At 48.0% G+C, this 139,754-nt stretch overlaps 5 protein-coding genes, 1 long non-coding RNA gene and 1 pseudogene across 21 annotated transcripts; 5 read left to right on the forward strand and 2 right to left on the reverse strand.

Annotated features, from left to right (window-relative positions):
- Positions 1 to 887: 887 nt before the first annotated feature.
- On the forward strand, positions 888 to 16,232 carry KIFC1 (kinesin family member C1). Of its 4 annotated transcripts, none has more exons than XM_042986122.1 (12): positions 888 to 1,103; positions 1,786 to 1,960; positions 7,656 to 7,793; positions 7,922 to 8,021; positions 8,529 to 8,582; positions 8,693 to 8,743; positions 8,947 to 9,341; positions 11,060 to 11,839; positions 12,474 to 12,764; positions 12,865 to 12,938; positions 13,207 to 13,282; positions 16,140 to 16,232. In XM_042986122.1, the coding sequence occupies exons 3-12, from the start codon at positions 7,767 to 7,769 to the stop codon at positions 16,182 to 16,184; spliced, it is 1,893 nt and encodes a 630-aa protein (XP_042842056.1). In that variant the 5' UTR covers positions 888 to 1,103; positions 1,786 to 1,960; positions 7,656 to 7,766; the 3' UTR covers positions 16,185 to 16,232. The 4 variants fall into 4 exon arrangements, with proteins under 4 accessions (XP_042842056.1, XP_042842054.1, XP_042842055.1 ...); XM_042986121.1 differs by lacking the exons at positions 888 to 1,103; positions 1,786 to 1,960 and adding exons at positions 1,118 to 1,298; positions 1,533 to 1,568; XM_042986120.1 differs by lacking the exon at positions 1,786 to 1,960.
- A 1,135-nt stretch (positions 16,233 to 17,367) lies between these two features.
- On the forward strand, positions 17,368 to 22,444 carry PHF1 (PHD finger protein 1). Of its 5 annotated transcripts, none has more exons than XM_042986124.1 (15): positions 17,370 to 17,613; positions 18,333 to 18,508; positions 18,601 to 18,682; positions 18,792 to 18,887; positions 19,307 to 19,407; positions 19,494 to 19,642; positions 19,831 to 19,926; positions 20,137 to 20,205; positions 20,342 to 20,465; positions 20,575 to 20,642; positions 20,810 to 20,914; positions 21,039 to 21,228; positions 21,317 to 21,411; positions 21,684 to 21,761; positions 21,923 to 22,444. In XM_042986124.1, exons 2-15 carry the CDS (start codon positions 18,350 to 18,352, stop codon positions 22,209 to 22,211), a joined length of 1,701 nt encoding a protein of 566 aa, XP_042842058.1. In that variant the 5' UTR covers positions 17,370 to 17,613; positions 18,333 to 18,349; the 3' UTR covers positions 22,212 to 22,444. The 5 variants fall into 5 exon arrangements, with proteins under 5 accessions (XP_042842062.1, XP_042842059.1, XP_042842058.1 ...); XM_042986123.1 differs by having other exon boundaries at positions 17,371 to 17,613; positions 21,681 to 21,761; XM_042986128.1 differs by lacking the exon at positions 21,039 to 21,228 and having other exon boundaries at positions 17,368 to 17,613; positions 21,923 to 22,072.
- Positions 22,445 to 22,673: 229 nt separating this feature from the next.
- On the reverse strand, positions 22,674 to 24,301 carry CUTA (cutA divalent cation tolerance homolog). 3 transcript variants are annotated; one of them, XM_007093215.3, is made up of 6 exons: positions 24,195 to 24,301; positions 23,588 to 23,796; positions 23,347 to 23,406; positions 23,188 to 23,233; positions 23,020 to 23,069; positions 22,674 to 22,892 (listed from the first exon to the last, which is right to left on the reverse strand). In XM_007093215.3, the coding sequence occupies exons 1-6, from the start codon at positions 24,258 to 24,260 to the stop codon at positions 22,766 to 22,768; spliced, it is 558 nt and encodes a 185-aa protein (XP_007093277.1). In that variant the 5' UTR covers positions 24,261 to 24,301; the 3' UTR covers positions 22,674 to 22,765. The 3 variants fall into 3 exon arrangements, with proteins under 3 accessions (XP_007093277.1, XP_007093278.1, XP_007093279.2); XM_007093216.3 differs by lacking the exon at positions 24,195 to 24,301 and adding an exon at positions 24,059 to 24,186; XM_007093217.3 differs by lacking the exon at positions 24,195 to 24,301 and adding an exon at positions 23,990 to 24,186.
- Positions 24,302 to 26,455: 2,154 nt separating this feature from the next.
- SYNGAP1 (synaptic Ras GTPase activating protein 1) lies at positions 26,456 to 58,052 on the forward strand. Of its 7 annotated transcripts, none has more exons than XR_006217586.1 (21): positions 26,456 to 26,522; positions 29,949 to 30,070; positions 32,214 to 32,319; positions 38,600 to 38,691; positions 39,149 to 39,270; positions 41,057 to 41,210; positions 41,427 to 41,525; positions 43,069 to 43,695; positions 43,838 to 43,982; positions 44,210 to 44,354; positions 45,869 to 46,105; positions 46,246 to 46,447; positions 46,673 to 46,851; positions 47,543 to 47,584; positions 47,978 to 49,052; positions 49,375 to 49,548; positions 51,192 to 51,403; positions 52,524 to 52,614; positions 53,420 to 53,499; positions 55,391 to 55,458; positions 56,512 to 56,598. XR_006217586.1 is itself a non-coding variant. In XM_042986129.1 (19 exons), the coding sequence occupies exons 1-19, from the start codon at positions 26,456 to 26,458 to the stop codon at positions 56,656 to 56,658; spliced, it is 4,038 nt and encodes a 1,345-aa protein (XP_042842063.1). In that variant the 3' UTR covers positions 56,659 to 58,052. The 7 variants fall into 7 exon arrangements, 4 of the variants coding, with proteins under 4 accessions (XP_042842063.1, XP_042842066.1, XP_042842064.1 ...); XR_006217585.1 differs by having other exon boundaries at positions 55,394 to 55,458; XR_006217584.1 differs by lacking the exon at positions 55,391 to 55,458 and having other exon boundaries at positions 56,512 to 56,596.
- Positions 58,053 to 59,335: 1,283 nt separating this feature from the next.
- ZBTB9 (zinc finger and BTB domain containing 9) lies at positions 59,336 to 62,217 on the forward strand. The gene is made up of 2 exons (XM_007093208.2): positions 59,336 to 59,545; positions 59,731 to 62,217. The coding sequence occupies exon 2, from the start codon at positions 59,811 to 59,813 to the stop codon at positions 61,230 to 61,232; it is 1,422 nt and encodes a 473-aa protein (XP_007093270.1). The 5' UTR covers positions 59,336 to 59,545; positions 59,731 to 59,810; the 3' UTR covers positions 61,233 to 62,217.
- Positions 62,218 to 118,630: 56,413 nt separating this feature from the next.
- Positions 118,631 to 125,283, reverse strand: LOC102971251. Its single transcript, XR_006217587.1, has 3 exons — positions 125,200 to 125,283; positions 124,857 to 124,983; positions 118,631 to 119,130 (listed from the first exon to the last, which is right to left on the reverse strand). It is a non-coding gene; the product is annotated as an uncharacterized LOC102971251 (long non-coding RNA).
- A 2,099-nt stretch (positions 125,284 to 127,382) lies between these two features.
- On the forward strand, positions 127,383 to 130,407 carry LOC107180634 (annotated as a pseudogene).
- The last annotated feature ends 9,347 nt before the right edge of the window (positions 130,408 to 139,754 follow it).

Here is a 139,754-nt window from a genome sequence, read left to right on the forward strand (position 1 = left end):
CTTGATTCCCCAAAATGCACCAAGACAGATTTCCCTGTGCCTTTCAGTCTCATCAAATTTCCTGTCCTGCCTATCTCCAGGTTCGTTGGGAACTCAGATGAATACACGCTGTAGAATCACTCTGCAAATTACTCACAGGTAAGGTTTGGTTGTTCTCGACACAAAGGTTGTTAGAGGTAGTGTGAGGTAACGGATAGCTTGGACTTTGAAGCTAAAGGAATCCAGATCCACTCCTAATCAGCAGTATGATCTTGAACTTGTTACTTAACCTTCCTAAGCCTCGTCTCCTTCGTCCAGCTTGCAGATAAGAGATGCAAAAACGGTTGACACGTAGTAAGAGCTCAATGAATTTAGCGATTAAGAGACAATGCACGTGCAGACAGCCTGAAAAGCATAAAATACTCCATAATGTAAGCAGTATGCCCTCTGTGGGTTCGAGGCTCCTAAGCCAGCTCCAGTATTAGCGCCCAGGTACCGAGGAGGTAGGGTGAAGAGGGGGACTGCAGAGAAAACTACTCTGAACCTCGAATCCCCACCGTCGGGCTCCCATGGAGCGCCAAGTTGCACCCACGGTCCCTAAGCTTGGTGAAAAATGACAAAAATGACTGGGGAAGGGGCAGATGCAGCCACCCTCACATTCGCGGGAGGGATCCAGCTCCCACTCGAAAACGCCGCGCAACCAACCGCAATCACAACTATCCAGTAGGGGTTAACTAGTGCGCTCCCTGCTGCAGTCGCTAGGGGGAGCTCGTCTCGTCCCTCGCCCTAAACGGGTCCTCGTTTGCGCACGCGTGATTCCTTCCCTCCAGCGGTTTGCCCCCACACCAGCTACGTTCGAGCGGCGCGTTCCAGGCATTTTCCGACTTAAAGCCCTGCGGCTACGGGCCGACCGGAAGCCCAGAGGAACTACTGCTAGAGGAGGGGTGGGTAAGAGAGGTGGAAGTGGAGCCGGAAGCGTGACTAACCAGGCGGCCTCCCCAGGCCTGCGAAGCAGGAAGGACAAGGTGCCGGCTTGGCGGGGTGTGGCCTCGGGAGGCGGAGGGCGCTGCGATTGGCCCTCGGCTGTGGCGACGGCGACGATTGGCCCCTGAGTGCGGAGGGAGGTGAGAAGGGTAGCGGCGGTTGGAATTCAAAAGTGGCGGGTGTGGCGCTAGGCTGGTAATCGCTGGATTCCGGAGCGCGCGTCCCTTGTGTCGCGAGCTGGCGAGAGAACGTGGGTCCCAGGAGTCCCGGCGCCCTGTCCTCTTCTATTGTGGTCCCCTGGCACGTGCGGCACGGTGCTGGACATGGAGCCGCAGGTGAGTAAGAGCCGCCTTGGATCTCCTGCCCCCGATGCTGACGAGCCCTTGGCTCCCGGCCGGCCTTGGTCCTGCCGGCTTGGAAGGCGAAGGTCCGCGCGTCCCCACGCATTGGAAAGGGGTGAGGGAGGGAGAAGGCAGGGAGCAGCCCCAGAAAGTCTGAGTGTACGTCTGCCTGCCCTCCTCCAATTTCAGGGAGTCTCAAAACACCTTTCCTCGCTTTCGTGTCTCCAGGATTTCCCGTTTCGAATTCTCAGGATTGTCTGACTGGTACCCACTTCTCCATTCGTACCGACGATTGCAGTCCGTGATTGAGAAGGCAGAGTCCTGAGATTCCGTTTACCTCTGGGGGAATGGTGCCTGAGGCCAAATCCCTGCTGGTGTTCTTTCCTGTCCTCTCCTGGTTGCCTTCGCTTCGGAGTGTAGAAAGGGGATAGAGGGAATAGGGTAATCTGAACTGAAGGACTCATTCTCTTTCCTTCCCCAGATTTTACAGCGATCTCTGCCCCCTGAGGCTGGTTGACTTAGTTTCTTCTCTTATCAGTGCCACTGCACCCCACAACCATCTTCAGCCTCCCCTGTCCAGTGGAGAAAGATGTGTGACAGCCAGAGTGTACTGACTTTTGGTGCCAGAAAAAGGCTCCTCCCTGGATGCTCTGTTTGTTAGTATTTCACATTCAGATTTTTCCAGAGTCAAGTTTCAACCTGAAGAGATACTCTTTGTGTCCTGACAACTAAAGAGCAGAGCAGTATGATGTGACAGCGAAAAATAGTAGAAGCCTTCTCATATGTATGCGTAGAATATTTACTGAGCACCTATTATGTACCATGCCCAGTTGTAGATACTTGGGATGCAGCAATAAACAAGACAAATCCCTGTCATCTCTATAGATGTTGTTCTATGGAAAGCTGTTATTTTATGGGGAGACAGGAAATATGTCATAAGTTATATAACTCTCTTAGAAAGTGATAAGTGCTGGGGGCACCTGGATGACTCAGTCAGTTAAGCATCCAGACTCTTGATTTTGGCTCAGGTCATGATCTCATGGTTTGTGGGATCAAGCCCCATGTGGGGCTTGGGGTTTTCTCTCTCTCTCTTTCTGCCCCTCTCCCTGACTTTTGCACGTGCACGCTCTCTCTCAAAGATAAACTTTTAAAAAAGTGTTAAATTCAATGGAGAAAAGGAAAAATCTGAGCAGATTAAGAGGGAGGAGGGGAGGCCAACTGTCAGGATGGAGTATTAAATAGAATGGTCTTGGTAAGCTCCATTATTAAGAAGGTGAGCCTTGAATAAAGGCTTTAAAGGAAGTGAGGGACAAAGGCTAGTGGATATTGAAGGAAGAGCAATCCAGGCCGAGGAAATCTACTAGAGCCAAGTCCTAAAGAATTGTAAAACAAAGCTAAAATGGAGTGAGCGAGGGGGCAAGTTGTTGGAAGGGAAGTCAGATAATGGAGAGTGGGATTGTTGACCCCACTGCTTCTTGTAGGAACCATTGTGAGGGCTTTGACTTTTACTCTGAGAGAGATGGGAAATCATTGGATGATTTTAAGCAGAGATAAGATCTGTGTTACATTTTAAGCGGGTCACTGGCTGCCACATTGAGCGTAGAGGTAGGGGGTCAGGATAGAAACAAGGAGAACTGTGAGGAATACAGCAGCTTTTCTCAACTTCTGTACTACTGACATTTTTACTGTGGGGGGCTGTCCTGTACATCGTCTGATGTTCTCAGTGTTCCTGGCCTCTACCTACTAGATGTTGGTAGCAGCTCCCACCTAATCAATGACAAATTGTCTCCAGACGTTGCCAAATGTCCTGTCGGGAGTAAAATCACCCCCAGTTGATAACCAGTGGCAAGTGATAACCTGAGAGATAATGGTGACATGGATCAGGGTAGTAGCAGTGGAAAGAGTAACACATGGTCAGATTCTGTCATCCTTTGCTGGCATTAGATATGGAATGTAATAAAATGGGAGGCCTTGGGGTTTTTTGGCTTGAACAACTGGAAGATGTAATTATATTGACTAAGATGGACAAAGCTGTAAGAGGAGTGAGTTTGAAGGGGGTTTGGATGTTAGGAGGTGAGTTTGGATGTAAGTTTGGCATATTTATTAGACTTCAAGTGGACACATTGAGGAGACAGTTGCATAGAAGTTCAGGAGCAAGGTCTGGGCTGGAGATATAAATCTAGGAGTGGTCAGTATATGGATGGTATTTAAAGCCGTGAGAGTGGACTGGAATGTGGATAGAGAATAGAAAGACCACCATTAAAGTTTGTAGAGATGAGGAGAACCTTCCATGAGAGATGGGGAACCCAAGAGGAGGATGGTCTCCTGGAAGCTAAATGAAGGAAGTGTATTAAGGAAGAGGGAGTGAGTAGTTGTATCAAATGCTGCTGATGGGTCAAGGAAAGGGAAGATGCAGAGTTGACTTAGCAACATGAGGAGAGTGACCTTGTGACCTTGAGGAGAGTGGTTCTGGTGAAATGGGGAGAGTGAAGGCCTGATTGGGATGGGTTTAGGAGAGAATCTGGACATAGTGAATGCTACGTAGATAGCACTTTTGAGTTTTGCTGCAAAGGGCAACAAAGAAAATACTAGCAGGGAAAGTAGAGTCAAGAAACTCTTTACAACAATAGCATGTGTTGTAGCAGGTAGGAATGATCCAGTGGAGTGAAAAGCCGATGGTGTAGAGGAGAAAAGGAAGGATTGGTAGGGCTCTTACTTAGTAGATGAGGAGAGTAGGATCTGATGTGCACGTTGAGGGGAAACATTTCTCTTATGCTTCTCATTGTGGAAAGTTGGGAGTCATTGTGCCTGGCTTTATATTATAGACGGAAGAAAAATAAACACTAAACTCTTTAGAGTTTTCCTTAATAAATAAACCTTTGAATACATTTTTCAGAGCCCACACAAATTCCGGGGAGTTAAGTCTTTAGTAGATCCATTGTGGCAGTGTAGAGAGAACAAAGGGCATTGGTTATAACAAAATTCAGTGTGTAGCCTTGGAATACTTAAAGAAAACTTTGGTTTTAACACTACATTTGGGGGCATCTGGGTGGCTCCGTTGGTTGGGCATCCGACTCTTGATTTTGGCTCAGGTCATGATCTCACAATGGGTGGGATTGAGCCCTGCATCAGGCTCTGCGCTGACTGTGCAGAGCCTGCTTGGAATTCTCTCTCTCTCTGCCCCTCCCTGTTCTTGTGCACACTCTCTGAGAAAAATAAACTTAAAAAAAAAGATAAAAAAAATACATTTGATTAATCTAAATTGATTAAAAAACATTCTTTGTATACGTACATTTCTGTAGGCAACAGAACAAAAAATGACACCTCCTTTTTTTGGGGTGGGGGCTTTTTATTTGTATAGAAGCCAATGGTTTGGATATATCAGTTTATTTAAGTATTCCCCTGCTGGTAGACATCAAATTTCATTCCTTTAAAAATGTATTGAGGTGCACCTGGCTGGCTCTGTGAACATCCTTGAATATATCACATTCTCCGTGATGTTTCTTACAACTTTATGTGAATCTGCAGTGATTTTTTTTTTAATGTTTATTTGTTTTGAGAGAGGGACAGAGTGCAAGTGGGGAGGGCAGAGAGAGAGGGAGAGAGAGAATCCCAAGCAGGCTTCGTGCTGTCAGCGCAGAGCCCTATGTGGGGCTCAGTCTCATGAACGCCGAGATCAGGACCTGAGTAGAAATCAAGAGTTGGATGTTCAACCACCTGAGCCACCCATGCACCCCTGAATCTGCAATGATTTTTAAATGAAAAGCTTAATTAAAAGACAAAAGAAAACCAGCCCTTCCTCTTGTTCTCTTGGTTGTTGGAACCATGACAGGCATCTTGGTGTCCCGGTTTCCCCCATCTCCCTCACTGCCAAGCCAGCTCCTAGTTAGGTCAATACTTGGTTTCCAGTAAGCCAGCCCCTCCTTTTCATTCCCACTGAGAACAGAAAGACCACCATTCAAGTTTGGAGAAATGAGGAGAACCTTCCATGAGAGAGGGGGAACCCAAGAGAGGGTGGCCTCTCTCAGATGCATTTCTTTTTAGCCCTTAATCTCCTAAAACAGCGCTTCTCGACTGACTTCTATGAAAATTAAGCTCTTGCCCCAGTGCATTCTTTACATCTAATGATTAACTTCTCTCTGTTGCATCCGGAATACTGAGAGATGTGTATTTCCTTGGGAGAGTTAAGAAAGTGGATTGTTTTTTTAGAGCTTAATTATCTTGTACTCCAGTTTGGAAAGGCTGCCCTAGAAAGTAAGCTCTGGGAGGGCAGGGATTTTGTCCATTACTCTTACCCCAGCTTCTAAAACAACGTCTGGTACAGAGCAGTCTTGCAAAAAATCTGAGTGCCACAAATCCTTGTTGAATGAAGGACGAAAGGAGTGATGCATTCTCTCTGCCTGTCATAGCCCTCATCTTCTGCTTCCATTCATTCTTCACATTGCTTCACTTGCTTTTCTGGTACAAATCTAGTCATATTAGTTTCCCGATTAAAAATCATCAGGGTCCCTCTTGCCTTCAGTAAACACTTGTCGTCCTTATCATGGCATGCCAACTGCCATAATCCTTGCCTTCACCTCCCCACTTTCTGTGCACACTCCATGTGTCAGCTGAACACAATAACCTGACATTCCTTGTGTGCACCCCCTTCCTTGCTTTCTGCCTAGGATGCTCGTCCTTGGCCCAAGCCATCAGGCCAACTCATCCTCAAGGTTTTTGCCTAAAAAGAGTTTTTAGAAGTGTTCTCTGACACTCTCCCCATCTGAACTATATGCCCATCCCCTCCCCTGGGCACTTTTTATGATAGCACTCAGTAAAGTTTTAATGCTCTCTTTAAATGTTTCTCTTCACCATTTTCTATGAGCATTTTGAGGGCAGGGACCACATCTGGTGGTTTGGTTACTCCCAAACCCAGATCATTTCCTGGCACATAACAGGCACTAGGTAAATATCGAGTGAATGAAGTAAGCTGAAAGACAGAGAAGACGCCTTGGAAGTAAAAGTTAACTCTTCTGGGGTGGCTGGGTGGCTCTGTCGGTTAGGTGTCCGACTTTGGCTCAGGTCATGATCTCACGGTTTGTGGGTTCAAGCCCCGCGTGGACCCTGTGCTGACAGCTCAGAGCCTGGAGCCTGATTCAGATTCTGTATCTCCCTCTCTCTCTGCTCCTTCCCCCACTCACGCTCAGTCTCTTGCTCTCAAAAATGAAATGAAATGAGATGAGATGAAATGAAATGAAATAATAAAATAAAATAATAGTAAATAAAAGTTAACTCTCATGAAGATCAGAAGTTGTTCTGTATACGTGGCGTTCTCCTGATCGTGGGGTAGGAGTAGGGTTTGCATAGGAAGGACCTGTGTTTAGCACAGAAACGTTCTGTGTCCTCAGAAACCCTTTAGTCCTGGGCAAACCAGAATGGTTGGTCACCCTAGACAGGAGTAGCCATGGAGTGGACATAATCCCCAGACACTGAATTGAGATGCTTTGGAGAGGCACTCTCTTTCTTTCCCACCGTCCCCACCTTTTACCTGACTCTGGTGGTCTCCAAACTGGGTCATGCGACTTCTGAGTCTTCTCCATGCAAGTCAACCTCATTATTTTTTATAAATAGACTCTTTTGTATATTTTTCACATGCCCAATCAGAAGCTGTATCTGGTTCTCCACATATGCAAGGCTAAAGACGAAACTCTTCCCTAGGCCTGGCATCACAGCCCTAGCAGTTAAAAACATGGCCTCCGGAACCAGACTGTGTAGATTCTAACCCTGGCTCTGCCCTTCACTGGCTGATGACCTTAGACAAGCTATTTTCCCTCTCAGTGCCTTCCTTCTCTCATCTGCAAAATGAGGCTAATAATAGCACTTCTCAGTGGGCTGCTGTAAGGATTAAGAAGCTGATACAGATGAAGTATTTAAAACAATTTCTAAAATGTTACCTGCTCCTCCCATCTAGTCTTCAGCCTTATCTTTCTTCCACTCTCTCCCTTATGATTCTCCATTCTAGCTCAAAGAGCCCGGTGGTCTCCCAGCCATATCATGTGCGTGTTTGAGGTTTTGCCTTCTGAAAACAATGTCCATTTCTTTCTGCTTATTTAAGTAACTACCCTTAAAGTTAGCTGAAGTTTAGCGTCGTCTGTCCAGCTTTTCCCTTAGAGATTTCTCCCACTTTTGCATTATGTCCCACTTCTCTCTTTGCCTTTTGGCTGGCACATAATCTGTGGGCCCCAGTTTGTGCCCAAGAGGTACTCAGTGCTTGTTGGTGGTTAAGAGTTTGGGTGGGGGGGCCAAGAAGGGGAGTTCTTGGGACATTTGGGCTCCAGGGAGTTGTCTAAAGCTTCTCTCTTTTCCCAACAGAGGTCCCCCTTGTTGGAAGTGAGGGGGAACATACAGCTAAAAAGACCCCCGGTCAAGGCTCCTTCTCGGCTGCCTCTTCCGGGAACCAGGTTTAAGAGGGGGCCTGACCAGATGGAGGATGCCTTGGAGCCTGAGAAGGTAAGCTGGGTTTGGAAAGCTTTACATGTACATGTACGTGTATGTGTGTGTGAGAGAGAGGGACAGAGAGTGTGCGTGTCTAACTCAATCAGGGAGAGTAAATGGACCCCATTCTTGTCTTTCTCCAGAAAAGGACACGAGGCCTGGACACAGTGACCAAAATTGCCACATCCCGCCCCAGAGCACCAGCCCTCACCACAGTGGCACAGACACAAGGCCAGACCACAGGTGGGCTCTAGGGGTGAACAGAAACCAAGGGAATGGAAGTCCAGTGCTCTTCAGATTTCTTTCAATTTTAGCATATTTTGAATAGGTAATATGTTTCACTTGTTTCAAAATTCCAAAGGCACAGAAGTCATTATACAGTGAAAAGTCTCCCTCCTACCTCTGTCCCCCAGCCACCAGGTCCCTTCCCCAGGAGCAACTGTATGTCCTTCCAGGGGTGTTCTATCATGGACATGTCTCCAATATTTTTTACATAAATGGTAGCATACTTGACATGTGGTTCTGCCCCGTGTTCTTTTTTTGCTTATCTTGGTCCAACTTTTTCTTGGGGTATTGTGTAATTCCTGGTCCTGGGAAGGATACCTTTAGAAGCTGGCCACACTTCAGGGAAGAGGGAAGCTGTCTTATTTCTAATCCTCAGAAAACGCAACTCCTCTGCCCCTGGCCCAGCCAGAGTTCACACCATCCTGAGACTGGTTGTTCTTTTTCCTCTCCCCCATCTCCTGACAGCTCCAAAAGTTCCCAAGAAGACGGGACCCCGATGTTCCACAGCTGTTGCCACAGGTAGTAGTGCTTCAGAGCTGGGGCTGAGAAGAGATTTGGGGTGTGTGTAAAGGGAGGGTGTGTAAAGGACCCCCGTGCTGATTCCGTATGTTAACTCCCCAATTCTCTAGTGCTGAAGAATCAGAAACCAGGCCCTGCTGCTCCCGCCCAGAAGCCTGGAGGTAGGTGACAAACATAACCACTAGGTGAGGGGCTGGGACAGGGAAGAGAGGAGATGATGAGTACCCCAAAACATCCATCTGGTCTCCTCCCTGTCTGGAGGGAAAAGAGATATAGCAGGATGTGTGGAGGCCTTAAAGCCTAGGAGGGAGGAGAGGCAGAAAGCCAAGGCCTCCCTGACCCTGCCCTTTCTGTGCCATGTTAGCGGCTGCTCCCGTGCTGGGAGGGAGGAAACCCACCAAACGTCCGGCCTGGGACTTAAAGGGTCAGTTATGTGACCTAAATGCAGAGCTGAAATGCTGTCGTGAGAGGACTCAGACATTGGACCAGGAGAACCAACAGCTACAGGACCAGCTCCGGGAGGCCCAACAACAGGCCAAGTCCCTGGGGGCAGAATGCAGGACACTGGAAGGGGAGTTGGCCAGGGTGCAGGCCCAGGCCGAGCAGGGCCAACAGGAATTGGGGAACCTAAGGGCCCGTGTCCTGGAGCTAGAAGAGCAGCTGGGCACACAGCAGGGCTTGGTGCAAGAGCTCCAGAAAGAACAGTTGGGGTTGCAGGAGGAGCGAAGGGGACTGGCCGCCCGGCTGGAGGAGCAGGAGGTAAGGACCACCTTCTCACCAAATGCTAACCCTTCTTTCTGGGTTACCCTGAAGTCTCTTTGGGCTTAGGGTCCCTGCCTGCCTTTCTTTGGCAGTACACGTCTGTCCTCTAACCTCCACCCCAGCCCACCCCTGACTGTGTCTTATTTCTGCCCTGCTTCTCCCTGTCCTTCTTGCTTTCATAGCTCCCACCTGGATCTGTGTCTCCCTTCATCCTCTGTCTCCCCCTCTGTCTTTCTCTCTTTCTTTCCTGATCAAAAGTCTCCATGTCAGGGGTGCCTGGGTGGCTCAGTCGGTTAGGCATCTGACTCTTGATCTCGGCTCAGGTCTTGATCTCTGGGTCGTGAGTTCAAGCCCTGCGTTGGGCTGTGCTGGGCATGAAGCCTACTTAAAATAATAATAATAATCGTGGGGTGCCTGGGTGGCTGAGTCGGTTAAGTGTCCGACTTTTGGTTTCAGCTCAGGTCATGATCTCACAGTTTTGGGAGTTCAAGCCCCGACAGCACTAAGCCTGCTTGGGATTCTCCCTCTCTCCCTCTCTCTCTGCCCCTCCCCCAACTCTGCTGTCCCTGTCTCTCTCAAAAATAAATAAACTTAAAAAAAATTTTTTTTAAAAAAGTCAGGGTGCTTGGGTAGCCCAGTCAGTTGAGTGCCCAACTTCAGCTCAGGACATGATCTCACAGTTCGTGAGTTCGAGCCCTGCATCAGGCTTTCTGCTGTCAGCGCAGAGCCTGCTTCAGATCCTTTGTCCCTCTCTCTCTGCTTCTCTCTCTTCCTCTCTCTCAAAAATAAACATTTAAAAAAGTTTCTTTTTATGTTTATTTTTGAGACACACACACACACACACACACACACACACACACACACACACACAGTGTGAGCTGGGGAGGGGCAGAAAGAGAGGGAGACACAGAACCCAAAGCAGGCTTCAGGCTCTGAGAGGTCAGCACAGAGCCTGACACGGGGCTCAACCCCACGGACCGCGAGATCACGACTTGAGACAAAGTTGGACGCTTAACTGACTGAGCCAGCCAGGTGTCCCCAAAATAAATAAACATTTAAAACCAAATCTCCAGGGCACCTGGGTGGCTCAGTCAGTTAAGCGTCCGACTTTGGCTCAGGTCATAATCTCACGGTTTGTGAGTTCAAGCCCCGCATTGGGTTCTGTGCTGACAGCTCAGAGCCTGGAGCCTGCTTCAAGTTCTGTTTCTCCCTCTCTCTGCCCCTCCCTCTCTCACACTCTGCCTGTCTCTCTCTCTCAAACATAAATAAACATTAAAAAAAATTTTTTTTAATAAAAAAATAAAACCAAATCTCCATGGCATTCTCTCTTCCTCTTCTCATGTCCATTTGACTCCTTGGTGAGCACCAACTAGATTGAATTCCTTGCGGTTTCTCCGATGCCTCAATCTTCTCTTCAGGCCATTTTGCATATATACTTCCCTCGCTGCAGAATGTTCTTTCTGTTCTCCATCTTTTCCTGGGTTTACTCCTGTATTTTTGGGTGTCAGCTTAGATGTCATTGTCCTTATGCCCCTTCTGGCTCTTCCCACAGCACTCCCTATTCTATTACCATGATTCCTATTTTCTTCCCTCTTTCTTTACCAGACTGAAGTCCTTGGGAACAGGGACCACCCTACCTCCATCCCCCACCTCATCATGACTTGTCCTTATTCCTCGTTGTGTCTCACCCTCTGTGTCCGTTCCGTTCTGGACAGAGGAGGCTACAGGCGTCAGAAGCAGCTCTGTCAGGCAGCCAAGCAGAGGTGGCGTCTCTGCGCCAGGAGGCTACAACCCAGGCGGCCTTACTAGTGGAGCAAGGAGAACGTCTCCATGGGCTAGAGATGGAGCGCCGGCGATTACACAACCAGCTACAGGAACTCAAAGGCAATATCCGTGTGTTCTGCCGGGTCCGCCCTGTCCTTCCAGGGGAGCCCACCCCACCCCCTGGTTTCCTCCTGTTTCCCTCTGGCCCTGGTGGGCCCTCTGATCCTCCAACCCGCCTCAGCCTCTCCCGATCTGACGAGCGTCGTGGGACCCTGAGTGGGGCGCCAGCCCCCCCCACCCGCCATGACTTCTCCTTTGACCGGGTCTTCCCACCAGGGAGTGGACAGGACGAAGTGTTTGAGGAGATTGCCATGCTTGTCCAGTCAGCCCTGGATGGCTACCCAGTATGCATCTTTGCCTACGGCCAGACAGGCAGTGGCAAGACCTTCACGATGGAGGGTGGGCCTGGGGGAGACCCCCAGGTGGAGGGGCTGATCCCTCGGGCCCTGCGGCATCTCTTCTCCGTGGCCCAGGAGCTGGGCAGCCAGGGCTGGACCTACAGCTTTGTGGCAAGCTATGTAGAGATCTATAATGAGACTGTCCGAGACCTGCTGGCCACCGGGACCCGGAAGGGCCAGGGCGGCGAGTGTGAGATTCGCCGGGCAGGGCCAGGAAGCGAGGAGCTTACCGTCACCAATGCCCGATATGTTCCTGTCTCCTGTGAGAAAGAGGTAAGGACTGATGGGTCCTGGGACTGGAAAACGGGGTGGCATCAGATGCAGGTCGATGCAGAAGGGAGCAGGAGAAAGTCGAAGGCTGAGGGGAGGGTACGTTGTGCGGGTGGGTCGCCACATCAGCATTGGCTGGCGGGCTGGAAGGTAGATCTGTCCGCCGTACAGAACTAGGGAGTGGAGTGACGTGTGTGCCAGGGTGTTCTCCGGCCCCGGCCCACTGCATCTCAGGCCTCAGCTCCTACTACTCCTCTTGCCCAGTTCACTCTGGCCATGCTGGCCTCCTGGCTGTTCTTTAGCCTGCTAGTCACGTTCTTGTAGCAGGGCCTTTGCCTGAATGTTCCTCTCCCAGAGTGGTTTGCTCCCTCGCTGCCTTAGGAGTTTAAAGTACTGAAGCTGTTCCTGGCCGTTGTGTCTAAAATTGCAACTCTCACCCTACTTTCACATACTCCTTATTCTGTTTTATTTTGCTCCTTAGTATCTCAGCTATTCTGTGCGTTTTATTTATTTTGTCTCTTCACTGGCTGGAAAGGAAGCTTCAAGAGGGCAGGTGCTGACTCTTGTTCATTGCTACTGATATAGCTATGCGTTGACTCCCTGCCTGCTTTTGCCCCTTGCTGTTCCCCATCCCCAGGTGGAGGCCCTGCTCCATCTGGCCCACCAGAACCGGGCTGTGGCCCGCACAGCCCAGAATGAGCGATCATCACGCAGTCACAGTGTGTTCCAGCTGCAGATCTCTGGGGAGCACGCTGGGCGAGGCCTGCAATGTGGGGCCCCCCTCAGCCTTGTGGACCTGGCTGGGAGTGAGCGGCTAGACCCTGGCTTAACCCTTGGCCCTGGGGAGCGGGAACGCCTTCGGGAAACCCAAGCCATTAACAGCAGCTTGTCTACCCTGGGGCTGGTCATCATGGCCTTGAGCAACAAGGTGGGCATGGGGATGTTGGCAGATGGGACCTGGGATGGTTTGGGGCTGGTCATGCTGAACCCTGTCCTATCCTAATCACCTATCCCCCTCAACCCTCAAGGAGTCCCATGTGCCTTACCGGAACAGCAAGCTCACCTACCTGTTGCAGAACTCTCTGGGTGGCAGCGCTAAGATGTGAGTGAAAGGGACAGACGGATAGAAGAGGTTGGGTGGAGGGGTGCCTGGCTGGATCAGTCAGAGGAGCATGTGACTCTTGATCTTGGGGTCGTGAGTTTGAGCCCCATGTTGGGTGTAGAGATTACCTAAATAAATAAGATTTAGAAAGGAGGGGGCATTGGGTAGAGACTGTGATGCTGGGGTCAGGGGTAGGAAAATGGAAACCTGGTCCAGGCTCTACTCAGCCACTGATGCTGGGGTTTGGCCCCCTCTCTTCTCTCCACAGGCTCATGTTTGTGAACATTTCCCCCCTGGAAGAGAACGTGTCCGAGTCCCTCAACTCCCTACGCTTTGCCTCCAAGGTGCAGTTACCACCAAGCCCAGGCCCTGTCAGGACCCCTGGGTGGTTGCAGGCTTCTCCATTCTGACCCTTCAGTCCTTTAGGCCAAGGGCACATTCATCTGGAAAGGATTTGCATTTGTCAGGCATCCAGGGCACTACCTCTCTAGATTCATTTTTAACTATTGGCTTTTGGGTTCTTTAATTTTTAAAAATAGGTAGTTAAAAGGTCAAAACTATATAAAAGCTATATACAACAAATGAAGTTTTACCACCACCCCTTTCTCCCTACCTGCCCTATCATTTTTCTCATTTATCATTTTACTTATCCTTTCAGTGTTTCTTTTTGCAAATATAGGCAATATGAATGTGCTTATTCTTTTTTATATAAAAGATCTCTCTCATATACATATGTGTGTGTATATATATATGTATCTATATGTGTGTGTGTGTGTATATATATATGTATATAGTTCTGTACTTTGTTTTGCTTATCAAGACAGCCCCAAGATTAGTCCCCACTAGTACACAGAGATCATTCCATTATTTTTATGTCTGCCTAGGACTCCGTTGTGTGGCTGCACCAAAGTTTATCCACCAGTTCCCTCTACTGGACACTTGGATTGTTTCCACTTTATTTCTATTACAAACAAGGCCATGTTGACTAACCTTGTACATATGTCATCTTGTATTTATTTAGTTATACCTGACCATCTTTTTTTTTTTTTTTTTTAATGTTTATTTTTGAGAGAGAGAGAGAGAGAGAGAGAACATGAGCAGGGGAGGGGCAGAGAGAGGGAGACATAGAATCTGAAGCAGGCTCCAGGCTCTGCGCTGTCAGCACAGAGCCTGATGCGGGGTTCAAACCCACAAACAGTGAGATCATGACTAGAGCCGAAGTCAAACGCTTAACTGACTGAGCCACCAGGTGCTCCTGACTATCTTTTTTTTTTTTTTATGTTTATTTATTTATTTTGAGAGAGAAAGCATGAACAGGGGAGAGGCAAAGAGAGAGGGAGAGAAAGAATCCCAAGCAAGCTCCTCACTATTACGCAGAGCCCGACCCCAGGCTTGAACCAATGAACTGTGAGATCATGACCTGAGCTGAAATCAAGAGTCAGACACCTAACTGACTGAGCCACCTAGGCACCCCAGTTATATCTATCTAGGGAGAGATTCCTGGAAATGGGATTTTCTGGACCAAAATAGACATTTTTTTCAGACCATTCCAAATAGTGTGAATTCAGGCCCCAAAACACACTTAAACATTAGGTGGAAGGAGGGCCGTGCCATGAATTCTCTAGGAGATTTATGCTCCCTGCACTAGAGTTAAGTCAGAAGGTCTCCATACTGTTGGTCTCTGGAGGGTAGTTTTTTCTCTGGCTATTCCCTTCCTGAGGGTTCTGGCTTTATTCAGGATCTCTGGTCAGGCGTGCCCTTCTGCTCTACTCGGGCTTACCCCAGTGGACATTGGTTGCTCCCATGGGAGTAGTCAGGTCCTTTGGCACCTTGCCCTGGTCTTCTGCTTTGATCAGGATTTCCTTTGCTGTCTTGCAAGTTTGATTAAAGTTCTGTCAACATCATTAACAGCCAAAGCATAAACTCTTTACTATCCTCTAATACCCAATTTACATTGTTAAATTTCACCTGATTGTCTCAAATGTCTTTTATATATTAGGTTTATTCTAATTGGGATCAAAGCAAGGACCACTCATTTCTTTTTGTTGGATTGTCTCTTAAATTTATTTTAATCTGTAAGAATCTCACGACCTTTTGTGATACTTATTTGTTGAAGAAATAGGGTCATTTGTCTGGTAGAATATACCAAATCTGGATTTTGGCTGGTTGCTTCCTTCTTCCATAATTTTTGTTATCTAGTAGATTTAGGGGCTTTGATTAAATTTGAATCAGTCTCACATTTCCTGACAAGAAAACTTAAATGGTGCAATACACTTTTTGTTGAGGCAGGAGGCACCTAAATATCTAATTGTTCTACTTTTAACGAATTAAAAACCAATCATTGGATTTGGGTGTTATCAACTTGATCTATCCATTTGAAAATACCCTGTTGACCTAGTGATTTCACCTAGTGATTTTATCAATGTTCATACCTAGATCTTCTATTTCATTAGGGAGTTTAATTTTCCCATTCTACACGTAGTAGTCACATTTCTTCTAGAAAGTTCTTTCCTTTACCATGTATTATTTGGTTACTCTGAAATTCTGCACATATAGGAAATGAAGGATACATGCTAGATTCTTTATCAATTTCTAGTATTAGAAGTTGATATCTTGGCAACTTCCAAAGGTAACCAAGTGAGTTTTTATGGGGGGTGGGGGAGTATCATTTTACAGATGCTTTTGTATTGATATCTATCCTTTGTAGTCATTATTCTTTCTGATGCTCAAATTGCTCCATCTTTGCCCAGTGGGAGCTCCTTTAAGTTGGCTCCTGTGCCCTTTAGACAGGACCCAAGTAGTCTTTATTCTAGATTCACTTTGTACAAATCCTGCCCTAGACTTGGGATCATTTTTCTGAGGGGCCTTGATTCCTAAATGAGTGTTGTTCATGTTTTATCTAGCTTATTAGGGCTTGGGGTCTCTGGGCCACGAAATTGCTGGAAATGGACACTCCATCTCTCTCTGCTCCTGTGTGTGGCTTCCATCCTTCTCAAGCCTTTTCACCTACTCTTTGACTTTGTGTGGTCAATGGGCATAGAACTAACCATAACTGAGGCCTGTACCTGCCTTCAGAGCCCTTGGTTTCAGTGTTTTCTGAGGGCAGCCCTAATATTGGGAGTGGGAGGTGATCTTGGAGAAAAATTGTACTTTTGGCTACTCTGAAAACGTTTTAATCTTGTCTAAACCCCCTGTCCGCAGGTGAACCAGTGTGTTATTGGTACGGCCCAGGCTAACAGGAAATGAAGACTGATCGAGATCCTGTGTGTGTGTTTAGGGATGGGGATGGGGCAGCTGAGGGATGCTTTATTGGGGGGTGGGGGGAAGGGGTGCCGTATGACCTGGGTCTATCAAATAAAGAACAGTTTTTTTTGTTTTGTTTTTTTTGTCTTTTAATAAAGGTTTTATTAGCGATTGCCCAAATCTGTAGAAATGGGAACTGTCCACTCTGCCAAGTATTTGTGCTCTGCAGGGCAAGGGCTTCAGCTTTTCTCCCCGTTAGGCTATCCCCTGCAGTCTAGGTGGCCTGAGGCTCCCATACCCTCCCGGGTTGTCCGCATCTAGGAGATGTGCCCACTAGCCAACCACCTTCATTAGTTTGCCGCCGACCACCCCAGCCCCACGCGGGAAGTCTCTGGTGGATAAGGGAAGGTGGGAACCCGAGCCCAGAGGCGGGGCTGGCGCGCCCTCCCACAAACTGCTGGCTCTCCCCTCCCGCCCTTTCCCTGCCTTAGCGTTCGAACCGCCAGGGCCGGCCCGCCCGCTGCCCATTGGCTGGCTCTTGGCGGCGTCACTGCCTCGCTACTAGCTCTCCTGGTCTGAGCACCCGCTCTAGAAGCGCTGGGCGGGACGCACGCCCGCTGACTAGCTCGCGCCAACCGGTAACGGCCGCCGCCCCATAGAGGAGGGGTCCAATCCTCCCAGGTGCCGCGCGCGGGAGGGGTCACGCGTGCGCAGAAGCGCGGCGGCGTTGGGGGGGGGGGGAATTTGCCACGGGGAGGGCGGGGCCGGGGGCAAAGGCGGGAGGAGGGCGGGGCACTCGAGGGAGGAGGGCGTGGCGGGGGCGACGGGAAGGGTGAATGGAGGGCGGGGTCGTGAACTGGGGCCGGGAGGCGGGACTTGGAGTGACCATGGAGGTTGGGGGGGCAGTTAACGGATGTGGCTGGGGCGGGGGCCAGTCTGGAGGCCGGCTGCCGGGAGGGGGGGATTCCCTCCTGCCCCGAAGGCGGGTCTCCCTCCGAGGAAGGGGCTGTGGGGATTCCCTCTCCCTCCTGGTCTTGACTTTCCACCCGCCCCAGCTGTGGAGAGGGCACAGCTCGCTTGGCGGCCTCCAGGCCCGTTGGAGGTGAGGGAGGTGGGGTGAGGTGGTGCCCGCCCCCCCCACCGGCTCCTCCTTCCCCCCAGTCCTCCCCTCCCACCACCCTCCCCCCGAGCCGGTTTGTCCCTCCCCTCCCCTCCCCTCCTTTCCCCCGCCGCCTCCTCCTGCCGCTGCCGCTGCTTTGGCTGCTGCGTCATACGCCCCAGAGCTGCCGGGACGGAGGGGCTGGGCCTGGGGACCCCCCGGCCCTTGCCTGCCCGCCCTCCGACGCCCAGACGTGTCCTCCCCGCGCGGGGGGTTCGCCTCGGTCTCCCACGTCTGCCTCTGCCCGGCTCCCGGCGGCCCCAGCTGTCACTGGTAAGGAGGCGGCGGGAGGCGCCCGTGGGGGGGCAGGGAGCCGGGGGTCGGCGCGCAGGGCGCGGGCGGGAGAGCCTCGCCGCCTAGGCATCGGTTCGGGCTGGGCCGACTCAAGTCCCCTCTCGGACTCGCCGTCATGGGGAGTAGAGACCGGGACTGGGACACGCCCCCCTCCCGGGGCACTCAGGGAAGTTATCTAACCCGGGGGCAAGGAGCCCCGTATTTGAGGGTGACCTGACATAACCTGGCATCAGGTTGATTGTTCTGAATGAGACACGCGGGCCCAGGGAGGCAGCCGTTCCTATTCTGGAAAACATCTCCAGAAAAGGTCCCAAAACACATCTCTGGGTAGCAGAGCACCCCAATTATGATACCTCTAACAGGAGAAGGTGATAGTAGAAACTGAATGGTAACCTTTGCTTCTTCAATCATCGTGTCTCCTAAAATCTCAAGGCCAGGATATAGTATCCCAGGGGAGCTCTGGAAGCTGGGAAGCTAGAGAACTAGGTTGGGAGGTGGGGGTAGTTAGGGAGAGGAGAGCCAGGCACCAGAGTTGGAGGAGCTGGAGTCAAGAAGCTTGGGAGGGGGGCTGTGTGGTTTCCTATCCAGGTGTTTCAGATTTGGAGTCTGGGGGCACAGCAGCTTGAGTCCTTGAGGCAAAGAAAACTGGGGACAGTTTCTCAACATTCATAACCTTCTCCTATCCCACTTCTGGCTAGGCCCCCCCCAGGATGCAATGGCACAGCCCCCCCGGCTGAGCCGCTCTGGTGCCCCCCCACTTTGGGACCCAGCCTCCCCTGCGCCCACTTCAGGCCCCAGGCCTCGACTTTGGGAGGGTCAAGATGTTCTGGCCAGATGGACAGATGGGCTGCTATACTTGGGGACCATCAAGAAGGTAAGACCTTTGATTTCTGACCTAGCGCCTTTCCCCCATTCCCCTTATGTAGTTCTGATTCCTGTTTCATCTCCTGTGCTCATCCATTCCAGGTGGACAGTGCTCGGGAGGTGTGTCTGGTCCAGTTTGAGGACGATTCCCAGTTTCTGGTTCTATGGAAAGACATTAGCCCCGGTGAGACCCTGGGGACCTAAGTGTGTGCATGCCATGGAAAATAGAAACTTGGCTTGGGGGATGGAAAGGGGCTTGAGGACAGGCCCTGCAACACTGTGTTTCCTCACAGCTGCCCTCCCTGGGGAGGAACTCCTCTGCTGTGTCTGTCGCTCTGAGACTGTGGTCCCTGGGAACCGGCTGGTCAGCTGTGAGAAGTGTCGCCACGGTGAGAGGGCGGGACACCTGAATGGTCTAGCTTGCCTCTGAACCTTCCCTCCACCATGGTCCTTATGCCATTGTCCTGGCTGAGTCCCCAAGCCACTGCTCTGGGCAGTGTCCTCAACCCTGTAACCTCATTCCCTTCCAGCACAGGGAGAAACAGCCATGGAGGGGGGAGGCGTGAGCTTTGTAGACAGTGGGTGCTTCAAATACACCCTTGTCTAATCATAAGATTTGGGGCAAATCCCCAAACCTCTAGGAGCCTGGTTCCCTCATCTGTAAAATAAGAGTAATTCACTCACCGCAGCAGGATCGTGGCAAAAAATGAAATGAGGTGGCTGAGACTCTTTGTATCCCAGTATCTAGCCCACCCAGGTATGCAATGCCATAAGTGGTTGGTCTACCCTCAATATTATCATTATTCAGCTTATCACCAGGACTGCCACGTTCCCAGAGCTCCAGCTCCTGGAGAGGGAGAGGGCCCATCCTGGGTCTGCCGCCAGTGTGTCTTCGCCATTGCCACCAAGGTAAAGGCGCTTTCCTGTGGGAACCCCCTACCCACAGCTTCTCCCCACCACCCCTCTGAGGTGGCCTGTCCACTCCCTCTCTGCAGAGGGGGGGTGCACTGAAGAAGGGCCCTTATGCCCGGGCCATGCTGGGCATGAAGCTGTCACTGCCATATGGACTGAAGGGGCTCGACTGGGACGCTGGACACCTGAGCAACCGGCAGCAGAGCTACTGTTACTGTGGTGGTCCTGGGGAGTGAGTAATGAGGGGGGGGAGGTAAGGAATGAGTGATAGAGTAGTGGGGAGGCGGACTTCAGGGAATGAAGGAGAAAGAACAGAGTGACGCGAGTGCCGAAGAGGGCAGGGGGAGGTGGTGAGTAGGGTCCGGGGCAGTGGAGGTGGGGGTAGTGTCTGGAGGTCACTAGGCCTGTGCTCCCCCGCAGGTGGAACCTGAAAATGCTGCAGTGCCGGAGCTGCCTGCAGTGGTTCCATGAAGCCTGCACCCAGTGTCTGAGCAAGCCCCTCCTCTATGGGGACAGGTGAGACTGGGGCATCCGGGAGCCACGGGGAGCCCTCTCACTCTGCTCCACCCTCTTGGCGCCCTGCCATGCTGTCTCAGATCTGTCCTCTTCCCAAGCTCTGAAGCTTCCCTTCCCTGCGTGCCCCATCCTTGCTCGTGAGTCCTCTATAGCGTGGTAGGTATTGTTTTCTCGTATAAGGTGTGTTCTCTCCTTCTCGCCCGCTTCCAGGTTCTATGAGTTTGAATGCTGTGTGTGTCGGGGAGGCCCTGAGAAGGTCAGGAGGCTACAGCTTCGCTGGTGAGCTGGTTTGGGGACCAGTGTAACTTCTCTCAGCACCCCCAGGATTTCATCCTGCACACCCCAACCTCCCAGCTCGGGATTCTCTAGGCTCTTTTAATGCTTCCACAACCTTGACAACCCAATATTTCTTCAGGGTGGATGTGGCCCATCTTGTCCTCTATCACCTCAGCGTTTGCTGTAAGAAAAAATACTTTGATTTTGACCGTGAGATCCTCCCGTTCACCTCTGAGAATTGGGACAGTTTGCTCCTCGGGGAGGTAAGGGGTAGTGAGGCTTCGGCGGTGAGGGTGGAACAAGGAAGTATAAAGAAAGGGGGAAGGGAAGCACCACTGCTCCCCTGACCCCATTTTCCCTCCCCTCCCCCAGCTCTCAGATACCCCCAAGGGAGAACGTTCTTCCAAACTCCTCTCTGCTCTCAACAGCCACAAGGACCGGTGAGTTGGATGGAGACAGGCTCAGAATGAGATGCAGATATGGATATGGTAATCCTGGGAGGGAAGGGGTTGCCACCCCCCTGGAAGATCATCTCTGAAAAGTGACAGCATAAGAAGGGCTCTTTTTTTACTGCACTGACCCTATATCATTTGTCTCCTCACCCCAGTTTCATTTCAGGGAGGGAGATTAAGAAGAGGAAATGTTTGTTTGGTCTTCATGCTCGGATCCCTCCCCCTGTAGAGCCCCTTACTGGAGATGGAGCCCCCACCAGGTCACTGGTCCAGGGAGGATGGGGAAATTCTCAGGGTATCTGTAGGGGGTGGTATATGTATGGAGATGGGGAGGTCTTTGGGGTGTCCGGGAGGGGGCTGGGGGGATAAGGAGGCCTCTTACAGCTTCCCTTCAGGGCAGGGCCCTGGGGGAGGGGTCTCACGTCCCCTGGGGAAGCGCCGGAGGCCGGAGCCAGAGCCCCTGAGGAGGAGGCAGAAGGGGAAAATGGAGGAGCTGGGGCCACCCTCAGCAGTGCGCAATCAGCCCGAGCCCCAGGAGCAAAGGGAGCGGGCTCGTCTGCAGAGGGCACTGCAGGTACAGGGGCAGGGGGAACCCCACGGAGCAAACGGTGGTGTGGGAAGGAATCAAGGATTATCTCTCAGTCCTTTGCTCCTTCTTCTAGGCCTCAGTGTCTCCACCAACCCCCAGCCCTAACCAGAGTTACCAGGGCAGCAGCGGCTACAACTTCCGGCCCACAGACGCCCGCTGCCTGCCCAGGTCAGTGCTCCTTCACCCTCCAACCAGATATGCACTCTTGGAGTCTCTTCTCCAGTTATCTACATCCTCTGAACTTTCTTACCCAGAATTATTTCTCCCCCTTGGCTCCCCCCTTCTTGTCTTAGAGAGACTCCTAGAACCAATGTCTGATCCCTAGTATTCTGGGGATGGGGATTCCTTGGGGCTAATGTTTGCGCTCTGCCCTTCTCAGTGGGAGAGGGTCCTATTCCCCTGCTTCAGGTCCTGACTTTCCCCCTCCCCAACCCCAGCAGTCCCATCCGGATGTTCGCTTCCTTCCACCCCTCTGCCAGCACCGCAGGGACCTCTGGGGATGGTGAACCCCCAGACAGGTGAGATTCTACCCCTTTGCCTGTGCCACCCCTCTTCACCTCTATGTTCCTAAGTTCCTCAGTCTCTAACTTGATTGCTTCGTTCCTCTGATCGACATGTGAGCTCCATTTTCAGTCAGTCCTTATCTGCATCTGGACTCACAATTGCCTTCTCTCCCTAGGTCACCCCTGGAACTTCACATTGGTTTCCCCACAGACATCCCTAAAAGTGCCCCCCACTCGATGACTGCCTCATCTTCCTCAGTCCCAGCCCCCTCCCCAGGTCTTCCTAGACGCTCAGCACCCGCTTCTCCCCTGTGCCGTAGTTTGTCTCCTGGGACTGGGGGAGGAGTCCGAGGTGGGGTTGGCTACCTGTCCCGAGGGGACCCTGTCCGGGTCCTTGCTCGGAGAGTACGGCCTGATGGTTCTGTGCAGTACCTGGTTGAGTGGGGAGGTGGGGGCATCTTCTGAACAGCCTGCCTCTGCCCACCTCCCCATTCACACACACCGGCACTTTCATACCCTGACCTCTGACCTCACCTACAGCTGGGATGTACCTGGGGAGGTAGGGGGTAGTTCTCTCTACTGCCCAGGCTGGAATCCAGGTGGGGGGATTGGGGGAGAGGCTGTCTCTTCTCTGCTCCCTTCGTGATTCCTGACCCTTCCCCCATCCCTCTTCCCATTTCCTTTGATGTTATTTTGTTACAGCTTTTTAAATATTTTTTAAAATTATTTAACCCCTGGGGACTGAGACTGAGGGCAGGGGGGTGGGGGGTGATAAAGGATCCCAGACTCTGTATGATTGAAATAAAGGTAAATAAACAAATCTAGCAGCCCTGGGTCATTCTGGAAGATGAGAACACAGGAAACAGAAGCACTTCTAATCTTCCCAAATTCACATATGTGACAAGAAAAGAGGCAAAAGGCAGAAAGAACCACAGACAGGATTTATTAGGGGCCCAGTTATCACTGCAAGTCAAAGGGCATTGAAATATACAAGGGGAACATGGCAGGAACCGGGCTCATCATGGTAGGACTGTGCTGGAGTCCGCAACTGACTCTGTAACCTGGCGCACCCAATGCAAATACGGGGAGTTCCCCTGCTCTACAGGCAATGCGATCACCTCGGCCACTTCGTAAGGGTGCACAGAACTGAAAAAATGGTGGGGGCGGGGGGGGGAGGAATCACTCAAAGATTTACCTAAAGGAGCCCACTCCCTCGGACTGCCCAGCAAGTCCCACCCCACGCCCTCACCCCTACCCACGTCAGAGTTCTCACCGAACATAATCTGTCAAAGCTGGAACCAAGGAACTTCGGGTTTTAATCATCTAAGAAGCAAAGACAAGCATGATTGAATCAGGGGTGGGGTTGATTTCAGGATCTCATGACGGATAGGAGTCAAAAGCGTTTCAAAAGGGTTTCGCTGGATGGGGAAACGTTTCTCACCATCAGCACTTCATTGTCCTCTTCAAGCTCTCCTTTCCATTCATAGCTGAAAAGGTCAGGGAGAGAGTGTTAAGGGAGCAAAGACTGCCCTCAAGGAAAGGCCCAGTCAGCCCCTAGAGTCAGGTTAGCCCCCCCCCCCCACTAAAGCCTATGACTCACATGGATGTAATCTGAGGGATGAGGTTAACGCAGGCTGCCAAGCGCTTCTCCACCACAGCCCTGAAGGTGAAGAGAAAGCCCCATTCAGAATGCCCCATGACCCGGATTTTTGCACTGGCAGCCAAAGGACAGGGTTCCAAAGCGGGAGATCAGGCAGGAAGCTGCAGGAGTGCACTTCTCTGCCACCACCAACTCTCTCTCCTCAAGATCCTCCTTCCTGGCTCCACGCTAAGGTTCCCACCTGGCGATCTCCTTGGCGACCCTCTCGTTGGGGCAGGTGACAAAGGCTGCAGAGACTGTGCCGGGAACATAGCCTGAGCTCGAGGCCGGCGAGGGCTGGGACGGGGGGCTTCCGGAAGCCATGGTCAGCAGAGCTCGGGGTAGCAAGAGAAGGCGAGAGGCCACAGGCAGCAGCGCCGGCATCCAAAGAAGCGACAGGAGCAGAGTGGCCTGAGAGCACGAAATGAATTCGGTGTCACTCCACAACTACCCGAGGAAACTGCATCTCGGGAACCCTTCGCTTGGATAGACAAGCTCTGCCCTTCCCCTCTTCTGCACCCCGAAGGAAAAGGTCCCTGAAGCTGGGAGAGAAACTTGAGCAATTAAGGCACACTCGGTTTCCACTCCCTCCTCAGAAGCCAACCTCTAGGATTTGGGGAGCGGGTGGTGGTCGAGGCTGCGAGGACCGGAAGGGGCGGGGCCGGTCACTCACCCCTGCGCCGAACAGGATTGCGGAAGCCCGCCCCCAACTCATGCAGCCTATTGCTGGTAGAGGAGGGTTGAATGTCAAAAATCACACGTAACTCCCAGAAACGACCCCAAACCCAGGAAGAGCGGCCTCTTCTTACCTGGGCAGCAGTCACGTGATAAGAAAAAGCACACCACGCGACCACAGCGGAAGCCGGACCGAACATCCAGAGCCAGCCAATCCTGGCCCTCACGTGGCCCAGTTTGCCCCTCCTCCTGAAGGAGGAGGAGCGAAAGGGAATTGGGCCAATCGACAGCCGGATCTGCAGACGTGCGCGGAAATGGCACTCTCGTTTCCGTGTAAACCGGAAAACAGCCAATTGCAGGCTGAGGGGAGCCGCAGCGTTGTTCCACTGTCACGTGAGGGGGCCTGTCTCCCTCAGGCGGCTGTATCTCAATGAGCGACGCGAAGAGGCCAATCGCTGGCCAGCCCCGCACGCCACGTGACGAGAGTGCTGGCGCTAGGAAAGGGGGGCTGGAGACCCCGCCAATTCGATGCGTCAGGTTGTGGAGTGTGGAGTCATCTTTAAACGCCAGAATGTGCCCAGTTACAGCCGTTAGACTGTTCCCGAGGCCTTAAGGAGTGGGAGGGTCTGAGAAGCTCGAATCTCAGGGGGTAAAGAGAGCGCCCCCTGCCTCTTTGGTTAGGACTGACATATGCCTAGGTTGGGTAATGAACAGGGATAATCTGAGAAGCCAGCTATCCCTGGGCAGGGGAAAGTGATTAGGCAGGGATGTGCATGGCAAGACGATGGCTAGGTGGGGCAAGATGCTTTTTTAAAAGGACAGAGTGAAACCCTGTGAATGGGATACAGGGTGATGAAAATGGGGCTGAGGGCAATTCAGCCTTCTTAACTGAAACCCTACAGCTGGAGACAGACTAGTGAATGGGGTGGGGGTGGGGAAGAGAGGAGGGCAGCAGGTTGGGGATATGGAGGACACCAAGACGTAGTGATGGTCCTTTTGTCCCTCACCCCTCTTCTATTTAACTCTTCAGGACTTATAACACCTCTGAGTCTTGGGTCTCCTTCCCTTAACCCATCCCCCAGGAGCCTGGACCTGTCCTACATAACTTCCCTGGGGCCCAAGCACATCCAGTGACCCAAAAATGGAGAGAGGGGCCAATGAGAGGAGAGAGAGGTGGGAGGAGGCAGCAGAGAAAAGGCTCTTGCCACTCCCCCTACCCAGTATTTCTCCTCCTTTCAAGATCTGGGGTCTCTGGGTCTGCTGGGTGGGTGTCACTGGGCGTTTATCAGAGTTCTGTCCTACCTGCGTCTCTGGGGATGACGTCTCCCTGAGATCTGTCTTTGGATTTGGAGTTTGTTTCTGAGCTGGATCTCTGTAGGGCCTTTCAGTATTTGCAGTGGGATCTTTCTTGGGACCGAGATTCCTTTTTGTTTTGGGAATTTCTGTGTCTCTGGGACTGAGATCACTCTCTCTCCAAGGTCTTTCAAACTCTTTATGAGTTTGGGGTCTCTGCATTCTACATCTCTGAGCTACCTGAGTGTCTCTTTCTCCTCTTCTTCTCTCTTTTCCCTTCTGCCCATCCTCAACCCTCAGGTCTGGAGTTTCTTGGTCTCCTGAATTATCAGTCTCTGAGTCTACAGTTTCTTTTCTCTGAGATTTAAGTCTGGGGTCTGGTATCTTTGGATCTGAGTTCTCTAAGACCTAATTCGAGGTCTGGATTTTTTCTGAATCTGGATCTCATCTTTTTCTTTGACTCTAGGTCTCTGATCTTGGTTCCTGAAATCACCATATGATTCTGGAGTCTTAAGATTTCTGTGGCTGTGCAGAACCTTTTTGAAGCTGGACATTGATATTTTGATCTCTGACCCTTCTCTCAATGGGGAGGGGGGTCCAGGATCTGTTTTGTGCCCTGAGATTGGGGTATCTTTTCCTCTAGATTTTGGGTTTAAAATTAACCCCCCCCCCCCGGAGGGTGGCAAGGTATACTTCTCTGTGGGTCTGGGGTCTGTCAGTCTCAGGATCTGAGGTATGCATCTTTAGAACTGCACTCCGTCTACTATGTTTTTGAGGCAGGGGTCTCTCTCTCTGGTTCTCACTGGGTAGGGGTGGGGGCTGCAGAGTCTCTCTCTCCTCCTCCTCCTGCTCTCTCCTCTCTCGCTCACTCCCCCGCCCCCCTCTCTCTCTCTCTCTCTCTCCCTCCCGGCTGCCGCTGCTGCCGTTGGCTCCTATTCTCCTCCTCCTCCTCCTCTCTCCTCCTCTCCGCTCCTCTCTGCTCCTCTCTCCTCCTCTCTCCTCCTCCTCCTCCTCCACCTCCTCCTCCTTCTCCCCCTCTCTCTCCCCCTCTTTCTCTCTTCTCTTTCTCCCCCGTCCCCCCGCCCCCTCCCCCCCAGGCCTGATGAGCAGGTCTCGCGCCTCCATCCATCGGGGGAGCATCCCCGCGATGTCCTATGCCCCCTTCAGAGGTACGGTGGTGAGGGGAGGGGGAGGGCCAGTTGGGGGGGGCAAGAGGGGGAGGGGCAGGGGCGGGGGGGGGGTGCAGAGCCGGGGCCAGGGAGGGGAGCAGCTGAAATGGAGGGAGAGAGAGGAGGACCGGGAAGGCAGGGATGGGAGCAATGGGGAAGGAGGATTGGGAGGCCAGAAGATAGGGGTAGATAGGGGCCGGAGGGGCCAGGAAACAGGCTTTGAATGGGGCTGAAGGGAAAATGATGAAGGGGAAAAGAGATTGCCAGAAAGGGTGGGAATATAGAAGGCTAGGGTTGGGGGGAGACCTGCAGAAATAATTTGGAGGTGGGAGCTGAGAGATGAGGAAGATATTAAGGAAATAGAAGGACAGAGTCTTAGGAAAGGGGCCGGAAGGGGGAAATGAAAACACAGGGATGGAAAGAGAGGCCAAGAAGATGGGGGGGTAGTGTATGGTGGAGGGGCCAGAGAATGGTAGGGGGTTGAAAAAGAGAGGAGGATGGAGGGAGAGAAGAAGGGGCCAGATGGAGAGAGAGGGAGGCAGTGGGGGGTGGGGGAATGAAGGGTCCAGATGGAGGGAAGAGAGGAGAGAGGGAATGGGCTGGGGGAGGAGAGACCAGGGCAGGGGGAGGGCCAAATTATGTGTGTGTTTATTGGGGGGGGGGAGGGGGCAATAGAAGTAAGATTGAGCGATGGGAGTAGAGGGCAGGTTAGGACCCTGCCCCAGACTCTGACCATCACTAAGGCCTTTGACCAGAGAAATGTACCCCCTGGGGTCCTTTCCGCCCCCTTCACTTCACCACTTTTACCCCCCTCCCCCACCTCCAGTCCTTATTTCCATTCCCCCTCCCTCCTCTAGTGTCCATCACCTATATCTTTCCCCCCATACGGTGTCCGTTCCTTATATGAGTCCCCATTCTGTTCTTCCCCTATCTCAGTCCCTTCTCTGGCCCATTCCCTCTCCCCTCCCTTCTATCTGGTAGCTCCCTTATATCTCTGCCACCTCTCTACCTCTCCTTCATGACCCCATTGTCTTAGTACCCCTGTTAGGTGCACCTCATTTCCTCTGCCCCATGTCTGACTGGGCTCTTCTGGTATATTCCCTTGTCTCTAGGGGTTGACTCTCATTTCTGCCTCCTTTTCACTTAGCTCCATCCCTGTGATTTGTCCCCCAGTCCATCCTCTATCCCTACCCCATTCCCCATCTTGTCACTGCAAGTCTGTGCCTACCTACTTTCCCCTAATACCTTACTTCGCTCTTACCACTCGTTCCTCTTTTCTTGTCTCTTCTACTTCCTGGGGCGTTGGAGATTTGGGGTGCAAAGATGTAGGTTTTGATGGTTGGAACAGGGCCTACGAGACATCCCCATCTAAGCCCTGTGGGATTTCTTATCCTAGTAAAATTTTTTCCCTTTTCTCAGCTGTGTTGGTCTGTCTCTTGCATCTGCCTCCCAGAATCATCCTTACTTAAGTCCAGACAATATGTGTGTGTGGGGTGTGTGTTTCCAGAGTCGCTCCTAAGCTACGTTCCCTGCAACCTTCCCTGCTCCCAAGGGGAAAGTGTCCCCTAAACTCTAGCCTGCCTTCCTGTGGCTACAGCCAGAACCAGCCCCTCCCAGAATGTTTATATGTATCAACAGACTTCTCTTCTGGGAGCCCTCAGAGTCTGAGTGCGGTGGGCATGTTGCCTGCAGTGTGTGCAGTCTCAGAGCCTAGGGACTGGTGATATCTGTATCTAAGAGGGTATTGGAGAGAATCTCTGAGGTGGCTTGGAGATAGTGAAAGTCTGGAAGTACTGGGGTTTCTAAATATATGTATTCTAGGGGTTCATCTCTGACTCTGATGTGAAGGTTACGTCCATTTGAAGAACATGCATATCGACAGAAAGGGGCTAGATTTTTCAAAACTTTCCTGCTCAGGGGTATTCAGTTAGATTTTATTTTATTTTAAAGTAGGCTCCACTCCCAACATGGGGATGGAACTCATGACCCTGAGATCAAGAGTCACATTCTCTACTGACTGAGCCAGCCAGGCGCCCCGGGGTACTCATTTAGGAGGGAGCTTAAAGAACAGTTCTTTTCTTGCAATATATCCATGATTAGTTATCGTGTAAAGGTGACAGGATTTGATTTTTTTTTCTTCCTCTAAATTGTTTCACGCTGTGATACCTTAAACCTATTTTCTATCACTTTGATGTCACCAATTTGATTCTTACTTCCATAGGGCCTGTTCCCTGTGTCCCTGTGATGGTGTGTAGCATTGGGATTTAAAGGAGAGACAGTTTGCAGGGATGGGGGAATGGAAAGAACAGCTAAACTGGGTAAGATGCCCCCTGGGGGCATCTCCGAGCATGGGCAATGCTTGGTCTAGTGTTCTTTTTCAGAAGTTTGTCCCCATCCTCAGCTTGCACTTTGGAGGCCCCCTCTCTGTCACAGGCCCAGACCTTCCATCCTTCCTTCCCCTCTTTCTTCCTCAAGCTCCTCACTGTGCCTTGGAGAGGTTCCTAACCTGTGGAGTTGGCTTCCGTCCTGTCCGTGGAGACTAGGTGAAGAGAAGGGGCAGTACTGAATCTTTAATCTCTGGGCATGGAGTGGGAGAAGAGATCAATTCAGTCTCTGTTCATTCAAACAAAGGCATGTCTCCTACCTCCTCACTCTCCAGCCCCTCCATAGCCAGATGTTGACAAGACCTATCCTCCCCCTACCACCAGAAGAACCAGAACTTTCCCCAGAGGTTGAGCGGGGTTGGGCTAGAGGAGGAGGGAGCTGAGAATAGAGGAGAGACAGGAGGAGAGGCCCTCTCCTGTCTCTGATTCTGTGAACAGGTAAGCTCCCTCACTTCCTCTCTTTTCCAGATGCTTAGCTATCAGAATTTCATGACCCAAATGTTCCTACCCACCCCACCCCCATCCTTCTTTCCCACAGCCGTGCAGCCCTCCTCTCACTGTCTTACAGATGGGTGAGCCACCTTCCCTCCAAGTCCTCATCTTCTGGATGCCCTCCCTCTTCCCAGTCACCCACCACCACCATCTCTGTGTGCCTTCCTTCTGCCAGTTTTGCTGTTCCTTCCATCTTTTTATATATATATTTTGATGTGGATGGAAAGCACGGTCACTTTCTCTACTTCTAAACTTGTACCCTCTCTGTCATGATATGCTTCCCCTCCCTGAAACCCCCCCCCCCGAATTTCTTAACTCAAGTCTATGGAGCCCCCTGTGATGTGATTTCCCCTCCCCTCTTTCCCCCCAGATATACAGGCTTATCTTCTGTTCCTTTAAAGTTACTATGTGCTTACCCTCTATCTGTGATCTCAAGGCGGGTGGGGTGTCATTCTCCCACTTTGTGGACTCTCTCTCTTGCCATTTTGGGCCTCTGTCTCCTAAACGCATAGAGCGTCCCTTACTGTTTCTGTGTGTCTCTGTCCCCCAGATGTACGGGGACCCCCTATGCACCGAACCCAATACGTTCATTCCCCATATGATCGTCCTGGTTGGAACCCACGGTTCTGCATCATCTCGGGGAACCAGCTTCTCATGCTGGATGAGGACGAGGTGAGCGGAGTGGGAAGGTTGGGAAAAGACCTCTGGGTAGCATGGGAGAATGTGGAGAGAATAAGAAGGAGAATCCTCATTAGCGAAGGGATGACAGGCACAGAGAAAGCAAAAAAGAGAGAAACATTTGCAAGTGGCCTGGGGAGGGTGGCCACTGAGATTTGGATTGGGATGTGCAAAAGTACAGGCCTTCTCTCCCCTTGGCCAGGGGATCTTTCAGGGCCATATGCAGGGTTGGGAAGGAGATGTGGTTCTAAAGATTTGGGGGTGGCTCCTGTTGTCACCCTGACCATATTGTGGGATAGGTCAGGATGGGAAAGGGAAACTGAAGGGTTTGGAGAAGGGGTGGCAAAATGGGTATTGCTTTGGAGGGATCACCTCCAAAGTGATCCTTGAGAACCCTCTCCTCTTCTCCCCACTCCTACCTCAGCAAGACCCATCATTCACCACTCCCAGTCCTGCCCTAATCATGTTGGGAGAGGGAATTGAGGGAAACTGGGCGGTGGGGGGTGGGGGTGCTGGGAGGTACTGGGAGAGATGACAGAAGTCATTGGATGTTGGTGTGGATGGCGGTGAAGATTGGGAAGGTGCCTGCAGTCAGGGTTTAGAAAGACTGGGAGGGCTTTCACCAGAGACATCAATCAGGAAAAGAATATAAGGGAGGGGAAGCCAGGGGGAGGAGGGGAACTAGAAGTAGAGGACATTTTCTAAAGGAGTAGGAATAGGAGAGGGGCAGGGACTAGTCAAAGTGTGGGAGGCGGGGGCCACGCAGGGCCATTAGAGGCAGGGGAGTATGGGTTCCCACCAGTCACTGAAGCAGCAGTGGGGGACCCATCAGAGAAAACGGGATGCAGATATGGATGCCCAGAGGTGTGATCCAGGGAGTGGCGGTGATCTGGGAGAGCAGCTTTAGACAGTGATAGGTAGCCTCCGAAACCAGATTAGTGGTGAGAGATGTGCTCCCAGTGCTGTTGGGGAGGGTGTGGTGAGGCAGGGCTAGAATTGGAGTTGGGGTTAATCAGGGTTCTGAGGGACCTGAGGGGCAAGTGAGAGTGTGGAAAGATGGCCAGCTAGAACTTCCAGGTCACAGGGGACATGATGACTTTAAAGGACAAGGTGGTTAGGGAGTCCAAGTTTTAGGCATTGGGGGGCATTTGAGTGATTCACTAGTGGTCGCGGGTCTTGACCAAAGGTTGTGGTCTGCAGGATGAATTGGGGAAACAGGAACCAATGAGAGTGGGGACTGTTGGGAGGATGAAGAGGGAGAGCAATGGATGGGGTAATGGTAGAATGGTAGAGATGAGCCCAGGTGGTGGGGGGAACTGGTGGCCAGCAAGCTGAGGGGCACTACAAGTGGCCAGAGTCTGGAGTAGGGAGGGTGGGGGATGGGATGGGTAGGTAAGCAGCGTTTAGGGCCACAGGGGCTGAAGTGGATGGGTTGTGGACCTGGGGCTAGGGACTAGCGAGGCGGGGTGGTTCTTGTAGGGTAGAGGAGATTGGAGGATTGGAGCTGGGGATGAGGCTCAGGGAGTGGGAATGGCTCAAGAGAAGAGGGAAGTGAGAGAGGTTGAGTGGGGGGGCGAGGGAAGGAGATGAAGGGTGTGGGGAGGTGACCAGGCCCTTTGGGGGGTGTGGGGAGGTTGGGTCCCAGTCTGGCCGAAAGCCCGGCCGTGGGAGGGAGACAAGCTGTAGATCCTGATTATAAATGCAGCTTCTGCTACCCCCGTGACAGGCACGGAGGGAGGGAAGGTGGTGAGGGAGGTGGGAGGTTGGGAGGAAAGCGGGGAGAATGGAGGAATTGAAGGTCAAGGGGAAAGGGGATTAGGAGAGTAGCAGACTCCTGCGGAGTTGCGGGAAGAACTGAGTCGGGTTTGGGAGAATTTCCTGGAGGGTGTTTCAAAAGAAATGGAGGGAGGGAAGAGGAGGATGGGACGGGAGGGAACGAGAGAGAGAGACACTTGGAGAGAGAGGGGAAAGAGCAATCGACTCATCCCGAGACACTTCAAGAGTGTGCGGGAGCAGGGGCTGAAGGTGGGCAGGCCCGATGGAGAGGGAGGTTCATTCTTCCTCGGCGGTGGGGGCGGGGGGCAAGAAGAGGGACGGCTTGGGCCAGTGAGGTCTGACACACCCCCGCATCCCCTAGATACACCCCCTTCTGATCCGGGACCGGAGGAGCGAGTCCAGTCGCAACAAACTGCTGAGACGCACGGTCTCCGTGCCGGTGGAGGGGCGGCCCCACGGCGAGCATGGTACGGCGGCCGAGCAGGCTCTCGTGCCCCGGACAGTCGCGGGGAGAGGGCTGAAGGTGGACCGGGCTGCCGGGGAGGTGGGAGTCCGGGAAATGAGGGAGCTGTCAGGGGGTGGGAGGAGGAGGAGGAGGAGGAGGAGGAGGAGGAGGAGGAGGAGGAGGAGACGACAAAGTCTCTCATCCTGCGAGTGGGAGCCTGGAAGGCGAAGGCGCCCTCCTCTGGGATCTGGAGCGGGACTGGGGCTGTGGGTGAGAGGCCCCAGTGGTCTTTGCTCTGTTTCGCTCCCTTTTTCCTCTCCAGCAGCGAAGTTTGCCTGTTTTCCTGATGCTTGTAAAAATAGTCTCCTTAGATCTTTAGCTTCCTGTCCGAGCGTTCCGGCCCCTGCCCCTCCCAGCCCTTGGTCTGAGATCGTGGAGAGAATGACCTAGTTCCTGCCCTTCCCCCAGACCTCTGCCCCACCCCCACGGTCCTGATTCCTCTCCCAGACCTTCGGGCCTGTGGGCCCTTCCTCTTTTCTCCCCCCCCCCCCCCTTTTCTCTTCTCTTCAACTGCTGCTATTTTCTGCAGTTCTGTCGCCCCCTTTCTCTTTCCTCCCTGATTTCTCATTATTTTCTGCACCCCTCTTGATTCCTCTGTCGCTCCCCTCTGCTCCCAGTGGAACTTCATCAGACCCCCATCATCTTTCTGTCTGTCTGTAGAGCTATCTGCTCAGTCTGTCTCTCCAACTCTCTCCCTCTCTCCATCTGTCTCTTCCCCTCCCTCCCTCTTTCTGCCCCCCCTCCACCCCCCTCTTTAGTCATTTAAAAAAAGATTTTTGTCTTCCTGAGAAGTTCGCTTAAAAGGTTTCCATGGGAACAGTGAGGGTAGATGAAGGCAGAGAACAGAGATCTGCAGCCAAGGTGCAGAGAGACGTCCTCAGCCCCCAGAAACCCCCATTTCACTGCCCCCTATCACTGCATTCCCCTTCCAGGACCTAGGGATCCAGTTCCTCCATCCCCTCCAAACCCCCTGGTGACCCCTTTCTTCCACCAGCAACTCCTCCCCTCAGGGATCCAGACTCCCAGTTTCTCTTGCTCAAAGAGATTGAGTGGCCTGTCTCCATCCTTTGGCATCCTTTTAGCCCTCTTCTGATAGGCCCAGGTCTCACTGCCCTTGGGGGCCAGCTTTGGGGCCCTGGGTGGGTGGGTGGGCAGGGATGTGTGTCATTGTCATGGAAACCTATGACCATGGGGGTGTGTGGATAGCACATTTTTGTGAGGCAAAGCCAGGTGGTGGTGGTGGTGGTGGTGGTGGTGGTGGTGGTGGTGGTGGTGGTGGTGTGTACAGAGAATATGTGTGATGTCTGTCACATCTGTGTGTGTGTGTGTGTGTGTGTGTGTGTGTGAGTCATGTCCATGTCTGGGAAAGATTTGTGTGTGCACATGTGCATACCTGTGTGTCTAGGCCAGAATGGTCACATGCTCATGGAGCATGTTTATCATATGTCTCGTGTTTGATAATCTCTGCCCACATAATCCCCATCTTTCTCCTTATCCTGAGTCCTCAGGGTCTGGGGTCTCTGGTGTGGGTCTCCTGTGTGTTTTGGGTGGGGGCACCGTGTGTGTTTGGAGTTGGGGATGGTATGTGGAAGTTGTTGTGTTGGGGGTTCAGTAGGGGTTGGAAGAGGGTCCTGGAGTATATATAGTTGGGGGGAGGGTTTAGTGAAAGAGTTGCTAGCTGGTGAATGAACGTTTGGGGTTTTCAGGGGGACATGGAATGTGTAAAGGACATGGAGGATATGCAGGGGACATAAGGATCTTTAGGGGGGCTTGGGGGCCTGGGTCCGCGAAGGGGTGTGCTGAGGCTGTGGACGCTGGAGCCCAGGAGAGGTCGCCGGACCTTTGAGGGGCATTGGAATCCAGGGCTCCTCCTCTGCTGGGTGGAGCCGCCGCCCCTCGTTCCCTCCGCGATTTTGGTGGGGGGTCCTGCTCGGAAGGGGATGGTGGGAGGCCCGGTTGGTTTTGGGGGTCCCCTCGCCCCCCTCCCCCGTCTCTCTCGCGCTGTCTCCGGGCGACGGGGCTCGTGACAGAGGCGGCCACGGCAGCAGCGGTCGCCTAGCAACGGCGGCGGGGCCCGGGCAACGGCGGCAGCGGCGGGAGCGGCGGCGGAGGGAGCCGTTCCCGCGGCCGTCACCGCGCGGCCGTCCCGGCCGTCCCGGGCCCCGCCGCCGCCGCCCCCAACGCGCCGGGCGGCGCGAGCCGGGCCGCGCCGCCCCCTCTCCCGCCGCACCCCGCCCCTCCCCCGCGCAGGGGCGGGGCCCCTCCCCCACCGGGGACACCCCCGACCCCCCCCAGGGGGCGGTGCGAGGTAAGGGCGGGGCCGGGCGGACGAGGAGCGCGCGTGGGGGCGGGGGCGCGCGTGTGCGTGGGCGCGGGAGGGGGTGGGGAAGCCGCGGCGGCGGCGGCGGCGGCGGCAGCTGCTCCCTCCGCATGTTCTCGCTGCATCTTCCGAGTGGGGGGAGTTATGGTAACTGGAGGGGGGCAGCGGAGGTGGGGGGTCGGGGACCGGCCTCGGGGGGCCAGGGTCGCGAGCACGCGGGGGAGGCCGGTGCGGGGTGATCTCGGAGCCCCTTGGTGGACACGGCAGCCCGCGTGTCCGTGTATGTGTTCGTGTCCATGCTCGTGTCCCCTGTGTGTCGATGCCATGTGTACCCGGGGCCCAGTTCCTCATGCACACATGTGCAGCCAGCCGTGTGCAAGCTTGTCCTGTCTCATCGTGCCTCTGTCTGGTTCCTGCCTAGGAGACTGCTGGGCCGGCCACTGGTCATACTGGTACATGTCACCTCCGACCCTGAACATGCATGTCTCTCTCTGGCTGGGGCTCACCTCCAGTCAGTCTCCTGTGTGTAGGGATGTGTGGCTGCATGAGCAGGATTTTCCCTGTCCCTGGTGGCAGGTGTGTGTCTTTGCATGTGTTCCATCATTGGCCTGGGTATCTGTGTCAATCCCAGCACGGGTGTCCAGGGTGTGTCTGGATGTGGGTGGTGTGCAAGTGGGGGAAGGGAGTGAGGGTGTGTGAGTGGGCTTCTTGGCATCCTACTATGTACGAAACACCTTTGAGCTAGGCAGGTGTGAGCCCCTGGTGTGTCTGGGAGTGGGGATTGAAAAGCTGAAAAAGAAAGGAGTGGGGAGAAAGTGGAAAAGTGGGGAGAAGGGAGGTGAAGAGGAATGAGAGAGGCTTGGCTAAGAGGGAAAGAATGGCTGGAGAAAGGGAATGTGGGAGATATTTGAGCCAGATTGAGGAGAAAAGAGGATAAGAAAGCTTAAGATGGGGAACTGGATGGAGGGAGAAGGGGTCTGGGAGCTGGGGAGGAGGGGCAGGAGGAGGAAAGAGGCCTTTTGGTAAAGCTATCTCTTGAGAGAAGAAAGGGGCAAGATGAGAGAGAGGACACCGGTTCATGTAGGTTGTATAGGATCAGGCTTGGTTGGATGAGAGATGGCCACTCAGGCATAGAGGCTGGCTCACAGTGAGGCCTGTCACTGCAGGTGCTGTCATTAGAGCTTCCTGTCCCCTGCACAGTTTTGCCCCCCATTTCGCTGCTCTGTCCAGCTCTGTTCCTCATCCTGCTCTGGCAACCTTTCTCCTTGGCTCCCCTCAAGAGTTGCCAGCTGGGTAGGACAAGGAAGAAAGGCCAAAGGGAAGGTTAGGGATGTGGGACATTGGAGGGCAGGGAGAGATTCTGTGGGTGATGGCAAGATTAGAGAGATTGGAGAGGCGGGAGTCCAAGCCCTCGCTGTGTATGTGTGAGAGTGCAATTGTGTGTGTACACAGGGTGTGTACATGTGTGGGTGTGTGCACAATGCCTGTGTTACGGGTGTGTGTAGGTGGCTGTTATGTGTGTGCATGCGTGTATACATCGTGCAGGGATAGGACCTGGAGACCCAGGATCGCAGTGTACACTTACCAGGTTTGCTCTGTGTGTGTACACGGGTATGTGCTGTGTTTCCTGTACATGTCATTGCATGCAGCATTAATAACAGAATGTCCTGTGTTTCTGTCACTTTGTTTCATTTTCCTTTGTGGTTTTCTTTCTTGCGGTAGTGAAAGTCTTTGTAAGCGTATGCGTACGTGGTTTACCCGTACCTGTGACTTATGTGTGAGTTCATAGATCTCAGCTCCTGATAATATGCGTGAGGTGATATTACTTCCAAGAACCAAGAGAACCAATTAGCAAATTTGTTCTCTGCCTGTCAATTCTTTAGTTCCAAAGCAAAATTTTAGTGGATTTCAAGTTAGTCTTTGCGCTTTATTAAAGGAGCCTGCATATGAAAGTAGTGGCTGAGTTTGGTTCCTTGGAATGGAAGTGAGGCAGCCATACCTGAGAAATGCAGAGACTAGGAAAAAGATACCCTTAGATGCATTGTTGAGTGTGCCCTCAGAAGGATAAATAATGCGTTTGCTCCTTGTTTTTGTTTATTGTGAGAGCAATCACTGATGCCTGTGTTGGAGTCAGGGAAGGGCTGGGGGAGAAGAAGGGGTTGTCCTGAGACAGAGTGGATGTGGTCATACTTCCCATGTGAATGAAGGATGTTTTTGCTTTTGGGGTACCAGGATACCTTGCTGTGGTTGGGATCATGGTATACTCAAGCATGTATCTTAGAGGTTAAACTGACTTCCGTGTGTGTGTGTGTGTGTGTGTGTGTGTGTGTGTGTTAGGGTTAAATGTCTAATTCTGTAATGTGCTGCCCACATGATTCCCAAGGGACTGGGGCCACAGGTCCACACCAGCAGCTCTCATGTGGGTGTCTGGGTCCAAATGTGTACTCCCCTGTTGCAGTGTTCACATATGTCTAAGCATGTATCCCGTGGGGTATGTGGGTCCCAAGGTCTCAGAACGTGGATCTGTGGCACCCCTGTGCTCACAGTTGTGTGTATGTCTCATAAGCACCTAGATCCCTATTTTTTGTATTGTGGTTATATACACGTACCCACACAGCTCAGTGTATGTTTCTGTGCTCTACACACATGTTCCCAAGGGTCTGACAAGGGTTCCTGTGTCATGGTGTCCGCATTTTTGTGGGCAGACCTTCTAACACCTGGGCTTTGGAGGCAAAGGGAAACTGAAGACTGATTCTAGGGTAGATTGCTGGTGATTTGCAATTCTGGAAGCAGACAGTGAAATGTAGCTGTGGCCCTCCCTTGTTCTGGAACCTAGAGGGTTAACAGGCAGCTCTTCCGGTCCCCTCCCTCCAGCCTGTAGCTTCTTGTTGCCGTGGAGATGGTAGCCCCGCCCCTGATGCAGCACCTGCCCCCCCATTGGCTGCAGTGGTGACTGTGGGGCTGAGGGGGGAGCCCAGGCCTGGGCAGCCATTCTGGAGCTGGAGCCGGAGCTTGGCATCCCCCCACTTTCATTCTCCTCTAGCCCCTTGGCCCCTCTAAATTCCCTGGCAGCAGAGCCCCAGCTTCCCTCCTCTGAGCTGCCACCCCTCTAGACTCGTGGCAGTCTGAGCTTCATCCGCATTCTCTTCCCCTCCTCCTCTTCTCCCTACCCTCACTTGGGAGTCCCCTGAACCTCCACTGCTCATCCTCCCCACTCCCTGCCCACTCCCCTGCATTCTTCTCTTTTCCTCTTCCCCACCCCCCTTCCCTCCTGAGTCCCTGCCACTGCAGTGCACGTGGAACCTGCCCTTCTCCCCTCCCCCTCCCATCTGCCCCTTCCTTGAATTTTCTGTTCCCAGGCTTCTTCCCCTGCCACTCCTCACAGGTCGCTTCTAAGACTTCCCCCTCCAGACCAGGGAGGGGGTCATGGGAGGCAGCCCTGGCTGTCCAGACAGACAGGGGTTCCAGGAGAGGGGGGCAGGTGGAAGATGTGCCCAGCTGAGGGGAGAGGAAAGCCTGCCTATGGGCAATGACCTTTAACCCAACTGCCCCCCCCAGCTAGCCCCTTCCTGGGGGGGTGGGCACCAAGGACCTAGCTTCTGTGGATCTTTGGTGTCCTTTTATCACTGGGGTTTTACTGACCCTCTCAGCCATGCCCTTCTGCTGACTGCCAGTCCCAGTCATGGGCCTAAGGCCTCCCACCCCATCCCCCTCGGGGGGCTCCGGCTCGGGTTCTTTACCCCCTCCTTCCCGCCGTCAGCCTCTCAGCCGCCGCTGCTCTTCCTGCTGCTTTCCGGGGGGTAGGTGAGGCTGGAGCTGAGGGGCAGAGGGAGGTGGGCGAATGGGCTGGGGCCAGAGTTGGAAACCTGGGCTAACAGCAACCCCTCCCCAACTTCCCTTCTGGCTCTTTATCCCCCTCCAGAATACCACTTGGGTCGCTCGAGGAGGAAGAGCGTCCCAGGGGGGAAGCAGTACAGCATGGAGGCCGCCCCCGCTGCGCCCTTCCGGCCCTCGGTGAGTGAAGGCACCAGCCAGATGTGGCTCAGCTGGGTCCCCTCCTCTCTAGCCCCAGCTGGAGCCCCAGGATTCTGAGAAAGGGGGCAGGAGGGAGAGAGAGAGAAAGCGCGCGCACACTCACTCATGCGCGCGCCTCTCCCCACCTCTTTGGTTTCCCCCTCCTTGGCTCTGTCCCCCTGCTTCTCAGACCAGCCCTCCCACCTTCTCCAAGCTGGTGTGTGTGTGTGTGTGTGTGTGTGTGTGTGTGTGTGTGTGTGTGTATGCTTGCACCCGTTGGGAGCAAGGGAAGAAAAATTGGTAGCAGGGCTCCCATCTCCATTTCCTCATCTCTAGAGACTTCCCTTCCCCCCCCCCCCATCCCACTTTCATCCAGGGACTCTACCAGCTGAGGGGTGAGTAGGTAGAACTGACCCTGCCCCAATCCACCCCTCTCCCCATTTCCCTCCCACCCCAGCAAGGCTTCCTGAGCCGGAGGCTAAAAAGCTCCATCAAACGCACGAAGTCACAACCCAAACTTGACCGGACCAGCAGCTTTCGCCAGATCCTGCCTCGCTTCCGAAGTGCTGACCATGACCGGTACAGGGGCTGGAGTGGGCGGGATGAGCTGGATGCAGCATAGGGGACTCTTGGGTGAGATTGGAGGGAAGGAGGCTATCTAGGTGCAGAGAATGAAGGCCGTGGATTGGTGGATTGGTTGAGGGATGTTATGGGACAAGGGACAGAATGGAGAAGAGGAAGCAGGAGAGAGGCACGGTGCAGGGAGAGGACAAGCTGAGAGGCAGGAAGAGAATGAAGGTGAGGCCAAGGAGGGACTCTCCTGGTCACCAGAAGGATGGGCTCCATCCCCGGATTGAAGGAGCTGTACAGGACAGAGGAGTAATGGAGCCTGGGAGCCTGGGAAACACTGAAGGAATCCAGGGAAGGGGTGGTGGGTTGGTAGGAGAGGGAGCAGTGTGATCTAGGAGAAGGGTGTGAGGGAATGGCAGCAGTTGGAGTGGGGCTGGGGCTGGCAGATACTGATGGATGAGGGAAGGGCAGCAGAAAGCCTGACAGAAAGGGGAGGCTGACACAGGTATGCAGGCTGACAGAACTGGGAGGGGAAGCTGTAGGGTTAATCGTGGAATGAAGTATGAGGCAGAAATCCCTCTGAGAAGTCCAGGGGGCACTGTCTCTGAGACTGGGGTTGCAGGAGATCTGATATTTGCTTCTGTTGTCTGCCTCTTGGGGTCCCTCTTTGGGTTTCCCCCTCACCCAGTCTCTCCCCAGGGAGAACCCTGTCCTCCCTTTCCCCCCATGTCTGGCCGCCCCCAGGATTGGGCAGGTAGGGAGGTTGGGATAGGTGAGTCACACCTTCCCCTACCCCCCTCCTATGTCACCAGAGCTGGATTTGGGCCTGGCGGGGGGGTGAGGGCATGGTATTCCTGGCCGCGGGGGCGGGGGGCCGGGGGAGCGTCGCGCTGACGGCAAAGGAGCCCAAGATGACGGGGCTGCTATAAATAGCCTCATGGAGGCTCCCACACCCGAGCTCTCCCTCCCGCTTTCCCGCTGCTCTCCACTCTTCCTCCCCTAGCCATCTCCCAGCCATTCACTATCCCATCCCTCTGTGTTGTGTGCTACGTCCTCCATTCCCTCAGTCCCCTTTACCTTCTGCTCCCTGGTGTGGTCCCTGCTTGTCCCCCACCTCTGTTCCCACGCCCGTCTTCCCAGCTGCTCCTCATCTTCTTCCATCCTCGGTCTTTCCGCACGTGGCTTGGCCTCCCCCTTCTCCCTCCTGCCCTACCTCCTCCTCTTCCCCAGGCCCCATTTTCAATCTCTTCCTTCTCACTTCTCTGCCCACAGCTTTCTCCTATTGCTTGTGATTTCCCCTCCCTCCTTCCTCTGATTCTGCTAAAACTTGTCCTCTGCTTTCATTCATTCATTCTTTGAATCATTACATGTTTTTTAGGTACTAGCTGTGTGCCAGGCCCAAATAAGCATTTTCTTTGTATTTCTGGTTCTTTACTCCTACTTTTTCCCCTGATATTGAGGCTCTGATTTGGGGGGTGGGGGTGGTCACCTAAAAGTGCCCCACACCCACCTGTTCTCTTTGTTTTTGTTTTTGTTTTCCTTTCTGCCATGGTCCATTTCTGGGTTGAGGTATTTCCAGGTGTCCCCAGTCCTCACAACCCCTTAGGTGTGAATTGGGGGGTAGGAGTTTCTTAAAGGGTCCTGGCTTCTCTCATTTTCCTCATGTCTTTCTGTCTGTGTCTGTGTGGGAAGGGGGCTCGGGGGACTCTTTCCCCAGGTCCCTACCCTAGAGCTAGCCCCTGGGTGTGTAAGAAGAGTGGGGCCCTGACCCTGTCATCGGACCCTTCCCTGCCAGGGCCCGGCTGATGCAGAGCTTCAAGGAGTCACACTCGCACGAGTCTTTGCTGAGCCCTAGCAGTGCGGCCGAGGCCTTGGAGCTCAACTTGGATGAAGATTCCATTATCAAGCCAGTGCATAGCTCCATCCTGGGCCAGGAGTTCTGTTTTGAGGTACTGGTTCTCGCGGACTGAGGAGGGCAGGAGTGATGGAGGGTGAGGGCACGGAGGCCTGACGAAGGTAGCACAGGTGGGGATGGTAAGGAAACAGAAACCTCCGGGGTTGAAAGAAAGGAGGGCAGGCCAGGGAGGAAGACACAGTGATGGAGTCTCCAGTCTTAGGAGTCACCTCCCCTCTGGAGCCCCATCTCAACCCCCACCCCTCTCTAGGTAACAACGTCTTCAGGGACAAAATGTTTTGCCTGTCGTTCTGCCGCCGAGAGGGACAAATGGATCGAGAACCTACAACGGGCAGTAAAACCAAACAAGGTATCGGGAGTAAAGGAGACCCAGACAGCATGGGCAAGGCAAAGGTCAAGCCACGGGGGAAGCCGGGGGCCTAGGGGGCAAGATGAGCTCTAAAGGAAAGGGAGGCTTGGAGAGGAGGACATCTGGGTGAGCAGGAGGTGACCCCCACTTGTTTCTGAGTCCCCCCATGTCTTTTTACCATTCCTCCTACCTTGTGATGTTTCTTTGCCGTAGAAGTCACAGACTTACAAAGCCGATTCGTCTTCCCTGGGGGCAGCAATGCCCCACCAACACCCTGGCAGTGGTCGCCTAGCCCCTGCCTGCAGCGTTCCTGCACAGCTACAGTTGTCAGCTAGCCAAGTCTCTAGACCTCAGTTCCCTCTCCGTAGAGCTGGTGGGAATGGGGTTTAGATGGGGATTCGATGACCTCTAAAGTCCCCTCTGGCTCAGAAATTCTACAGTCTGTGTTCTTCCCACGGCTTCTCTTTCCCAGGAGACATGCTCCCAGTTCCCTCAGCTATTCTCGAATCCCAGTTTCCAGTGAGCCCACAGTCCTGGTGACCCTCCTCCAGGGGGCCCTTGTTTTTCATTGTCCTTAATTAGACCCTACTTGCTGGATACAGTCTAACGCGTGCAGAGTCCGAACGCCATGCTTTCTTCTTACTGTGACTGTGACATCCCCTGGGCTTCACTATGACCTTGTGGTCCATTGTATCCTCAAGGCCCTTTCATGCTACATGTAGCCTCCCCCATCCTGTATTTATGCAGCTCACTTTTTTTGTTTTTGCAATCAACTTCTGATTGTCTTTGGAGGACTCCCCAGTTCTTCCCTTCAAATTCCACCTTATTTTTGGTTTATTATTCTAGCTTTTGAAAATTTTCCCAATGCTGATTCTGTTGTCTGGTGTATGGCTACCATCTGCATTCGTTTTCTAGGGCTGCCGTAACTAATTACCACCAATTAGGTCACTTAAAACAAAAGAAGTTCATTCCTTAACAGTTTGGGAGACTAAAAGTCTAAAATCAAGGTGTTGGCAGAACTTTGTTTCCTCTGAAGCTCTAAGGGAGAATCTTTCCCTGCCTCTTTTGTTTTTGCTTTTGTTTTCTTTTTTTCTTTCTTGCCTTTTAGCTCCTGGGGTTGCCAACAATCTTTGGCATTCCTTGACTTACAGCCGCACCTGTCCGATTTCTGCCTCCGTGTGTCTCTGGTCTCTAAATCTCTCTCCATACAGATATGAGGCATTGGATTTAGAGCCCGCTCTAATCTAGCATGAACACATCTTAATATGAGTGTACCTCATATTAAGGTGGACCCTTTTAAGGGACCCATATTAAGGTGAACCCATATTAAGTGGACCCTTTTCCCAGTTAAGGTCACGTTCATAGGTTTCAAGTGGACATGAATTTTGGAAGGAGGATACTAGTCAACCCAGTACACGTACTCTCAGCCTTCCGATTGCTATCTCAGAGACTGTCTCTCACTTTCTCACTGTCTCTCCCCTTTTGGTGTCTCTGTCTCTCTCTCCCTTCCCCTTTATCCGCCATGCCCACCCCACCCCACCAGGACAACAGCCGACGGGTGGACAATGTGTTGAAGCTGTGGATCATAGAGGCTCGGGAGCTCCCCCCCAAGAAGCGGTACTACTGCGAGCTCTGCCTGGATGATATGCTGTATGCCCGCACCACCTCCAAGCCCCGGTCGGCCTCGGGGGACACCGTCTTCTGGGGCGAGCACTTTGAGTTTAACAATCTACCGGCTGTCCGCGCCCTGCGGCTACATCTGTACCGTGACTCAGACAAAAAGCGCAAGAAGGACAAGGCGGGCTACGTTGGCCTGGTGACTGTGCCCGTGGCCACCCTAGCTGGGCGCCACTTCACAGAGCAGTGGTACCCCGTGACCCTGCCGACAGGCAGTGGGGGCTCTGGGGGCATGGGGGGTTCAGGAGGGGGCGGGGGCTCAGGGAGCGGCTCAGGGGGCAAGGGCAAAGGAGGCTGCCCAGCTGTGCGGCTGAAAGCACGCTACCAGACGATGAGTATCCTGCCCATGGAGCTGTATAAGGAGTTTGCAGAGTACGTCACCAACCACTACCGGATGCTGTGTGCTGTATTGGAGCCCGCCCTGAATGTCAAGGGCAAGGAGGAGGTTGCCAGTGCACTGGTTCACATTCTGCAGAGTACGGGCAAGGCCAAGGTGAGTGCTGTGCCCCCAGGAATAGGTAACCTGGGAGTGGGCACTTGCTTGGGAGAGGGGGATAGTAAGGATAGGGCACTAATGTCTTCAGAATGAGCTTGGGTTGTATGGAGGCTGACCCTTGGATTTTCCCGGGCCTCAGGACTTCCTTTCAGACATGGCCATGTCTGAGGTAGACCGGTTCATGGAACGGGAGCACCTCATATTCCGCGAGAACACGCTCGCCACTAAAGCCATAGAAGAGTACATGAGACTGATTGGTCAGAAATACCTCAAGGATGCCATCGGTACGACCTAGTCTCAGGTCTTCTTCCCAAACCTGCCACACGTGCCTCGCAACCCTAAACCTGGCTACCCCAGACCCCAAGTCACCCTTCCTCAGCTTGAATGCTTCCAAGCCTCGAGTCCCCGGACTCCAGCCTCCAACCATGGGATTCCGAGATTCCCCAACCCAGGCAGCCCCCATCCCTGCCCTTGGCAAGTATGACCACCCTCTGTTGTGCCCCCACCCCAGGGGAATTCATCCGTGCTCTGTATGAGTCGGAGGAGAACTGCGAAGTGGACCCTATCAAGTGCACGGCGTCCAGCCTGGCAGAGCACCAGGCCAACCTGCGGATGTGCTGTGAGTTGGCCCTGTGCAAGGTGGTCAACTCCCACTGGTGAGACTGGGAACGCTGGGTGGGGGCCGGGGCTGGGGTCGTGTGTTCATCTGTTCATCCATCTGTCCATCCGCAAAGAGGACTGAATACTGGTTATGGGCGAAGCGGCGTGCTTGGGGCTGTAAGGCAGGCAGACAGAAGATTGAGGCCTGGCCCCTGCCCTTAGAGGGACAGGTTAGATACAGAGAAAACTACGGAACAGTTGTACTGTGTGTTAAGTGCCAAGGAAGGTTCCCTCCCCCCAGGCAACATAAGGCCAGAGAAAGTGGAGGTTTGATTGAGATAAGCTGGGAAGGCTTCGTGAAGGAGGTACCCCCGCCCCTCTACCCCCCCCCCCCTCGCCCGGGGCTGGGCTTTGAAGACCGGGTTAGGTTCTGATGTGTGGATTTGATGGGCAAAGAAGACATTCTGGGAGAATGCCATGGGAGGGGCACATGCATGAAGGTGAGGGCCCGGGAGCTTTCGGAGGCCAGCAGTTAGGCCAGGTTTAATGGAGCGCATGGCTCCTAATGGAGAGTGGAAGGAGAAGAGGTCTGGACATGGGAGTTGGAGTTAGAATCTGGAAGTCCTCAGCTGCCAGGCTAAGAGTTTGAGTTCATTGGTAGGTCACGGATGCCATTAGTGGTGCTAGTGCCAAGAAGTATCATGATTGAGAAGATTAATCCTTAAGTGGCGTGGGGTGCAGGGAGTGAGTGGGGTAGGGAGAGCGGAGTCCAGGCTAGTTGGAGGTGATTGTCAGTGGATCGGGACGGTGGCAGGAAAGGGAAAGAGGGGCCGCTGTGAAGGACTCACTGAGGAAAGGATCAGCCGGAGCCTTCAGCTGATTGCAAAGAAGGGAGCTTGTCTGTGGGGAGTCAAGGATGACTCAAGAGGCCACGGGGCTGGTGTTTGAGACCTGTGGTCTCATTGACAGAACTGGGGAAGTCAGGAGGAGGAGCCAGTTGGAGGTGTGGGGGCGATGGTGAGCTCTGCTTTACACTACACAAGTTGGGGGGGGGGGTTAAGGTGTCAGTGGGACACTGAAGTGGGACGGGGAGGTGGGGAGTGAGCTGAGCCATTGCGGGCAATGGGGGTCACGCAGGGGCACCTCCATCCCCATTTCCCTGGAATCCAGAAGAGTTGGGGGGTCCGAGCTCCCTGTACCTCAAGTGACCCTCCATCTCTCTCCCATCTCTGTCTCTCCCTGGTGTCTGTTTTTCTTCTACTCCTCTCCTTGTCTCTCTCATACACCCTCCGTCTCTCTCCCGCATGTCTCTCTCCCCTCACCTTCTCTCCCCCTCCATTTCTCTTTCCCTGATCTGTCTGTTCCCTCTGCCATAGCCCTCTTCTTCCAGCAGCCTCCCGTCTTCCTCCTGCAGCCCCTCCCTCCCTGTCTCTCCCCCACTCTGTTTCCACACCCTCACCTCCTACCACCCCCCTCAGCATGTTCCCTGGAAGCTGAGGGTCTCTGGGGCTCAGTCCCGGTCTCTCTCTTTCTTTCTCTTTCTCTCTGTCTCCCCACCCCTTCCCCTCAGCGTGTTCCCGAGGGAGCTGAAGGAGGTGTTTGCATCTTGGCGGCTGCGCTGCGCAGAGCGGGGCCGGGAGGACATCGCTGACAGGCTGATCAGCGCCTCGCTCTTCTTGCGCTTCCTCTGCCCAGCCATTATGTCGCCCAGTCTCTTTGGGCTCATGCAGGAGTACCCAGATGAGCAGACCTCACGAACCCTAACCCTCATTGCCAAGGTCATCCAGAACCTGGCCAACTTTTCCAAGTGAGAGAAGCCTCAGGCAGGGGTAGGGTGGGGCTGGGGGTGGGCACGAAGGGCCTCCCGAGTCCCCAGAGACCCTGAGACGGGTGGGTGTGAGGCCTTCTGTGTGTGTGTGACCCCTGCCTTCTGGATGCCTTGGCCAGGTTTACCTCAAAGGAGGACTTTCTGGGATTCATGAATGAGTTTCTGGAGCTGGAGTGGGGTTCCATGCAGCAGTTCCTGTATGAGATCTCCAACCTGGACACGCTGACCAACAGCAGTAGCTTTGAGGGTTACATCGACTTGGGCCGAGAGCTCTCCACACTGCATGCCCTGCTCTGGGAGGTGCTGCCCCAGCTCAGTAAGGTCAGCAGATGCCCCTCTGCCACATCCCCAGATGTCTCCAGAGGCTCCTGTGGCCTGAGAGACCACCCCCTGCACAGATTTTTCTCTCCTTACTGTCCCCAGATGTGTCTCTAGCACCCCCCGCCTGCCCCCCCCCCCCCCAGCTCAGACACCTTCCATCTGCACCCTCTGAGGTCCTCTTAGAGCTGGGCACTTAGCCCCCAGGTAACAGCCTCACCCTTCCAGGAAGCCCTTCTGAAGCTGGGCCCACTGCCCCGGCTCCTCAATGACATCAGCACAGCTCTGAGGAACCCCAACATCCAAAGGCAGCCAAGCCGTCAGAGTGAGCGGCCCCGGCCTCAGCCTGTGGTGCTGCGAGGCCCATCGGCCGAGATGCAGGGCTACATGATGCGGGACCTCAACAGGTGAGCACCTGGGACCCCCACACCGGTGCCCTAGGAGCCCCTACTTTTCTGTTCCGGACACACTCCACTGGGCCCCTGTGCATCTCTCTAGGGCTTAAAAGGAAAAAGAGGCAGGCTCTCACAGAAAATGGTAAGGAGACAGGTATAGTCCGTGGTTAGGCTGAGAGCCCCTTTAAGGCCAGAGGGAGCAGGAATCTCAGAGCCCCAGGAAGAGTGTGGAGGCTCCTCCAGCTCCAGCTTGCTGGAAGCCTGGGGTGGGGGGGGTCCTGCCACAAGCTCTGATTTGCCTTGTCCCTCTGCCTGCCCATGCCTGTCCCAGAGCTGAGGTTCAGCCACACAAGTTAGATCAGCCATGTCGTGTCAAAACGTTCAGTTGTCTCTGCGCTGGTTGGTAAATAAGCACTTCCCCAGCCCCCTGCCAGAAGCCTGCAGACCTCAGCCACGATCCAGCCCCAGAGAAGTAACATGTGGACCCTAGCAGGGCCCCCCGAGCCCTGGCATCCACTCCGATGTGGCGGCCTCGGCTGCTATTCATTCTGATGACTGCCCTGCTTATTCCTCCGCCCCGGTCTCCCTCCATGATGCCATACCCATTCCACCATTCCCGCCTCTCCTTCCATGCATCCACGCCTTCTGCCCACTTCTCTCCTTCTCTCTGTCTGTGCTCGCCCCTCTTCCCATCTCTCTCCAGCTCCATCGACCTTCAGTCCTTCATGGCTCGAGGCCTCAACAGGTGAGGGGCTCTCCCCTCCCCCACCCTCCTCTCCTCTCCTGTCTGCTCCCCGCTCCCACTCCAGTGGCCTTCACCTTCCTCCTCCCCTCTTCTCCTCCATGCACCCTCATCTCCTCCATATCTGCTGGGACCTGCCCCTCATCCCCCATCTTGGTGCCCCCATCTCCCCTCCTCTAGGCCTCACTTCCTCCCTGGAAAGGAAAGGCCTTTTCCTTTCCTTTTTCCCATGTATCCCCTCCCTACCTGCCCTCTGCAGAGCTGCCACCTCCAGCTCTCCTCCCTTCCCTGTGGGTCCCACTTCTCACCCCCAGGCCTGTGCCAGACCACAGCAGGCTCAGTTGCCAGTGGTGTTGGCCTTACCTCCTGCTTGTACGCCCCTTTCCCTTCCTGCAGCTCTATGGACATGGCTCGCCTCCCTTCCCCAACCAAGGAGAAGCCACCCCCACCGCCCCCTGGTGGGGGGAAAGACCTGTTCTATGTAAGCCGTCCACCACTGGCCCGTTCCTCGCCGGCATACTGCACGAGCAGCTCGGACATCACAGAGCCAGAGCAGAAGATGCTGAGTGTCAACAAGAGTGTCTCCATGCTGGATTTGCAGGGCGACGGGCCCGGCGGCCGTCTCAACAGCAGCAGTGTGTCCAACCTGGCGGCCGTTGGGGACCTGCTGCACTCGAGCCAGGCTTCCCTGACAGCGGCCTTAGGGCTGCGGCCTGCGCCCGCTGGACGCCTCTCCCAGGGGAGTGGCTCGTCCATTACAGCGGCTGGCATGCGCCTCAGCCAGATGGGTGTCACCACGGACGGTGTCCCTGCCCAGCAACTGCGTATCCCCCTCTCCTTTCAGAACCCTCTCTTCCACATGGCTGCTGATGGGCCAGGCCCCCCAGGGGGCCACGGAGGGGGTGGTGGCCATGCCCCTCCCTCCTCCCATCACCACCATCACCACCATCACCACCACCGAGGTGGAGAGCCCCCCGGGGACACCTTTGCCCCATTCCATGGCTATAGCAAGAGCGAGGACCTCTCCTCAGGGGTCCCCAAACCCCCCGCCGCTTCCATCCTTCACAGCCACAGCTACAGTGATGAGTTTGGACCCTCTGGCACCGACTTCACCCGTCGGCAGCTCTCACTCCAGGACAACCTGCAGCACATGCTGTCCCCTCCCCAGATCACTATTGGTCCCCAGAGGCCCGCCCCCTCAGGGCCCGGAGGTGGGAGCGGTGGTGGGGGCAGTGGTGGGGGTGGCGGGGGCCAGCCGCCTCCATTGCAGAGGGGCAAGTCTCAGCAGTTGACGGTCAGCGCTGCCCAGAAACCCCGGCCATCCAGTGGGAATCTGTTGCAGTCACCGGAGCCGAGTTACGGCCCTGCCCGTCCGCGGCAACAAAGCCTCAGCAAAGAGGGCAGCATTGGGGGCAGCGGGGGCAGCGGTGGCGGAGGGGGTGGGGGGCTCAAGCCCTCCATCACCAAGCAGGTACGTGAGGGTGGGAGGAAGGCCAAGTGGGTGAGGGCCAGGGAGGGAAGAAGGAAATGGGATGGGGAAGTGGGGGCAGAATAGAGTCTGTGGTCTGAAGGTACAATTTTCTCACCCCTTTTCATTCATTAAACAAGTGTATGTAGAGTCCCTGCTATGCGCTACATCCTGTTCTAGGCACTGTGGATTCAAGGAGATCAACACTAGAGCAGGGGAACAAGGTTGGGACGGTCATCTCCTTTGGCAGCGCTGTCTCCTTCTAAATGCACCCTGCCTTCTCCCACCTTTCCTTTCTATTCACCCCCACCTTGCCCCATCCCAGCATTCTCAGGCGCCATCCACGCTGAATCCCACAATGCCAGCCTCCGAGCGAACGGTAGCCTGGGTCTCCAACATGCCTCACCTGTCAGCTGACATCGAGAGTGCCCACATCGAGCGAGAAGAGTACAAGCTCAAGGAGTACTCTAAGTCGATGGATGAGAGCCGGCTGGACAGGGTACGCCGGGCCCCTCACCTTCCCATTACCCACAGGGGAAGCCTCTAGATGCCTCCCAGGGACGCACCCAGGGTCAAGTAATTACGGTAGAAAGAAGAGACAAAGACCTGATCCCCTTCCTTGAGAAGCCTTCAGTGTATCAGGGGAGGCTGTCGACAGTCAGTCTATCGGAAGGCCAACTTCCAGCTTTATTTTGTGGCGTGTCATAGACTGTCTGGGGAGAAAGATTCTATATTAAGGTTTATTTCTGTGTTCTTCCCCAGGGGGAACATAAGCCCTGGCTCTTGTGACTACTCGGGAAAGGGGAAGTGGCTTTGCCAGCAGTGTGAGCTGATAAATTGGGCAGGGGGCACAGCAGTTACAGTTATACTACAAATGATGTCCAGCTTACCCAGTCATTGTCCTGTAGGCGTAGGGTGACAGAGGGTCGGTGTTGGAAAGTGGTATGACTTGGCCTGTGTGTGGAAAAACCATCTGGGCTCTCAGCTTGGTGATGCCCAGAGCAAAAGACAGCAAGAGCTCAGGGGCACACACAGATGATTTAGCAGAAAGTTCCTTGGGGAAGCTGTTGCTCCAAGGGCTCTGAAGAAGAGGGTAGCTGTAAGATTAGGTTATTGTGAAGAATGTCTGACTCCAACCTGGGTGGAGCAGAGAGAGGTTTCTTGGGGCATGTGGTCTTTGAGCATAAGAAAATGTCGGGACTGATCTAGGTGGACTCGGTGTAGCAAGTTCCATGAGAGAGTTAAGCTCTGATGCATCAAGGTAGCCAACTTAGGTAATATATAACATCTCTGCTTTGCATCTAGAATGGGGTTGGTTATGTATGTATTCTCTCTGGAGAATGAGAAAATACTCTCCCAAATCATTTTTTCTGTTCTATGGCTTGGGTGAGATATTTTTGTTGATGAAGGCTCTAGACTAGTACCGTCCAGTAGAACTTTCTGCAGTAATGGGAAGTGTCCTGTGATTTGCACCGTCCAGCGTGGTAGCCACTGGCCACACGTGGCTGATGCAACCAAGGAACTGAATTTTTAATTTTTTTAAAATTTTAAATAGCCACATGTGGCGAGTGGCTACTGTATCAGATAGCACAGCTCTAGGCTCTAGAGTCTACAGGGCAGATAAAAATGACTCTTCTGTGCCCTTCCAGCCCCAGAATTCCAGGATCATTATCAACAGAGAGGCATTCCTAGATTCTCATCCTCGACTTGTTTGAAGCCCAGACCCCTGACCCCACATCGCCTCTTCTTATCTGATGTCTTTTCTTCCTGGGTCTCCCTAATGTGCCCTGGTTGGGTTGAAGAGTCACCTTAATGTTTAATTTCTGTGCACAGTCCTTCAAGGTGTGTCCGTGAGTCTGTGTGGGTCCTCACGTGTCCAGATTTACATGTGATGGTGGGTCTGTGCTTCTCGGTGTGGGAGCATATGACCTTGGTCCATTTTAAAGGAGCCTTGGCTCCATGGAAGGGCCTTCTCAGAAGCTACTATGTCTGGTATGATGAGCAGGCAGGGAAGGGTCTGGAGAAGCCAGCTGGGATGTCCCTCACCATGCAGTGGCTGCTTGGTAGGCAAGGACGGAGACTGGGTGGTGGGGTCAGGGTGAGGCACCCCTCACAGTGCGGGGTCGTGTGCCCGGCGGGCAGGTGAAGGAGTATGAGGAGGAGATCCACTCACTGAAGGAGCGGCTGCACATGTCCAACCGGAAGCTAGAAGAGTATGAGCGGAGGCTGCTGTCCCAGGAAGAGCAGACCAGCAAAATCTTGATGCAGTATCAGGCCAGACTGGAGCAGAGCGAGAAGAGGCTAAGGCAGCAGCAGGTGGAGAAGGATTCGCAGATCAAGAGCATCATTGGCAGGTGAGGGGCGGCCTGGGGAGGGGTAGCAAGGGAGAACCTGAGGCTGAAGAGAGCCAGTGAGCTCCCCCTTTTAGCCTCAAGCCCCAAACTCAGGGTCCCATGAGGAAAGCCCACCACCCCACTCCCAGAGATTGCCACCCATTCACCGGTCACCCGATGGGGAGAAACCTCTTGCTTAGTGCACAAGTGTTCCTCTCCCAAACCCTGATCTCTCTCCTGAGAGACTGACCTTTGAAGCCCTTGGAAAATGTGCTTGTTACCGTCCATTACTATGTGTCTGGCCCCAGCCTAGGCTGCAGCCTCCCACTGGTTATTCTCAACCTAGCCTGTGATGTTCTCCCCAAAGTGAGGCAGAGAGCCCCAGCCAGAGCGGCCCCTGGCTATCCCCATCCTCGGTAAACCCTTTCTCTCCAGCCTTGAAAAGGTGCTCTGTTGGAAAGCGAATGACCCTCCTTTGAGTGGAGTGTGTGCACACTTGCACTGCTCTGCCAAGCCCTGGCCTCCAAAGAAGGTATCCTGGCAAGGTGGTTAGCTGTCCTGGGACCCCACGCCCCACTCAAATCAGGGCCAATCCCACTTTGGTTCACTCTGAATGTATTTTTGAGTAAGATTGATTAGAAGGAGAAAGGCCTGACTTGAAACTTGTTTTCAAACCCTTCTCTAATTGATATCCTTGGCGAGAAATCACCTTGAGAGCCTTCATCAAAGGCAGGGAGATGCGGGGAATGATGATTGTCGACACCGCTCTTGGGCTAGGGGTGTCCCAGGGGCTGTACTGGAGATGGCCTGGGTTCGGGGACATGGAATGGGAAATGCAGAAGCTCAGCTACAGAGGGGCAGTGGGAGGGCACCATCCTGAGTGGGAGGACGGAGTGCCGGGGGTGTCCACGTGGCGGAGGTCTTCGAGGCCCAGAAAGCTGTCCTTAGCACGGGAGAGTCCTTGAGAGGAAGGTTACTGCAGGGTGTCTTTTGGGTCATAACGACGGAAGGATTCGAGGGCAGAGGAGAAGGACTCCCAGGCTTTTCCAGAGAGCTGCAGGGGTTCCCCAGGATCAGGAGTTCCACCGGCAGGCTCCAAGCCCGTGCCCGCCACTAACCCCACTGAAGCCCGTCCCTTCAGGCTGATGCTGGTGGAGGAGGAGCTGCGCCGGGACCACCCCGCCATGCCTGAGCCGCTGCCCGAACCCAAGAAGAGGCTGCTCGACGCTCAGGTGGAAATTACAATGTCATTTATCTTCTCCGTGTCCCATCCCCATCCATCCCACTGTCCTTCGTGCACTCACTGCACCAGCCACCCGGCCCCATCACCATCTGTCTCCCACTGTCCTCTGTTTGTGCTCCCCGGTGACCCCATCTTCATCCCATCGTCTGTGCCTTTGTCACTCCTGGCAGTGTCAGCCCCACCCCTGTGCCTTCCTACCCCGTCTCTCCCGCTCCTCTCTGGGTCTCGGAATCTCCACCAGAACCTCAGTCTCTCTGCCCCCAGACCCCACCCCACCCAGTTCCTGGCACCCCTGCCCTGTCTGTGCCTGCACCTGTTCACGTCGGGAGTTCAGCTTCCTCTGAGCTCATCTTGGGCCAGAAGCGCTAGAGGCTGCAGTTGACTAGACTAGAGCACAGGGCAGGGTGAGTTCCAGTTCCCAGGCTCTGAATGGTCCCCATCACCTCTGTTCTCTTGGCTCCCCAATTTTCCTGTCTCCTGGGCAACTCCCTAATAGCTTCCTCTTCTGACTCTTCAGCTCTTGAAGGCCCCTCTCACCTTGAAAGCTCTCCTTCCCTCAGTATGAAAATCCCTCCCTCTGGTCCTCACACCTGTCTAGCCCTCCAGCTCCCTGCCGCCCTCCCTCTCTCCTCAGCCAGCTTGTAGGACCTCTCTCCTGCACCCTTACCCCTTGCTCACCCCAGTTCTGCTCACTTTCCCACCCATGCTCCTCCTTCCTCTGCTCTGACCGCCAGGCTTCCCCACCACCACCGCCAAGGCTCCTGACCCCGTGACCCCACTCTCTCCCCCTGCAGCTCCTCATCAGGTAATTCTCCTGGTTCCGCTTTGACCACGGGCGGAGGACACAGGGGGAGGTGACTCCGGACCACTGCAGGTTGGTCGTGAAGCCCGCTCCCCTCCAACTCTCTGGAGCCTCTCCCCACCCTCACTGCTGCCCTCCACACCCGAGAACCTCCACAGACCCTACCCTCCTGACACCTCCTGCACAGACCCGGCTCCCAAGGCACTGCCCAAAGAGAGCACTCCCTGCTGCTCCCAGAAATGCTCAGTGACACCCCGCCAACACCAAGCATTTTGCCCTGGACAGGCCTGGCACATCCCCAGATCTCTCCTACAAAACCCACCGCCCAACCTCCTCTCGGTCCTCTCCCTCTGCCTCTCCGGTGTATGTCTGTCACCCCCCATTTCACCAGAGCGTCCTTGGGAGTTGGGACTTTGGGGGTGGGCTTTGTTAAGGGGTGGTGGTGATGATGGGTTGGGGGACCCTGGCTAGAGGGGCTGTGCTGACTGCAGCAGGTAGGTGGGGGTTTACCCTTCCTTCCCTAACCTCCGTTCTCCATCCCTCCTTCTACCCCTCACCCGTTTCTCTTCCTCCTCCCTTATATCTGAGTAGAAGAGATCTGTAGCTCCTGTTGGGCCCCAATGGGTGAGAGTTAGGAATGGGCAACTGACTCAGGAAGACTTTTGGGGGGGCTGAAAAGAATGCTGTTCAGGATGTCAGGGTACTAGGCAGGGTGAGTGGAACAAGGAGAAACAAAAAAGGAGCCCTGACAGATGTTAGGATGCAGACGGGCCCATGTGGCGTGGGAGTTGGAAGTGGGGTGAGCCGTCTTCCTAGATAAGATCATGGGCTCAGTAGCCATGTGGATTTCCCGGCAGAGATGCCGGGAACAGCATGTTAAACAACCTATCCGTCCTTATCGGAGCTCACCCCCCATCTCCCGCCACCCAGTGGCCTTGCCGGACACATGGTCCTACCTAAAACTCAGTAAATGGGAACCTGTCAGCCACTGATACCATTTCTGGGGTGCTTTCTTTTCTGCGGGATTGACCTGCAGTGGGCAGTGGCTCCTCACACTGTAATTTTAACTCTCTGCCTGCCCAACCTCTCCGTCAAAGTAGTTAGTGATCTGCAAACAGATGCTACGAGTCACCAGGGGACCTCACCACTTACAGGACTCCTGCCGCGAATTCTTTTGTAAAATGAATAATGGCGCCCTAATTTATCTACTTTCTAAATTTGGGTCCATGGGGGTGTAGGGGGCATGCCTGTGTTCTGTTGCCAGCAGACAGGCAGAGGGAAGGGAATCTGAGGTTCCCTTCCCTGCTCTCCTGCCACACTCAGGATCCCCTACCATACGTAATTTCCTCTCTTGCTGACTTGGGGAAAGTGTGCAAGATGCTCAGCAAGCTAAGAGGGGAGCTTTGCTTAAGGCTGAGGGTTTGGTGACCTTCTGAGAGGTGAGGTCTTTGATTTGAAAAGGAGAGCCAATCTGGGAGCCTCTACTGGGAATGTTTTGTATCCTATAGAGATACAGTTACGCAGAACCAGGCTGCTAGGCCTAAATGCCCTGTGGCCCAGGAAATAATTTGGATGCGTTTTTTTTTTTTTTAAACATTTTTTTTAAGTGTATTTATTTATTTTGAGAGAGAGAGAGAGAGAGCGCACATGCATAATGAGCAGGATGGAGGGGCAGAGAGAGAGGAAAAGAGAATCCCAAGCAGGCTCTGCACTGTCAGCGCAGAGTCTGACATGGGTCTCAGTCTCACAGACTGAGATCATGATCTGAGCCGAGATCAAGAGGCAAATGCTTAACCAGCTGAGAGCCACCCAGGCACCCCTGGACACTTTCTAAATCACTCTTAGTTAGGTATTGGTCCCTCTGCAATTTAGCCATTGACTTAAAAACTAATTCTGTGCCTGTATTTTAAAAAGCCAAATGAGCAACCAGAAGTATAGAACAGGTGGCTTTCTTCTCTCCTAGCAGAGGAACAGCAGCCAGAGCTGAGGGCAGGAGCCAGAAGCCAGGAGCTGGTCCAGGAGCAGGAGGAGGTGATAGAATAGGACCAGGGGTGGGAGGAGGGTCTGATACCCCTCACCCTCTAACTGGGATCCCAGGCAGAGGGATTGAAAGGATCCTGGGGGCGGAAAGGAATGAAGCAGTTCTGCTTCCTGGGGATGCGGAGATTGTGGCATGCTGTGCCTCTGCAGAAGCTCCCAGTCATTTCTGCCCTTAGCACGAGAGAGAGGCAGCCCTCCCACGATGTTTTTACCATCCCACATGACTTCCCTGAATCCCCCCTCCCCCCCCCCCCCCCCGCCCCAGCCCAGTACAGTTAAACCTCTCTAATTTGGAGTGTTATATTGGGAAGATGGCCACTCTGAATAAGTGACAAAACTGAGTAACAGTGTCTAACATTTAATGAAATGCATGTCTTCAAAATACGTACAGTAAGTAGAACTCGGTGAACAAGGCTTTTCCACTCCAGGCCCTCAGGGAGCATGCGTTAATGAATAGATAGGATTCAGAAGTCTGTTTGCTCGTACCCTCCTACAGACACGTTTCCACTATTAATGTGCTTAGCACGCCCTTTCTTCATAGATAAAGGAAAACTCAAGCCCAGTTTTTGTTCATATTATGAAAAAATTCCAAATCCATGGGGGTCTGGATTAATGAGGTTTTGCTGTACTGCCTCCCCTTGTTCCCTCAATACAAAGTTCCTACCTTGGATTGGGGGTGGGCTGGGAGGGGGTTCCAAGAGGAGGAGGGAGGCTGGGTAGGGGGAAGATGCAAGGGTTTAGGTTGGGGGTGAGGTAGGAACTTGTTTCTTTTGACTGGTTTCCCGGTATGACTCCCTGGGTTGGAAGGCCCATTAGGAGTCTGGGGTGAGATTCCCTTCTCCCTGATCCCAGAAGATGTAACTTCTACTGCAGGTGAGAAACACAATAGGAGGACGGGGGTGGGGGGTTGTCTTGGGGGAAGGTGGGAGGACATGATTTATGGAATGGGCTGGCTATGGGGGAGGCTACGGTTAAGGGGGCTGACACCCAGGCCCCCGCGAAGCGTCTCAATAAGTCCGCGCTCTCCTCTTTGGTGTCTTGCAGGAGAGGCAGCTTCCCCCCTTGGGTCCAACAAACCCGCGTGTGACGCTGGCCCCACCTTGGAACGGCCTGGCCCCCCCAGCACCGCCCCCCCCACCCCGGCTGCAGATCACCGAGAACGGCGAGTTCCGAAACACCGCAGACCACTAGCCCACCCAGCATCACAGACCTTCTTCTCCTTCCCCATGCACCCCACCCTGGAACAGCACCCACCACCAGGACTGGATATCGCCGAGGGACAGCGGGATTGCCTCCCCGAATGCCTCCTTGGGGGGCATCAATCCCCCACCCCCACCGCACCATTTCCAGGGGGGAGAGTGGGGACCCTTAGCTGTCCCCTTTTCCTTCCTGTTGGGGTGCTGCCCCCTGTGACCCCCAGGGACCCTTGCCCCAGGACACCACCTACCCCACACAGACCCCTTCACTCCGGGGTGCTATCCCCATCCTCTGCCTCATCGTTCCCCTGAGCACTGGGGGACAGACCCTCGCCCCCACCCTGGGGGTGTGGCACCTCCAAACTTTCAACTTCAGGGTGATTTTTTAGCAGTAACCAGAGCTGACAATCTAACTCCCCTCCACCGCCCCATTTTGGCCTCCCCTGTCCCCCTTGTTATGGGGAGGGGACCCCAGGTGAGGGGGCCCTATTACCCCTTGATTTCTCAGGAGCGTCTGGGGGGGCTCAGCACGCACAAACTCCTTCTCCTCCTACTACTCTTAAATTTACTCCCTCCCCACCCAGAACCCAGATGGGGTGGAGGGGCCACCGGGGCAGGGAGGGGGCGGCAAGGGGGGAATGGGAGTCATCTCCCCTTCCTCCCACACCTGATCTGCTCTTGGCTGGTCCCAGAGCGGGGTGAGGGGGCTTATGCCCCCCCCTCCCCCAGTGTGTTGGGTGGGGTGGAATTGAGGTTAGGGTGAGGGGTTAGGGTCTAGGAGGGTGTGTATGTTAGGGAGGACAGACTAGTTGATCTGCCCTACCCTGACACACACAGCCCCCCTTTTCCCTCCCCCTCTCTCTTCTTGGTCTCTACTCCCAGGGGGAGGGGGGAACTTACTCTAGGAAAAGCCATGTCTCTCTCCCCCAGGGTGGGGGGACCTGTGTTGGAGGAGGGGTGTTGGGGGCCCCCTTCCATGACTCTGTCCCCCCCCCGGGGGAGGTAGGACAGGGCTGGGCTTCCCTCTCATCCTCCCCCCTCCCCAATCTCCCTCCACCTCCCTCCCTCCCGCCAGCTCCACAATTTTTCGGTGTTTCTCTGTACATAGCTCTCTGGCGGGATAGGGGAGGTAGGATGGATGGGGTTTAGGGTGGGTAGGTCATGGGAGGGGAGAAGCCCCTCCTTGGCACCCCCTCTTCCCTGACTGCTGTCCCCTACCCAGCCTTGCCCCCTCATCCCTTCTTGCGTTTGGTATTGAGACTCTTTCCAGACTTCACCCTTCTTTCTTTTGTATGGACAGTTCCCCTTCAGTCCCATCCCCCTACACACATACACCCAGCCGGGGCCAAATTTATACTTATATAAAGGTTGTAAATATGTGAAATTTTATCCCTGTGCCCTCTCCTTGCTTTCCCAACCTCAGACCCTACCCCTGGATCCTCTTTCCTCTTCTCTTTGGCTGTTGTAATTATCTGGGGTTTGTACTGTACATATCGGGGGTGTGTGTGTGTGGGCTGGGGGCAACCCCTCTGTACAGAGCTTCCTGGCCCCCTCCCCCCCCACGCGTCCCTCCCCCTCCACCACCCTAAGGGTAGGGAGATGCTCTTCCTACTTGTTTTATTTTGTTTTCTCGTTCTCCCTCCCCACCCTGTCCCACCCCACTCCCAGCCTCTCTGTCCTTCACCACTATCCCTTTTTCTCCACTCCCAGCCCCATTTCCTTTTTTTCTGGAGTGTGTGGTGAAACAGAAAAATCATGTTTAATAAACGGAGATTGTTCTTTTATCGCTGTACTGATTTTCCTAAGCTGGGACTTCCAGACAGACCAGCAAGTGACGGGATCTGCTTTTTCATAGGAAGGTGACCTGCTGGAAGAAACTATATCTCTGCGTGATGCCACCGTATTCCCCAGAATCTCTCTCCCACCCAGCGATGAGACTACTGTGTTTTTGAGCAGGGGGTTTGCACTGGCCAAGCTTACCCAATCTAGGTCTCTCCTCCGCACTGCTCCACTTAACCCGAAGGAGTAAAGAGGCCAAGGAACAGGAACAGTATCTGATAAATTCCAAGTTATGTTACACACACACACGTTTAGTGATCACCTAGAAATAAGGTTTATTTAATTGCTGGTTAAAATGCTACCGTATGGAATGGAGGAAAGAACTTGGTGCCTCAGCAAATGTGAGTTCCAATCCCAGACCCGTCACTTGGCAGCCTCGGTTAACCCCAAGAAAACTGAGGATCGCGACATCTATCTTCCAGGGCTGGGGGAGGATACAAGGAGATGTGTGGACAGTACGTGGCCCGCACAGTAGGTACCGAATTAAACTCGCCTTCTCAGCACCTACCGGGGGACGGGCGCTACATTTAATCACCCTACGACTTTTGAGTCTCCCCCCCTCCTTCCGAGCTCTGCTCTCCGGAGGTCTGGCTTGCGGTCCTCCCCCCGTAGAGGCCACCCCATCCGCAGCCGCGTAGGGGGCCAGCGACCTCCTGCTAGCCCCGCCTTCTCGCCCGCGCAACCAATCAACACGAGGCTTTTAGGCCATTGCCCTCCGATTGGCTGCGGCCCTGACACCGCCCACCACCCGGCGTTGGCGTCCGGCGGGAAGGCGGTGGCTTCCGGCCTGGGACGGCGAGGTGGCCGCAAAGGCGCTCTGGTCCATAGCCGCGTGTGTACCGGCGGGGGCGTGGCGGCGGGAAGGGCCTCTCGGCCGTCACTCAAGGTCTCCCGGTGGCCGCGGCTTCCCGGGAGCCGGGCTCTCAGGGCACCGTGAGAAGGAGCGGAGCGGAGGGCAGGAGCCGTCGGGGGCCGGCGAGGTCAGGCGCGTGGCTGGAAGGACCTCCTCATCCTCCTTCACAGGCCCTGGAAGTTAAACCCCGGTTGGTCTTTTGCTGTGGTTGTTTAGTTCTTATTTCCTTGGTGGGGGAGTGCGCGGGATTGATCTGCGGAAATCGCCACTGACTGCAAAGTTTCCACATGTTGGGTTGGGGAGGCGAGTGCTGTGTGAGGAGACGTGGTTCCCCTTACCCAGAGCTTCTGTGACCCCCGTCTCTTTCCTCCACAGCCTTCGTCCCGCGTGGGCTCCGCCCCCAGCCCCTCATCTCCCGTATTCGATCCCCTGGGATCTCTTTCTGAGGAGGCCATATGGATACCTCGACGCCTTTGCCTCCCGTCCCCCCCTCCCCGATCTGCAACCCAGCCCCGCGGACGATCCAGATCGAGTTCCCGCAGCATAGCTCCCTGCTGCTGGAAGCCCTGAACCGCCACAGGCTAGAGGGCAAGTTCTGTGATGTGTCCCTCTTGGTGCAGGGCCGGGAACTTAGGGCTCACAAAGCAGTGTTGGCTGCTGCCTCTCCTTACTTCCATGACAAACTTCTTCTGGGGGATGCGCCACGTCTCACTCTGCCCAGCGTCATTGAAGCCGATGCCTTCGAGGGGCTGCTCCAGCTCATTTATTCCGGGCGCCTCCGTCTGCCACTGGATGCTCTCCCTGCCCACCTCCTCGTGGCCAGTGGCCTCCAGATGTGGCAAGTAGTAGATCAGTGCTCAGAGATTCTTAGAGAACTAGAAAACTCAGGTGGTGGAATTTCAGCCCGGGGGGCGACCTCTTACCACACACTTCCTTCCACCACATCCTCTCCAGGAGGCTGGTGCATTCGCTCTTCCCCTTTCCAGACCCCAGTGCAGTCTTCCACTTCTACCGAGAGCCCCGTTTTAGGGGAGGGGAGCGAACTGGGTGATGTGTTACAGATTCAAGTTGAGGAAGAGGAGGAGGAGGAGGAGGAAGAAGAGGAAGAGGAGGAGGAGGACCAGGCGTCAACAGCACCCTCCCAGACTCCTCAGCCCCCGAGAGTATCAGGGAGCTTTCCCTGCCCTCATGGATCTCACTCACTGCCCGTATCCACTACGCCCCGCAGGGTTCCAGAGGGCGAGAGTGCACCCCTCGAGCCTCCTGCCCCTCATACTGCACTGCCCCCCAAAGTCTTCTACATTAAGCAGGAGCCCTCTGAGCCTAAAGAAGAGATATCAACAGGTGGAACTCAATCTGGAGGAGCAAAGGAGGAGACCAAAGTGTTTCCTGGAGGGGACGCTGAAGGGAATGGAGAGCTAGGATTCTTGCTGCCCTCGGGAGCAGGGGCGACATATGGAGGAGGAGGAGGAGGTCCATCCTGGAAACCAGTGGATCTTCATGGGAATGAAATCCTCTCAGGGGGTGGGGGACCTGGGGGGGCAGGACAGGCTGTGCATGGGCCTGTGAAGTTAGGAGGTACACCCCCCGCAGATGGAAAACGCTTCGGTTGCTTGTGTGGGAAGCGGTTTGCAGTGAAGCCAAAGCGTGACCGTCACATCATGCTGACCTTCAGCCTTCGGCCCTTTGGCTGTGGCGTCTGCAATAAGCGCTTCAAGCTGAAGCACCATCTGACGGAGCACATGAAGACCCACGCTGGAGCCCTGCATGCCTGCCCCCATTGCGGCCGTCGGTTCCGAGTCCATGCCTGTTTCCTTCGCCATCGGGACCTGTGCAAGGGCCAGGGCTGGGCCACTGCTCACTGGACTTACAACTGACTGCTGAGGCCGTGCGCTAATTTCTAGTGCAGGAGAGCCACTGCTGCTGATGGACACTTTCCCCTCACCACCATTGCGCCCCACTCTCGGATCTTGAAATCATGCCAAGAGAATAGATATATCCTGGACATCTTGTTCTTAAGTGTGGGCGTCGACCTGTCAGATTTGGGAATTCAGTTTTCTCATCTCGAGGTTTGCTAACCACCCCATCAGAAGGTGGTGTATAGGGCATACATAATTTGATCACTTGCCCATAATAGACCTTTCATACAGTAAACCAGATTTCAGATTAAGAGTTTGCTGAGAAAAGAGAGCAAAAAGACGTGACGATTAAATGTTGCATTTGGTCTCCACGAGGAGTTAAAGGAGCTGGTCTCCACGTAGGGATGTTTGATTCTAAGGTCTAGTGATTCCAAAACTAATAAGCTCTGTGTTTTCGCCCTTGTCATTGCTGAAATGATTTAGGTAGAGTTCTTTTTATGTGCTTTCTTTTGTTAGATCTTTCCAGAAGCTCCTCAGATCATAACTTGCTTTCTCACCTTCCCAACACTTCTATTTTTAATGTGGTAGTTGAGCACTTTAACAAACTTGAGCATTCCAGGTGTCATTCCTAGAACCCTCTTTTTAACAGAGGGTATTCCCTCAACAGTCTGTGCCTCTTGTTTACCTGTGTCCACCACTGATCACCCATATATTGATCACAGTGATTGGAATGTGACCAGTGAACTCAGGAGGTGGCCACCGACCTAAAATGCTCTCAGGGTAGCACCACTGTTTTGAACAAGTGTCTGTTGTCAGAGGCTGAGACAGCGCATACAGAAGGCTGGAGAGTAACTGCACAGTAGGACCACACACTCTTCCTTTCCATCCCACTCACACAATAGCCCCTTGAGAGAGAGAAGAGAGAAGAGTAGATATTGGAATGGGGAGATTTTCACAGTTACTTAATTTCTTCAAATAAACTTTGCCCTGAAATGTAAGCTGACAATGGACTGGATTGAGTAATTTATTGGGAGAGACAGCATGAAAACAGAGTTGCAAAAACTTGAATGTGTTCCTTATGCAGCAGGGCTATGTTGATGGGGGAAGAATGGGATGGTTTCACACTGGTGCAGAGATCATTGTCCCGGACCTCAGTGGGCCAGGTTCTAGGCCTTGACCTGCCACTGAATGATCTCTAGTAAGTTCCCTTATCTTTCAGAGTATGAACTGGTCATTTTTGGTTTTTGTAAGGTGATATATATCTCCTAACTGGTTCCCTGTCTTCTTACTTTTGAAGGTGTTGGTTCACATGATCTTTACCTGTACTCTCCCCTGACTTTTTGTATCATTGATAACATTTGGTTGTTTGGTTTATTCTACATTTAGTGCATAACACTGTGCTAGACCCTGATACCCTGACCTCCAAAAGTTCACAGCTACCACCAAAGCTAGACAAATAATGACAATGTAGTATGACACGTCCATCAAAGGGGGCAGTGCAGGCTACTGTAGTGGCATAAAGGAAGCTGAGAGAAGACCTCTTGTAGATGAGCAGAGGTTTCACAAAGATCACTCTGTACCAGAGTATAGTGACGGTGTGGGTGGCTGCAATGATGTTGAAATGGTGAAAGTGAATTGAAGTTAGAACAGTAGGGCCAGGATTGATAGCTTTCCCCAAGGCATGTTCCTTAAAATCTTACTGGGTATGGCACCCAGAAGAGGCTGAAAAATGTGACTTTATGGCTGAGAAGGTGAATTCGAGCTGTGATCTGTCAGCCCCTCCAAAGAGCCACGCCATGGTACCATCCCCATGGTAAGGACTGTGAATACATTGGGAAGGGGGTCAGGGAGAGGGCTACCAATCTTGGATCAATTACAATCCCACCCACCTGCCATTCTTTTGGCACACATTCTGTAGGTGACTACAGACATACCTCAGCGATATCACACGTTCGGTTCCAGACCACTGCAACGGAGCAAGTCAGATGAAATTTTTGGCTTCTCAGTGCATATAACAGTTATGTTTTTATGGTAACCTGTTAAGTGTGCAGTAGCATTAGGTCTAAAAAAATGTACATACCTTTAAAAAAATACTTTATTGCTAAAAAATGCTAATGATCATCTGAGCTTTCAATAAGTGGTAATTGCTGATCACAGACCACCATAACGAATATATTAATAATGAAAAAGTTTAAATATTGCAAGATTTACCAAAATGTGATGCAGAGACCCAAAGCGAGCAAATACTGTTGGAAAAATGGTGCCGATAGACTTGCTCCAGACCTTTAATTGCAGGCTTTCAACAGAATTGCTACAGACCTCAAGTTTGTAAAAAAAACCTTTAGTTTGTGCAGTATCCACAAAGTGCAATAAAGTGGAGCGCAATAAAATGAGGCACACCTGTGTATCTATTGAGCAGGATCCTTTGGTTGCAAGCAAGGGAAGCTGGCTCTGACTAACCTTATTAAAACAGGAATCTGGAAGTATGTGGGGTGGCTCCTGGAATGGAAGGAAGGGCTCAAGGACCAGCCTTTGGAAGGATAAGACCTGGATAAGGATAAGCCCTGGGCGTTCAGGGAGCAGGAATTCCTGGGGGATCTTTGTAGGTCGTATGTTTTGGGATGATCCAAGAATTCTTTTATCTTTTATTTTTTAATATCTTCGAAGGAGAGAAAGAGAGCGGGGGAGGGGCAGAGAGAGGGAGACACAGAATCCAAAGCAGGCTCCATGCTCTGAGATGTCAGCACAGAGCCCGACCTGGGGCTCGAACCCACCAGCCGTGAGATCATGACCTGAAGTCAGATGCTCAACTAACTGAGTCACCAGGGCACCCCAATCTAGTCCTTATTTCTTGTGTTACTTATCTCAAGATAAAAATTCCCGGAAGAGAACTCTGAGCCTCAGGTCCACCCTCTGGCCAGAGCACCCTAAACATATGTTCCATCAAGGCAACAAAGTGGGCATGTGCAATCCTCAAGGGGAAATTGAGGTACTGGAATAAGAGTGGGGAATGGTGCTAGCCAGCCCAGGGGAACAGAGGCCCACCCCAGGTAATCTTCACCTGTTGCCCATCTTGGGATTCTTAATGTGTCAGATACCCCTGGCGGTTAATAGGTATTCAAGAAATGGTGAATCTGCCCAACTTCCACCTCTGCCCTCTGAACTTAAGGCAGAATTGCTTCCTCCCTCTCCTCAATCCCCATAGAACTTTGTTATTACTACTGCAAGCAAATTAAAATGCCATCTTAGAGTTTTATTGTTTTTAAGTTATTAGGAATTACACAAAAAACAAGTTCCATAACGAAAGATCTGGATGTAGACCCCTCGCCGTGCACGTGGAGCAGCCTTCCTCGGGCTCCTATGTAAATGGACTCCCTGGCCTAGGGTCTCAGTCCCTGGCACCCAGGATCGCAGGCCCAAGCCTACAAGGGGTTGCACAGAAGCTTCCACCAGGCCACAAGTGACAGCATGGCAACCATCCCTCCAGCAGCTCGCTCACTCGTGGCCACCCACGACTATTACCAGCGCCACCTGGGTTCCACTTCCAGTAACAGCTTCTGTGGAATTGCCCAATGTACTGGGGAAGCCATCCCTCACCACCCCTGTCTCCCCAGGGCCGACCTGGTGGGCATGCTTCTTTGGGAAGTCCCCTCTCCCAAAGTAGTTCATGGCTAACAGTGTTGGAGTCCCCAGCATGCTTGGAATCTCCCCCAGGCCTCCAATGGCACGATCACCTGTGACTTGACTCTGGAAGCCATGAAGAAGCAGCCTGGTGGCCAGCCTGGCAGAGCCAACACCAGGCCCCAATCCTGAGTGGCCACCACCAGGAGGTGCTGGGCTCATCAGAACCCCTTCCCTCCCCTTAGACTAGACAGGCTGCCTCAAGCAGAAGTGATTGGTTTCTTTTACAACAAAACAGCAAACCACCAAAAAGGAAGTTGACAGAACCCCAGTCTTTACTATCCAAGCCACAGGCAAGCCTTCCTTACACCCTGTAACCATGTGCCTTGCACCAAGTGGAAAATAAACTCCAAGCAGCCTTGGAATTTAGATCTAAGCATTTAGATTTAAGTGTTTAAAGATTTAAAACTTAAAAGCCTACTTCTCTGCCTCTGTCCATTCCTCCATGTAGTGGAAGAGGTGTCCCTACTACTGTCCAAGGCTAGCCCCTTCCCAGAGCCCTTGCTCTTTTAATTGTCCCCTCTGTCCAGTTTTCTTCACTCTCTGTCTGGAGTTCCTCATTAGCATTTAATTGTGCTTGCAGGTTTGTAAGGATTAATTAATACATGTAAAGTGCTTACAACAATGCCTTGCACTCGGTAAATTCAATAGATGTTAGCTGCTATTATGAGTGAGAACATTAGTTCCCCACACCTTTACCAGGATCAGTGCTCTCAGGGAAGGGTCACGTATATAAAGGGAAAGTATTTTCAACTGAGGGGGAAATGAAACATTACGGTACTCAGTAAGGATTAGATGTGAACATTATTTTTTACCTTTCTCATAAAGGTGAGAGTTCTTCAGGGTTCTCTTCGCCCTCTTCCACCTTTATATATTCCTGGGTGATTTTTATCCACTTTTCTGAGTTAAACCACTTAAATACTGATGACGCTTAATTTTATATCTCCAGTTTTCCTGACCCCCAGACCCACTTAGATTTCCTTCTTTCCTTCCTTCAGCAACAAGGCCTGCTGCGTACCTGGCACTGATGAGAAGGGCAGGATTATCACCTTGAGAGGCAGATGTTTAAACCAGCTATGTAGGTACTTCATAGACCTCTCAAGCTCAGCATGCCTAAAATACTCTACCCCAGCTCAAGTCAGCTGCTCCATTGTTTCCGGGTTTAGTAAAAGCTCCCCCATCCGCTTAAATGCGTAAGACTGAGACCTCGAAGTGTTCCTGGGCACCTGTCTCACCTCCCATATCTGTCCTACCAATGCCATCCCCTGAATATTTCAAATCGATGCATTCTTTTACTGTTACTGCAACCTCCTAACTGGTTGTCTTGTCTTGCTTCTCTCTACATCTCACTCCACACACACTATGGCCACAGTGTTCTCGCTAAAGCATAAAGTACTGTTTCGCCAGCTCTCCAGCTTAAACCTCCTGCTCTTTGATGGAGTCCAAATGATCTCCCAATTACTGCACTCTTGCCGTTCATGTCTCCCCCGGGCCTCTGCTTTTTCTGCTCCTCGTGCTCATCTCTCTGCCTAGAATAGTTACTTACCTGAAAACAGTCTTCTGTGGGCTAATTCCCTCTCTCTTCAGATACCAGCTGACACATCACTTTCTTTAGAAATCTGACCATGAGGCCCAGGTGGGACCTGCTGCTACGTGTTCTACTAGCTCTTATTTCACCTTGTCATGAAACTTTCCTGGCATTTCCTTTTCAGTAAGTATATGCCAACTATCCACTATTACCCATTATATGTGGGTACTATTTTAGGCATGATGGACAGTGCTTGCCCTCATAAGATTACATTCCAGTGCCGTAAAGGAAAATGAACCGGTAATAAGGGGGAGTGTGCCACAAAAGGAAGGCCTACTGTACACATTGATCTCGTATTCCAAAGGAGAGGAAAGACCCAGACAAGCAAAGCAGGGCAGGGGAAATGGTTCTAGTACAGTGTTCAGCAGATGCAAAGGCCAAGAAAGAGAACGAGGTTGGTATGTGTGACAAGGAAACCAGTGGACTTGGGGAGGAATGAGATGTCTTAGTCTGTTGGGTCTGCTATAATAATACCACAGACTAAGTGACTTATAGGCAACAGAAATGTATTTCTCACTGTTCTGTAGGCTGGTAAGTCCAAGATCAAGTGCCAGCAGACTCAGTGTCTGAGGACCTGCTTCCTGGTTCATAGATGGTCATCTTCCCATGTCCTCATGTGGTGGAAAGAGAAAGGAAGTTCTCCAGAAGGGCACTACCTTCATGACCTAATCGCATCCCAAAAGCCATACCTTCTAATGCGATCACGGTGGGGGTTAGGATTTCAGTGCATGAATTTTTGGGGAACACAAACGTTCAGTCCATTGCAGATGTGGTTGAAGAGGTGGGCTGGGACTGGGTTATATGGAGCCTTTCAGATCACGTTAAGGAATTTGGATTGTATTTGAAATGCAATGGGAAGGCAATAAAGAGTTGAAAGTAGAGGAGCAATGGTCTTTTAACATTTTAAAGAGATTCCTCCAGCTACGGAGGGCATATTGGATCATTAGGGGCAAGAGTGGAAGCAGGGAGACCAATTAGACTATTTCAGCAGCACAGACAAGAGGTGGATAAAAACAGCAGGTATGGAGAGAAGTAGATGGATTAAAAGCTATTATTACATTTGGAAGTAGGACCGACGCAAGAACATTCTAACAGATTAATATAGAGATTGTGGGAAAGTAAAAAATCAAGGAAGACCCCTAGAGTTTTGTCTTGATTAATTGAATTAGAGAGGCCATTTAATGAGTGGAAGACAGGAGTAGAAGGACTTGGGAGTGGATCAAGGGTTTTATCTGAATGGCTAGAAGCAGCTGGCTGTACTTGTCCAATGTTCTTCTAGACCAGGGGTTGGCAAACTTATGCTATAAAGGATCAGATAGTAAATACTAGGTTTTGCATGCCAAGAAGCAAAATGAAGGATATTATATAAGTACATGGAAATTAAAGAAAACAAATTCCCACAGGTTTTTTTTCCTGACAAAACTCAAAGTATAATAATTGAGTACAATTTTTTTTTTTTTTTTTTTTTGGTAATACAGGTCTACTGCTTTAACTGGGGTACAAAGTTAGTGTTCCCTGTCATCAGAATCAGTTGCAAATGTTCATTTGCTAATGCTGATCTGTAATGAGATTTTACATATTTCATCTCTGAAAATGTCTTCACACAGATAGTACCGCCAACTACTGATATTAATCCAAGAGCATGTAATTTTAATTGAGCATATTCATCACCTGAAAGGCATTTATAGAATTCTATTATATTCTTCTCCTGATACTTGCCTTTTATCATGTCATTACATCTTGGATTAGTCACATCCAAATGAAGATTAGGTGGAAACTCCTCAATTGCACAATTAAATGAAATATAGAAATTTTCTTTGCACTTGCATTGAGGTTTGAGAAACACTGCTGGAACTGTGGTTCAAGCTCAGAAATAATATATGCTGCAAATCTGTGTGGGAATGGAGATCTTGCTGTTTGTTGTAACTTCTAAGAGTGCAGGAAGTGTATATAGCAGCTTGACATTACCCGAGATTCAACAACTTTGATGACTTTGCTGCAGTATATGTTACTGTTTCATGGATACTGAGTTTCAGTTTGGGGAGATGGAAAAAAGTTCTGCAGATAGAAGGTGGTGATTGTACAGCACTGTAAACATACTTATTGCTCCTGACTGTACACTTGGAAACGATTTGGGGGCACCTGGGTGGCTCAGTCCGTTAAGTGTCTTACTCTTGATCTCAGCTCAGACCTTGGTCTCAGGGTCATGAGTTCAAGCCCCACATTTGGCTCCATGCTGGGTGTGAAGCCTACTTAAAAAAAGAAAAAGAAAATGGTTTAAATGGTCCATTTTATGTTACATGAATTTTACCACAATTAAAAAAAAAATGAATGAACCACGAATGAACTAATGGATCTAGGCATTGGGCATCAGTGACTGCAAACACCACAAAAAAGAAACAGCCAGACCATATGTGCCTCTTATGGAAAACCACCACCACCACCTATGAATTAGTCTGGCCCCAAATATTGAACGTGGATGTGATCAAGCCTCAAAATATTAACTACAAATTCGCAGAAAATGCAGAGGGCAGGGGAACATGTTAAACCACACCACGATGATGTAGTCAGCAAAACTGAGACTGCAAGAAATTCTAAGAAACAAACACCCCATTTTTTTCACAAGAAAAACTGCAAAGGGACAAGGGGGAAGGAGGGAAACCTGTAGTTTAAAAGATGTTATGTCTTGGGGGCACCTAGGTGGTCAGTCAGTTGAGCATCTGCCTCTTGATTTTGACTCAGGTCAAGATCTCATGATTTGTGAATTCAAGCCCTGCAACAGGCTCTGTGCTGACAGCACGGAACCTGCTTGGGATTCTCTCTCTCTCTCTCTCTCTCTCTCTCTCTCTCTCTCCCTCTTTCTCTGTCCCTCTCCTGATTTCTCTCTCTCTCTCTCAAAATAAATAAACTTAAAAAAATTTAATGCAACAAGTTCATGTTTAAACAAAATGTTTATGCTTTTTACATTTTTTTTTTTTTTAGTAATCTCTACACTGAATGAAGGGCTCAAACTCATGACCCCAAGATTAAGAGTCACACACTTCACCAAATGAGCCAGCCAGGTGCCCCCTAAAAGATTTTAAAAGACATATTATTAAGCAATCATAATGTGAGAACCTTATTTGGATCATAGTTTTTGTATTTGTTTCCTTTTTCTTTTTAAAAAAATTTTTTTATTTAAATTCTAGTTACTTAACATACAGTGCAATTTTGGTTTCAAGAGTAGAATTCAGTTGTCCATCACTTATATACAACACCCAGTGTTCATCACAACAGTGCCTTCTTTATTTTAACTATCACCCATCTAGCCCATCCCCCACTCACCTCCCTCCATCAACCCTCAGTTTCTTCTCTAAGAGACTTTTATGTTTTTTTTTAAATGTTTATTTATTTTTGAGAGAGAGAGACACACACACAGAGTACGAGCAAGGGAGGGGAAGAGACAGAGGGAGACACAGAATCCAAAGCAGGCTCCAGGCTCTGAGCTGTCAGCACAGAGACCTACGTGGGGCTTGAACCCAAAAACCATGAATCATGACCTGAGCCAAAGTCAGACGTTCAACCAACTCAACCACCCAGGCACCCCTATAGCCAGTTTTATTTTTTTAAAGATTGAGAAATAAATTGGGGAATTGCTAAACACTTTAAGGATGTCTAATCAGAAATTTTATATTACAAACACAATTCTGGTTTGTGTGCTGGTCCAAGTTAATAAAACTTTGTGCTTGACTCTTAAAACCATCAATTGCTCAATGTATTGATGTAGAAAGATCTCCAGTATATTTTGTTGGATGAAAGAAAGCAAAGTGTAATATCCTATGTTTTCTATGAGACAGTGAGGGTGGGGAGGAAATAAGAAAGGTGTATTTGCTTATATTTGCAAAGAGAAGCACTACTAGAATAAATAAGAAAACAGTAAATATGGGAAAGAAGTTGAGGTAAAGATAGAAACATGGCTACGTGGGGGCGCCGGGGTGGCTCACTTGGTTGACTGTCTGACTTCCGCTCAGGTCATGGTCTTGCGATCTGTGAGTTCGAGCCTCGCATCGTGGCTCTGTGCTGACAGCTCAGAGCCTGGAGCCTGCTTCAGATTCTGTCTCCCTCTCTCTGCCCCTCCCCCGTTCATGCTCTGTCTCTCTCTCTCTGTCAAAAATAAATAAACATTAAAAAAAATTAAAAAAAAAAGAAACAAGGCTACATGTACTTGACTCTTCTACGTGTACTTTGAATCATGTAATTCCACTACGTAATCAAAAAATAAAAGAGATTTTAGAAATTCTTTTAATTTGAGAATAAATGAATTAAACCATATTAACTTGGCAACATAATCACAGAGAGAATGAGTTCTAAAGACTACAACCTTAAGGGGATGTACTCTAAAGACAAAAAAACCTCCAGCTATAATTTTAAACTTTATTTATTTTAAAATATTTTAATGTACTTTTAAAAATTATTTTAAGTAGGCTCCGCGCCCAACGTGGGGCTTGAACTCACAGCCCTGAGATTAAGAGAGGCATGCTCTATTGACTGAACCAGCCAGGCACTCCTATTTTTAAACTTTAAACGCTTAAATATTAAATTCTCTTTAAAAATATTTTTTTTTTGAGAGAGAGAGTGAGAGAGTACGAGCAGGGGAGAGGGGCAAAGGGAGAGGGAGAGAATCTTAAGCAGGCTCCATGCCCAGGGTGGAGATGGATGTCAGTGCAGAACCCCATGCGGGGCTCGATCTCACAACCATGAGATCATGACCTGATGCGAAAGCAAAAGTCGGCTGCTGAGCCACCCAGGTGCCCCTAAACTGTCTTAAAATTTAAACTTTTCTCAGATGTTCTATTGTAGTATTACCAGTAATAGAATTTTGAAAATATAGTATTTTCTTATAAATAGGTTAAAGGACACAAGTAATTATATTAATGTAAGAAATCAGAATTCTTAGGACAAGAGAAAAGATATGTAACCGAAGAAATGAAGTGAAAACATACCAATGTGAAAAATGAAAACTCAGTATGAATTCATGAGTTTTGAAATATGTATTTTTCTGTTTCTGTCCATGGAAATGGGTTAGAAGCAATGAGCAGCCCTAGTGCCCATGTTATGATCTCTAATACCATCCCCCATTCAAACAAAGCGTGGCCTTGTACAGCATGGGGAATATAGTAAATACTAGTGTAGCAGCTTTGTATGGGGACAGGTGGGAATAGACGTATTGTGGTGACCATTTCATACTGTATATACATATTGAATCACTATGTTGTACACTTGAATAACAATATTATATGTCAACTATTCTTCAATTAAAAATTTTTTTAAAGACTAACAGTGAAAAATAAGACAAACAAAACAAAAGTATGGTTTCTTTAGGAAACTGCCGATTCCAGGTCTAAAACGGGCATTTTTCAAGGTGTGCCTGGGACATGTTTTTGTGTTAAGAACAAGAAAGCTGGACACAGGAGCCCATGTGAAGGTGTCCCCACTGAACAAAGTTATGACATTCTGAACAACTAAAAGAATAACGGCTGTGGCACCTGGGTGGCTCAGTTGGTTGGGTGTCTGACTTCAGCTCAGGTCATGATCTCACGGTTTGTGAGTTGGAGCCCTGCCTCTGGTTCACTGCTGTTAGTGCAGAGCCGGCTTTGGGTCATCTGTCCCCCTCTCTCTCTGCCCCTACCTCACTGGCTGTCTCTCTCTTTCAAAAATAAACATAGAAAAATACTAATTGTATTGAACACACTGAATCAATGAAAATTCATTATTTTATAACAATACCCAAAATGAGAGTAGTCAAGGAGGCTCATTTGTTATCATTTAAGGCAGCTATTTTTTTTTTTAATGTTTATTTATTTTTGAGAGAGAGAGCCAGAGCATGAGCAGGGAAACGGCAGAGAGAGAGGGAGATACAGAATTCAAAGCAGGCTCCAGGCTCTGAGCTGTCAGCACAGAGCCCGATGTGGGGCTTGAATGCACAAACCGTGAGATCATGACCTGAGTCAAAGTTGGACACTTAACCGACTGAGCCACCCAGGTGCCCCTAAGGCAGCTATTAGAACAACTTGGGGCACCTGGGTGGCTCAGTCGGTTAAGCGTCCACTTTGGCTCAGGTCATGATCTCACGGTTTGTGCGTTCAAGCCCCACATGGGGCTCTGTGCTGACAGCTCAGAGCCTGGAGCCTGCCTTGGATTCTGTGTCTCCTTCTCTCTCTGAACCCCCTCTTGCGCTCTGTCTCTCTCTCAAAAACAAACAAACAAACAAACAAACAAAAAAGAACAACAACTTACTTTGAAAGTTGGTAATTAAAGGGAAAATATTAAGCATTTGTTTTGCTCTTCCAGTAAAAATTTATTTTAGGATAACCGGATAGTTCTAGATAATGAAGAGAACATTCACGGAATGTTAAACAAGTAAGCGAAATTAAAGAATTACAAAAACATAATTTCATAAACTCCAACAAAACTATTGACTCAGGCAAGGATTATCAATTGGTATTAAAACCAATAGATGATTAGTTATTGTAAAAATTCATATAGAGCCAAAGTAACACCATGCAGATTACTTCCTAGTTTCAAGAGGGAAATCATTAACTATAAATCGGGTGATCATATGTTGCAATCCTAATCTAGGCATTCAATCGCAGCATCACTAAGGGTTAATCATAGGTGTCTTCTTTTTTTTTTTAATGTTTATTTATTTTGAGAGAAAGAGAGAGAGAGTACAAGTGGGGGAGGGGAAGAGGGAGAGGGAGAGCATCTTAAGCAGGTTCCGAGCTCAGCGTGGAGCCCGATGCAGGGCTCAGTCCCACAAACTGTGAGATCATGACCTGAGCCAAAACCAATAGTTGGACACTTAACCAACTGAGCCACCCAGGCGCCCCAATCATGGGTGTCTTCTAGTGAAATGCAGCATTAACTATACAGCAGTATGATAACTATATGACTTTATTCATCCTAGTAACTTTTATTCTAGTTCAGGCATCCCTCAGAGAATTTTTAGGAATCCATTCTTAAAAACATGTTGGATAGTGAATTTTTAGGTAGTGGGAGCCTGTATGTCATTATTTTATTTTATTTATTTATTTTTTTCATGAAATTTATTGTCGAATTGGTTTCCATACAACACCCAGTGCTCATCCCAAAAGGTGCCCTCCTCAATATGTATGTCATTATTTTAAATTAGAAAAGAAAAAAAGAAAGTATTTCCAGGACATTTAAAACCTCAACCAATTTCCCTCAGTGCTTGAAACACTCTAAAAATATATATATAACAGTCAACCAGGTTTTTCTGCTTAATGTAAACACTAGCTACTTGTTTAACACTTAATTAACTCATTAATGAGTTTATTTGTGCAGTAACATAGGATACCAACATTTTCCTTTTAACTTCAACAAATACATACTATAATGTAAATGAACAGTGAAATGATATGTTAAAGGCACATAATGGAGGCAAACAACACTCAGCCAAGAGTGAAATAAGCAAGGCAAGTTTTAAAACATGGTTACTGGGGCGCCTGGGTGGCTCAGTCGGTTAAACCTCCGACTTTGGCTCAGGTCCTGATCTCGCGCTATGTGGGTTCGAGCCCTGCCCCTGTGTCAGGCTCTGTGCTGGCAGCTCAGGGCCTGGAGCCTGCCTCAGATTCTGTGTCTCCCTCTGTCTCTCTCTACCCCTCCCCCTCTCATACTCTGTCTCTCTCTCTCAAAAATAAATAAATATTTAAAAAATTAAAAAATAAAATAAAACATGCTTACTGAAATCGCAGGGTCTCCTGAGTGAGGTTGGAGATGAGAAGGAAATAAGGAGGTTGTAGTCACTGTTGCTGTTTAGTGGTGGATGAAGCTGAAAAAGAATGGACTTCAGAAGGAGTGAAACAGTAAATGTCTGAGCTTCATCCATGTCTGGATCCAAGAAGCTGGTGGAAGCTGCTCATTTCCTTGGCAATGAGTCTTCAAAAGTGGATGGTTGTGGATGGTTGTGGATCGTCCTCTGAAAGTATTGACAAAGCACGACAAGAAACTTGCCCATTTTTAATGGGCAAGTGTTACATTCCCTTTGCCTGTGTTATGCAGCTTCTGATTACCCTACACTGTGCTGGAAATTGCGTTTTGAATGTGATTTTTCTGCTCTTGTCATGATCATGATCTCTTATAAGCAACAGTGATCATTCTGTCTACATGATCTAAGATTTCCTTTAGGGGCAACTGGCTGACTCAGCGGGAAGAGCATGCGACTCTTGCTCTCGGGATCGTGAGTTCAAGCCCCATGTGGGGTGTAGAGATTACTTAAATAAAAACTTTTAAAATAAATAAATAAATAAAGTTTCCTTCAAAGACTTCTCGTCAAGTATTAGTGGCTCCTTGTATTAACGTGCTAGGGCTGTCATTACAAAATACCACAGGGCGTGTGTCTTAAATGACAGGTGTTTATTTTCTCACAGTTCTGAAGACAGGAAGGTCAAGATCAAGATGGCAGCAGGTTTGGTTTTTCCTGAGGCCTTTCTCCTTGGCTTGCAGTCTCTGCTACCATTCTCATTGGTTTCCTCATGTGGTCTTTCTTTGTGTACAGGCACTCCTGGTGTCTCTATTTTTATAAGGACACCAGTCATATTGGGTTAGAGCTTCACTCTTATGACCTAATTTAACCTTAATTACCTCTTTGAAGACCTTATCTTCAAATACAGTCACACTGAGCATTAGGGCTTCAACTTACAAATGGGGGCGAATGGAATTCAGTCCATAACACTGCTCTTCCTCCAACTTAGTTCCTTCCAGCATTATTCCTTCCAGCTGAATGTGTTTCTTGGAAGACACACGGTAAAGCTCTCCAGAATGAACAACGCTTTAATAATTTGTCGTTTTCTCTCACACAGGAAATAAGGTATTCACAGTAAGTGGAAACATGTGCATGGGGGCGCTCGGCTGGCTCGGTTGGTGAAACGTGGGACTCTTGATCTTGGAATTGTGAGTTAGAGCCCCACGTTGGGTGTGGAGATTAAAAATAAAATCTTAGGAGCGCCTGGATGGCTCAGTCAAACATCTGACTGATTTCAGCTCAGGGCATGATCTCATGGTTTATGACTTCAAGCCCACGTTGGGCTCAATAAATAAACTTTTAAAAAAAATCTTAAAAAAAAAAGGAAACAAGTGCATGCCATGCATATATCTTTTTATGCTTTCACCTCTTAATACACTTTATCACTTCCAATATACATGTTTCCCTAGTCTCTTAGGTTCACCTGCTTTCTTGACAGTTTTTCCACTGTGGTCATTTTCTTTTTCTTAATCTTTTTTTTCTTTTTAATTTTTTGTAATGTTTATTTATTTTTGAGAGACAGAGCATGAGCAGGGGAGGGTCAGAGAGAGAAGGAGACACAGAATCTGAGGCAGGCTCCAGGCTCCGAGCTGTCAGCACAGAGCCTGATGCGGGGCTCAAACTCACAAACCCTGAGATCATGACCTGAGCCAAAGTCAGACGCTTAACCGACTGAGCCACCCAGGTGCCCCACTGTGGTCATTTTCATTTTCTAATGTGGGGAATTGATACAGAAAACAGGTAACTGTCCCTGCACCAATGTCACACTGTCTTAAAGATGATAATATCCTTATGGTAAGTCTTGATGTCTATTAGTATAGGGTCTCTAACTTTGCTCTTTTACTCCAAGATTGTATGTGCTAGCCTTTGCCCTTTGTAATTCCATACATTTGAGATTCAATTTGACACTTTTCACAAAACACCTGCTGGGGTTTTGCTTGTGACTACCTTGAATCTGTTGGTCAATTTAGGAAGAACTGATATGTTTATAATATTGAATCTTCCAATCTATGAATATTATATAGTTCTACATTTTTTCATCTTTACTGATTTTTTTTTAGTTTATTTATTTATTTTGAGAGAGGGGGAGTGCGTGTATGAGCAGGGGAGGGGAAGAGAGAGAGGGAGAGAGAACCCCACGTAGGCTCCACACTGCCAGCACAGAGCCTGACGTGGGGACCAAACCCACGAACCCCGAGATCATGACCTGAGCTGAAGTCAAGAGTCTGACACTCAAGACTGAGCCACCCAGGCCTCTGGTAGTCTTTACTAATTTCTATGAAATTTTTATTGTTGTAAAATGCACATACTAAAGATGATGGCTGGGGTGCCTGGGTGGCTCAGTCGGTTGGGCGGCCGGCTTCGGCTCAGGTCATGATCTCACGGTCCGTGAGTTCGAGCCCCGCGTCGGGCTCTGTGCTGACAGCTCAGAGCCTGGAGCCTGTTTCAGATTCTGTGTCTCCCTCTCTCTGACCCTCCCTGTTCATGCTCTGTCTCTGCCTGTCTCAAAAATAAATAAAAACATTAAAAAAAATTTAAAAATTAAAAAAAAAAAGATGATGGCTTCAGTAGTTGAGGGGTGCTGTGGAGCCGCAGTGAGTACTAGCCCGCTGTGGCTTTTGCAGAAAAATTCCCTAGACAGCAGCCTCGAGAGAGCTGAGAGAACACTGCACATTCTGGCCACGTATGAAAGTGTACTGTACCCTTTGACAAAGAGACTGGATTTCACAGAGGCATGGATTGGATTCAGTTTTCTTCGGAAGAACTTACCAAAGCACTACAACAAGAAAATTGTATTTTTTTTTAAATTTTTTTTAATGTTTATTTTTGAGACAGAGAGAGACAGAGCATGAGCAGGGAAGGGGCAGAGAGAGAGGGAGACACAGAATGTGAAGCAGGCTCCAAGCTCTGAGCGGTCAGCCCAGAGCCCGACGCGGGGCTCGAACTCACGAACTGTGAGAGCGTGACCTGAGCCGAAGTCCGACGCTAAGAAAATTGTATTTTTGATGCAGTAAAGTTCCATATTCAAGCTCAAAGACCAAAAACTTTTCAAGAGGATAAGACATTTGATGAAGAGAAAGGTTTTTGAGACTATTATTACCCAGAAAATAAGCAAAATTGAAAAAAATACACATAACACTTACCATTTTAACTGTTTTAAAGTAATGTAGTGGTAGGAAGTACATCTAAGATGCTGGGGGAAAAAAAACAGGGAAACGTGTATATTGGAAGTGATAAAGTGTGTTGAGAGGTGAAAGCATCAGCACTATCTAGCTCCAGGAATTTTTCTCATCACCCCAAACAGAAACTCTCTACCCATTAAGTAGCTACTCTCCATTTTCTCATCTATGCAGCTCCTTCAATCTGCTTTCTGTCTCTATGGATTTGCCCAGTCTAAATACTTCATATTTTGGAATCATACAACATATAGCTTTTTGTGTCTGGCTTATTTCACTTAGCATGTTGTTGAATGTATTGGTATTCATACATTTTTATGTCTGAATAATATTTCATTGTATGTATATGCTATATTTTGTATATCCAATCATGCATTGATAAACATTTGGGTTGTTTCCACCTTTTGGCTATTGTGAATAATGCTATGAGGAACATTGGTGTACAAAGATCTGTTTGAGCTCTTGTTTTCAATTCTTTTTTTTTAAGTTTTTATTTATTTTGAGAGAGAGAGAAAGGGAGAGAGAGCGCATGCATGCGTGTGCACAGGCATGTGCGTGCACGCAAGCCAGGGAAGGACAGAGATGGGGGAGAGAGAGAATCCCAAGTAGCCTCTGCAATGTCAGCTTGGAGCCTGATGTGGGGCTGGAGCGCACAGTGAGATCATGACATGAACCAAAATCAAGAGTCAGATGCTCCACTGACTGAGCCACCGGGTGCCCCTCAATTCTTTTGACTGTATACCCAGAAGTGGAATTGATGGATCATAAGGTAATTCTATTTTTAATTTCTTGAGGGACTGCTGTTCTGTTTTCCACAATAGTTGCACCATTTTACATTTCCACCAGCACTTCGGCCATTTTTTAAGTTGTGTTGTTTGTCTTTTGGTTGTTGAGTTGTCAGAGTTCTTTACATATTCTGGATACTAGACCCTTTATATATATATATTTAGCAAATATTTTCTCCCATTTTTTTTGCAAGTATTTTCTACCACTCTATGGGTCATGTTTTCATGCTCTTGATAGTGTCTGATGCACAAAAGTTTTACATTTTGATGAAGTCCAATTTATCTATTTTTTGTCTTTTGTTGCCTGTGCTTTCAGTGTCATATTTCAGAAACTAACATATGCAAAATGGGGCGCCCCAAACTCCATCAGCTTTTATCTGGGAATGTCTTAATTTCTTCTATATTCTTGAAGGATTCATTTTGTTGGATATAGAATTCTTGGGTTGACAGGTTTTCTCCCAGCACTTTAATTATGTCATCCCACTGCCTCTGTCCTCAATGGTTTCTGATTAAAAGTCTGCTATTTTTTTTTTTTAAGTTCATTCATGGGATGTCTGGGTGGCTCAGTCAGTTAAGCATCCAACTTCGGCTTAGGCCATGATCTCATGGTTTGTGGGTTCGGGTCCTGTGTTGGGCTCTGTGCTGATGGCTCAGAGCCTGAAGCCTGTTTCTGATTCTGTGTCTTCCTCTCTCTGCCCCTCCCCTCCTCATGCTCTCTCTCTCTCAAAAAAAAATAAACATTAAAAAAAAATTTTTAAGTTTATTCTTTACTTTGAGAGAGAGCAAGTGGGGGGGGGGGAGAGAGGAAAAGAGAGGGGGGAGGGGAGCACACTGTCAGCGAGAAGCCTGACTTGGGGCTTGATCTTATGAACCATGAGATCATGACCTGAGCTAAAATCCAGAGTCAGATGCTTAACTGACTGAGCCACATAGGTGCCCCCAAAATCAGCTATTAATAGTTGTTGATCATCCCTTGCACATTATGATTCACCTCTCTCTTCCTGCTTTCAAAATTTTTTACTTATCTTTGACTTTCAGCAGTTTGACTGTTTGTCTCAATGTGGATCTCTTTGAGGTTATCCTACTTAAAGCTTGTTGAGCTTCCTGGATATGCAGAGTCATGTCTTTTTTCAAATTTGAGGGGGTCAGACATTAATTCTTCAAATATTCTTTCTGCCCCTTTCCTACTTTTTGGGACTCTCGTTGTGCATATCTTAGTATGCTTGATGGTGTCTCACAGTGTCTTAGGCTCTGTTCATTTTTCTTCATATTTTTTTCTTTCTGCCCTCAGACTGGATCATTTGACCTATTCTTGATTATTTTCTCTGTCTGCTCCAATCACCTGTTGAAACCCACTAGTGGATTTTTAAATTTCAGTTATTGTACATTTCAGCTCCAGAATTTCTATTTGGTTCCTTTTTATCATTTCTATCTCTATTGATGTCTACCTTTCCTCCTTCTGTGAATGGGCCATACTTTCTCGTTTCTTTGCATGCTTCATATTTTTTTTTTTTTTTGCTGAAAACTGGACATCTTGAATATCATGAAAAAAGAAAAGGAAAGAAAAATTACTCTCTAGGTCTTTCCACATTGGCTCTGGGTTGCAGTAACTCCTTCAGTGCTTAACCATTTATGAGGCTTTCTTAGCCTTCTCGTCCTGCTGGCACTCAGCCTAAAGACCAACCAGAAATGAGTTCCTATGGTCTTCTCAGTTCTTCTCCGAGCATACATTCTGCCCCAGACATACACGTGTGTGGATTTTAAGGTTCTCAATATACATGAGAGCTTTTCATGACCCTGCTCCCCCCAAAATCTCCCTAGCTTTTCCTCCCAGGTTTTTGTTGTGTCTATTGTTTGTTCCAACAGCTATAAATATATAACCCCAGGAGAGAGCAGCTTGTTCATTTGTCTTTCAGTATTTTTTTAAACATTTATTTATTTTTGAGAGACAGAAAATGAGTGCAGGAGGGGCAGAGAGAGAGGGAGATACAGTATCTGAAAGCAGGCTCCAGACTCTGAGCTGTCAGCACAGAGCCCAACATGGGGCTCGAACCCACAAACTGTGAGATCATGACCTGAGCCAAAGTTGGCACTTAACCAACTGGGCCACCCAGGCACCACATTGTCTTTCAGTATTCTTAAAGAATGTCCTCTGCATACCTGCTCTGCCCTGATAGAGTTCTGAGATAGGGCAACAAAGGTAAGGCTCTTACATCAATCCTTCAGAGAAACCCCTGTCAGGTCAAAACAAACAAACACAATTCCTTGGGAATAAAGTCCATTCTGTTCCCTCTGGAACCAGGTACACTGGGAAACAATCTGCCATCTTCAAGACTGCCACCATGCCAGGGAGAGAGTGGGCAAGACTAAGTTAAAACACCTCAAAGCTCCCTTGCCCTGTTACAGTGGACTTTCTCCTGGTTAAGCATTCACTTGGTTGCTGTAAGCCTTTCACTACCTTCCAGAATTTTATAATGTTGATTCTGACCAGTTTGGGGAGGTTTTTTTTTTGGTGGTTCTGGGAAGAGCTGGCCCTCAGAGGTCCCTACTCCACTTTTTCTTGTGTTATTCTCAGTGATGTTTTGAAGTTTTAATTGTAAAGATCTTGTACATCTTTTGTTAGATATTTTTCTGGGTATTTTATGTAATTATAAATGTTCTTTTAAAAAAAATGTCATTTTCAGGGTGCCTGGGTGGCTCAGTTTAAGTGTCCAACTCTGGCTCAGATCATGATCTCGTGGTTTGTGAGTTCAAGCCCTGCGTCGGGCTCTGTGCTGACAGCTTAGAGCCTGGAACTTGCTTCAAATTCTGCATCTCCCTCTCTCTCTCTGCCAATCCCTTGCCCTCTCTCTCTCTCTCTCTCTCTCCCTCAAAAATAAATGTTTAAAAAATGTGATTTTCTTATTGGGTGTTACTGGTATATAAAAGTGCAATTTATTTTTAAATATTTATTCAGGGATCATACTAAATTTACTAATTCTAATAGTTTCTGTATAGATTCCTTTGGATTTCCTATTTCATCTGTGAATAATGACAGGTTTGTTTTTTCTTTCAAGTCCTTGTAATTATTTTTTTCTTGCCTTATTCTAAAGGCTAGGACCTCTACTACAATGCTACATTGATGTGGTGATAGTGAACATTCTTGTCTCAAATCTGATCCCATGGGGAAAACTTTCAATATTTCACTATTGACTATGATGTTTACTGAACAAATTTTTATACCCTCATTTTTTAGGTTCTTATAAGTGCTCTTAATATGCTGGATGGAGAAAATGACAGGCCACAAATTCAGGTAAGGTGTGAGAGCCAGAATGTTGCAGCGGCAGTATTACGAAAGACTTGCATCTTCTGCAGCTAGAGGGAAGATTGAGCTGAAAGCCAAGCACAGGACTTGTTTATGAGAGTAGCAGAATTATAGAGAAGGCTTAATTCACAGCCCTGTTAAGGCTCCTACATCAAAACCAGTGCCCTGATGAGGAGAGAATGACACTCTGGTACCTGGGATGGGGATAGTGTGTGGACATGCTTGAGAACCCTGATTTTTCCTAAACTTGCTAGACCTAATGAAATATCTCATTTCCCCTTTGTTGGAGGATAGCTTCCACATGTTCAGAAACATGTGGCGGCAGATGCCTTGTAAGATGATACTTGCTCTCCTCAAGATTTGCCCCCAGCCTCCCATGGTTTCTAGGCCAGTAATTTGGACTATTTTTCATCATGGCCCAACTGGGGAAATCCTGACTCCACTTTAGAAGAAAAGAACTTATTCATGGATCTGGATATTATGTATCAATAGTAACTGGGAAAATATGCCTGGGTATGGGGATCTTGAAGGTGTTGGGCCAAGGGGATTGGGATATAAGACTGGATAAGGAGGAGTATATTAATATTAATACTTTTGAGAGAAAGGGCATGGGGAGAGAATCCCAAGCAGGCTTCCACACTGTCAGCACAGAACCCGAAGTGGGGCTCGAACCAACAAACTGGGAGATCATGACCTGAGCTAAAGTCGGACCCTTAACCAACTGAACCACCCAGTGCCCCTGCCTGGGGCTTTTTTTATTCAATGCTGAACATTTTGTATGAACAACTGTTGAGACTCTGGATGAGGTGACCTCTCTCCAGAGAAGACTTATTTTATTTAGCTTCTCTAGGCAGGAAGTTAGAGGTATGACAGATTAATTCAATCAGGAATTGAGCTTATTGAGCTTATTTGTGTCTGGTGTGCTCTGTAAGGCTTTTATCTATTTCTGATTTCTGGTCTTCCATTACTCCTAGGATTTAGACCTTATTTAACTGACAGCCTGGGGTTCACAGGGAACTCTCCTCCTTCATTAGCCTGAACTCTGTGTTTTGTGTCCCTGGCACCATGAGACAGCCAAGAACTCTGTTAGATTCTCATTCTCTCAGTTTATGCTTTCCTCTCGGCTCCTATCATTTTTTAGGACTCCCCTCTCCAGGCTCTCGGCCCCTCAAGTCCTGGTTGTCTCAGGAGCCCCCTCAGCCCCACGAGACCATTGAGGGAGGTGCTGAGTTTCTTGACCTCTTAGTGGCCATTTTCTGACAAGCTTCTTACCCCTCACCCTGTGCCACTACAAACTAGCAGATACTTCTGGGTGAACAGTTGAGTAGAATTTGGACCTACCTCAATGATTTTTCATTCTTTCTGGAAACTCAGTCCCTCAAAATCTGGCTGTCTTGGTAGCTATCTGATGCCTGCAAATAAAATTTGTTTTGTGTCGTTTGATTTTTATCTAGGCTTTCTTGTTCTTGGTGGGGAGGTTAGCGTCCTGCTAGCCAAGCCATTACAGCTGAGAGAGGGGTATCTTCGGCAGTCCTTTCTTGCTTGACTTTGCGTATCATTTGTGGTCAGGTGACATCTTTTTAAGTTTGGTTGCTGTCTTCCCTCATTACTAGGTGGGCTTTGTGACAGCAGGCAATGGATCTATCTCGCTCATGATGTGATGCTAGGATCTAAGGCAGTGACTAGTACATAGTAGGAGATGAATGAATAGTTTTAAATAAATAAATGTTACAGGAGCCTTGCAAAGGAGTTGTAAAGACCTTCCTTTTTTTTTTTTTTTCTGGCCCTGCTTGTTTTTTTGTTTTGTTTTTTTTTTTTAATTTTTTTAACGTTTATTTATTTTTTTTTTTAAATTTTTTTTTCAACGTTTTTTATTTATTTTTGGGACAGAGAGAGACAGAGCATGAACGGGGGAGGGGCAGAGAGAGAGGGAGACACAGAATCGGAAACAGGCTCCAGGCTCCGAGCCATCAGCCCAGAGCCTGACGCGGGGCTCGAACTCACGGACCGCGAGATCGTGACCTGGCTGAAGTCGGACGCTTAAACGTCTGCGCCACCCAGGCGCCCCACGTTTATTTATTTTTGAGACAGAGACAGAGGATGAATGGGGGAGGGTCGGACAGAGAAGGAGACACAGAATCCAAAAAAGTTCCAGGCTCTGAGCTGTCAGCGCAGAGCCCAATGCTGGGCTTGAACCCATGGACCGGGAGATCATGACCTGAGGTGAAGTCAGACGCTCAACCGACTGAGCCACCCAGGCTCCCCATTGGCCCTGCTTGTTTTTAAGCGCTATAGCAAAGTGATGGACAGCATTATGCCAGTTCTCAGTGTATGAACTCTCAGCTCCAAATTTATCCTTCAGTCCTAGCTCGGCAGTCATGGACTGGACGATTTAAGTATTTCTTCTGTACAGTGAGCATGATGTAGAGGGCACGGGAGGACAGAAGAACGAGGGCGTTTTTCTTCCTCGTTCCAACGTGCTGCATTCTGTCTTTGTTGCCCCTGCTCCATGGCCTAGCAGCAATGTGTGGACGTGTGTGTTTGTGGTGGCCGAGGGCGGGACCATCTGGGAGTGCTCCGCTCCAGCCATGAGTCTAGAGAATGCAGCCCTTCAGCTACCACGAAGTCCCAGTGGGCCCAGGGACTAGTTTGCTGCTGTCCTCCCGGGGCAGATACAGTATATCCAGGCCTCATGGCCTGTGGCAGTTCCCTGACCCCCTCTGCCTGCCCGCCCACCGGCCTCGGCTCTCTTCGCCCCACGATTATTTCCCACAACCTTCTTGATGTGACCACCACACACTCCACATGCCTCGACTGTCTCTACATGTCTGCCCAGTAGCCTCCGTTCGCTCACACCCTGGAGGGTTGTCTCCTGCTTGTCTGGTGATTGCTGACTAGCTCTGGCCTGGGCAACCCAGCAAGCTTCTCTGCCACGCAGTGGGTCAGTAAGGTCTGAACCAGAGGCTGGGGCACTCTCCCTCGGCTCTAGGACACTTCTGCACCTCTTTATGGTTACTAACCTACCATTGTTTAATAATTCCTTATCGTAAGCTACCCTGTTTACATTACTGAGTGGTTTCTGTCTCTTGACTGGGCACAAATTAATGAATTGGTACCAAGAATGGTCCCAGGAAGTAGGCCGATATAGGTGGGATTTGGGCGTTGGTTGGGTCACAGGCTCCGGCTTGATAGCAGTGCTGACCTCTTTGTCAATGACAGATGGGCTGCTAGTAGCCCACAGCATGCAATGGCACCACAATTAATCGGACTGTCATCTGTGGTTGATCGTGAAGTGCCAACTGAGCACATGCCTTGGGAGCCCATGTGGCTGCGGCCTTTCGCCGTTAAGCCATTAACAGTGATGATAAGGGGGCGCCTGTCTGGCTCCGTGGAGCATGTGACGTTCGATCTCAGGGTTGTGAGTTCAAACCCCGCATTGGGAGTAGAGTATACTTAAAAAACAAGATCTTTGTAAAAATGACTTGGTTTCAGCTCAGGCCGTGAACTTTCAGTTTGTGAGTTCAAGCCCCGTGTTGGGCTCTTCACTGACAGTGTAGAGCCTGCTTGGGATTCTCTCTCTTCCTTTCTTTCTGCCCCCACCCCCCACCTCTCAAAAATAAATAAATAAACTTAAAATAAAATGATAACAAAATAAATTAAAAAATGACTAATGGGGGGCAGCTCTTTCTGCCCACGGGTCTGTCACCGTGTGTGCTTTAATAAAATCACCTTTATCACCAAAAAAAAAAAAAAAAAAGACTTTAGGGGCATCTGGGTGGCTCAATCAGTTGAGCATCCAACTCTTGGTTTGGGCTCAGGTCATGATCTCACAGTTCGTGGGATCGAGCCCTGCATCAGGCTCCACACTGAGCATGGAGCCTGCTTAAGATTCTTTCTCTCTCTCTCTCTCTCTCCTCACTCTGCCCTTCCCTTGCTTACTTGTGTGCATGCTCTCTATCAAAACAAAATAATAATGATGACTGTAAGGACTGTGGTGTGAGACAAGTTGTTCCGATGTAAAGAGAAAATAATAGTTCAGGACTGTGAAATCATGGAATGAGAACCAGAAAGCTTCCAGGATAACCCTAAAAGAACTTCTTATTTCTTATAGTTCCAGGGCTGATATAGCTAACAATCAAAATCAAAATCAAAATTCAATTGTGTAGGTTGCTGAATTATAATGACTGTTGAATTAACAGTCTTGCCAAGGTCTTCAGGTGAAAGTTAGGGCCCTGAGATCTGGAAAGAATGAGATCTGAACCTTGAAATTGAGACATCCCAAATGAACTGAGGCATCCAAATAAAACTGATAATCTTGAACTCCCAGGTCATTCTGAGCCCCCTTGCCAGTGCAAGTAGTTTGCCCTCTCGTGTCTGAAGATAGTCGTTTTCACCTACTTGAAAAACTTGTGATAACCTTGCCTGAGGCAGATGCCTTGAAAGAGGATGCCCCTTCTCCTCAGGATCCACCACAGCCATCCGCCTTTGCCACTAGGCCCATAAATAGTGTAAAACCTTAGCATGCTCCAGAGGTACCAGAACACAAATTGGAACCCAGGAGAAAGTAGTATAGACATCAAAAGAATTGCAGGAATTTTCTTTTTATTTTTTAAATTTTTTTAACATTTATTTATTATTGAGAGAGAGAGAGAGAGCGAGCATGAGAGAGAGAGTAGACACAGAATCTGAAGCAAGCTCCAGGCTCTGAGCTGTCAGCACAGAGCCCGACGTGGGGCTCGAACCCACAAACTGCGAGATCATGACCTGAGCACCCAGGCGCCCCAGGAATTTTCTAACATATATTGGTACTAACCCGAGGAACATGTGTGGGAATGGGTTCTTAGGCTGGTAAATCAAGGAGGGCGAGATAGAACACCATATCCAAAAAAAAAAAAAAAAAAAAAAAAAAAAAAGTTTTTAACAGTCTATCAAGTTTTTTACATGAATAAGCTTACTAGAATTCCAGATGTAGTCTGTTAGTTTGTGTAGCTAGAGGTGGCTCTAAACATCTTATTTGACTGGCTGACTGAAACTTGAACTCAATATTCCAGTTTAATGAGGTCTAATTTTTTTTTAAATTTTTTTTAACGTTTATTTATTTTTGAGACAGAGAGAAACAGAGCATGAACGGGGGAGGGTCAGAGAGAGAGGGAGACACAGAATCCGAAACAGGCTCCAGGCTCTGAGCAGTCAGCACAGAGCCCGACGCGGGGCTCGAACTCACGGAGCGCGAGATCGTGACCTGAGCCGAAGTTGGATGCTTAACCGACTGAGCCACCCAGGTGCCCCTAATGAGGTCTAATTTAATGGGGTCAAGATGCCAGAGCTTTCCTGGCATGATGTGGAGGAGGAAATCCAGATGCGTAGGGAGATTGCAATGTTGGATTGCATCCATCATGTGTGACCTATCCCCTTACTATATTCTGTGTGAAGGGCCAAGAAGATACCCCCTTTACTAAGGCACTGTGAAATGTGTTTGTGAGGGGAGCACCTCTATGCCGGAAGAGTTCTGTGGTTTCTCTCCCTTGTGGGCCACTTATGACTGTAGGGGATGCCACTCTTAAACTGCACTTCTGATTTCAGTGACAAATCAGATGATGATACTATTCCTTTGTAGCAGAGGCCAAGTGGAAGCACTTACCCATCAAACACAAGGTGGGCACTTCCACCAGAGAGGGCATCAGGGATGTTTCAGTAATCAGAATGCCTTAGCCCGCAGAGATCTTTAGTGGTAACTGATCATCGTGTCCTCGGGAATGAAATAGATAATCAGCCTACTAGAATTACTTGATCCACGTAACAGGAAAAACTCTAGGTCTGGTAGCCAAACACCTAACTTGAGTCACCATAGTAGAGAATCTCAGTTTCCAGACTGAAATCAGTTCACAAGACCCAAAGCCCTTTCAAAAAGCCAGGTTCCCTTGAGCAAGGACCTTGCTCCACAAACACCTTAATCTTTCTGCAAGCATTCCCAAAGGAACCCACAACTATTTACTAGAGGAACTGTGTAATGGGTAGAAGGAAAGACCTAGACCTTTCAGGGATTACTAGACACTGGCTCTGAATTGATGCCAATTCCTTAGGATTCAAAATGCTTCTGTGGGGGTGCCTGGGTAGCTCAGTCAGTTTCCAACTCTTGATTTCGGCTCAGGTCATAATCTCATCATGTGGGAGTTCAAGCCCCATGTTGGGCTCTGCACCAACAGCGTCGAGCCTGTTTGGGATTCTCTCTCTCCCTCTCTCTCTGCCCCTCCCCTGCTCATGCTCTCTCTCAAAATAAATAAACATTAATATTTTTTTCCCTTTAAAAAAAATGCCACCAACTCAAAAATGTGGCCTACCACTCAAAGTAAGGGTATATGGTGGACACATGATACAAAGACTCTCAAGTGTGACTCACAACAGGCCCGGTTGGCCCATGCACTCATCCTGTGGCTATTTCCCTGGTTCCTGAGAGTATAAATGGTATAAATGGAATAGATGTATTGGGCAACTGGCAGAATCCCCACATTGGCTCTCACCTATGGAATCAGTATGGGGTCTTTATGGTAGCAGGGCTAAGTGGAAGCTTCTGGAACCTCTACCTCCTGTCAAGAGAGTAAACCAGAAGCAACACTGCATCTCTGAGGGAAATGCAGACATTAACATTCTCATCAAAGACTTGAAAGAAGCAGGGCGAGGGACTCCTAACCCTTCCCATTTAATTCACCAGTTTGGCCTGTGCAGAAGTGTAATCTTAGAAAAATGACTGGGGACTACTGTCAGCGTAACCTGGTGCAATTTTGACTGCAGTCACTGTCCAGATGCAAGCTGTAGTCCCTTTACCGTGGGATCTTTTACTGGACCTATGACTCATCCAGAAGTTGTGTGTGTGTTTTCAATGTGTAAAAACAGGGAGCCTTAAAAGTCTTCTTAAAAAATTGATTTCTGGGGCGCCTGGGTGGCTCAGCCGGTTAAGCGGCTGACTTCAGCTCAGGTCACAATCTCGCGGTCCGTGAGTTCGAGCCCCGCGTTGGGCTCTGTGCTGTCAGCTCAGAGCCTGGAGCCTGTTTCAGATCCTGTGTCTCCCTCTCTCTGACCCTCCCCTGTTCATGCTCTGTCTCTCTCTGTCTCAAAAATAAATAAACGTTAAAAAAATTAAAAAAAAATTGATTTCTAACTTGATTGCATGTGGTCTAAGCATATTGTCTTATATGATAATAACCTTTGCAATTTGCTAAGACTTACTTTGTGTCCTGGTACACAGTCAATTTTTGCCATTTTTGCACTTGTTATGATGAGCACTAGGTGTTGTATGTAACTGATGAATCACTGAATTCTACTCCTGAAACCAGTGTTGCATTGTATGTTAACTAGAATTTAAATTAAAATTTTAACCCCCCCCCTTTTTTTTTTGCCATTTTTGCAAGTGTCTCATATGTACTTGACAGGATAATCATATGCAAGATTGCTTACCTATGGTGTGCTAATATAGTTCTTACTTTGCCTACTTAATCTAGAAACTTCTGAGATGTATGTTAAAATCATTGGCAATTATAAATATCTCCTTATAAATCTGTTAGCTTTTGCTCTTACATTTATAGACTATTTTACTTTGTGCATATAATTAAGAATTTTAACTTCTTCCTTGTGAATGTATCGTCTATGATTATATAGAGATCCCCTTCATTTCTTTTTAAGATAACTAGGTATTCTATTCTATTCTATTCTATTCTCATTGAGATACAGTTGACACACAATGTTACATTAGTTTCAGGTGTAGAGCAGTGATTTTGACAAATTTATATGTTATGCTATGCTCACTACGAGGGTAGCTACCATCTGTCACCATATAACACTATTACAATACCACTGACTATCTTCCTTGTGTTATGCCTTTTATTCCTGTGACTTATTCATTCCATACGAAAAGCCTGTTTCTCCCATCTCTCTTTACCCACTTTGCCCAGCCCTCCCCCCCAGACCCCCCACCCCGCTTCCCCTCTGGCAACCATCTGTTTGTTCTCTGTGTTTATGGGTCTGTTTCAGCTTTTTGTTTATTCATTTGTTTTGTTTTTTTAGATTCCACATATAAGTGAAATCATATGGTATTTGTCTTTCTCTGACTTATTTCACTTAGAATAATACCCTCTAGGTCCATCCATGTTGTTGCAAATGGCAAGATGCCATCTTTTTATGGCTCAGTAATATTCCACTGCATATATATACCACTTCTTTATTTATTCATCTATTGATGGACACTTGGGTTGCTTTCATATCTTGGCTATTATAAATAATGATGCAATAAACATAGGGGTCTATATATCTTTTCAATTTAGTGTTTTTATTTTCTTTGAGTAAATATACGGTAGAATTAGTCATAAGGTAGTTCTATTTTTTATTTTTTTAAGAATTTTAAAAAAGTTTTATTTATTCATTTTGAGAGAGAGACAGAGATAGCACAAGCAGAGAGAGAGAGAGAGAGAGAGATTGAGAGAGAATCCCAAGCAGGCTCTACGCTGGCAGTGCAGAGCCAGACATGGGGCTCCAACCCACAAACTGTGAGATCACGACCTGAGCTGAAACCAACAGTCAGATGTTCAACTGACTGAGCCACCAGGTGCCCCGTTTTGCTTTTATCTGTTTTAAGAATTTTTTTTTTAATTTTTTTTAACGTTTATTTATTTTTCAGACAGAGAGAGACACATCATGAATGGGGGAGGGACAGAGAGAGAGGGAAACACACAGAATCGGAAGCAGGCTCCAGGCTCTGAGCCATCAGCCCAGAGCCCGACGCGGGGCTCGAACCCGCAGACCGCGAGATCGTGACCTGAGCCGAAGTCGGACGCTTAACCGACTGAGCCACCCAGGCGCCCCTAAGAATTTTTTTTTTAAGTTAGATCTCCTGGGTGGCTCAGTCGGTTAAGCATCTGACTATCGGTTTTGGCTCAGGTCATGATCTCACAGCTCGTGAGTTTGAGCCCAGAGTGGGGCTCTGTGCTGACAGCTCAGAGCCTGGAGCCTGCTTTGGATTCTCTCTCTCCTTCTCTCTCCTTCTCTCTCTCTCTCAAAAATAAACATTAAAGAGGGGCGCCTGGGTGGCTCAGTCGGTTAAGCATCCAACTTCTACTCAGGTCATGATCTTGTGGGTTCGTGGGTTCGAGCTCCGGATCGAGTTCTGTGCTGATGGCTCAGAGCCTGAAGCCTGTTTTGGATTCTGTGTCTCCCTCTCTCTGCCCCTCCCCCACTCACGCTCTGTCTCTTTAGAAAAATAAATAAATAATAAACATTAAAAAATTTTATTTTAAGAATTGTTTATTTTTGATTTTTTGAAGAACCTCTATACTCTTTCCCCTTATGGGGTATATGATTTGCAAATGTCTTCTCCCATTCAGTAGGTTGCCTTTTTGTTTTGTTGATAGTGATCCTCTTCATTTCCTTTTTTTTTTTTTTTTTAGTTTATTTATTTATTTTGAGAGAGAAAGAGAGTGTGGGCACATATGAACGGGAGAGGGGCAGAGAGAGAGGGAAAGAGAGAGAATCCCAAGTAGACTCAGGGCTTAATCTCACTATGAGATCATGACTGGAGCTGAACTCAAGGGTTAGATGCCTAACCGGCTGAGCCACCAGACACCCCCCTCTTCATTTCTTTCTTTTCTTTTTAAAATGTTTTTATTTATTTATTTTTGAGAAAGAGAGAGATAGAGAGCCAGAGAGAGAGGAGCAGAGAGAGCGGAAGACAGAATCCCAAGCCCGATGTGGGGTTTGAAATCATGAACCATGAGATCATGACCTGAGCCAAAATCAAGAGTTGGACGCTTAACCGACTGGGCCACCTAGGCACTCCCCCGCCCCTGCTTCATTTCTAATAATGCTTTCTTTTGGTTAGTTTTTTGTCTGAGATATATATATATATATATATATATATATATATATATATATATCAATTTTTTTTTTTTAAGTAGGTTCCATGCCCAACGTGGAGCTTGAACTTATGACGTTGAGATCAAGAGTCCCATGCTCTACCAACTGAGCCAGCCAGGCATCCCTTGTCTGGTATGTCTTTTTATATCCATTTATTTTAAACTTTTCTGTGCCTCTTTCTTTTATATCTGCTCTAGTAAATAGTATATAGCTTGATATTTTAAAATCTTCCAAACCACCAATCCTTGGAAAGATGGGAAAATTGTATCTATTTTGATTAGTGATACATTTGGACTTACTACTATTATCTTGTGTTTTGTGATTTTCCTATGCTGCCTGCATTTCTGCTTTCCTTCTTGGATTTGGAATGATTGTGTTTTCTTTTTTCCTTTATTTCCTCTCTAGTGGTTTGGAAGTTACAATCCTACTTTTATTCTTTTAGTAAACATCTTTAATATTTTGGGGCACCTGTCTGGCTTAGCTGGCAGAGCATGTGATTCTTGTAAGTTTGAGCCCCACGTTGGGTGTAGAAATTACTTTAAAAAATAAAATCTCTAATATTTTTTATGTTTATTTATTTTTGAGAGACAGAGAGAGCATGGGGGAGGGGCAGAGAGAGAGGGAGACAGAGGATCTGAAGCGGACTTCATGCTGACAGCAGAGAGCCCAACACAGGACGTGAACCCATGAACCACAAGATCATGACCTGAGCCAAAGTCGGATGCTTAACCAACTGAGCCACCCAGGTGCCCCATCTTTAATATTTTAACATGCATACCTGACAGTTCAAAGTTGCTTAATTTCCGTACCTTCTTTCAGAACAATAAAGGGCCTCTGACAGCTGCTACACCGACACCTCCCTTCCATCTGGTGTGTTACAGTGTCCAGCATTCAGTTGTATCTTATTTTATATATCCCATATTTATGCTATTATTATTGCTTTACAAAGTCCACACCTGTTGAAATGTACTCAAGTCTTCAGTTGTACACTTTTCTCTGTTGTATCTCAGTGTCCCATTTCCTTCATCCTGAAATACATCCCTTAGGAATCTTTCACTCTGAGTTTTTCTTTGAATGAAAATTACTCTATTTCACCCTCATTAAAACAACAACAACAAAAACAAACTTACTTCATATTTGAAAAATCCAGAATTTTAGATGTCTTGATATCTCAATCATAAATATTTGTGTCTGCATTTTAAAAAGAACCTTTGCTCACACAGGCCAAATGAACACAAACACATCTAACACCAGAAACAGTAATTCCTTAATATCAAGGAATGTCCATTCCATATTCTGATTTCCCCCATTATCCCAATCATGTGTGGTTTTCCAAATCAGATCCAGTCTAGAACCAGACACTGTGTCAGTTTATTTATTATGCCCCTTAAGCCTCTTTTAATGTCAGTTCCTTTTTTTGTGACACTGATTTCCTGAACAGACAGGTCCGGTTGTCCTATGAAATATCCTGCCTTCTGGGTCTGATTGCTTCCTTGTGGTGTTTAGCCTGTTCCTCTTTCCTCTATATTTCCTTTTAACTGTAGGTTAGAATCCCAGGGCTTGATTAGATTTAAATCAAGCATTCTGAGCTAGCTCATACCACAAGTGATGCACTATTCCCATCAGAATACATTACCATAGTATGGGTCCACCTGCTATATAATAAGCATTCTTGTACAAAGTTCTACGCTAGGACTGTATCCCTCATTAATGGTTTGTTTTGGACTTTTTCTAGATAGGACTTATGTGTGATAGATTCCAATGACAAAATGATAAACAAGAGGCTGAGAAGTGTTGAAAACTGCACCCTGAGGATGGAGGGACATATACATTTGATGGATAATCAGTACACAGTGCAGTGGGACCATCTAACATATATCTCTGTACATATATCTCTGTAAATTTTCTAGGATATAAACTTAAAAAGTCGCTACTGGTTCACAATCTCAGGAACTTTCCCAGTGTAATCTGAAACTGGCCCCCATACACAGAGGCCTGCCCAAGAAAGAGGCAGGCCATCCCAGATTGGTAGGTGTCAGTTTTAATAAGCAAGGGAATTTACTTACAAGGCTAGTCTTGGCAAGCAAGTAGATTTCTGGCACCGGCCCAACAAGTCTTAAAAATTTATAGGGACACCTGGGTGGTTCAGTTGGTTAAGTTTCCAACTCTTGATTTCGGCTCAGGTCATGATCTCACAGTTCATAAGTTGGAGCCCTGAACTGGGCTTTGCACTGACAGTGTGGAACCTGCTTGGCATTATCTGTCTCCCTCTCTCTCTGCCCCTCCCCTGCTGGTGCTCTATCTGTCTCTCTCAAAATAAATAAATAAGTAAACATTAAAAAAAATTAAGTTAGTCCCCCCACCCCAATAAAGTTGATATAGAGGCCTTAACCTGGTTCAGTCACATATCCCATCCAGATGGTCTCAATAACACATGATCTCTCAAGGCTTTGTGTTTGAAAAAGGCTCCCACGGTGCACACATTCCAAGCAGAGGGGAGTGGGTAAGGAGCCTTGAATTGCTGGGTCCAGCTCGAGGGTCAGCTGCCTGCCACATCATCTTGGCCACATCCTCCAACGGCAGCATCGATGGGTAGGAGGAAATTGCATATTGCACTTTACCACCCGATACCAAATCACTCTCCGCTTAGCCAATTTATGCCTCTGCGAGCAGTATATAGACCTTTCCTTCCCCCAGTACTTGGTATACTTGGTATTTGCAGATGTTTCTTTTTACTTTTGCCAATACGATGAGATGAAATAAAAGCTCACTGCGGTTTTTGAAAAGTTATTACACACATTATGAAATTTCACCCCTAAATTCTTGCGTATTCATCTTGTGAAAATAAGGACGATTCCTACTTAACCACAGTATCATTTTTCACTAACAACATAGTAATTCTTCATACAGTCTAATCCTATCTATATCCGTATTTCTTTAATTATCTAAAAAGCCCGTAAGGATTTAGGTCAATCTAAACAAGAGTTAACTGTGTACTGGTGTTTTGTTCAATTCACGTTTATTCTCACATGATGAACTAGCTGGGTGTGACGGTCCAAGTTTCCAGGTATTTCCCCTAAGAAAAATGAAGACAACATTCCTCTGCCTTCTAGTTTCTGTAGTTGTTGTTGGGAAATTTGCTATTTGTCTAGGCATCGTTGCTTTGTGGAAAACGTGTTTTCTTTCTGGTTTCTTTTAACATGTCCTCCCACCCTCACTCCCCTCCCATCTTTGAGTTCTTCAGTTTTTCTCTGATTTATTTGGATGAAGATTTAGTGTATCTTGGGATTGACTTCCTGAGACTGACAGTTCTTGTCCAAAATCAGCTCTGGAAGATGATCAACCACGATCTCTTCTCATCATCTCCTTATTTGTTGTTGAAAGAGCCTAAAATAGTGCCTGGCACACTTTAGGTGCTTATAAATAGTTGTTGAATGAATTTGTAAATAAACGAGCATTTCTCCATTCCTCCTCATTCTCTCTATGCTCTGATGCTCTGATTTTTTACAGACACCTCACTCTACCCACCATGCCTTTTCCTCTTTTATACTTTTCATCTCTTTATTTTTCTGTGCTACATTTTCTTAAGATTTTTTAAAAGTAATCTCTACAGCTAATGTGGGGATCAAACCTACAACCCCAAGATCAAAAGTCTCGTGTTCCATCAACTAAACCAGACAGGTGCCCCATTTCTGTGCTACATTTTATTTATTTATTTTTTAATTCATGATTTTAGCCATTTTATTTATTTATTTATTTATTTATTTATTTATTTATTTATTTATTTTTAAAGTAAGCTCAACACCCAACTTGGGGCTTGAACTCATGACTCAAGAGTCACACTTTCTATGGATTGAACCAGCCAGGGACCTCTTTTTCTGTGCTACATTTTATATAATTTTGCCAGATTTATCTCCCAGTGCCTGACTCTAACCTCAGCTACTTTTAATCCATCCACTGAGTTTATAATAATCATTTTAAAATTAATATTTATTTATTTATTTAGAGAGTGAGCATGCTCACGAGTGGTGGAGGAGCAGAGAGAGGGGGAGAGAAAGGGAGAGAGACTCTCAAGCAGGCTCTGAGCTGTCGGGGCAGAGTCCAATGGCTCAAACTCACAAGCCATGAGATCATGAACGGGGCCGAAATCAAGAGTTGGATGCTTAACTGCACTGAGCCACCCAGGCGTCCCTATAATAATCATTTGTAATTATTGATACCTAACCTTTTTTATAGAATTCTGTTCTTTCACATGCTTTTGATTCTTTGTCTTATGACTTCAATTATTTTTATTTTTTAATTTATTTTTTAATTTTTAAAAATATATAATTTTTTAGTGTTTATTTCTTTTTGAGACAGGGAGAGAGAGAGAGACAGAGTGCGAGTGGGGGAGGGGCAGAGAAAAAAGGAGACACAGAATCCAAAGCAGGCTCCAGGCTCTGAGCTGTCAGCCCAGACCCCAACGCGGGGCTTGAACTCACAAGCAGTGAGATCTTGACCTGAGCCTAAGTCGGACACTTAATCAACTGAGCTACCCAAGCGCCCCTGGCTTCAGTTATTTTTAACATACTTATAGCTTGAATCTTGTTATTCCATTGTCTGGGTCTAAACTTGCTCTTTGTTACGTAGGCAAATTCTCATTCATGGTGGATTACTTCCTTGTGGATTTCCCCATTTTGGATTGTGAGCTCATGTTCATGGCCTTGAAAGAGACCTTCATAGGCTATTGTGAAGATCAGATCAATGAACTTACATGAAGAAGGTATGTCTCAGGTTCAGGTGAAAATAAAATCATATTGAAAAGAATATACAGAAGGACAAGAACAGTCCACGAGGTCAGACTAAGTGTAAAAGCAAACAAACAACACAAAACCCCCACAAGACTGACATGCTTAAACCATTAAATCCTGGCAGGAATCATACTGGGGAGGGGCACCTGGGTGGCTTAGTCGGTTGAGCATCCTACTCTTGATTTCAGCTCAGGTCATGACCTCACGGATTCTCTCTCTCCCTCTCTCTCTACCCCTGCCCCACTCGTGCGCGTGTGCATATTCTCTCTCTCTCTCTCTCAAATAAATAAATAAACATTTAAAAAATAAACTTATAAAAGAATCATACCAGGGAATAATATTAAACACTCCTTCTCATGTGCCAGACACTTTACTCATATCTTTAACCTTCATAACAACTGCAAGGGTGGTGATATTCCCATTGGACAGAACAGAAACTGCAACAAAGGCATCAATTTAGAGCTAATTGGGGAACCCCAGTTAAAACCCAGGTCTGAATGATTGTAAAGTTCATGCTTGTTCAGAATCACCCCATTGTTCTTCAGAACTATTACTGGAAAAATACACCATCATTTGGACGACATATTTTTTCCCCGTTCCGATTTTAATTCAGGCCAGTTAACCCCACGGATCATAAAAGCGTGTTAAATAATTCATGAAAAAGGAGAAAGAATGCATAAAACTACAAAAGAATTGCATTTTTTTTAAATTGCATTTTAAGTAAAGAAATTTTAGTTCTTCATTTTCTTTCATTTTTCCAATTTGGGATTTTGTTTATGCACAAAAAAGGCAATTAACAAGAAGCTTACTTGTGAGAAACCCCTGGAGCTCCCAGAAGATAATAAAAATGTATCTGAGCATTCCAAATACAACAAAGCAAACCAGTGTAAATTTAATCTCTTAATAAGGAGTTTGCAAATGTAACTTCAACATAAACAATTTTGCATCAGTAAACCAGGACACATTAAAGCCAGTTGGTGGCAACACATTTCAGTCATCAATCCTTCATTACCCAGGCCCAAGCTGCAACGAGCCTGCTCACAGCATGGGTTTCAGGAGACCCCTCGCCAGTCCAGCTCTTCCCAGGATCATCATCCAGGGACCAGCTGGAGTGTTTGAGAATTGCCATCTATCTTAAATAGTAGCATAAGTTGTACCTAGTCATTTGGAGTTAGGGGATCTGATTTTAATGAGGTAGATTGACCACTTATTTAAAATGCTGGTCTAGGTTTCTTGATTTAATCAACTTTCAGCAAATAGTGTTTGTCCTTTTGTGTGCGTGTGCCTGTCATTTGATATAAAATTTAAGTGTTTATTTATTTATTTTGAGCGGGGAAGGGCAGAGAGAGACGGAAAGAGAAAATCCCAAGCAGGCCCGACCAGGGGCTCAATCTCGAGAACTGTGAGATCATAACCTAAGTCAAAATCAAGACTCAGACACTTAACCAACTGAGCCACCCAGGCACCCAATGATATAAATTTTTTTTTCCTTCTAACTTTGTATCATCTTATTTATGTTTCTTGAAAGAGATTTTTTTTTAATTTACATCCAAATTAGTTAGTATATAATGCAACAATGATTTCAGGAATAGATTCCTTAATGCCTCTTACCCATTTAGCCCATCCCCCCTCCTACAACCCCTCCCGTAACCCTCAGTTTGTTCTCCATATTTATGAGTCTCTTCTGTTTTGTCCCCTTCCCTGATGTTCATCTGTTTTGTCTCTTAAAGTCCTCATATGAGTGAAGTCATATGATTTTTGTCTTTCTCTAATTTCACTTAGCATAATACCCTCCAGTTCCATCCACGTAGTTGCAAATGGCAAGATTTCATTCTTTTTGATTGCTGAGTAATACTCCATTGTGTGTGTGTGTGCGTGTGTGTATATACATATATATATATACCACATCTTCTTTATCCATTCATCCACCGATGGACGTTTGGGCTGTCTCCAAACTTGGGCTATTGTTGATAGTGCTGCTATAAACATGGGGGTGCATGTGCCCCTTTGAAACAGCACACCTGTATCCCTTGGATAAATGCCTAGTAGTGCAATTGCTGGGTCATAGGGTAGCTCTGTTTTTAGTTTTTGAGGAACCTCCATACTGTTTTCCAGAGTGGCTGCACCAGCTTGCATTCCCAATTGATACAAATTTTATACACGATCTTTACGCTTCAGGTTTGGCTGTAGGCTACATTTGACTATGGGGACTTCAAAAAATGTTAATCCCATTAAATGATTAACTAATTAAAATCAATCATTAACTTCACAAATGTATGTAAAGAAATATGGAAAGATGATTTTGTTGATAAATTTAACAAAAATAGAGGACGTAAAGAACTGGAGTCATTGGGAGATGAACCCTCTCCAGCTAATTGGTCAGTTTTGCATTTTGACCGTGAGTTTATTTTTGTCGGATTCTGTGAAGAGACCACCATTACCAAAAAATATACTGACATTATAAAAGTATTGTAGATTTTATTTTCCTAATAATCTGGATTACTTCTTCTATGCATTAGACTTTAACAAATTAAGTGATTTTTTTAACACTATGACAGCAATACAAATAAAATAGTTAAAGTTGTAATCACCTCAACATGAAAAATCACTTTGCCTTCCTATTTAGAGCCCCTTAGGGGTGCCTGGGTGGCTCAGTCATTTAAGCATCCCACTTTGCCTCACCGTTTGTGAGTTTGAGCCCTGCCCCAGGCTCCTCACTGACAGTGCGGTGGAGCCTGCTGGGGATTCTCTCTCTCTCCCTCTCTCTCTCTGCTCCTCCCCTCCCCTCTCTCCAAAAATAAATAAACTCACTTAAAACAAACAAACTTCTGCTCTAAAAAAACCATGCTGGTGGCACACACACGGTCACCCACTCACACAATCCCTGGCCGCCAGGGCACATGGGCGCTGATGGCCACACGCTTAGTCAGTGGCACCCCAGCTCCCAGGTGTCAGGTTTGGAGTCTAGCAGCCACAGAAATTGGGCTTCCAGGGCACCGGACTGGAGCCTGATTTCCTTGTTTCCCAAGTTATCTTTGATTATATGCTGGTTGTTATATTTCAAAGATTATTTGGAGGAATAATTTGGGATGAAGGTAGCTTTCTCCACAGAGAATTTGTGTTTGCTGCTTTCAAGAGCCTGGGGGCATTGCCAGTGCTGAGCTATTCAAAGTTGAGGCTTGGGATGCCCTGCCGTAGCCCAGGCAAACAGAACCAGGCTGTGATTCTGGCAGATTGGTCCACTTCTAGTTGACCCTTAACCGGGCACATTGCGGGGAATGGGGTCTCCTGTTAGACTTTCCACCCGGAGCAGGCCCGGGGACATATTCATCTCAAGAGGCCATCAATAGGAAAGTTCAGCCCTCCGCTTCAGTGCAATCCTCAGGAAGGGACCAGCCTCTGGGCTCCTCACTCCTTGATCCCCGTGCCTTAGGATGCTGTCCTACCTCATCCCATCTTGTCAGCTCTTCACAGAGGTTCTTTTCAACATTTTATCCAGCTTATTTAGCTGTTTCAGCAGGAGGGTTGCTGGGGAGAGTTATCCTCTTACAGGAGAGTCCTGTTGTTTTAATTTGAGTTCCTTTGATTAGTGGCGGATCCCAGCCTCTCTTCTTACACCGGTGGCAATTCCAATTTCCTCTTCTGCAAAATGCCTGCTCATCCCGTGTGCCCTCTTTTCTCCTAGTTTCCTGCTTTTCTCTTGTTGATGTGAGGGTGTTCCTTAAATACCCTGGATGTTAATTCTGTGTTAATTGTATACATCTTTTCCTAGTCTGTTATCCAGCCATTCAGTGCCTTTCTGGTGTTTTACTGAACAGAAATCCTTGATTTTGATGTGGGCAAATTCAACATATTCTCCTCTAGAAGGTTTGCAATGTGTCAATATCGTCCTTAATAACTGCTGTTCAAAGCCAGCCCTTCCAGTGTCATTTGACCTGCACGAAGTAGAGGGGCTCTGACCTTCTGCTATTTGTTCGCTAAGCTTGTATTTTCACAGGCTAAGTCTGCAGTGTTGGCTGGTGACCTTGCCACATCGCTGCTTCATTTGTTGGTTTCCAATATAAACCACAAGTCCCTGACGTGTGTTGCTGTTAAACCGTATACCCCCTCATCCTGCGCTAGGGAAGTTAAGTCTTAGACCTACAGGCAGAACACAGATCTCTATTATTTTTCATCTTGATTCGGCCCACCGTTCCCGGCTGCTAAGTTATTTTTGGACCCCGATTCATCCAGTGCTTTGGCTGTCCCAGTTTTTTGCCACCTGAAACTTTGGTAAATATGTCATCTGTTTCTCTGTCCAAGTAACTGGAGAGAATGTGGAGCACAAGAGGACTAAGGCCAGAACCCTGGACCGTGTCCCCAGAGTCCTCTCTCAGGCAGATATTGACTAATTAATGATAACATCCCCTGAGAGTTCTTGACTCTTGAGGAGCATCTAAATGTCTGAGCCTGGGCTGAGTGCTGGGGATGCAAGATGGCGGAGGAAACAAGTCCTCCACCCTCACAGGGCTCACACCCTAGTGGAGGAGGCAGAGGCAATTACATATACAAATTACAACTTCCCCTGGTTCTTTTGTTTTTACAAAGAACTCCCTCACAGATCGTCTCTTTTGAGCCCTGTTCGGGATAGGCAGTCAACCAGGAATAAGTTTACTTAACCACACACCATCCTCAATCTCCCAAGTTATCCTTGGGGCTATTAGGAGATCAGTCAAATGCTTTGCTGAAATTCACGGGCATGGTGTCTGCAGTACTAGTGAAATGCATCAGACAGGACAGAGGTCAATCTGGCAAGAATTATTCTTCACGAATGCACCCTTTGTTTTTTTAAATTTTTTTTTTCAACTTTTTTTTTTTTTATTTATTTTTGGGACAGAGAGAGACAGAGCATGAACGGGGGAGGGGCAGAGAGAGAGGGAGACACAGAATCGGAAACAGGCTCCAGGCTCCGAGCCATCAGCCCAGAGCCTGACGCGGGGCTCGAACTCACGGACCGTGAGATCGTGACCTGGCTGAAGTCAGACACTTAACCGACTGCGCCACCCAGGCGCCCCATGAATGCACCCTTTGTAATCGCTTACTAATTATTTGTTCATAATTCACGGAGTGTCCCCCGGGGGCATTTCCTGAAAGGTCCATGAGGTGCATTCTCATACTGCGCTGATCATCAGGCCCAGAAGATTCGAGAGGATTTTACAGTCTGCACTGTTTACCCTTCAGCCCAGCAACTCAGGGGGGCCGGTAAAGCCATCTTCTGGGTCCAATGTATCCCCTCCCACTGCCAGGAGGCGGTAAGTGTTCCTCCAACTGTGTGGGGGGATTGGGGTCCTCTCCCATTAATGAATTAGGAAATGCATTTAGCAAGTCGTGACTAGCATTTCCTTTTAAATAAAATAGAATGAATAGAAAGTATCAGAGAGCATTGTAGGTGGTAAGGGTACATGCTGTTTTATGAAATTTTTCTTTCAGTCATATATTATACGTATGCATGCTGGGTTAAGATCTGTGGGTCTTGGTGGAAAAAGTTCGAAAGCTACCGGCAGTGATTAAGTCCATCCTCTCGAGTCAGCTAGAACAGGGTTCGGCTGTGACTTTGGGCGAGTTACTCAACCTAAGAGAATTTCACCGATAAAACAAGATTGTAATACCTATCTCCTTGGGCTTTTATGAGGATTAAATGAAATAATAAGTGAAAATTGCTTGGTTCAGCACCTGGAATGTAATGTGTTCAGAAGATGTGGTTATTTTCTAGCTTTGAAGATATGCACACATGGCCTGGTTTCCTTCTCATTCCCAGCGCTATTAATTTCACTTCCTCCTTTCTATTTTCAGCAGTTTGGAGAAGCAAGTCTGTGGCTTTCTAGCAATCCTGGATTTTATGGATATTATCTCTCACATCTCAGAGGGTTTCAAGGCTCATAAACCTGCTTCTCCTGCGGCTCGATGCCTGTGTTGCCTGCTGTTTGGAGGTGGCTCTGCACGCCCCAGCCCACCCTTTTCCGTCAGAGGCCAGCCTCCTGGGCCCCTCTGGTTACCAGCGGGGGCCGTGGGTGTTTTTAAAAGTAGGCACTCTCCTTCCTTTTCCTCTGAGGAAAGGAAACCTTTTCCTGCTTGTCTCCCCAGGGTTGTAAGCTCTCTTGCATTCCCCGGGCCTGGGCCTCTTCTTTTCCCGCCTCCGGTCACCCCTGCTCCTTGGCCAGGGGGCAGGGGTGCGCTCGGCCCAGCCGCTGGCCTCATTGTGGCTGCCCTCACTGTTCTCTCACCCGGGGTGCTGGAGCCATCTGCCGCGGGGGTTTGTGGGGCCGCTCATCTCTACCCCCTCTCCCTGAGCTGGGGTCCAAGGGTCAGGGGGTGGGGGGCAGACTGCAAAGCCCACCTACTCCCAGGAACAGGCACCGGGCTGATGACTTTCTGGCCATGTGAAAACGCCACGCGCCTCACTAGTTCACATCAAGTACTGGATGTGCTGAGATGACTAAGAAATGCTCCCGGAGTTCAAAAATTCAGTCTAGTCCTAGGTCTTTAATGCCACCCTTCAAAAAAGCAGCAGGTGCAGGGGTGGGGGGCACCTCTAACAGTGGAAACTACCTACCTTAACGGTAGGTAACAGCCATGTAACAGCTTCTAGAACAACACAATCAGAATCAAAGAAATTGGAAGGCCGAAGCCAAGTTTGCTTTTGAAAAAAGCCTGTTCCCATTTCAGGGATTTTCCTCCTCAAGTGTCTACAAAACAGATACCATTCTTGTTTTTCTTTTTAGATTACGTATTTAGTGCCATGGGTCAGGAGGGAAGTGGGACACCAGAGCACTGCTTCCGGGCCACACTGAACACAGCATCACATGGAGCAAACCCGGAGTCACAAAGTCCACTCCACTTCTGGAGACAGGTCCCCGAGTGAGCGTGGGACACTCCCCTCTGCTCACAACTAGCAAATAAACATCACTTAGAGAAAAGTTTGTGATCAGTGCACCAGCAGGCAACAAAATGGATACTTCTCAAATATTCCAAGATTGTACACCCTTATCAACAATCAAATTAGAACTAGGCTTTAATTTTTAAAAACAGCTAAGATAGGAACTACTTTTCTACAACTTTCCTTTGGCCAAACATAGGTTATAAATGGTTTTTAATCTGTGCTTTACAAAATGGGGAGCTGATGTGTCAAAATTAAATTTCAAGAGAAAAAGATGTATAGAAAGATCAGCTGAGCAGAGCCCTAATCCTGAAAACATTCCTTAGAAAAGATTCTAGTAACTAATGGTTAGTAAATAGCCACACACATATTTTTTCAGTTTTTTAATTTCTCATTCTGATTACAAAATACATTAGAGGCACAGGACATAGAAAATGAGTTTCTCCAGTAATTCCATTTCCAGTGTCAAACCTCAGAAACAGTTGTGTGTCTGACCCACCTTCTCACAGGGAGATGCCTGAGTGTGAACACCCCCAGGAGCGTGTGTAGAAGTAGAAATGCCTGCTTCCATCCACTCGTTTGAGGTACTTCTGCCTGGCGAAGGATGGGGAGCAGGGCCTCAGGCCAGTGCTGGGGGTAGCACACCTCTCGCCCCACCGCGTTTTCTCAGCTAGGGTTGTCCAAAAGACAGGGGAACGTTGCGGGGGGGAGAGGGACTCAAAGGAAACACGTCAATGTGGCATTCTGCAGTGTGGGAATAAGGACATGGGACAGGAAGAGCTGGGAGGTGGGAGGCAATGGCAACAGTGACAAAAGAGGCCGCTGGAGAGGCAAAGGTGCAGGGGGAGGGCGGCACCCCCTCCACCCTCAGTGAGTGACTTCAGGGGACCCCACCCCCACGCTGCACACCCTGCTCCTGGTGGCTGTGCACAGAGCAGCTCCCACAGGCGGTGAGCGGTGGCGGTGCCCCTGGATGTCACCAGGCAACTGCTCAGGACAAAGCCCTCCCCAGGAGATGTGGGAGCCAGACGCTCTGCCTCCCCCTCTCCAGTTTATTCAGTCAGAGTTAGGAATGCTGGGCCAGTCCTTACCATTGTGGAGCTACACTCGCAGGCGGATGACACAGGAATAGGATGAGTTGAAATAGGGAACACAATTTACTCAGGGATGTCTTTCTGGAAAAGTCATGTTTCAACTGAGACTTGAACACATCCCCCCCCCCACCCTGCACCTGACCATCCTCCAGGCACTATCCCTCCAGGGAGTAATTTCATCCGGCCTGTCACCGTCACCGGCTGTCTACATGTCGCAACATGGCCTATCTGGCTACGGCCCCTACCTAAGACCCTCTGTTTAGTTCTCTTTTGCTCAAGGTTGAGATGACCTCAACTCACTATTCCCCCAAGTGCACCATTTGTGTTGCTGTTTAAGAAAGCCATACAGAGAAAGACAGATACCATATGTGTTCACTCTTATGTGGATCCTGAGAAACTTAACAGGAACCCATGGGGGAGGGGAAGGAAAAAAAAAAAAAGAGGTTAGAGTGGGAGAGAGCCAAAGCATAAGAGACTCTTAAAAACTGAGAACAAACTGAGGGCTGATGGGGGGGGGGGTGGTGGGAGGGAGTGGAGGGTGGGTGATGGGTATTGAGGAGGGCACCTGTTGGCATGAGCACTGGGTGTTGTATGGAAACCAATTTGACAACAAATTTCATATATTTAAAAAATATAAATAAATAAACAAACAAACAAACAAACCCGGGGGGGGGGGTGGGGGAAGAAATCCTATGCCAGACAGCTGGGGTGAGCTTTTACCACCAGAGGTCTGGGTACCAGCCTGACGCCAAGTCTAACGAGGGCACCCTGCATACAAGACTACCTCCTTCTCCTGGAAATCTGGGGACTGGGTTTCCTATGCAAGGACAAGTCTCTTGTGGCCACTGGGAGGACATGCCACTTGTTTTCTGGAGAGCTGCCTCAGTACTGCAGGTAACCCGGCTTCTGCGAGCCCTCCACACAGCCTTAAGGGCTTCCAGAAGTCAGGCCACTACAAGTTTCATCTCGTTTATATCCTGCCCGCCCCCCGCCCCGCCGTTGGTAACGCTCCTCTCCAAGCTCCAATCAAGCTCATGTGGCCTCTAGACCCTGATGCGACGCACCCACTGCAATGGCTGGTTCCAGAAAGGTCATGGCTGTGTAACAGGAATACTGTGATATAACTCCCCACGTCCTCCGGCCCCTCCTTCTGAGAACGTGTGTGCGGGGGTGAGGCATCCGACGCGGAGAGTAGGGTATAATAGGATCTTTGCTTTCATCAGGCAAGTGTGACTCAGTCTTACCCTCCAGCTCTAGACCTGCTTGCCGTCTGCGCTCTGCCCCCACTCTCTCCAGAACCGGCTCACATGCTTTGCTACTAGTGCTTCACCAGCAAAACCTGGAGTACTGCCCCACAAAAGCTACATCCACATCCTAAACCCTGGAGCCTATGACTGTGAACTGATACGGAAAAAGGGAGTTTGCAGATGTAGTTAAGTGGAGAATCCTGAGATGAGTCCATCCTGGATTCTGAGGTGAGCCCTAAACCCAAACACAAGTGTCCTAAGAGACACAGGCAGCATAGCGGGCCTTGTGAAGACACAGGCAGAGAATGGGGTTCCACAGCCACAAAAACCAAGGAGCCTCTGGAGCCCCAGAAGCTGGCAGAGGCAAAGCATTATCTCTGAGGGCCCGCGGAGGGAGCACGGCGCTGCTGGCACCTTGATTTTGGACATTGGGCCTGCAGAACTCTGAGAATTCCTGTTGTTTCAAGCCAGCCAGCTGGCGGTGGTGCATTAGGGCAGCCCCAGGGACCTAACACACCACCGTTAACAGACCCAGGGGCTATTCCCAGTCCCACGCCCACTCACCCCACAGTAGCACTTGGAGGTGACCGTTCCGTCATCAGACACTGCCTTTACCCTGATTTCCTGGCTCCACAATGTCGTTTTCCTACCTCACAGGACACTTTCGCAATCTTTTATGCTGAGTCCCTCACTTCTCCCCACTGCTAAATGTTGGACGCCCCTAGCTCAGCCATGAATCCTCTTCATGAAGCATCCTGTTCCACGGCTCTAAACACCATCCACACACTGACACTCCCAATTTACCTCTGCAGGATGCGGGCACAGTAGGGGCTCCAAAACTATTTGGGGAAAGAGTAAAATCTTTTCACATAAATCACCATTTCAAATGTGTTTACCATACTGGGGCACCTGGCCGGCTCTGGCTCAGTCGGCAGAGTGTGCGACTCTTGATCTCAGGGTGGTGAGTTTGAGCCCCGTGGTGTGTGTAGAGCTTACTTAAAAAAAAAAAAAAAAAATTAACAAATGTAATAAATGTGTTTACCACACTCACTTTGAAAGCACTTTCAGATATACTCTCTTGCTCTTCTCATAAAAGCCCTGTGGCTCCTGGGGCTCCTGGGTGACTCAACATCCAACTTCAGCTCAGGTCATGACCTCGCACTTCACAAGTTCAAGCCCTGCATCAGGCTCTCTGTCAACGCAGAGCCTGCTTCAGATCCTCTGTCTCCCTCTCTGCCTGTCCCCCACTGGCATGTTCTCTCTCAAAAATAAACAAACGTTAAAAAAAAAAAAAAAAAAAAAAGCCCTGTGGCTCTTAGGTGACTGGGAGCTAGTCCTTCAGCTATTCTGTGGCAGAACACAGGTTTCTGGATCTTTCATGCCTCTCCTGTTGACCCTCTCACAAGGCTGGAGTATCCCCTGAAGGTTCTGTTCCATGATCATGCTGTTCCAAGATTCCTCTGCAGAAGGAATCCAGTCTGTGACCCCGCCCTCTGATTATTAAGGCTTCTTAAGAGGTTTTTCTCTCTAGAACAGGGGTTGGCAAAGTAGGACCTATGGGCCAGATCTGGTCAGCTCTCTGTTTTTGTAAAGAAAATCTTCCTGGAATACAGCCACATTCATTTGTGTACATACCGTCTAGCTGCTTTTGTGCCCCAACAGCAGAGCTGAGAAGCTACGACAGAGACCATAGAGCTCACGAGCCCAACATATTTACTCTCTGGCCCTTTACAAAAACAGCATGGCCACCCATGCTCCGGAATTAGCCACAGCGAAAGTCTCCCCTCCTTAGTGTGCTTGCACAATCTGTCTCCTGCGTCCATTCTGGGGTAGTCAGGTGTCATCTTTTTCTGCTTTCCCACTCATCACACTCATGGGATTGGAAATTGTATGAAACCTACTACGTTGACGGTCTTCATGATTATTAACAACCTTTCTTCCTTCCTCTCTCCCAGTCAATGCCTCTTCCCAAAGTGGAGTCTTTAATGGTCAATAAGGTTGGTATTCCTCATAAAGGCCTTCCCACATTCGCGATACTCCCAGGTTTCTCTCCTGTGTGGACTCTTTGATAGGCCCTTAGATTCATTTTGGCTGAAGGCTTTTTCACACCTCTGGCACTCTTAAGGCTTCTCTGCAGTCTGAATAGTCTGATGGGTGATGACATGGGGCTGATTTTTGAAGGCCTTCCCACAATGGCCACATGTAAAAGGCTTTTCCCCAGAGACTACTCAGAGGCACCAAGCTTTGGGAGCGCTGATGTTTGTGGGGCTTCTCTCCAGTGTCAACTCTACAGCGCACAGTAATTAATGTAATACATAAAAGCTCTCCCACCCTTGTTGCACACATATAGCCTACTAGGGGTGTGAACTCTCTGATACGTAATGTGGTATAACCTATTGCTTTACATCCTACGCAGCTTTTCTCTAGTGTGGACTGTGTAATCAACAACAAAAAGCAGCCTCCTGAGGAAAGGCCTCTCTGCACTCCTTACAGATATACATATACTCCTTCTAATCAGGAAGAAAGGGAAAAGGCGCCTCGTTGTCTTCGAAGGTTCTTCCATGCTTGGAGCCTTGTCTATTACGAAGAACTAATGAGCAGCTTGAGTGATTGGTTCCTGGTGATTCCTGGTGCTATCTCTCCACCCTCAGCTCTCAGGACACTTCTTCCCATGTGTCGGAAGCTGGGAACTAGAGCTGAAGGTCTTGCCACATTGCTTACGTTCACCTGCCTTCTATCTGCTGCGGACAGTCACAGCCCTGGACACACAATTTCCCACACTTGCTGCAGGAGTGGGCTCTCTCTGGTGTGGGCACACTGATGCACAAGAATCTTATTGCTTCTCGGTGCTTTCTCATACTCTGTATATCGATCGCACTCTCTTGCCAGTGCAGTTCCTCTGGGCTGCAGAACGGGACAGTGCAAACCTCTCTCCACTACATTTTCTGATACGCAGTAAGTTGTGACTTCCCAGTGGATCTCTAACTGCACTCACCATACTTGAAGGATCTTTTCTTCTAAGACCTCTGGTCTTAGAGAGTCTAGGAAAGTCTACCAAATTGGATCTCTGGGGCCCAGCCTTTGGGAGTTTTCCCCACACCTTCCCTCCATACTCAGTGTGGTCAGAAAGACCCTGCTTTACTGCTGACTCCACCTTCTTGGCTCTGCTCTCACCATCTGACAAATAAAAACATGGCATGACCTGATAGCCACTGTGAGCAAAAACCAACCCGAGAACAGAACAATCAAAGAGAGAATAGGAGGGGCGCCTGGGTGGCTCAGTCAGTTAAGCATCTAACTCTGGCTCAGGTCGTGATCTCACAGCTCGTGAGTTCGAGCCCCACATCGGACTCTGTGCTGACAGCTCAGAGCCTGGAGCCTGCTTTGGATTCTGTGTCTCCCTCTCTCTCTTTGCCCCTCCCCTGTTCATGTTCTGTCTCGGTCTCAAAAATGAACATTTAAAAAAAAGAGAGAGAGAGAGAGAGAATGGGAGTGTGCAGCATTTACCCTCCCAACCCTTCACAGTAAGGCAGGGAAGGGGGCTTGAACGGGGACAGGAGCCAGCAAAGAAGGCCGAGTGGACTGGTAAACACAGAGCATAAGAGGGAGGGGACAAAGGACAGAACAAAACACCTAGGGAATAAATAGGAAAGTCAGGCAATGTATGAAGATGAAGTCAACCCCTTAAATGTAAGGGGTGAGAAAACAAAGAAGCAGGCAAAGGGGAATGGCTGAGGGCAGAGGTCCTCGGTGTCGTCATACAGACAGACCAGGCAGAGGCATGGCATCAGCCGCTGTCCTCTGGGTGCTGATGGCTAGCCCCAGAAAGGAATGTGTGCCGGGTATTCCTATGCCCATCAGATTTCCATCCGGTGGCTAAGAGACCAAGAGAAAATGAGGAATCCCCTAGATCCGTGTTCTGCCTTGGGTGCAGCCATGTTTCAAAAGGCACGAGGCAGGGGTCACAACAAGGAGGGAGCTAATGGCCCCCCTCACTCACTGGTGCAAATGAAGTCCTCCGTCCCTCAGTGGCCGGCAGACCTGGTCCCCGCTGCGCTTCCCTTTGTTCTAGGAAGATGATCAGATTAGGCTGGGAAAAATAAAATTCTGTTCACAGCACTGAGACAGGAAAGGGGACATGGTGGACCAAAACCAGCCTTAGCCCTAAGCCATGAAACGGATATGGCAGGGGAGCCAACAGGCAGGCTGCTATCTAAGGGGATGACCATCTCAGGACAGAAGTGAAACCCCCACAGGCAGGGTCTTCAATACAAAGGCAGATCACCTGGGTGCTGCAGAGGGTAGACTCAGATCACAGAAAAGGTGCCCATTCCCAGTGAGGGAAATACCAGAACCCAACATTTATGGGAGGCAGAACTAGCTCACGTTTCATCAGGAGGAACCACGGAGCTTACAAGGATCCAGAAACTAAAACCAACTAACCTGAAATCTTCAGAGCACGCTGCTAGCAAATGGGTGGCAGCAATGACTTAGTTATAGCAATGGATGAACTGAGTCACACAGATTTCTGCCCCAGTCAGATCACATTCCCCAAATTCTCCATCACATCTTAATGGAGACTCCTCTCGGAAGGGTCAGATGATGCCAGTCCCCATGAGTGAGGTGTATAGCCGTGGCCTCACACGTCCTCGAAGGTCACCCAATCCTGAAACACGTGATTTCTACTGCCACCAGAGGAATAATCCCTGAGGGGCACAACCAGATTCAGCAGGGTAAAGGGGAGGCTTTGAATCTATGTTTATACCTGACAAGCAAAGACAGCTATGGAATAAGACAAGGGTCAAGTTTAGGAAGACCCTTCCAGCAGGGAAGCGGTGGTCAGGGCTGCCATGGTTAGCAAATGTCACAGCGATGAAAGTGCAAGGGAAAACTGCGTTTCTCTCCCCTCTCCCAACACTTTTGGTCACCAAATGTGTGTCTATTGGGGGGCCAATGTGGGGAGGAGAGTGTTCCTACACCAAGCAGTTCTCTGACACCAGCTGGGTGTCCCGCAGTTTAGAGATTTTAAGTAATCTCTATACCCAATGTGGGGCTTGAACTCACAATCCCAAGATCAAGAGTCACGTGCTCTACGGACTGAACCAGGCAGGCACTCCAAGGGTGTCCCACAATTTAACTCAATTTTGACACTATGTGGAGAAAGCATCAGACCCTACAGGTTAAGGGCTCAGTTCCACTGGTCTGTCCCCACTTCAGACACAAGACCAGTCTTAAGTCCAAGTTGTCACCTGCACTAACTGACTGGCTATAAATCAGGTTCCCGTGACCCTCTCCTCAGGTTCCATTAATTTGCTAGAGGCGCTCTCAGAACTCAGGAAAACTGTACTTACTATTGCCAGTTTATTACAAAGGGTATTAAAAGATATGAATAAACAGTTAGATGAAGGGATATATAAGCAGAGCACAGGTGCCTCCTCCCCTGTGGACTTAGGATGTGCCACCTCCTGGCAAATGGACATGTTCTTGTTCATCAACCCGGAGGAGCTCATCAAATCTCACTGCCCAGCAATTTTTACAGGGCTTATTATCCAGCCCTCTTCCCTTCCCACAGATTGGCAGGTGGTGCTGAAAATTGCAACCCTCCAATTACTTGATCTTTCTGGTGATCAGCTCCATCCTGAGGTTATCAAGGGACCCTACCTTAAGTGCCCTTGTTAGCATAAACCCAGTGCACTTGGAAAGGGACTCCTGAAGAGTAGCGAGAGACAATCCTATCACCCAGGAAATTCCAAGGGTTTTAGGAGCTCACTGCCAGGAATCAGGGACAAGGACCAAGGATGCAAACTTTAATTAATTAGGTGGCCAGCCAAGGTCTCAGGAAGGGCAGCAGAGGGAAGCAAGGCTTCACAGACCCAAGCGGTAGGGCTGCGGCTGCTATGACTGGGCCTCAGGACTTTCCTCTGCAGAGGGGGAGTGCTTTAGGGTCACAACTGGCAGAGGATGGGGGAAAAGTTTCTGAGGGGACACACACACACACACACACACACACACACACACACACACACACAAAGGCAGTCCCCTGCCTTGTGCCCTGACCAATTCCCAATGCCCAGGGAGGGAATATTTACAAGGCAGGAATGTTTACCAAAGGCAGAGTGCGCATAGCCCTGTAGTTCTGATCCTGCAACCAAACCTACTTTGGAAACCAGACTCTCAGGCAGCAATGGACAATACCCAACATCTCTCGTGTGGGAGAAAGACAGGCAGGCCTCACTCTAGAATTTAAGACTTGTACAAAGTCTGGATGAAGGTATTCCAAACTCTTGAAGGAAAGGATTAAGAGGGGTATTCATTCACTCTCGACATTTTTTTTTTACACAAAGAGCTTTATGAAAAACATCTCTCTCTAATGTTTGTATCATGTAAGATATAAACATAAAATGTACTTATTTATTGATGTTTAGAACAGTACAAAGATTTATTTCTCACCCGTGTTATAAAAGGGCTGTGGCTTTGCTCCATGGCACCCAGGCTGAAAGGACAATCCCCAAGACTTCCTCGTGGCTGAGCCCAACCAGCAACCACATTTTTTCTTTTTAAAATTGTGGTGCGATGTATAGAACTTATTTGCCATTGTAGGAATTTTTCAGTGGATAGTTCAGTGGCATTAAGTACATTCACACTGCCGTGCAGCCATCACCACCATCCGTCTCCAGAACTTCTCTCATCTGCCCAAACTGAAACTCCATATCCGTTAAACAGTAACTTCCCCCCAGCCCCTGGCAACCACTGTGCTACTCGCTGTCTCTATGAATTTGACTCCTCTAGGTACCTCATGTAAGTGGAGTCGAACAGTATTTATTCTTTGGTGACTGCCTTACTTCACTAACATGTCCTCAAGGTTCATCCATGTTGTAGCATGTGTCAGAATTTCCTTCATTTTCAAGGCTGAGTAACAAACATTCCGTTGTATGTACACCGCATTTTGTTTACCCAGTCATCCCCTCGTGGATACCTGGGTGGCTCCCACCTTTTGGCTATCATCACTAACGCTGCTACAAACATGAGTGTGCAAATAAATACTGGAGTCCCTGTTTTTAATTTTTGGAAATATCTTGAAAAACAGAATAGCTGGGTCATACGGTAATTATATTTTAATTATTTTCAGGAACTGCCATACCATTTTTCACAGCAGCTGCAGCATTTTACATTCTCACTGGCAATGCACGAGGGTTGTGATTTCTCGATAGCCTCATCAACGCTTGTATTTTCTGTTTTTCTGGTATAATAATTGTAAGGGGTGTGAAGCGGTATCTCACTGTAGGTGTGATTTGCGTTTCCCTAATGATTAGGGATGTTAAGCATCTCTTCCTATGCTTATTAGCCATCTGCACATCTTTGTGAGAAATGTCTATTATTTAAGTCTTTGGCCCACTTTTTAATGGAGCCGTTTAGGATTGATTGATTGATTGATTTAAATTGTAGGAGTCTTTATATATTTTGGATCTCTTTCAATTTTTAAAGACTTTCTAAAAAACTTTTTGCATGGGAAATGTCTACAATTCAAGAATTTCTCACGGGGCGCCTGGGTGGCTCAGTCGGTTAAGCATCCGACTTCAGCTCAGGTCATGATCTAGTGGTGAGTTCGAGCCCTGCATCGGGCTCTGTGCTGACAGCTCAGAGCCTGGAGCCTGTTTCAGATTCTGTGTCTCCCTCTCTCTCTGACCCTCCCCCGTTCATGCTCTGTCTCTCTCTGTCTCAAAAATAAATAAACATTAAAAAAAAAAAAAAAAAAAAAGAATGTCTCAAAAATATCATTTACAGTTGGATCGGGATTTTCGAGATTATTTAGCTTTTTATTTTGAAATAATGACAGATCTACAGGACCTTAGATGTTTGTATCTGGAGTTAAAATAGCATCACAGGATGAATGTAAAGGCTGAATAAATATGCAAAGCCAAGCAGGAGGGTCTCTCTTAGCCCATCTCTGCCTGCCCTTTCTCCCGCCACAAAGGTCACATTTCACAAATCAGAATGGGAAAACTATAGTACACAGAATTTGTATCTGGGAAGGGTGACAAGGGCCATCACTTCATATATATTACTAAGTTACTCTGGTTTCACTGAGAACATCCCAGAAAAGATTTTCCATATAGGCTAGGCAGTGGAAATCATTCTTTCTACCAAAAATGAATTGTGACAATTAACAGGACAGACTTTCAAAAAAGCTTTTTCAATGTGATCTGACCACTGTCAGAGGGTGCCAGTCACCTACCAACACCACTCTCTTCTTTCCTACTAACAGAAACACATTTGTATCCAGGGTGACAAAGTGCTCAGCTAAAAAGGCCACATCTTCCAGCCTCCCCCATAGCCAGGGCTGGTTGGTTACAGGAGAGTTCTGGCCAATGAAATGAAAGCCAGGAGTCACTAGGCAAGGCTTCCAGAAAGCTCTTAAAAGTCCTGTTATTAAAAAATGTGACACTTTGTTAGAAATACGGAATATTGGGGCGGCGCCTGGGTGGCTCAGTCTGTTAAGCATCTAACTTCAGTTCAGGTCATGATCTCACAGTTCGTGAGTTCAAGCCCCATATTGGGCTCTGTGCTGACAGCTCGGAGCCTAGAGCCTGCTTCAGATTCTGTGTCTTCCTCTCTGCTCATGTTCTGTCTCTTTTTCTCTCTTTCTCTCTCAAAAATAAGTAAAACATTAAAAAAAGAAATATGGAATCTTGGGCCCTACAGAATTGGGATCTGCATTTTAACAAGATCCTCTGTTGATTCACATGTGCATTTAAAGTTCTGAGAAGTGCTACTTTAAGGGGAGTTTAGTTAGCCTCGTCTTTTTTCCAGCTTGGAATGTGAAGGTGGTGGCTGGAGCTACGGTGGCCATCTTTTGACCATGATGTGACCTCACAAAAGCCACATGCTAAGGAAGATAGTGAAAAAAGCAGGAGGAGACTGAGGCACTGATGACATCATGATCATGGAGCCACCACACTGCCTGGAACTGCCTGCTCCAGATTTTTTTTTTTTTTAAGTAATCTCTACACACAACGTGGCACTCCAACTCACAACCCCAAGATCAAGAGTCCCATGCTCTGCTGACTGAGTCAGCCAGGCACCGCAGCTCCAGACCTCTTTAACACAAGGGGAATAACCTCTACCGTGTGTACCTACTACTGACAAGGAACCACTCCAGATGTACAGACTAGAAGAGATATCAGAAAGCCCAAAGCAAGAAAAAGGCACAGTCAACCGTTACTGGATCATAAACCATATAGAATCTTTTCATTTCAAGTTAATATATAGAGGCACATGTAAGTGTATGAAAATTTCCACAGGATGGAAGTATATACATCAACTGGGGAGCCTGGGTGTCTCAGTTGGTTAAGCATCCGACTTGACTCTTAATTTTGGCTCAGGTCATGATCTCACGGTTTGGGAGATTGAGGCCTGCATTGTGCTCTGCACCTGCTTGGGATGTTCTCTCTCCTCCTCCCCATACTCCTCTCTCTCTCTCTCAAAATAAACTTAAAAAAAAAGAAGTTCTCATCACAAGAAAAAAATTTAAAAAAAAGTATATGCATCAAAATGCTCAGAGTGTAGGTGGTGGAATTAGGAGTAAATTTAATTTTCCTTATACCTTCTGTTATTGACTGAATTTTTTACACTGTGCATGAATTTTATAATAAGAGACATTGTTTAGAAAATACATGTACCTTACACAAAAGGACACCTTAACATGAAAAAGGGTACAATATTGAACAGGATAAAGAACTGCCAGGGTGCGGCACCTGGCTAGCTCAGTCAGTGGAGCATGCGGCTCTTGATCTCCAGATTGTGAGTTTGAGTCCTACGCTGGGTGTAGAGTAACTTAAGAAATAAAATCTTAAAAAAAAAAAAAAAGAATTGCCAGGGTGCTTGGCTGGCTCAGTTGGAAGAGCATGCAGCCCTTGATCTTAGGTTGTGAGTTCAAACCCCACACTGGTGGCGGGGGCGGTGGGGGGTCGGGGGGTGGGGAGTTAGAGACTATTTAAATAAATAAATAAACCCCTAAAAAAAAAAAAAAAAAAAGAATTGCCTACTCTTGGGGGTGGGAATGGGCTACCAAGAAAATAGTGAATAAAGTGAGAGAGACCTTGCTTGACTAATAATGACAATGGGCTTCAAACTGAGTATAATTTGCACCCTCTCTACTCCTATGGGCCAAAAAACTCCCAGGTCACATCACATACATTTTTAAACTTTTTTTAACGTTTATTTATTTTTGAGAGAGACAAAGACAAAGCATGAGCAGGGGAGGGGCAGAGAAAGAGGGAGACACAGAATCCGAAGCAGGCTCCAGGCTCTGAGCTGTCAGCACAGAGCCCAACACAGGGCTCGAACCCACAAACTGAAAGATCATGACCTAAGCCAAAGTCAGACGCTCAACCGACTGAGCCACCCAGGTGCCCCACATCACGTATATTTTTGACTAAACATCTGTTCACCAGCTTGATTAATTCTTTGGTTTTCAGACTCCACTAAATTAACGTCTGGCTATATTTCAAAATAACATGATCCTCAAGAGGCAAAGAGCAGTCACACCTGAGGCCCACGTACATGTGTCCACTTCAGAGGCAGCTCAAAAAACTCTTGTACAAGCACAGTAAAACTAAACTAAGTACAGCTTTCCAGAATCCTCCCTTTAAGGGGAAAATGTTCAAACACACATTTAAGAAGCACTGAAGCATCTTATTTTGTGCACTTCCTTCTTACTGGACTCTCTACACTCTACATATAAGAACATTTCAAGAATTTAAAAACCCACTATTTAAGCTGTCTTTTGAATACAGCTAAGTTAAAATGTGACTACAACAATCCAAATAGGCAAAACTCACCCTAAACTAAAACTATAGCACAAGAGAGTGGCTCAGCAGAGATTACCATACTCATGCCACACAGTGAAATTCATTAATACCCAATACCCTACTTCACTAGCACAGAAACTCACAAGGGAAGGGATTTTCTTCTTATTTGTTCATTGATGATCTCAAGCATCTAGAACAGTACCTGTCACATATGAGGTGTGGGGGGAAAATGTGAATGACTGTATATAGCAATAAACAAAGTCTTCACTTAAATTAAAATATTACACACAGGGGTGTCTGGGTAGCTCAGTTGGTTAAGCATCCAACTTTTGATCTCAGCTCAGGTCATGATCTCACTGTTCCTGAGATCGAGCCCTAGCACAGAGCCTGCTTGGGATTCTCTCTCCCTCTCCCTCTCTCTCTCTCTCTCTCTCTGCCTCTCCTTCTCCTCTGCTTCTGCTCTCTCTCTCAAAATAAGTAAATTTTTAAAAATTACATTCAGACACACATTAAATCAATTTGCAAATGTCTCCAAGAGAAAAGGATGTTGAAGCGTTTCCCACTAATCTATGCATTCACCTAAGAATATAAAGCTAATACAATTTTGTTAATCAAATACTTAGGTGTTACAAACACATGGCAATGAGATGTAAATTATGGGGAAAAGAGGGCAAGGTAGCATGTATACATGATAGATATCCATGTTAGATGTTCAGGCCTCATCCATGGGGATGAGATGACAGGCACTTAGGACCCTAGGAGTGGCAGGAGAGACAAGATAAATCACCTGCAGAACCCACACACCACAGGCTAGCTCTAAAGGTGAGGATGAGAAGACTGACACACATGATTTAGGCTTTGTGTTTAATGTAACTTGGAAAGCTATGATGCAGACAACCTGATTCAAACATCTTCAAATGTGTATTAACAGACTACCACATAGCTTGCTGATGCTGGTTATTAAGATCAATGCCCTTTTTTTGAATTCTATGACATAGTTTGACTTTCTATATCCTTTTTATAGGGAAAAGATGTGTGACCAACTTGCAGAAATAGTCTTGTTTGCTTGCCAGATATATTTCTCATTGTAAATTTGCATGCTGGCTAATTATAACAGCTTGAAAGTTACATAAATGTCCAACAATAGGGAATCAGTTAAGAATAAAATTCATTATAGTGCATATATATATATAAGACTACACAGCCATTAAAAAACATGATGTAAAAGTAGAGATTGCCATGGGAAAATGTCCACAAATAGAGGACATTTAGAAAATCAGGTTACAAAACAGATGTATCAAATAATCCCGGCTATGTTTAAAAAACTAAATAGGAGAGAAAAAAACCTGGCAGAACCTTACTAAGCATGGGGTTGTGTCTCAGGGTACAGCTAAAGACGCCTTGTTTTATACTGTAATTTTGTAAATTTAGGTCTCATTTTTCTGCATTTTCCAAACTTTCTATAATGAAAAATAATTGCTTCTATAATCAGAAAACAAGCAGCAATAATTTTGTTTTTCAATTTTCATTCAGATGACCTTAGGCAAGTTAATCAACCTCTCTTTACCTATAAAAATGGGGATAAAAGGACTCCTGCCTTTAGGTTACCAGGACATGTAAATGCTTACAACAATCCCTGGCAAGTGGGAGTTGCTCAGTAAAGGTTAGCTATTAGCTCTGAAATTCTTGCGAGTATGCATGTGTACTGGAGGGCCAGGCCTGTCTCACGGGTAGGGTAGAGCCAGCCTGAGAAGCCAGCAGGCCTCTCCATCTAATTCCACAACAACTAACAAAGGTAGAAAGGGAAATTAAGGGCTGAGTTCACAAATTCCCAAGTCTTTAGACACCAGGGAAAAAAAGTAAATGTGAGTGAAGCAGCTGGGAAGCTGACAAGGAGCAGGGTGCTATGGCTCTGCAGAAGTGGCAGCGGGAGGGGGGATGCTCCTCAGAAGTACCTCAATTTGGCCTATTTTATTAATCTCTACAGCCAACATGAGGCTCGAACTTACAACCCTGAGACAAAGAACTGCATGCTTCTCCGACTGAGCCGGCCAGGAGCCCCATTCCACTTATTTTAAAAGCCTGCAGGGGTGCCTGACTGGCTCAGTCAGTTGAGCGTCTGATTCTCGATTTTGGCTCAGGTCATGACATCCTGGTTTGTGAGTTCAAACCTCACATTGTCAGCAAGGGGCTGACAGCGTGGAGCCCCTTGGGATTCTCTCTCTCTGCCCCTCCCCACTCCCATGCTCTTTCTCTCCCTCAAAAGAAATAAACTTAAAATTAATTTTTAAATAATAAATAAATAAATAGACTGCACTGGCCTAACAGCCCCCATCTACCCTGTAGCTGCCCTGATTTGTGCATTAAAGTATCCACAGAAAAGACCAATTTAAAGTGATAGGAATTTACAGGTTGTTGTACGCCATCCCAGTCAATGCTCCTCTTTCTTCAGGGTGTTCACAACTGGGTTTCAAGTTGTCAGTGTTCCCTCAGGTAGGATGTTGTTAACACACCAGCAATGAACAGGTTTGTTTGTTTAAGTAGGCTCCATGCACAACACGGGGCTTGAACTCATGAACCCAAAATCAAGTCACAGGCTCTACCAGCCAGGCACCTCAACAATGAACAGTTTCTATGCTCACGTGTCAGTCGCTGTTATCAATGACGGAAACCAACTGTATGACCAACCTGTGGTAAGAAAGGGATTCCAGGGTTGGGGGCGTCTGGCTGGCTCAGTCGGTGGTGCATGCAACTCTGATCTTGGAATTTTGAGAGGTCCACGCTGGGTGTAGAGAGATTCCTTTAAAAAAAAAAAATCTTAAAAAAAGAAAAAGAAAGGGATTCCAGGGTTACACAGTTGAGGGGTCCCGTAGGTAAGTTAGTCTGACTGCTTCCAGCCCAAATGACCAGGGAGGGAATTCAGAGAGTAGGAACTAATACTGGACCAAATGTAATCTGTCCTAGAAATTCAGGGACCACACGATTTATTGTCACAATGGGGATACTTCTTTTTTTTTTTTTTAATTTTTTTTTTTAATGTTTATTTATTTCTGAGACAGAGACAGAGCATGAACAGGGGAGGGGCAGAGAGAGAGAGGAAGGCACAGAATCTGAAGCAGGCTCCAGGCTCTGAGCTGTCAGCACAGAGCCCGACGCGGGGCTCGAACTCAGACTGTGAGATCATGACCTGAGCCAAAGTCGGACGCCTAACCGACTGAGCCACCCAGGCGCCCCAACAATGGGGATACTTCTTACTTCTGAGACTGGAAAGGAATGCTATTAATAATTCTGTTATTAATTAATTAATTAATTAATAAGTCTGTTAAGCGTCCAACTTAAGGTCAGGTCATGATCTCACGGTTTGTGGATTTGAGCCCTGCGTGGGACTCTGGGCTGACAGCTCAGGGCCTGCTTTGGATTCAGCCTACTTAGAATTCTCTCTCCCTCTCTCTCTCTCTCTCTCTCTCTCTCTCTCTCTGTGCCCCTCCCTGGCTGATGTACTCTCTCTCTCAAGAATAATAAATATACTTTAAAAATAATAATTACACCAGAGGGCGCCTGGGTAGCTCAGTCAGTTGACTCTTGATTTTGACTCAGTTCTTGGGATCCACATCAGGCTCCATGCTGAGAGTAAAGTCTGCTTAAGACTCACTCTCTCTCCCTCTTCCCCTCTCCCCTGCTGGTGTTCTTTCTCTTAAAAAAGCAGGAGGGGGAAGAGGGCTGGCACCTGGGTGGCTCAGTCGACTATTGACTTCAGCTCAGATCATGATTTTATAGTTTGTGAGATCAAGCACTGTGTTGGGCTCTGCACTGACAGCGCTTCTCTCTTCCCCTCTCTCCTGCCCCTCCATTGCTCGCGTGCTCTCTCTCTTCGAATAAATAAACATTAAAAAAAAAAATTGGAGCAGGACATTGGGTCTTGACTAGAAATGTCTCAAACAAATTGGGACATATGGCTACCCAATTAAAATCATAGTGTTCCCTAAGGCCTAGGGTAAATTCCACTCTTCACTTGAAAACTATCTACTTTTTTTTTTTTAATGTTCATTTATTTTTGAGAGAGAGACAGATAGAGGGCGAGCTGGGGAGGGGCAGAGAGAGAGAGGGAGACACAGAATCCAAAGCAGGCTTCAGGCTCTGAGCTGTCAGCACAGAGACGGGGCTCAAATTCACGAACCACAAGATCATGACCCAAGCCCAAGTCAGATGCTTAACCCTGAGCCACCCAGGTGCCCTGAAAACAATCTACTTTCATGGCATTTAGAAACCACTCTCTTCAAACCACTGTGTACTAGTAAATAACCCAGTAGACTTATTTAAAGGGTTTACTACCCACAGAGGTTTGGGATCTTCCTTTCTGGAATGCTTGGATTGAAAGCCAAGAGGCTCTACAGCCAGAATGAGGACCCTGGGTCCCAGAGTTGATATACTGAAAAGCATTTCAGAAGGCAGTAGTGATTAGTTGATCTCTCAGTTACTGGTCCCTCCCTAGATCCCTGACACCACATCAGCCTCAGGGAGGAGAGACTAAGAGGATTACTCTGAGCAGCAGCTCCACATGGACACAGCAGGGTCAGGAGCTGTCCCACCAGCCACCCTGTTCCCTTTTCCTTCTAGGGGTTATAGGTCGGCCACTGGCTCAGAAGCCACCAGTGCAGTAGTGACAGGAGACCATGATTACAGGCCCAAGACCATGTCCATGGTTGAGACCAGCTAGGACTTATATTTCATGTGCGTTCTACCTAACAACTATCTTCCAGATTCTACTGGAAAACAGAACTACATTACATTCCCATGGTCTGTTTGATAATTATCCTATTCAGCTCTTTTCCTTTCTATGTTGTGAATTTTTAGCTTCTCAAGTTTGCTCTCTTTTCCCTCCTCCTTTACTAATTAACAGAATTCCAAGTCTGGCTTTGAAACTATAGACCTTCCCACCTACTGGTGAAAAAAGTCTCAGCTAGATCAAAGGAAAAAATATTTCTCTGTTCTACAGCTGCAGAAATCCTACAGCTGCAGAAAAGCACGTACTATTCAATGTCGCAAAAGTGTTCTTGTTAAGGTTGTTTTTAAGGAGTCCTTCAAGACTCTTGGACTTCAGAGATTGCTACCACATCCTGGGAAAGTAGTCTTTAACTTTTAAAGTCTGTAATTCTGATGGACTTACTTAATTTGTAGTCTTGGTAGCACTATTTAAATAGATATGCTAGGTTTTTTGGCTCACTCATGACCACAAAGTGTGTGATTATTCATTCTTAAACCAGGAGAGGATCATTATTAGCAACCTTCTCTACTCATAAGAGCACGGAAATAAAAATGAACAACAATGGCTTTATTGGATTTCGGTTTTTGGTTTTTTTTTTTAATGTTTGTTTATTTTGAGAGAGAGCAGACGAGCTGGGGAGAGGCAGAAAGAAAGAGAAAGGGAGAGAATCTCAAGCAGGCTCCATGCTCAGCACGGACAAACCATGAGATCACGACCTGAGCTGAAATCGAGTGGAACACCTAACCGACTGAGCCATTCAGGCATCCCTTATTGGATTTCATTTTCAAATAGAATTTGACAATCAAATGTTTCAATTAATTTTATCAGCAATAAACCTCCAACTATTTAAATGTCTGGTGGTTGAAGTTACTCTTTTTGCCCTTAGCAAATCTCTAAGAGGAGTGACCCCAGCTGTCTGGATCGGAGGGAGTACATCAATCCTATACTAGGGCCAGGTCTCACTCACTCAGCAACCAGGAGAGTAGAACAGGAATGGGCTCCTGGCCCTCCAAGCAACTAGGAAAGGTCTTCATCTTCTAGAGGCAAAATGGTCTGTCCTGTCAGCATAACTTTCCAGTCTTCTTCCTATTCCCTGGGATGAGAGGTCCCTATGATTTCACTAAGGGGACAGAGGGGAGAAAGCAGGGTTGGAGGTCCCATTGCCCATCACCCAGACACCTTTTCTCAGTCCAACCTCAGAAGAGGGGCCACTGGATTCAGACTGGGACTTATTTGAACATGAGGGTTCTGAGAATTTGAGGGGATCCAGATCCAAAGTCCTGTTCTCTACTCTGCCTCCATTTCCAAGCAAACATGAAGATGCAGATTCTAAATAGGACACATAAAAACTGTAAATGCTAGGGGTGCCCGGCCAGCTCAGTCAGAAGAGCATGTGACTCTTGATCTCAGGGTTGCGAGTTTGAGCCCCGCTTTGGGTATAGAGATTACTTAAAAAAAAAAAAAAGATTAATAACATAGGAAAAAAAAACAAACACCTGCAAATGTTACTACACTCTGCTCACTTAGAAATCCTAAGTCCACGGGGAACTGAGGAAGGTGGAAAGGAATCCATCTTAAGCCTTCCTTCACAGTACCTCTGAACCAGAGTTCAGACCTGGGAGAAAAGGCTGCATAACATTGGTAATAGTAAAATAAACCAAAAATAAATAAGATAAGGTAAGACAAAATAAAATTAAATTTAAAAATTAATTAATTAATTAATTAATTAATTAAAATAGGGGGGCGCCTGGGTGGTTCAGTTAGTTAAACGTCAAACTTCAGCTCAGGTCATGATCTCACGGTTCATGAGTTGGTTCCTGAGTTGGAGACCCACATCAGGCTCTGTACTGACAGGGCAGAGACTGCTTCGGAACCTCTGTCTCCCTATCTCTCTGTCCCTCTCCCACTCTCGTTCCCTCTCTCTCTCTCAAAAAAAAATTTAGAAAAAAATTAAATTAAAAAAATAAAATAAAACCAGGAGAGAACTTACTAGAATGAATCTATATTCTTAACAAAAGAATTCAAAAGCCTTTAGAATTACTATGTAACAGGTACAAGTTGCAGGCAGAGCAGGACAGGGGCTCCTAAGGCCTTCCTGCACTCACCACACTATGGTTCTTTATCCAGCCCAGATACACAAGACCTCCCCACTTTCCAAATGGCTTATCACTTCAGTTTTATAGACTGAAAATCCTATTCACAGGCAAGGGAAAAGAGTCAGCATGTTAAGGAATCAGGATATCAGGGCAATTCTTTGCTGATGAGCCCTCTAATTTCATGGCTGCAGTCAAGCTAACTGTCCTCCTCTGTTCCTGCCTCTTGGCTCCTTCCCACTGGCTCTAGATACTCCATTTGATTCCTTCTTTCCTCTCTTCTCATGACCAACTGTAGACTTTCCAGCTTTCCACTATCTTGCTGTCCACTCTAACCTAAAAAAAAGCTTAAAGGTTTTTCTGCTAAAAACCACAGAAATACAGAGAACCGGCAGTTAAAGCCTGGTCTGTGTTTCTGGTTTTCCTTTTTAGGTGATATTCTGGGAATCCCTTTTCTTTTCTTTTTAATATTTTAATTTTTGAGAGAGAGAGAGAAAGCTTGGGGGAAGGGCAGAGAGAGAGGGGACAGAGGATCTGAAGCAGGCTCTACACTGAAAGCAGAGAGCCCAATGCGGGGCTTGAACTCACAAGCTGTGAGATCATGACTTGAGCCAAAGTCAGATGCTTAACCAACTGAGCCACCCAGGCACCCCTGGGAATCTCTTTCCTACCACACTTTTCATTATCAAGGGTGGATTTCAACTCCATCCCATTCATACATACTTTCTCCAACACTTATACTGGGGGCCTCCTTTTTTAACAAAATATGGGGGGCTGGCAAACTCCAGATTGGAGTCTTCCACCTTAATGTCCCCCCCCCCATTTAATATAATTAAATCATTCTGATACAGGGTTATAATGACAAAAGGAACTAGACTCATTTCACATATTTGGGGGAAGCTGGAGGAATATGCTCTCTCCGACAGACAGAACCTACTCTGAGGTGTGGATGGGCCCAGTGGGCAATTCCTTTTTGTGTGTCTGGGATGGAAAGATGACAGTGGCAGTGGGCATTCACCCTAGATACCTACCAGTCAGTCCCAGGCCTAAGATCCTGCTGTGGGAATGCTTACACAGAACTCCAGGCAGGAGAAAGGCAAGAACTGAGAACACTTAGAAAACTGCGCAATGTTAATGAATCTTGGGGTCCTGAGTTTCAGCCCCACATGGGGGTGGGGGGGCGGGTAGATTTTACTTAAGACAAGAAAAGAAAGAGAGAGAGAGAGGAGAGAAAAGAAAAGAAAAAAGAGAAGAAAGAAAGAAAGAAAGAAAGAAAGAAAGACAGAAAGAAAGAAAAAGGAATCTCTTGCCTCAGGGCCCAGCAGCACGTCAAGGCTCTCTCTGTCAAAAACACTGGGAATTAGGACCTGTACAGCTCCATCCAGAAACACTTGCATCAAAAGAGGGCTTGGCATACCAATAAGGGACATTTCAAGCCTTCCGTCTGGCATAAACATAAATACTATAAATTAGAAATAAATAAATACTGACTAAAACCAAAACCCAAAACAGAAGAAGCTTGAGCTCAGCTATTCGGAGGGTGTAAAGCCCTGGAGGCTCTCCAGACCCTGAAGCGTTCCACCACACACGAGCGGGGAAATGTGGAGAAAGACGGAGCCACAGTTAGTGAGAAACTGCAGTTAAGCCTTCCAGTCAGACCAGTCGGGTCACAGGAAAGTCCTTACTCAGCGCGCTGGTGTTTCCCTTAATTCTTCAGCATCAGTCCGTGTAAAGAGCCTTCTGGGTGCAGTCCAGGCGATTCCACTCTTCGTTTCCGAAGCCCACGTCCACATCATCGAAGGTCACCGGCCCCTGCAACAGGAGGTTTGTGCACTATGGTCCGGGGTCATCCCAGCACCTGCTCCTCGAAGGAGAAGCAGGGCTGGGAACTTGAGAAGCGGGGGAGAGACGCGCTGAGAAGAGGCGGTCGGGGGGCACCGAGTGGCAGGGCCCGACGACCCCGGGCAGGGGGAGAGACAATGCCGAAGTGGACCCCCGCGAGGGGGCTCAGGACCTGCACCCACTCACCTTGGACGCTGGGGATAACAGAAAAGTAAAGTACACACCGTCCGCCCTCAGCAACAAACTTCCGCCCTCAGCAACAAGCTTCCGCCCCACACTCAGTAGAGCAGCAAAACTCCGCGCGCCCAGCCCTCCACGCGTCCGCCTGAGCCTCGGGCCCCGCCCCTAGGCAACTTCGTGCCCTCTCTAGGCTGCGCGGAGGACCTTGCGTCTCGGTGGGCCGCTCCGTAGCTCGCTTGGGGAGCGCCGGTCCCGGCTTGGACCGGAAACATGGCGACCCGGGCCTCGGCGATTCCGCGAGGCTTGGTCCCCTCACTCTTCACGTTTCACGCGAATCATCTTTTTTTTTTTTTTAAACTTTTTATTTATTTATTTATTTTTCGATGTTTATTTATTTTTGAGAGGGAGACACGGAAGCCAAAGCGGGCTCCAGGCTCCGGTCTCTGGAGTTGTCAGCACAGAACCAGATGCGGGGCTCCGACCCAGAAACCGTGAGACCATTACCTGGGGCGAAGTTGGCCGCTTAAGGGACTGAGGCACCCAGCCGCCCTGCGAATCGTCTGTAAAACTACTTTTCCCCATTGTATTTCCTAGTGGACCACTAAAGAGGAAAAAAAAAAAAAAAAAAGGCAGTGTCACCCCTAATATAAGGAAATGACCACTGTTACCATTTTAGAGACTTTTACTCCTATAATTTTCTACATATAGTTTAATATTTTTGTGTTTTTGTCATCTCCAATTTTCCTACTTGATTTTGTCACGTAAGCGCTCGCCCCTCCTTCCCACACTGTGATACCCGTTGTAATACTACGTTGACTGGATTATCATCGCTTATTTATTCATTCTGTATCAAATCACCCACACTGAGCCCAGGAATACCAGCCTTCCACTGAATAGCACCACCGAAGTGGGTCTCAGCCTGTCCTTAGGGAAGTGCTGTGAGGCTTGTTACCGTTTTCACCCCAGGGGCCGTGCTCTTGTTACACAGTCCCTCTCTATAATCACTCAAAGGAGGACATTTTTATGGTCTTGGTATCAAGAATAGAGCAACGGGTTAGTTTTGGCCTATGGACCCAGGGAGTTTTGAATTTGAATTGAGCTGGTTGTTAGAAAGCTAACAGCAAATCTTACCAAAGGATTAAGGGGGCCAATAAATGCAAAGGTGACTTCCTACTCAAATCTGTTTATTCTCAGAATGCAGCCGGCTTCCATGTTTCTAGAGATAACATTCTTGCCTAGCCTAACAATAAGAAAATGTTGGTTTCCTTATTTTGCAGAATCAAGGTTTCAGTAGAAACCAGCCAGAACCGGTTAAGACAGCCAGCCTTCTCTTTGAGCATGCACCTGTGTCTGATGGATGAATATTTGATACAGAAGGGTCTAAAACCCCACCCTCGAATCATACCAAGGAGGCCATTCTCTGATCATAGAAGAGGCATACAGAAGATATGTGAAGGTACAGCCAATGAAATCACTTCAATCCTTCCCTTACTTAATAATTACCTTTAACTGATTTTGAAATCATGTAGCTCCTTTTCCCTATACCCAGATCCTTTTTCATTTACCTTTAAATATCCCTGACTCTCCCCCTTTGAGAAGAGGAATTTGAGGATTGCCCTCCCTTCTCCTTTGGTTGCCTCTTTTCTTTTCTTTTCTTTTCTTCTTCTTCTTCTTCTTCTTCTTCTTCTTCTTCTTCTTCTTCTTCTTCTTCTTCCTCTCCTCCTCCTCCTCCTCCTCCTCCTCCTCCTCCTCCTCCTCCTCCTTCTCCTCCTTCTCCTCCTTCTTCCCTCCCCCTCCTCCTCCAACTCCTCCTTCTTTTTTTTCAAGTAAGCTGGATGCCTAACCAGGGGCTGGAACACACAATCCTAAGATCAAGAGTTTCAAGCTCCAGCTCATCCTGAATAAACCCTTTCCTTGCTGCATACTTGATGTCTCAGTTGATTGGCTCTGCTGCACATTGGTCCTATGAACTTGGGTTTGGTCACAAATTTGGCGAGCCAGCCAGGAACTCTTTGACCTTGGTTCAGTGGCCCCAGCTATTAATGGGAGTCTGGTGGTGAGTCTAAGCAGCTGCCTAGGCTCTTTGTCCTAGAGACCTTACTCTGGGGGCCCCACCCCACTTCAGCTCCACTGACCTTCAGGTGCTTAATTTAACTCTTGTGGCAAAGGAAACAGCTTTTGGTTTCAGTATGGACAGATATCTCTTTGGTGAGTAACCTCAGTACAAGTGACTAAATTCTTATTTCTTCCTCCCATTTGGTGGCCTCCAAATAAGGGGTTTTAGTTTGGCTCTCATAGCCTTTTTTTTGTTGCTTGATTAAGAAAAGGTTGACTGGGGTGGGGGGTGGGGGGTCGGTGCCTGGGTGGCTCAATGTGGTTAAGTGTCCAAGTCTTGATTTTGGCTCAGGTCATGATCTCGCAGATGGTCATGAGATTGAGCCCTGTGTTGGGCTCTATACTTGATGTGGAGCCTGCTTAAGATTCTCCCTCTCTCTCTCTCTCTCTCTCTCCCTCTGCTCCCCCCCCCCTCAAAAACAAAAACAAAAACAAGTGGAAAAGAAAAGATTGGCTAGGAAGCCATTTGATTCAGTTGGTGAAGCCCTGACTTTTAGAGTGGAGCTAGAGAACCTTTGTTCACAGAGGTACTCTTGGCTTCATTTGGCTCATTTGTTGCTGCGGCTTTTGGTATCTTTGCATTAAACTGGCTGTGTTCTAATTGGAAAATAAGAAATGACAATTTGATCCCTGCATGCAGCCCTTTGGGCTATATTCTCCAAAATTGGACAATGTTTAGTTATGAATCTATGAAAAGGAAAAAGATGATCTTTTGCAACAATGCTTGGCCACAATATTCATTAGACTCTGGAAAAAAATAGCCAATTAATGGATCCCCAAAGTGTAATACCATCTTGCAATTAGATTTGCTTTGTAAAAGGGAAGGTAAGTCTTTTTTTTGCTTTTGTATCAAAATAAGCCAGCTCAGAGAAGATGTAAAATTCTACTCCAACAAACCAGTGACAATAAAAAGACTGTGTTGCCTGATCCTCACCAGGGAGAGGAGGATGATTTATTGATTACTTGAATTAAACTCCTGTACAGCTCTTCCACCCCATGGGGGCACTGGAGCTACTGTCCCTTCTCAGCAGCCCCAGTCCCAACAGCCTGAGCCCCTACAGGGCCCTAAACCAGGACCCTCAGCCTTAGGGGGTCAACAGGTAGGAATGGTCTCCCCTTCTCATACCCTGACTCAATTTGTTCAGGGAGCCACTCGTTCCCAGGGAAGACAAAATCTGCTAAAGCAAGTCCCAATTGGAGGCTTAGGTGCGGTGGGGATAACCTATAGGAATGATTTGGGTCCACTCTTCACTTGAAATTTTTTTTAATGTTTCTTTATTTGTTTTGAGAGAGAGAAGGGGAGAGCACAAAGAGAGGGACAGAGAGAAAGGGAAACAGAGAATCCCAAGGAGGCTCCGAGCTTTCAGCACAGAGCCCGACACAGGGCTCGAACTCACAAACCGTGAGATGATGACCTGAGCTGAAATCAAGTGTTGGACACTTAACTGACTGAGCTACCCAGGCACCCCTGAATTTGTTTAATTGGAAAAACAGCATGCCTACTTACAGAGATGACCCCAAGAGGATGGAAAATCTGTTCCCATCTATTTTTGTCACCCACAACCCCACTTGGACAGGTGTACAAAATTTGTTAAATATTCCCTCATTTCTGAGGAATGCCACATGATGCTAGGAAAGGCTAGGGAAGAAGTTAACTGGCTACATGCTAAAACTCTCATAACTTCCTAAGAGCTAATGCTATACTGCCCACTCCTACTGTGGATCCCAACTGGAACATCAAGGTGGAGACTGAGGTAAGCTTGAACACTATCACGGTGATATTTTAGGTGGATTAAGAAAAGGGGTCCCTACTCTGTGCAAAAGATTTTTTTTATTTTGGTGTAGTCCCAATAGTTTAATTTTACTTTTGTTTCCCTTGCCCGAGGAAAACATATCTAGAAAAATGTTTTTATGTCTGACGTCAAAGAAATTACTGCCTCTGTTTTCTTCATGTCTTATGGTTTCAGGTGTCACATTTAGGTCTTTAATCCATTTTGAGTTGTTTTTGTACAGTATAAGAAGGTGGGGGCACCTGGCTGGCTCAGTCAGGGGAGCATGTGACTCTTGATCTCGTGGGGAGTTCAAGCCCCACGTTGGGTGTAGAGATTACTTAAAAATAAAATCTTAAATAAAAAGAGGGGTGCCTGGGTGGCTCAGTCAGTTAAGCATCCAACTCTTAATTTTGGCTCAGGTTATGATCTCAGTCGTAGGATCAAGCCCTGTGTCGGGCTCTGTGCTGACAACCCACAGCCTACTTAGAATTCTCTCTCCCTCCCTTTCTCTCTCTCTCTCTCTCTCTCTCTCTCTCTCTGCCCCTCCCCAGTTCATTCTCTCTCTCTCTCAAAATAAATAAATAAACTTAAAAAAAAAAAAAGGAAGAAAGCATAAATGGAATGAAGACCCTTCAGACTTTCTTGAAAGAATTTTTGAGATCCTGGGTCAGCGTAGCCATGGCGGCTGTGTCCTTTCCACTTGTGTCTGCCGACTGCCTATGGCCTTTGTGCCGCTGCCCCGGGTCCCCATGCTGGCCGCAGTCCGGCTGCTCAGCAACACCCTGTACCCGCGGGGGCCCAGGGGAGGCCTAGGTTTCCGCGTCCTGCCTCGATGCCCTGCCTCAGTGCTCACACAGGTTCCAATAACACAGTTGTGCCGCCAGTAGAGTGATGCGCCCACTTTGACATTAGAGGGAAATCAAGGACCGTGTTCTTTACATCTGAAACTCTATGACAAGATCGACCCTGAAAAGTTCTCGGTAAATTCCCACTTTATGAAAGACCTGGGCTTAGACAGTTTGGACCCAGTGGAGATTATCATGGCCATGGAGAACAAATTTGGGTTTGAAATCCCTGATACAGATGCTGAGAAGTTAATGTGTCCACAAGAAATCGTAGATTACATTGCAGATGAGAAGGATGTTTATGAATAAAATATCAGACCCCGTTTTTTCACTGAGAGAAGACTCAGAAGATGCTGGCAAGTGTCTGGAAGTGAGAACGCATTTTGGCATTATTGCCGCCTTTGACAGAGTAATTCTGTTTAGACTTGTATTTAAATTGCCTGTTTTGCCCTTTGAAAATAAATCTATAAAAAAAAAAAAAAGAATTTTTGAAAACATTCAATATGATGTTTTTTTGGGCAAAATGCCCCAGCCATTCAAAAGAAACTCCAAAGGCTGGAGATGCATTAGGAATATCTGTGTCACAATTGGTTGAGGTTGCTTTAAAGTTTTTAACAGCAGAGACCAAGCGCAAGAAAGAAAAGAGCATTAGAAAATGAAATAGCAGGCTACCTTGCTGGCTGTTGCCCTAATTCAAGGGAAGCCAAGACCAGACTGAGGACCACGGAACAGGTCGAGGTCTACCCCAGAGAAGAAATTTGAGTTCCTTGGACCCTAAAGGATGCCCCAATTTGGGGCTTCAACAGTGTGCCTATTGCAAAGAAGAGGGCCATTGGAAAGAGGAATGCCCCAAGCTCACAAGGTATCTTGAAGAGACAGAGCAACAAACCGCCTGTCAGATGCCTGAATTGGCTGGTGACCAAGAATGAAGGGGCCCAGTGGTTCCTTTGAAACTTGGAAACCTGGGGGCGCCTGGGTGGCTCAGTTGGTTAAGCGGCCGACTTCGGCTCAGGTCATGATCTCACGGTCCGTGAGTTCGAGCCCCGCGTCCGGCTCTGTGCTGACAGCTCAGAGCCTGGAGCCTGTTTCAGATTCTGTGTCTCCCTCTCTCTGACCCTCCCCCGTTCATGCTCGGTCTCTCTCTGTCTCAAAAATAAATAAACGTTAAAAAAAAAAAAAAGAAACTTGGAAACCTGTCATCATTTCCCATGAGGAACCCTGGGTAACAATGGAGGTAGAAAAACAAATTTACAGACTTGTTGATTGATACTGGGGCCACATATTCAGTACTGAACTCCTGGCTCTCTCTGCTACCAAATCAAGCCATGGCTATAACGCGAGTCTCTTACTAAACCTTCTTACAACCACTAGCCTGTCAAATGGGGCAAACTCACCTTAAACGTAGCTTTTTGTATATGCCTGAATGTCCCCCTTTTACTGGGATGCGACCTATTAACTAAATTGAATGCTGAATCTACTTTAGCACCTGCACATCGATGTAAAAGTACCACCAGAGCAAGCTTGTGCCTTTCAAGCAGAGGTACCACATCAAGGTGGAGAAGTCCTATAAGAGCTGCCTGAAGAAGTTATCCAAAAGATAAGAATCAGATGTTTGGATGGATGGGAAGCTGGGGCGAGCAAAATCAGTGACACTTGTGTATGTTAAATTTTGTGATGGGGTAAAGATTCTGAACTTCAGTACCTATCAAAGGAACAAGCCAAAAAGGGGCGTTCAGCCCATTCTCTGTGCCTTCTTGGAATTTGGCCTCATCAGCCCTTGCTAATCCCCATACAATTCACCTATTTTCCTTCTACAAAAATCAGGCATCCAAGACTGTTCACTTTGTGCAAGATTAAAGGGCCATGAACCAGACTGTGGAATATATCCACTCGGTGCTACCCAATCTATATACTCTCTTAAGAACCTCTCTCTCTCCCCGCCTCTCTCTCTGCCCCTCCCACTCTCTTCCCTCTCAAAATAAATAAATAAACTTTAAAAAAAGTTTCTTAAAAAAAAAAAGGCGGAACTCATTGCCCTAACAAGGGCCCTTCATTTAGGTAAAGGAAAAAGGATAACTATACATACTGATTCTAAATACACTTTCTCAGTGATTCATGCACATGATACCTTATTGAAAGAAAAAGGATTGTTAACTATAGGAAATAAAGAAATTAGACACACCCAAAAAGTTCTAAACTTAATAATTGCAGTAATGAAACTGAAAGAATGAGCAGTAGTTCATTGTCCAGGGCATCAGAAGCCAAGTAATTATATAGCTCAAGGAAATAATCAGGCTGATCAGGCCACCAACCTGGTAGCCCATATGAGGACTCCAAACCCTCTATGATGCCTTTAGTGGCAGACATAGACTTAACTAAATACCAACCAAAATATTCCTTGTAAGACCTAAGAAAAGCTAGGGAATGGGGGTTTGGGCAAAATGCTGGCATGAAAGTCAGCTGGAAATATAATGAAAAAGGAATATTCCTTATTCCAGAACATATTATGGAAGAAATAGTTATATTCACCAAAGCACCCATCATGGATGAGATGCTACTCTTCAGTGGATCCAAAGGTAAATTGTGGGCCCCAAACTCCAGATAATTATCCAAAAGATAGACTAGAAATGTGAAGTTTTGTGCTAAGGACACTCCTAGGACTGGGCCCCACCAGTTCTAAAAGATATAAAACTTGGGGGTGCTGACTGGCTCAGTCAGTAGAGCATCCCAGTCTTGATCTTGAGATTGTGAGTTTGTTGGGTGGACATTACTTTAAATACATATATACATTGGGGCGCCTGGGTGGCTCAGTCGGTTGAGTGTCCGACTTCGGCTCAGGTCATGATCTCGCAGTCCATGAGTTCGAGCCCCACGTCAGGCTCTGTGCTGACAGCTCAGAGCCTGGAGCCTGCTTCCGATTCTGTGTCTCCCTCTCACTGCCCCTTCCCCAGCTCATAATCTGTCTCTCTCTTTCAAAAACAAATTAACATTAAAAATAAATAAATAAATTACATACATACATACAAACATACAACTTAGAGGCAATGAACCTGGAGAGGACCAGCAGATATTCTTCACCATTATGCAGAGAGTAACAGATAATTTTCAATATTTGCTAATATTTGTTGAACTTTAGAAGTTGAGGCCTTTCTATGACATTCAGAGAAGGCCTCAGAAGTTGTCAAAACACATTTTTTTTAAAAGTATGTATTTATTTAATCTCTACACCCAACGTGAGGTTTGAACTCATGCCCCCTAGATCAAGAGTCACATGCTAGCATGTATGGCTGTGAGTGAGCCAGCCAGGTGCCCCCTGTCAATACACTTTTAAACAAAATCATACCTAGGTCTGGATCACCACTGACAATTCAGAGTGACAATGGAGCAGCATTTGTGCAAAAGTCACACAAGCAGTGTCCAATGCCTTAGGCTTTCAATGGAAATTACGTGTTTCCTAGAGACCCCAATAGACTGGGAAAACGGAAAAAATAAACCACACATTTTAAAAGACTTTATCAGAGGTCTGCCAAGAAACCATCCTAACTTGGGAAAAAGTCTTGTCAGTTGCCCTACTTTGGGTAAGAGTGGCCCCTAGAAGTAGGCATGATTTAAGCCACTATGGAATGTTACATGGAAGACCCTTTCTACGCTCTTTTCATGGCTTAGGAGTTCCTGATGTTGCTCACATTAAGCAATTGGATACTATCAGGTATGTCCCAGCTTTAGGAAATACTCTAACTGCTGTACAGATTTACTTCCAGCAGTTCGATGTATCCCACAGATGTGCCCTTATACCACCCGAAGCCTGGAGACGTGGGGTTGTTAAAACCTGGGAGAGCAAGCACCCGAAGGACCAGCTCCATCCTCAATGGATGGAACCTTAGCGGGTGGCGTTGACCACCCATTCTTCAGTGAAACTGAAGGGAAATTCAGCTGCAGATTCCCACACTCCCATTGAACTGGTTCCACAGGAATCCACAGGTCCCCCACACTCTGCCAGCAAGGAGAACATAGAGGAGAACCTTACTACCAGCAAGCTTCTGACAGACCTGAAATTGTTGCTTAGAAGAACTGGTCTGAGAAACCAATCAATAAGGAACAAATAGCCTGTGACCTGCTAATAGCTTATATGCTATGAATGTTATTCCTTTTTCCCTTCCATCTTTCTATTGTTCACAGCCTCTTAAGCTTGAAACAACAGTTCCATGATTAGGATTTTTCAAACGTTGGCCAAGGTTGGCAATCTTTTTCACTGCTCGATATGTTGCCCTAAGTCCCACTCAGTACATGACCACAGCAACCCAGTAGTAATGCCTATAACCAATCTTGCTCTGGTCATTAACTTTTTAATACATCTAAATCAACACACTCCATGAGCTTATAGAGTCAGGTTAATCAGGCCTGGCTCCCTCACTGCTCCCATCCTTTGTTTCTTCTTACCTATCCCAAAGCATGAGTATCTCACATTCAATGACTGGAACTCACCACAAGAAGCTTGCAGTTCCACTTATGCTTAAAATATAACCAGAACAATTATTCACCTCTTGTAAAATTAATTGAAACTTTTTCCTTTCACCACCTTCCAGAGACTTTTGGGAAATACGCTGTTTTCACAATAGTTACTCATCTTTTTCTACTCTTCTCTATGCAATACTGAGAACAGAAAGAACTTGGCAATATGCACCCCCCGCCCGCCATTTCTCCCTGAATGCCCTCTTACCAGTTACACTAACCTTAACCATACTTCTTATTTCAAACAATACCTTCAGTGACCCTGCAAAAATGAAAGTCCTGACTCCCATAAATTAACAGGAGTGCTATGTGTATCCCCAGGTTATTTGTCTGTGTGTGTATCACGGTTTCCCCTGGAGATAATGGTTGAATGGCTGGAGCATGGGAGGCATGTCTTTTAGGACTTTTGGTCACTTCTTATTCCATATATAATTCCAATGAAGTCAGTCATTGGACCAGTTCTCTCAAATTGTTCTATAGGTGAAAAAGAGAAGCCACAAGATATTCTGATTATCCTCCCCCAAATCAGGAAGATGTAATTCGGTACTTGTTTGAGAGAACCTTATTGCTATGGGGGGGAGTGGCCTTGCATGAACATATGATTGAAACGTTTCAATAACTTTAGGAATCCTATCAAATGAAACTGTCCAAGCCACACCAGCCCAATAAGAAGCCTTAGTCCCTTTGGCAACAGTAATCTTAGATAACAGAATTGCTTTAGATTATATTTTAGCAAAACAGAAGGTGTTTATATGGTGGCTAATTCATCATGCTGTACATGTATTAATACCTCCATGGAAATTGAAGTTCATCTTGACAAAATAGGACAAGTTACTTGGCTACAACAAATCTGCCTTAAAGCCCTAGACTCAGATTTTGACTGTTTTTCAGGGTTATTTTCGCAGAACTCCCAAGGAATTAGATCAGTTTTACAAGGATTACTCAGATGTGGATTATCCATATTTATTTTTATTGTTTTTATTTTTTTTATTTTTAAGTAGGCTCCACACCAAGCATGGAGCTCAACTCAGAACTTGAACTCATGACCCTGAGATTAAGAGTTGGACACTAGGGGGGCGCCGGGGTGGCTCAGTTGGTTGAGCGTCCGACTTCAGCTCAGGTCACGATCTCACGGTTCGTGAATTCGAGCCCCGCATCAGGCTCTGGGCTGATGGCTCTCAGAGCCTGGAGCCTGCTTCCGATTCTGTGTCTCCCTCTCTCTCTGCCCCTTCCCCATTCATGGTCTGTCTCTGTCTCAAAAATAAATAAACATTAAAAAAAAAAAAAAAGAGTTGGACACTAGGGGCACCTGGGTGGCTCTGTCGGTTAAGTGTCTGGTTTGGTTTCAGCTCAGATCATGATCTCATGATTTGTGGGTTTGAGCTCCCCTTTGGGCTCTGTGCTGACAGTGCAGAGCTTGCTTGGGATTTTCTCTCTGCCTGTCCCCTTCTCACTCCCTATCTCTCTTTCTCTCTCAAAATAAATAAATATTCCATAGGAATCTATCCCCAAAACCAAGATCACACTTTACCCGCTGTATGTTAGCCAATTTGACAATAAAAAATAAAAATAAAAATAAGTAAATATTAAAAAAAAAAAAAAAAGAAACAGGGGCGCCTGGGTGGCTCAGTCGGTTAAGCATCCGACTTTGGCTCAGGTCATGATCTCGCGGTTCGTGGGTTTGAGCTCCGCATCGGGTTCTGTGCTCACGGCTCAGAGCCTGGAGCCTACTTCTCTGCTCCTCCCCTGCTCATGCTGTATCTCTGTCTCTCAAAAATAAATAAACGTTAAAAAAAAAAAAGGAAAAAAAAAGAGTCAGACGCTTAACCGACCGAGTCACCTGGGCACTCCAGATTATCCATATTTCTAATTCTTTGCTACTTAATCATAAACTATGGTATAACATGTTGTACAAGAACTATTAACCAAAGTACAAACATTTTGGTAATGCAGAATGTTGGATTTCAACCTGAAACTAAGGGATATTTCAAATAAATGCAAAAGGTTTCCTTCTTCTAACCCTGATCTCTGCCCCATTTTAGCAAGAAGTAGCTAGAGCAGTTCTCATCCCAATTCCCTTGAGAGTGAGGAATGGTCAAAAGATAGTATTGAAACCAGTAACCAAAGGGATAATGGGACTCGTAAGTGCAACTGTTAGACTCTCTTAGATTCTTATTTCTTCTTCCTATTTGGTGGCCTCCAAATAGAGGGTTTTGGTTTGGCTCTCTTAGCCTTTTTTTTCTTGCCTGATTAATAAAAGTTTGACTAGGAAGCCATTTGGTTCAGCCTGTGGAGTTCTGACTTTTAGGGAGGAGCTAGCACTCTCAAAGGTTCTCTGGGCTTCATTTGGTTTGTTTGTTGCTGCAGCTTTTGGTATCTTTAAATAAAACTGGCCATGTTCTTTTCTTTTTTCTTTTGTTTTGGTTTTTTGTTTTGTTTTTTTAGAGAGAGAGAGAGAGAGGTAGAGAGAGAGAGCGAGCAAATCTTAAGCAGGCTCCATGCTCAATGCAGAGCCTGATTTGGGGCTGGATCCCATGGCCCTGGGATCATGACCTGAACCGAAATCAAGAGTCTGACACTCAACTGACTGAGCTACACAGGTGCCCCTTTTTCTTTTTTAAAAATATTTTAATATTATTTCTTGTTTTAGAGACAGTGCATGAGCAGGGAAGAGGGGCAGAGAGAGAGAGAGAGCGAATCTTAAGCAGCCTTCACGCTTGGCAAGGAGCCCAGTGCGAAGCTCCCTCCCACCACCCTGGGATCATGACCTGAGCCAGAATCGAGAGCTGGATGCTCAACTGACTGAGCTACCCAGGCACCCCAAAACCAGCCATGTTCTCATTGGAAGATGGGAAATGAGAATTCGATTCCCACATGTAGCCCTTTGGGCTGTATTCTCTAAAACTGGGCAATGTTTAGTTATGAACCTATGAAAAGGGAAAAGATTATCTTTTTTTGCAATACTTGTTGGCCATAATACTCTTTAGACTCTGGAGAAAAATGGCCTGAAAATTGATCCTTGAATTATAATACCATCTTGCAATTAGATTTGTTTTGTAAAAGGGAGATGTTTGGAAATTGGGTTTTTAATGTCCTTTCCATAAAAATTAGTAAAGCAAAGACTATAAGATTCTGTTTGCGTCTTGGTTATATATCTATGTGTGTTCCTATATGTTGTAAATGTGAGATATTTTTTCTACCTCTGAATGGTATTGCTAAAATTAATTTGTAAAAGAGCTCTATTTAGCTGGTTTAAAGACAAGTGCTTGTAAGAATTAGGCATTCTAAAACTCAGAAAGATAGAAAGTAACCCAGGGCACCTGGGTGGATCAGTTGGTTAAGCATTTTTTTTTTTTAAGATTTTGTTTTTAATGTTTATTTGTTTTTGAGAGACAGAGCGTGAGTGGGGGAGGGGCAGAGAGAGAGAGAGAAGCACAGAATCCAAAGCAGGCTCCAGGCTCTGAGCTGTCAGCACAGAGCCCAATGTGGGGCTCAAACTCAGAGCAGTGAGATCATGACCAGAGCTGAAGTGGGATGCTTAACCAACTGAGCCACCCAGGCACCCCTAAGCATCTGACTTTCACTCAGGTCATGATCTCACGGTTCATGAGTTTGAGCCCCACTTTAGGTGAGCTCATGCCCCACTTAGGATGAGCCCTGCTTCTCTGTCTCTCTCCCTCTCTCACTCTGCCCCTCGCTCACTTGTGCCCTCTCTCTCTCTCTCAAAAACAAAACAAAACCAACTAACCAACCAACCAAACAACTAGCCCAAATGTTTTTCAAGTTCATGTGATCTGGGAAAATATCTGTTATTAAAGCTAACTTGAGGTTGTTAGTTTAATTAGACATATCTTTAGGGTTATCCACATTAAATATAAAACTTTTATGCTGCTGTATTTACTGAAAGTCAAATAAAGTTCATGTTATCTCCATTGCAACATTTGTCAGAAAAGAAAAAAAACACTTAGAATCATGATTGACTTTGTCTAATGCATCACAAAGTTTAACAGGTAATCTAAACATAAATGTTGAGAACAGATGAACAGATATAAATGAGATAAAAAGGTTTATAGGTAAACTTTTAGAAATGTATTTCTTTTCTTTTTTTAAGTTTATTTATTTATTTTGAGAGGGGAAGAAACAAAGAGAGAGGGAGAGAGAATCCCAAGCAGGCTCCTAGCTGCCAGCCCAGAGCCCAGTACAAGGCTTGATCCCATGAACTACAAGATCATGACCTGAGCTGAAATCAGTCAGCTGCTCAACCACTGAGCCATCCAGGTGCCCCTATAGGTAAACTTTTAAATAGCTTCCAAAATCTTTGCTAACTTGAAACTTTAAGGTGTTGCTCAGTTAAATGATAAGTATAGTTAGATTCATTAAATACCCAGACCATTTCTAAATAAGATAAATTAATAAAACATAAGTTTATTAAAACATTGGTTTATCAGCTTTTGGCTTCCTATTACACAAAAACGAAAGATATTTGGGTCTATTACTAAACATGTTTTATGTCATGCTGAAAATTTACTATGAGAAGGTGCATTTTTTTTAATGTTTATTTATTTTTGACAGAGAGAGAGAAAGAGCGCACAAGCAGGCAGGGGCAGAGAGAAAGGGAGACAGAGGATCAGAAGTCAGCTCTGTGCTGAGAGGGGAGAGGGGGCTTGAACTCACCAACCATGAGATCATGATCTGAGCCAAAGTGACATGCTGACTGAGCCACCCAGGCGCCCCAGGCTTTTTTTTTTTAATTTGGTATATCAAATTACATGGGAAGCATTGTCAAACACATGATAACAAACCTTCTTGGGTTATATGAATGAATGCTATAACAGTTCCAGAAATTATGTAACATTGCCAAGGTTTTGATATGTCCTGGTATAAAGTCATTACTTGTAATTCTAATTATTGAAGTGTTATGTGTCACAGAAATAGACAGATTTCCTTGTCACCTGAACCTGAACTCTCTTCAGATCTTTAACCACTTTAACCATTTTTGAGTCTTTTATCATTTATAGTTATTATTTTACTCTGATGCTCTTGCAAATGTATTCCAGCTGTGAGGAGATTCATGGAGAGGACTTTTGATAAATAAAGGTTTGTGATACCTTTGCAATTGTAAATGAAACTGAGTAAGAATTTCCAGAACTAATGGGAAAACTGCACTCAAACAGAACAAGAATTAATAACATGGGACTGAATGAATTGAGAAAGATGTTATATTTTTATGACTCTTATTTGAAACATTGCTGTTTCTCTAACGTTTGCTCTTCCACATATAAGGAAACTCTTTCTCTTATGACTTAGAGATATTTGG

Source organism: Panthera tigris, chromosome B2 (genome assembly GCF_018350195.1).
Source record: "Panthera tigris isolate Pti1 chromosome B2, P.tigris_Pti1_mat1.1, whole genome shotgun sequence".
Taxonomy (NCBI): Eukaryota; Metazoa; Chordata; class Mammalia; order Carnivora; family Felidae; genus Panthera; species Panthera tigris.

Coding starts and splice junctions, on each gene's coding strand:
- KIFC1 (XM_015542516.2), top strand. Junction 8,583..8,692: donor TTCCACAGCTGTTGCCACAG/GTAGTAGTGCTT, acceptor CCAATTCTCTAG/TGCTGAAGAATCAGAAACCA. Junction 8,744..8,946: donor TCCCGCCCAGAAGCCTGGAG/GTAGGTGACAAA, acceptor GTGCCATGTTAG/CGGCTGCTCCCGTGCTGGGA.
- PHF1 (XM_042986123.1), top strand. CDS start 18,350: ATGGCACAGCCCCCCCGGCTGAGCCGCTCTGGTGCCCCCCCACTTTGG. Junction 19,927..20,136: donor CCCCTCCTCTATGGGGACAG/GTGAGACTGGGG, acceptor GCCCGCTTCCAG/GTTCTATGAGTTTGAATGCT. Junction 21,762..21,922: donor GATGGTGAACCCCCAGACAG/GTGAGATTCTAC, acceptor TTCTCTCCCTAG/GTCACCCCTGGAACTTCACA.
- CUTA (XM_007093217.3), bottom strand. CDS start 24,100: ATGAGTTGGGGGCGGGCTTCCGCAATCCTGTTCGGCGCAGGGGTGAGT. Junction 23,407..23,587: donor GTCGCCAAGGAGATCGCCAG/GTGGGAACCTTA, acceptor CTTCACCTTCAG/GGCTGTGGTGGAGAAGCGCT. Junction 23,234..23,346: donor ATCCCTCAGATTACATCCAT/GTGAGTCATAGG, acceptor TGACCTTTTCAG/CTATGAATGGAAAGGAGAGC.
- SYNGAP1 (XM_042986129.1), top strand. CDS start 26,456: ATGAGCAGGTCTCGCGCCTCCATCCATCGGGGGAGCATCCCCGCGATG. Junction 39,271..41,056: donor CGAAGTGCTGACCATGACCG/GTACAGGGGCTG, acceptor CTTCCCTGCCAG/GGCCCGGCTGATGCAGAGCT. Junction 41,211..41,426: donor GCCAGGAGTTCTGTTTTGAG/GTACTGGTTCTC, acceptor ACCCCTCTCTAG/GTAACAACGTCTTCAGGGAC.
- ZBTB9 (XM_007093208.2), top strand. CDS start 59,811: ATGGATACCTCGACGCCTTTGCCTCCCGTCCCCCCCTCCCCGATCTGC.